Below are 140,533 nucleotides of genomic sequence, written 5' to 3'. Positions count from 1 at the left end.
TCGTTGGCGTAGTTCGTCCAAATTTTCAGGCTGAGTCACAAAAATCTTGGACTTAAGATGTCCCCACAAGAAGAAGTCCAGAGGGTTCAGGTCAGAAGAACGGACAGGCTACTCTATAGGACCTCTTCTTCCAATCCAACGACCGGGGTATTGCAAATTGAGGTATTGTTGGAAATGCAATTGTTGTTCAAGTAGTAGAGGATCGTTTTCTAATTTTTCTGTTATTAACGGATCAAGCACATTTTCCAGCATTTCAAGATAAATTTCGCCATTTAAATTACCAGGAATAAACAGAGGTCCAATTATGTGGTCTCCTACCCAAACGTTTAGCTTTTCCGGATGTTGAGTGTGAACTTCTCGAAATACATGAGGATTTGTATCGCCCCAAATTCTACAGTTATGCCGGTTAACCTCTCCATTAAGTGAAAAAGTGCATTCGTCAGAAATGTAAACGTTGTACAATTTCGCAAAATTCTTGCCTTCGATCCAAATCATCATCATTTAATTCGTGAATTAATTTAATTTTGTACGGATGGAACTTGTGTTTATGTAAAATTCTGAAAACGTTAGATTGGCTAATACCGGAAGCTGCAGAAAGTTGTCGTACAGATTGCGTGTTTGGCGTAAGTTGGACATGTCCCAAGACCGCCATCGCTGCTCCTTCATCATTCACAATTCCAATGGGTGCCCTTTTTTTATCCATTACTGAACCCGTCTCAACAAATTTTGAAATCAATTCCATTACCTTATTACTTATGGCGAACACTGCGTTCAGGATGATTTTGGTTAAATATCCTTGCAGTCGCTCGGGCACAATTTTGATTTTGGTAATAGAGGCTAACCAGCTCAACACGTTCTTGCAATGTGTACACCATAATTATTTTTAAAATTTTAAACAAATCAGCAAAGTAGTAACTCAACAGATTGATTTAAACGTATTATAACCAGATGAACACCTTCTAAGAACAAACAATGAAGGCAACATATGGAAATGTTTTGATTTTTTTTTTATTTTTTAGTTTGAGAGAATTTATTATTGTATGGAAGTCAATGGAGGACAATTTGAACATTTGATTTAAAAACGCAGATTTGATTTTTTGATTGTGATAAATAAAACAACATGATAAAACAATTCAATTTTTTTATTTATAACCAAAATATTCAAGGTTGCTCATTTGAGCGAAAACGGTTCATCAAATTTACGTTTTTCATACACCGTTGTAAAGAGGCTTCCAAGACCTTTCAAATGAAGTATCACTCAACCCCTCTCCCCTATTCAATTTTGAGACGTTGAAGCACCCCCTCTTAGGGGGTTGCTCGTTCAAGCCTCAAATTACGTCAAAAGATGTCCCCCAAACAAAATCATTCGACGGGTTTCGGGAAACTTTTCTAATCACTATGGGATAAGAAATATACGGGGTGGCTCGTCTGAGATGGAACATCCTGTATATGATTGGTAGATAGGCAATTTTAAACGGTAACATTAAGAACACACATTAGATCACACAAACCTTAAATCTTTAATTTACACTTTCTCTACCATTTTAACCAAAAAAAATAGATTTTAGGAAAAATAAAAATTTACAAACGAAAATAACATCAAGTAACATCTTGCATGAAAAACTTTCACTAAATGCCAAATGGTAGCAATATCCGGTATACAGATTCTGCATACACCTTCAATTTCAGCTTTTTGTTTATATGGGTACCGAGAAATTTTCGATTTTCGATTTACACATTAGCACGTTAGTGAAAGCACAACGGTTAACAAAAGGAACGATTTGAGTACTTCATTTAGCGAATGTTTTGAATATTTATTGCATAATTTCAAGTCTTTACTTGGTGATAATTGTTACTACCTACTTATTTGTATTCTATAAGCGACTAAAGCAACAAACGATAAAAAGTAGTATTAGGTGTAGATAGTAAAATTAATAACATAGCTAAGTCTGCATTCATACTAAAAAGATCTGAGCTTGTTGGCCTAAAAGCGAGTGATTCACTACAGCGGCCCGCGATTATTGCGACAAATTCGTGTGCTTTTACCGCCAAAAGTAGGTTAGAGAAAGTTAACTTTTTACAATGAAATCCGCGCTGTGTTCAGTGTAATTTTAGCAACGGCCGTGTTCGCCGCTGTTTCCTCGCTCTCTACCAAACATCATCAAAAAGAGGTAAGCATAAAAAAAATGTTATTATAAGTTTACAACAATACTGCTTGTGTTGGCAAAATAGAAACTTTTTCTATTTAAATTTGAACACAGTTTAAAAACGAAAATTTAAAAGATCAGTTTTTGATTATAAGTTATTTATAAATTTTGCTCTTTCGGTTTTCGTTAATTCGTTCTTCGCATCCAAGATTTTCTCTCGCGTGGTGATAGCTGACAACTTTCTACTGCGGAATAAACTCGAATTAACCTCATTCCAACGGAATAAGTTACGAACGGTGATATACGTTCGGGATATGCTTACGATAAGTGCGAGTTCGTTTCATATCTCTTGTGCCTGTGTTGTATCTAGGCCAAGTCGTTTCCTGTTCTTATACTCTTGGAACGTTATTATAAGATACAATAGAATGTACGCATACATTTCAAAATTGTATCTATAATTCAATTACTATTATCAAAGTTATTACAGCTAATAGAAAATCAATAATTGTAAGCAATTATTTACTACTTAAAATATGTTGAAATGATGTGTCTAAACATCTAGATACATATATAAAAACCCTCACAATTAAATGAAAATTCAATTAAATTTTAATTAATTTTATTTTATAGGTTTAGAGGCAGTTTTTTCTCATTCTCAAATTTGCTCATTTGATTCAAATTTGTTTCAGACGTGAGATTTGAATAACTTCTTAAATAGTTACTTCTTAATACTTTCAATGCGACACGATTTACATACTTACTTCTTCGAATAATCATTTCTTTAAAATAATCGAACGTATTTTATTAGGACGTTATGTTAAGAAGACAATTTAGATTGTATAATCCACGCAAACAAACACATCAATGTCCTGATATGTAAGTTCAATACAATTATCATACATCTATGTGAAACACGTATGCTCACTACTACACACATAATGACTTAAATCACTCTCGTAATAAAAATGTTATTTGGATAGCCTGCAAAATCTTTCGTTAACGTCTGAAACAAATATATTGATTAATATTGTTATCATTAATAATGGTCATAATAACCATTAGTTGCTTGTTATTGCTGAATGTTTGAGATTATCACAACAAAATTCAAAATACAAAAGTTTTCTGGAAAAATAGTTGATTACGAATTATTATTTTTCATGGTTCTTATGATTTAAGCAGCGAAAATATGGGTTTAAACACATATTTGGTTTGCCACCCGAAGATAGCACTTCACGAAATCGGGAATGTTATAACCTAAATTTTCTATACATAGAAATAGCAGTAAAAGTACATTTTATATGTTACCAAAGAAGATACATGTTTCTGCATTATTTACCTATTAGATCTTATTAGCAACATTTTCCATTTAAAAATCATAAAATCGTTGGTTGTTTTATTAAGTCGATGCCAGTTATTTATTTCAAAAATTCTTAAAGTTTATATTTGGTTATACTCTATAACCTAATAGTCGATTATGTCCTAAAGTAAAATAGCTAGCGAAAAATGAAATATAAAAATTTTTGTGTTTTTTAAAATCTATTATAATAAAGATAAATTAAGTATACAGGATTAATCAAAAAGTTATGACGAAACAAAGTTACGTTTTCTTTAACAACACCCGTATATTGTTCCATATTTCGGTACATCTTGAAATTCTAAACAAAATGTCATGGGGAAGATCATAAACCTAAACTTTACCGTTTTCCAGACATCGAGCTTTTAAAAATTTACGAATCTATCTAATTAGTTACGTACAGTGAAATTCCCCTAACTCGAATCACTATGGGAGCGCAAGAAAACTTCGAGTTATGGAGAATTCGAGTTAGAGAAAAATTAGAAATGTACTTTTCTAATACGTATATTTAAAACAGAAACTTTAATACTATTGTAAGTAGAAATTTAATCAAGTTTTTTTAAGTAATCCGTAATTTTCTATTGGCTTAAAATGGACAACCGCTCTTTGTCGAAAAAATCTTCTATTAAATGTAAAGAATTATGAATATTATCTAGAACATTCTCTCTTGATAATAGTACAAAGGTTTCAAGCTTTCTAAGAGAGGAATAAGCTTCATCAAACGTAGGCACAGCGATAAGCGATTATCATAACCCTCATCTGATTCTGAAACAATAAGAACATTATGTTAGTGTTGGTTCACGGCCGGTGTTAATTAAATTAAAACTAGAACTAATAGTAGCACTATCACTAGATCTAACACTAGACCTAGAACTATAAACTTTCTGATTAAGCCGGGCGTCTTTTGAAAAAATGTTTGACGTTTCGGATGCCACGTTGCAACTTTCTTCAGCAACAAGTACGAAATGATTTCGAACGACCGTTTCCATACATATCAGTGACCTCTATAACTGTATATGATATAACCTGAGTAAAAGTAATTCAATTCAATAAACCAAATTAGCTAAAAGTTGAATAATTTATAAATACAATTTCGAAAATATAAGTGCGACGTGATTTCGAACACTTCGAAGTTGTTTCTGAAGAAGGTTGCAACATAGCATCCGAAACGTAAAACATTTTTTCAAAAGACGCACGGCTTAACCCGAAAGTTTCTAGTTCTAGGTCTAGTGTTAGTTCTAGTGATAGTGCTACTATTAGTTCTAGTTTTAGTTTAATTTCGAAAATGTTGTTTATCATTTGAATGGTGTGATGCACTATAATTTGTAATTATTTATGTTAGTCACTACAAGAAAGAAGATACACATATCTTACAGTACAAATCGCAATTTCATCCTGAGCTTTTCATCCCTTTCCTTAGTCCTTTGTCAATATGTTTTGAATATTTTAATGTTCATGCACTCGTTCGATTATTTTTTTTCAGCCATTTGGTTTTACCATACTTTTTGAAAACATATTAATGGTGTATTTTTAAAATTAATAACATCAATTATGTATGCATTTAGTAATGCACTCAACTATCATACATTTAGTTTTGATAAGATCAACGAGTAAAAATTATAGACCGACTGACTTTTTTCGAAGTTCGAAAGGATATTATATTCAGATATGTCATCATCGCAAACCCACCACAAACTCACTGCCCTTCACCAAACATATACAGTACACGTCATAAGTAACTTAAGGAAACTACATAAAAACCGTTCGAGATATCGTCAGGAGACACATCGATTCTTATATTTTGTTAACCCAAATAATTTAGCATAAAAGATTATTTATCACTTTTAGTTTATGCAGAAATGGGTCAACTTTGTTTTTTTGAATGGAACACCCTATACATTATAACATTTTCTGATAGATGTTGAAAATGGTTGATTCCAACATGAATAATAAAAGGTAAATGAAAAAACGATAAAATGAATTTCTTATTACATTTTTTTATTTCTTACTTTTTTTATTACTTTTTATTTTTTTCATTTACTTTTTATTATTTACTGATAGAGGTAAAAAATACGAATCCAATGATGTCTCGCATCATTGGTTAATTAGGTTTTAGGATAATAATAATTAATAGTAATTCTGATAAAATGGGGCGCGCGCAACCTTTAAACCATGTTCCGTCTTTTCTTGGTATTAGTGTACTGCATTTCTATTCAGTTGGTATCCTTTTACTTATGATAATTCTGTTAAATAGGGTGTGTATTTCCTCTAGCAGTGCGTCTCCGCTATATTTAATCGTATCGGTTGCTATTTCAGCAATACTTGGTGATATAAACTTCTTCAATTTCTGTGTTATTGTTTTATTTTTCCTTTGGATAAGTTGAATTCCGATTGAACGTTAGTTTCCACATATGCTTGTGGAGATTTTATGTTTCTCTCGTTTTCTGCCATGTTTTCATATAGCTTTTTGAAGTATTTTTCCAGTCTTCCGCCTTTATCTTTCTCGTTGATTTCATGTTTCAGATATTCCTCTGACAACCGTATAGGTCACTCTCCATGTCTTACGTAAACTTTTCTCCGTAGTTTTCTTGGTTGATTGGATATTTGCGTTTATTCTGTTTCTCAGTACTTCGTATTCTTCGTATGCTATTACGCCTGATCTATTCTGAAAATACGATCTTCGTTTCTCCGTTCTATGTGACTCTTCTCCTTAATGCTTCCTCTGCTGATTTAATTGCAGTTGAGCGTAGTTTTTTCAATGCAGTTTCAGTGTAGTCGTATATTCATTTATATTTTTTCCTCAGTCTTCATTGGTATAAGTACTTTGCTTACTTCATTGAATCTGTTTTTGATGCCACATATAACCTCGTTGTGTTAATTCTCGCATTTAAGTCTCCCAACATTATGATTTTATCGCTTTCCGGTACGTCATCCAATTCACTTTGCAGGTTGTAGTAAGTATATTTATCTATTCTTTTATTTTATTGATATCTACACGGATAGTGCGCGATTAATATTCGTTTAGGTTGCGCTATTTGTGCTATAAGTAGATATTCGTTTTACCATAAGCAGTTTGCGTAGAGTTGTCGTAGAGTTACTCACAAATTTTGTCAGGTCATCTGACTGTCCTTACAGGCAGAGATAAAATAAAACAAAATCAAATAAAAAAATCAGACCGAAAATATTGTGAAGTTTTGCACACGATCACATGATATTTTATCACTATTGCAAGTTAAGTTTCTTAAGTTTGTCAAGTTTCTATTATTGCCTGCCAACTTCACTAAATACCGCTGCTAAATATAATTTATTTTGTATTAAAGTACTTTTAGAATATAAAATGATTTATAATCATTAAATAAATACCTTAAATCTAATCAAAACCATTAGAAAGTAATTAAAATATCTCCTATCCATATAATTAACATTTAAATTACAATAAGTATTTTAAATGGTAATATAGACATGCTTAAAACAGAACATATCAATTAATATTTTAGAATTGATATTTTATTCCGATAAAACGCATGTTTTTTTTATAAAAAAAAGTATTTCATCATATTAAATATGTTTTTACATATTATTCTTGATGACACAGTTATATGTTTCAACCGGAAACAACTATACCACGTGCTCTGATTTTACGATAAACAAGTTTAAACAACCGGAAAAACAACGTTAAACCCAGATATAACCTTACTCGGTAACAATTCCATTAAAATTACCCTTGACCAACTTTTCACAATATGTTACATCTTCAATCATCATCACAATCAAAAACAGATTAATTTCAAATGTCAACTAGTAAACAAAGTTTACATTTTTAATGTACTAATCTTACCATTGACGATTTTTTCAGCCCGATCACTTTACAATTTAATTAACTTTACCACAGATGAATACCTCCGCCTTACTCTTAGTAATTTAGGTCACTTTACCGTACAATGCCGCTTCTTACAGTTGTGAAAGTGACGCGAGTAGAAAGTGAAAATAAACGAGGCCTTCTGCTGTCAATATCAAGAAACTTGTATCTTAAACTTTATTATTTTTAGCCAAGATGTATTCTTCATATTCTTTAAAATCATGATAAATAATTTATAATAATAAATGACAGATTATCACAAAATAACTTCATATGAACTGATTATATTATTATTATTATTATATTATTAATTATATTATTGTTATTATAGTATACAGGGTGAATAAAAAGTCTGGAACACCTGAAATATCTTCAAATTTAGACATATGAATATGGGGTATTGTAAACCACTCCTATGTCAATTTAGACATAGGAAAAGACGACAAATTTATTATAGTCTTTGACACCTGAAAGGATTTTTTCAAAAAAACTCGTTTTGAAGATATTTCAGGTGTCCCAGACTTTTTATTCCCCCTTTATGTATACAAAAAAAATTATACTTGATACAACATCTCAAAACATCTAAAAGTTATTAAAATCACAATATATGAAAGGCAGTTTAAAAATGGTTGGATATTCTATTCACCTATCTCACTTATCATATGAAACAAAAACGTGTTAAAAAACATAACTCCACAAATTAGTAGTTTCAGAAGTAGAGTTGATTTTGAATTTTAGTCGAAAGAATAAATCTATTAAATAAATTTTATATAACAATAAACACTTAAAGTAATTGTTCTGCATGTCCTCCGTCTATTTATATACAAGCAGAATCGTCGCAGAAACAAAGGTCTAGTCTTTCGAAAATCCTTGGAATAACTTGTGGCGCTTGAAAACATTAGCGATTTTAAAAATCCCCAAATGCAAAAGGCATATGCATTTATGAAAATCGAGGAATCCGGGTACCGTGCCTTCATGCTTGTCTGAGTTCATCCTAGTTAGTTATTATTATAATATTAATGTAGGAAATTTCTTATGACAACTGTAAAATGTGGATGAATACGCGAGAACCAAGGTTACATCTAATATTTGACGTGACATATTCCAGAGAGGAGAACAAACTCTTTAGTTAAAATATTGATGTAATCCAACAGTCTTCAAAATACTGAGAAAAACGTTCATAGAAAACTGAAGCTAATGTTTGAACTTGACAACGGTATGAAGATTTTTGTCAGCCCCTACAATACTTTAGGAATTATTTAATATGTAATTAATATGTCATGAGAAAGGCAGCAGTCTAGCGAACCTATTTTTACATAAGGGCTTAACGGTAGAGGGCCTCATACAACTTCTTTGCTAAGAAATGTCGAAAACCAACGCTAACAGAATATCTCCAAAACTGAAGACGATAAACATGAACGAATACGACATAACTGTCGGTCATTTTTTGTAGTTTCTGTATGATTTATAAAACAGAACGTCGCGCCTTTATTTCTTTATGTAGGTAAGATAACGGGGCGACGTACTGTCTGGAACGCACCATCTGTTCCGATTGGACGAAGCCCCCCACACCCCGCAGAGCTTATTTCTATTTCTTTTTAATTTATAATTCGCTTAAATCGCTCTAAAAAAATAGGGAGACATAACTTTGTAAAACTGAGAAAGGTATCCGATAAACGCAACTATTTGAAATACTTTGGTCAAACCGCGATGAAATTCACCACGCCGTTTTCGGCATAACGACGTCTTACTAAATCGCGATTTTCGGCGAAACTATCAGGCTACCACCTGTTTTTCATTTAACTCGCGATAAAAGAAAAACCGCGCATCCGCAAATTTTCAAATTAACATATGTTATGTAGAAATCTTCAGTGATTACAACAAACTTTGCCCAAATTTTTTTTATCGAGCGGTTGGAAAAATATCGATCTCTAAAATGAGGGGCCTTGACTTTTGGCACGGATAGTAGTTGATACTATTGATTGGTCTAATTTTTCTGTATGATACCGACATTTTTTCCACTTTGCTTGCAATGTATCTTTTACTGATGACTTACTACTAATGTTGTGTTAATAATTAATAATTGCTTTTCTAAATAATCCCACACTCTATGGAATTCATATCTGCTGATTCTAATCGAAAATGGAGGTGCTTGGGCACTTTACATAAAAGCCATTAGCTAATATGTATAAGCGTTGTTATGTTTTAGGTATTGGACTAACTGGAAAATCCAATTGTACAGCATTTGGTGAAAATTGCCCTCTAAAATATTTAAATATTATTGCCATTATATTTCTATAAAAACTAAACTAAAACACAAAAAAAAACGCATCTTCCAAAACAGCAGTAGATAACTTTCTTCCAAATTTTACTTCTACCATCGCATCCAAAAGTGACCTTTTAACTCGAAAATATCACTCTTTTCCAAAAATCCTTATAATTTACTATCTTACCTCAAGTCATACTATGAATAGTTTGAATCCGACTTCATATTATTCCTTACATTGCCGTTCAAATCTATATCGTCATATTGTTAACACGTGAAGTTAAAATTTTTAGGCAAACAGATAATTAATTATAAATTGTATAAAAATGAAACAATTCGATGGTTATTTCTTCGTCCAATTTGTTTAACGTGCCATATTAAACAAATTGCAGTCTATCTATTTGGCTTGTGTGTTATATTCTAAAATTTGAAATTTGTGCTACAAGTTCTGACTTATAACTTAGTTTTGAAAAAAATACTAACTTTGAACATTTTTTCAAAATAGTTTTACTCTATATTCTTTCAATTTATTTCGAGTTTCTTTATCAAACCTAATAGATCTTTGTAATTCAAAGTTAAGCTTATCTCAACTCCAACACAATTTTCACTACGTAAGAAGATAAATCGTATACTTTAGCAAAGTTCTTGCGTTACAAATAACTGTAAAGCTCCTGTTTTACTGTTACGAATCTGATTTTATATTAGTTTACGTTCTAAGCTCCAATTTAGGAGCTAATGAAGATTTCTACTTGCACGTATATTAAGAATACCGGATGTTACCTTTTGTTCTGCTCTCGACCGTTTCTTTTCGTCTTCTTTAAACCGTTTGGTCTAGAGAAGACTGAACCGTTCTTTTAGTATTCTCTTTGTTTCTCTCAGGTTGTTTCTGGCCTCCCCATCTCTTTGGTAATCTGCCTAGTGGTCTGCTTTCGGGCAGTTTACTTATAAGCACAATTTTCGGCAGTTAGTTATCTGGAATCTACGGCCGTAATTGTGCCAAAATTTATTATGCTGCCTTCCCCATCTTACAATGTTTCTAACAATGTCCCCGCATTGGTCTCTATCTTGTCTGGTCTTTTCTGAGTCGGCAGGGTCTTCATATTTACTACTCTTAGCATGCGGTTAGTTTTATTTGTGTTTTTGCGTATTTTAACGTCATTATTGTGAGGATGCAGGTCTTATGTGAGAGGTTACTTAACATAATGCACACTTAAATAGGCAAATTTCATCTCTTGTTCAATGGGAGTGTTTACGTCCTTTCGTCCGGTTGCATAAAAAACATATTTAAATGTTTTAAATTTAAACCTTAATTTTTCGACAAAAGTACCATTACCATTATTATTTTTTCAGTATATTCAAAATGGGTTTAGGAGGACAAGATATTTCAGTTCAAGACTACGTTTGCAGTTTACCACTAGATGTAAAAAAAGTGGCTTTAGAAGAATTACGCGAAGATGAATCGATAAGAGAACAATCATTAGAACAAATGCGCGATTGGATCAACAAAAATACCAACATCAAAAGATGCAGGACCGATGCGCCATTCCTATTAAGATTCTTGCGAACGAAAAAATTTAGTGTTCCTTTAGCTTGTGAAATGCTAGAAAGATACTTGATTGTGCGACAATTGTATCCAAATTGGTTCAAGAACTTGGACTGGGAAGATCCAGATATCAAAAACATTATTGAAGATGGTTATTTAGTTCCAATGTTGGAGCGAGATAGCGGTAAAACGATCCTTTTTAGTTGTGCAGGTCGATTTGATCCTCACAAATATACAGCTGCTCATATGATTAAAGTTCATAGTATCATTTCGGAAACTCTTATGGATGATGAAACCAATCAAGTTCATGGTTATACTTATATTAACGACGAGGGTGGTTTTCAAATGGCTCATCTTTCTTTGTTTACATTAACAGATATTCGAAATGCTTTAAAATGTATACAGGTTAGTAGATTGTTTTATTTATTATTCAATTTTTTGCGATAGGTTGTTTTGGATTGTTGTTGCGTGACTTTCTTTTGAAATAGAAAGTTTACTTTCACGTTTTCTCGCGAACGTCTTTTTAGAGTCTCTTTGGTGCTTGGTACAGATGTGGTTTAGGTTTTTACAAGTTTAGATCCACTTCTATACGCTTTCTAAATATCAAGTAAATCTATACAAAAAATAACAATATTTTTTTTATAATTAGCATTCATCTCCGATGCGTCACAAAGAAAATCACTTCATCAACATTCCTCCAAGTGCTGTTAAACTTTTGGATTTTGCTATGGGTTTCTTATCCGAAAAACTGAAAGGACGGATTTCCGTAAGTTTTAAATTAGTAAAATTTAAGTAAAATTGTTTATTTTTTAAATATTTTTTTTAGCTTCATAAATCTGTTGAAGAATTGCACAAAAAAATCAATCCGAAGCTTTTACCAAAAGAATATGGTGGTGACGTGCCGTTAAAAGAAATGATTGAAAAATTCAAATTGAAACTACAAGAGAAAAAGGAAACGCTTCTCGCTTTAGATGATATGTACATAGAAATCGAAAAATCTAATCAGTTCGTTTCCGAAATTAATGAAGAACTCGGTTTAGGCGTAGAAGGAAGTTTTAAGAAACTACAGGTTGACTAATTCTTTTTCATAAAAGCTTCTTAAAAGTACTAGTCTTTTGATGGTGTGTATAAGTCTAGAACTGTTTTACTTGTATTCCTAATGAACAAAAAAAACATGAAACTTATTAATCTCGTTCAATTAACTTCGTAATTATTTCGTATAATCTCGTAATTCATAAGTTATTTCTTAATTTTTATAAGATTCGTTTTTTTTTGACGGATTTGTTTTTGTGTTAACGTATTCGTTTAGAGATATATTTAAAGCCTTAGGTGGTTTTCAGTTACCTTCGTTTTTAACGATTGACTCGTTGCTTATTATATTTTTGTATATCATAAATTTAGTTTTTGTCCAATTTTATTTCGTTTAGTTATTTTTTATTTGAAGCACTTGTGTTATTATCTACGGTTGTTTGTTGTTAATTGTGTTATAAAAAATAAATTTTATATAATTTTGTTATGGGTCTATGAATTTATTTACTAATCTTTAACGAAAAAAATTGTGTCGTTTATACAAATTTAATCCACTTTCTTATCTAAAATCTTTAAGAAGAATAAATATGATGATAAACAGGACTAGACCATTATTTAGATAAATGAGATAAATATAAACTCTTTCAATACATCTTTACATATCTTTGAAAATCTTAAAAAAATGAGGTAACATATAAATAAAATTTATTTAGTTTTTGTTGACACCTTAGAAATTTAAAAGAAAAATTCTTTCTTCGTTTAAAGTGTATTTTAGACTGTCTTGAATGAGAATCTATTGACAGAAAAAATTTGCTGAACGTTTTTCTATCTGAAAATTTAATTTTTATAACGCACCTACTAATCGAAAATTCCAAGCTACTTGTAACCTCTTCGCGTTACCTTTTTACTCGATTATACAAACAATAATAAGAAAACTATATTATATTTTAACGTTTTTGAGTAGTAAGATCAAAATTTGTATTAATTAGCAGTTCTTCCTTAGACAAAAGTTGTAGGAAACTTAGCACACTATAAACGGAAAATATTTTTTTTCGAAAACTGCTGTTAAAAGTTGACTTTTGCATGGTACTTAGCGACCGTCAAAACGATAGTTTTTTGTCAACAGGACGTAATAGTATATTAAAAAACAAGTTTCGTAAGACACGTTTGAAATGCACGAATTCAAGTTGAAAAAAGAGTGGCGAAGCCACGAGTTTTTTAATGAATGAGTGCTTTAAGTCTTATGAAACGTGTTTTTTATGCTATTTTTTGTAATTCGCGTTTTTATCCTTTTTTTTTCTCAAAAATAAAATAAATTTTGACAATGTAGGGAAATAGGTATGTAGCAGTTGGTAACAACGTAACACTTGAAAATAGAAATTTGAATGACAAATAGAAACTGTCAAAACACAAAACGTATTCACCTGATAAAAATGTTTCATGTACACCTCCCAAAATAAGAGAAATTGCTCAGAGTTCAATGTCCTCGTCATTGTGGACCTTGTATTCGATGTTAAGAATGTGTTTAAACATCCATAGGCAAACATTGTCACATTGACAACTAGAAAAATTAATGACCCAATGTCACCAACTTGAACTGATTCCATAAAATGTTACTAAAATCTCATTACAGCATCAGATGCTGTAAAGAGTGTCATTACAGCACCCGTTTGAGTACTGTAATAGCTTTCATTACCGTCGCGAATTACAAAAAAGTCTTTTACATCCGGGACGCAAAAGACTTTTACGTCCAGCTACGACAATCAACGAATTTGATACTATTAATTGTTAATTTATTGTTATGAACAAATTATAAACACAAAATAATTAACATTTAATTGTTTTATCATTTCATTTCATGTTTAAATGCAAATTTATAATAGTACATTTGTTCAATATGTGAGGTTAAGTCGATGTGACGTTAAGTTTTTGACATAATATTAAATGAATTCTAAATGTCATTATACAGAATTTGGTCGTTTTATTGCTTTATAAACTTTAGAACACGCAGTTTTCGAAAAAATGTTGTTTGATACACTATAGCGAAATTCTTTTGCATTCTCGAACGATTTTTTTGCTCGCTAAAGCTCATAAAACAACTTTCGTTCTCGAATGCAAAAGTGTCGTTTCGCTATCTTGTATCAAAAATATGTAACTATATACATACAGTTGTTCCATAACGACGTACTGAAATAAACATATCTTATTTTAAATGGAATGATATAGTTTTTATTGCATATTCTGATTCTACACACAAAACTAAGTTGACTTTGATAAGACATGTTGAGTTATTTTAATTAATAATAAAGACTAAAAAGGCCTCTTCTTCTCTAAATAATATATTTATTATATTTTATTTACATGGTACCGGTTTCGACATGTTCACATGTCATCATCAGCCAAATCTACAAAGCATCAGATCACAGAAGAAGAACACGAAAATGTAATATATGTATTTCTTAAAAATATCAGAAAATCTTTATCTTACAGTCGTAAAAAAGGTCACAGCGTAGGGACATACAAAATCACAAGTAAAATGAAAGTAAAACTGTAAAAACTTTACAATAAAATAAACAAATTAAAACTTTTTATAAATTAACAAGAACATTCATGAAAACACACTCGATACAACTGACAACTAGTTATCGATTTCGAGCGGAAAAATTTTATTTTGTCGCAAACAGGTTATAAATATTATATGAATTACAATTAAAACGAAAAAGAGTCGGAACTAAATATAACGAAAATCTAATGTTTCAAGAAGGCGTACAAAGGCTTATAAAAATTTTCTATTTGATCATTCAGCAGGCGAGAATCTTTTTTATGCTTAACTTTATCGATTTCAAAACCCTCCAAAAAATCCATTCTTACACCCTTATCGCATTTGTGAAGGAGTTTCACATTTTCAAAGTTAATGTTATGTTCGGTCTCACTCATATGCTTAAATATATTGTTCATATATTCTTTTATGTAGCTTCCTACCGGTCTGACCTATGTAAACAGCGGCACAATCACAACATCCGATAGAATAAACACCACTACAGTATAAAATGTCTTCTTTCTGTTTATGATTGGCCAATATATCGCTGATCTGTCCATTAGACTTGAAACCAACATAAACACCGTATGATTGTAGAATAGACTTAATCTTGCAGTTGATCTTATTGTATGTCAGTGATCTAAAATTGTCAAATCTGTCTTTATCATAATTATAAAGAGGATCTTGCTTAATGATGTTTTTGAATAGTAGTTTATTGATAGTATTGGGAGGATAACCATTATTTTTTGCTAAAGTACTAATAAACTTTATTTCTCTGAATTTAGCGGATCTATCTAAAGGGTACCTCAACAATCTAGTAATATATGATTGGAAAGCGGCTAATTTATGGCTGTGTGGATGGAAGGAATCGTAAGGAATTATAGTATTTAGGGAAGAAGGTTTTCTGAAAATGTCATAGGCAAAACAGTGGCCACCTTTAAGTATTGTCAAATCTAAATAGTTTAATTTATTTTCATCTTCAACTTCTAAGGTAAAATTAAGATTCGTATGAATGTTGTTCATATAATCAAGAAAGTTATCAAGATCAGATCTATTGCCGTTCCAGACACAAAAAACGTCATCCACATATCAGATCCATTTTACAATATATTTGGAATAAGGGTTCAACCGATTAATAATGAAGTTCTTCTCAATACATCTAAATACAAATCAGCCAAAATGCCAGATATTGAGAAACCCATAGGTAAACCGTGTTCAAGTTTATAAATTTTGTCACTAAATCTACAATAGTTCTGTTGGTGTAAACGCTAAAAACGCGCTTTCGTTTACACCAAAACATCAACTAGCAAAAATGAGAACCAAGAATTAGAATTCTTGCACATAGATGTTTAGATCAGCCGAACGAATGCTCATTCGGCTAGAACACAAGAACGCTTCGAAGAGACCGCTCCGATGAGCGAGCACGTCCGAACACGCAAGAAGGCTTTAAGCAATTGTTCGCACGCTCTAGTGCCGTTTACATCAAGCGATCGAACATTCCTAGAATATTCCATAGAAGCTTTGAGAACGCAGACAGAACAACGAAGGAATGCTCTACATCTCTTTACACTAAAAGAATATGATAAAGTGGGGATAGAATGAGCATTCGCTCGTCTGATGTAAATCGGCCCTTAATAGTTAGTTCGTTGTTCTGTTCTCGAAGTACATACGACTTTTTTCGACGTTTAGATATATCGACACTTCCAATATCTCCAATCTCCAATATCAGTTCATTATCGAAACATCGCCTGCTCGGAAGTCGGACATTTGGGTATCTTTATACTCAAATGAAAAATCAAAATTTATACTTTATACTCTTTGAGCATAACGAGTATTTCTTTGACATTGTCCCAAAATAAAATCCATGGTCACAAATTCGGCTTTTGTGTAATTTATAATCAAGCATTAACCAATAAACTACTAGTCTATTAATAAAAATATGACATTTAAAAATTCGTTTAATTTGTCATTGTTAACTTGTTGTTTTTTTTTAATTTGGATCAAGTCAACGCTTACCACCTGTGAAATTACAAACAATTATGGCGGCATCACCTGAAAGCTGTCAAATACCGATGTTACCGATGTAGCTAATGGCGCTCTATTTAAGGATATTCAAACAGCAACTGTTACAAATTTTAACTTTCTAGCTCGATCAGTCGCCAAGAAATTCAGATTTGAAGGGCACAGTATTAATTGTTAAAAAAATAGATACGTAATATAATAACGAAAATAATACCAAAAAATAATAATAATAATACAACTAAAACCAATTTAACCCCCTTAACCAATTTACCTCCCGCAACTTATGACTTATATGTGGGCGACGCCGAACACCAAAAATCAGCCTCAAACAAGAACTTTGCACTAGCCAAAGTATGGCAAGCCTAGATGTGATTAAATTTAAAAAGCATGGGCATCTATGAGATTTCTCGAACTCTGGCCGACCAAATGTTTCAGAGGAGGTTTAACAAAACGTGGTTTTGGCTGGACAAGAAAACCATCATCTTACTGTAAGGGATGTTGAGTCGAATTTGCATCAACGGCGCACAAAATTTTAAAAACCGCAAAATATCATTCCTATAAAGTAAACCTCATTCGAGCAATGAGTCGTAGTTTTTGCAACAACAATTTTGCAACGACAAAAACTTCGTCACATACATCTATTTTATCAGATAACTTTGTAGATCAGGGGTGGGCAAACGGTCGATCGCAAACAGTTCGACAGTCGACCGCAGACATTTTAAATAATTTACTAAGTTAATTTTAAATCTTTTAATTTAAAACGTGTACTAAAAATCTTGCAGAAAATTATGAAAATGATCGATAACATAAAAATCAATTAAACGCACAGCAACTTTTGTTTCAAAAGCCTATGCATCAATCCAAAATGGAAACTGAAGCATCTTATGTCAAACCATACATTTTGGCAAAACATACAAAGCCTTTTCGGTATTCGGAAATTTTTAAGGAAGCTTTTCTTGAGGGCAGTGAGAAATTATTTTTCAACTTTAAAAATAAAAGTGAAATTTTCAATGCAATTAAAGATTTGCAACTTTCTAGCAGAACTGTAACTCGTTGTATTGAAGATATGAATAAAAATGTAATTCGACAGTTTGAAGATGACATACAAAGTTGTCGTTTCTTTTCGTTGCAGTTTGACGACTCAACAGATATCGTTGATACTATTAATTGTTTTTATAAGAATGGTTTTTTGCAATTTTTCCGATAAAAGGGAACAACGCGAGGTCCAGATATGATGGCAACTTTTATGCCATTTCCCGGAAAACCAAATTTGCCTGTGCATAAATTGGTTGCTATGCCTACTGACGGGCACCTTCAATGATCGGCAGAAATCATGGATTTTTAGCCCTTCACAAACAAAATGAGCAGTTTCCTGATTTTATATCATTTCGTTGCATAATTCACAATAATGCCTTATGTGCAAAAATATTGGATGTTAAAGATATTATGGACATAGCAATGAAAATTTCTAATTCAATAAGCTTTTTTGGAAAACATTTCAAAATTTTTTGCCTTTCAGCATTATTGCATTTTTGGACATATTGTGAGAGAAACATGAACAATCGAAAGATCCAATGTGGATAAAAACAATTGCAATTCTTACGGATTTAATTCGCTTAATTTACAATTACAAGGAAAAAGAAAATATATTATTGAGTTGTTCAGTTCGGTAAATGCTTTTAAAGCAAAATTAAAACTTTTTGCTTCACAATTAAAAAGGCAAAATTTTAAATATTTTCCATATTGAGAAAAACATATTAAACTTACTGGTGAATGTAATATTGAAATGTTTTGTTCTAAACTGGAAAATTTTAATCAAGAATTTGAGAAACGAATTGCAAATCTCAATAATCTTCAACCGATTTTTGAATTTCTTTCATTTCCTTTAGAGAATTCGATAATGAGAATATTTAATAAAATCTAGCTCATACTTTTCAATTGAATTCATCGGGTCTACAGTTAGAAATTTGAACAATTTTTTACAATCAGATATAATTCTGAAAGCACGTGTAAATGAAAATTATTTTTGGAATTTATTACCAGAAGGAAAATATACATTATTGAGATCGGTGGCAATGAGGGTATCTGCATTTTTTGGTTCCACTTATCTATGTTTGATGAAAAACATCAAATCGCTATTTAGGAGTTCTCTGACTGATGACCACTTAATGGCATCTATTCGATCGTGCATCAGTGATTAGTGTGATTACAAACCTAACTTTACAAGACTTGTTGATGAAATAGAATGTCACGCATCTACATCAAAAAATTAATCTAAAATATTTATCAATAACGTACATTGCACAAAATAGTAAATATATAGTGTATTTACCTAATATATTATTATCAATAAAGACCTTAATTAAATTTTTATGTTTTTAATTAAAAAAAAAGTTAATGTCGCTCATACCAGTGTTAAGTTTGCCCACCCCTGCTGTAGATCTTTTGAGTAAATAAGCGGAGTTCGCTTGTTGTCGAGGCTTGTTGTCGTTAATATCATATCTACTTGAAACTGGTCATCATCGCAGCGCCTCGGTCGCAAGCGATCTCGACTTAATTATTACAAAGAAAGTGTGATTTCTGATAATTGAGTCGCGGGGTGTAAGCCGAGGTTTCTTGCGGATAAGACATTGATAGACACTGTGTTAATTAATTATCGTATCCGACGTCATAATTGCAAGTATGCAACCAATATCACAGTATAATATAATACGCGATTTGCTTATTACAATACTGTGATATTGGTTGCATACTTGGAATTATGACGTCGGGTACGATAATTAACTCTAACACACTGTATGTGTTGTTCATTTTAGAATATATGAAGCATCAATTGTAGCGGAGGATTCTTGTGGAGTCGTAGTAACCGGTGACTTATTTGCTGCAGATCTTTAAAACTGTTGTGAATTTTTTTCTCATATCACTACCTGTTCTGTCTTAATCAAGATCCTACATGCCGTAGCAGAGTCGATATGGTGCATCACTTTGAGAAAGCTTAGCGTTATCTTCTTCTCTCCGCAGTTTTCTAGGACGACCAAGCTACTTAATAGCTTACGTTGTCTAATCCGTGAGATGGCACAATCCTTTATTTGGTTGTTAATAACCTGCCCATAATGGTTGATAATATAAGTACGAAGGCTTTCACGGTCTTCGTACTTATATTAACATCGGCCGTCAAAGCCTTCGTACTTATAACGTCATTACATATTTCGAGATTTCCTAATATTTCTTCCCGGGATGATTGGCATTTCAAAAGAAAACTGACCATGCCTTTTCCTTCTGTTCATCCCATTCCACCTTGCTTTTGGCTCTTTTTATTGCTATAGAAATATGTAGATATATGGGGTAGAATGATGAAGCGAATTATTCAAGAAATGCAATAAGGAATTTTCACAATAACCATGTGTGAAGAAAATCCACATGAACTAAGTGAAGAACTATTTTAACATCACTTTTTGTTGAACGTTTGGGTTGAAATTGTGGGTAACTGGCTAGTTTGACCAGTATTTCTACCAAGACGACTTACCGGCGAAGTGTATTGCAACTTTTGGGAACAAACGTTACATCAGTTTCTAAAGGATATACCATTGGCAATAAGAAATTCAATGTGGTTTATGCACGATGGTGCGCTCGTGAGTTTTTGACAGAAACATATGAAGATCGCTGGACTGGTCGAGGTGGACCTCATCTGTAGCTTGTCCGATCCTCTCACTTAAACTCTCCGGATTTTTTTCTATAAGACCATCTTAAATCTTTAGTTTACACTACTCCATTGGAAAATGTGGAAGACTTGCGAAATCATATAACTGCTGGCTGCATTTTAACAAGAAACGATCGTGGAGTTTTTGAAAGGGTTCGACAGTCAATGAGGAGAAGATTTGATTGTTTCATTTTAGCTGGAGGTGATCATTTTCGACAGGTATTATTATTAAGATTAGGAAGCTTATATTTGTAATTTTTAGTAATAAAATGTTGTTGTTAAAATCTTTGGTATCTCGAAGCAAACCGGTTTTTCAAAAATTATCAAAGGATAAAATATTCTTAGAATAGTCCACCCCTATACAATATTCTTTTTTTGGTATTGTACCTGTAGTGTGCCATGCACCAGAAAACCACCTAAAATGTGGTAGAATAAAAATAATTTTTGGTTTAACTCTATTGGTTCTTGTATCAAAAGCGACGTTCCATCCCCCAAAATTTTCTTCTTTGAATCAAAATTTTCAAACATTTTAAAAACATTTCCAAAATTAACTACATCGCGTGATTTCTCATCTCCCGTTACACACAACACTAAACACAAAATTATTACTAATTCACATCTTCCGTTTTGCCGTCCTCGACGTTTGGATGTGCGTAAGCTATCAATCGCTAAAAAAGAATTCGAACAAATGGTCGCTATGGGCATCTGTCGACCATCTTCTTCATCTACGGCATCGCCTCTTCACATGGTACCTAAAAAAGATTCTGATGACTGGAGACCATGTGGAGATTACCGCCAATTGAACAACGTTACTGTGCCAGATCGCTATCCGCTACCTCATATACATGATTTCAACATTCATTTGCACGGATGCAAAAACTTTTCTAAAATCGACTTGGTCATAGCGTATCATCAGATGCCCGTAGATGAAGAGGGCATACCAAAGACAGCTATAACAACCCCTTTCGGTCTTTTCGAATTCGTTCGCATGCCTTTTGGCCTTCGAAATGCAGCGCAAACATTCCAAAGGTTCATCAATGAAGTACTTTCAGGACTAACCTTCATTTTTGTATATATAGACGATATTCTTGTAGCAAGTCGAAATGAAGAAGAACACATACTTCATTTAAAACAATTATTTCACAGATTAACTTCCTATAATGTCAATATCCAACCGAAAAAATGCATTTTCGGTGTTAAATCATTGGATTTTCTTAGTCATCATGTTTCATCCGATGGCATTCGACCATCGCAATCAAGAATCACAGCCATAACACATTTTCCAAAGCCAACGACTCTAAAAGAGTTACAAAGATTTTTGGGAATGTTAAACTTCTACCATAGATTCTTACCTAACATTTCAAATATTCTTGATCCCTTATACACACTTTCAAAATTACTTCACTATCAAAAACAAAAAACAATTTCATCAACTTCTTGGATTCTGCAACACGACAACGCTTTTTCTTCAGCCAAAAATCTTCTATCAAAATCTATCTTTCTAGGACATCCCTCTTCACATGCTATCCTATCATTGTCAACTGATGCATCTAACACAGGTATGGGAGCTGTTTTAACGCAAACCGTCAATGGAAGGTCTCAACCATTAGCGTTCTTTTCCAAAAAATTTAATTCATGCCAAACCAAATATTCCACTTTTGATAGAGAACTTTTAGCGATCTACTCTGCTATCAAATTTTTCAAACATTCGTTACATGGAAATAAATTTACGGTATATATAGATCACAAACCCATTGTCGCATCAATTTATTCGCCCACAGACAAAACTCCTCGACAAACCCGATATCTAAGTTATATTGCACAATTTACTTCAGATATCAAATACATCAGAGGAAATTCAAATATTGTTGCAGATACTCTTTCCAGAACAAACATCGGATCTCTAAATTCATCTTATCCTGATTTTCTAGCCCTTAGCAACGCTCAACTTGCTGACACAGAATTGGAAAACTTACTAAATAAGCAATTTTCCAACAATCCTTCAAAATCTTATCGTTTAACACATCAAACAACATCATAATCCGATATCAAACTGTGGTGTGAAACCTCTTCATCATCTCCAAGAATTTATATTTCGCAACAGTTCAGACAAGCAATTTTTGACAAAATTCATAGCTTATCTCATCCCGGAATACGGGATATAATTCATGCAATCAAAACAAGATTCTTTTGGCCACACATGTCAAAGCAAATTCATGTTTGGACCAAAACCTGCTTAAAATGTCAACAAGCAAAAATTCAAGAACATGCAAAATCGCCAATCATCAACATCAAAATTCCTAAAATTAGATTTGATCATATACATTTCGACTTGATTCTACCACTCACTCCGTCCCTAGGTTGTACTTATGTACTTACAGTTATCGAGCGCTTCACTCGATGGCCAGAAGCTTTTCCGCTGAAAGATATCACATCTTCTACTATAGCAAACACACTCTTCCGGCTTTATTTTAGTCGATTTGGTATACCTACCACAATAACACATGATTACACATTACTTGGCACACGACAAATACATACATCATCTTTCCATCCCCAAGCAAATGGAATGTTAGAACGATTTCATCGATCATTAAAGACGGCTATCATCGCTAAAGGAGACTCTACTAGATGGAACAACAATCTACCCCTCATCCTACTAGGATTAAGAACATCACTTAAGGAAGATCTAGGTTCCTCCTCAGCAGAACTGCTTTACGGGCAACCATTAAGACTTCCTGGAGAGTTCTTCATACCTACTAATCCATCTATTGACTATGAGCCTTTCCTCTCCAGTTTAAGAGACACTTGTTCAAAATTAAAACCAGTGAATACGTCTTTTCACTCTATTCAAAAACGTTTTATTCATAAAGACTTGCACAAATCAAATTTCGTTTTCATTAGAATTGAAGGTTTGAAACCGTCGTTATCTCCGTGATACGAAAGACCTTTCAAAGTTCTCAACCAAATATTTCGTAATTCAGAAAGGCAATGATAAAATTATTGTTAATATCGATCGCCTTAAGCCCGCGGTTATCTTTAATGAAAGTATTAAATTTAATAATTCGGAAATAGATAAACATGTGTCATCCCCGAATAGAAAAGTACATTTTAACATATAATCGTTATTTTTTATTACTACAACATATTACTTTCTTAAGTTGTACCATTGTTTTCTCTTCCTCTTCTTATTAATTTCTTTTTCACGGAAGGGGGAGTATTGTAGTGTGCCATGCACCACAAAAAGTGTGCCATGAAAAGTTGTTTTTAATAAAATTATTTGTTATATAATTTACAAAAAACAAAAAACAGATTAAAAAAATAAATTATCCATTAACAACCTAAAATGTGGTAGAATAAAAATAATTTTTAAAATTCAATAAAAATATTGTACATGATATTGTACATCCTCGTACAGTACCTATACAATGCTATAATGGATTATCTATGACGGAGATTTTAATTAGTGTTATTTGGAATGATTAATTATTTTTGATATTTATTATAAAGGAATAAGATGTAATCGTAATTAAAAAAGTTTCTATTAAAACAATCACTAAAAGAGATTATTTAAACTAATATTTTTGTAATGAAACAAATTTGTATGATTACTATTCTCAGACCTCAATAAATTGTTTTTTTGTTTCGCAATTATAAGTTATTGTATTTATCAGTCATTACCAAAACATTGATTCGTGGTTTACTCATTTAATCCCTTTTATATCTAAAACCTTTAAGAACACTAATAAGATATTTTCTATTCTTAGTTATTATTTAAAAAAATTTATATTTGACTTTATAAATACTTTAATAATAAATACGATATTACAATATATTATTCAAGATCTAATTCTTTAATACTTTCACTAAGATGATTTATTAATCTTTCTTTATATTTCCATAAACTTTCATCCAAAACCAAATTTTCCATTTCTTCACATTCATTTAATATTTCCAGACAACTTTCTTTGTAAGAAAATAATCTTGCTAAATTTGTATCAATTTGCACTCCGTCACATCTACCATTTTTACTAAAACACTTCAAGGGAAATTTATTATAAGCAACCAATACATCTCGAGTACTCTGGAAGGATTTTCCAGATAATCCAAGTACATCCTTTAATCGATAAATGCTTTTTAATTTCTTCATATAATTTGGAACACCATCGATACTTTTATTATTTCCGAAGAAATAAACTTCTTTGGTGTAATAATAAGAGGAATTATCCAATGTAGATGCTAATAAACTGATCCAATCACTGTTGTTTGGTATTATAAGTTCGTTTATATCGAGGAATAAAATATAATCGTGGTTATAAATGTTTTTATAAAAACAATCATTGTAATAAATCATTTCAACTAATTCTTTTACTCCTGGATATTTTTCTAAGTAAATATTTTGTAAGTATTTGTGATTAGGATATTTTCCAGGTAAAGAAGATTCAATGACCTCGACAAATCCTTTTTTCTCGTAATAATTTAATAATCTTGAAATGTTTTGGTGCGTTTCTAAATTATAAATATAAATATTTGATCCTCCTAATAATTTAATTAGTTCTATCCATTCCAATAGTTTTATCGAATATTCATCAACCAAATTGAAGCCATTAAAACAAACACCAATTTTTGTTTTCTTTTCTAAACCATAATCATAATTAACGTATAAGTTATTACTGGGTGTTTCACAAATATCACTTCCAATTAGAGAAACTGAGTAAATAACTTCATTTTTAAACATTTCCGGGATAGCACAATTAATTAAAAATGGTTGGTATAAATCATTCGTTTGATGTCCCCATTCTTCACTCCAAAGATAAGTTTTCCATGTTAAATTTGTTTCTATTGCTTCATTTTCGGTCCACAACAAACACTTTGTTGGTATTTCAAAATTCAAAGCATTAGTCATTGTTAAAATTCGAACAACGGGACCATTTTTTGGACGAATATCTAAATAAGCTCCGAATAAATAAAATTCAACACCATTAAATATTGATTTTTGCCAATAAAAATTATTAAAGCTGATATCTTTTAATTTGGGAAAATTTTTACATTCTTTATTAACTTCGTTGGATTTTTCTGTTGAATTGACTTTGTAAAAGATCCATGGAAAATTCGAGAGATCTTTAAGTGTATTATTTTTGTTCGTTTTCGTCTTAAGAAAGTCATTAAATTCTTCATTCAATTCTAGATTAATATTTCGATTGATATCTTGTTCGTGGGGATGTTGAGAGTCTTGAATCACATTCTTTTGTGTTTGAGTAAATTTAATTACTATTATTATTAAACTTATTATTGAAACCACTATAAATAAACTTAACTTTATAAATCGTGTTGATATCATCTTCCCCTTTAAAAGTTACTAATTTTTTTTTATTGTACGCAACGTTTTAAATGAGATTTTAAGGGATATATTTGATAAGATAACATAAATATTTAAGGATTTTAGAAAATTTATTACGAAACTTTCTGAATAAATCGTATCTTGATTCGAAATTCTACATGTGACTCATTATTAATTCTTATTAGTACTTAAAACGTTTCTGTATTTAAACGATTTAACGTCTTTATTTTATTTTTTGTTTGTTATCAAATCTTCTCCAAAATATCTCGCCGATTAAGATAATATAACTATTTAAATAGCCAAAGAACAGCAATGTAGCTAAGGGGAGAAATTCGTTTAAACCAACAGAAGCTGCTAAATATTGTTCTTTAAAACAGGTTGGTTTTCTAGACATCCACTGTGATCTTAAACGATTTGTAATTGAAGTTTCATCTAGTCTTCTTATACTGAAATATGTTAATATACTACAATACGATGGAAAATTTATCAAATGAAAATGCAAGTATTTCTTTAATATTTTACTGGAATGATAGAAGGTTAAATCAAAAAATGGATATTTAGATAAATTTTATAAAATTGGTCTAAATCGAAGATTATCTTAAAGAATGACATTTATGGCACATGGTTCTAGTAATACATGTAGATGAAATTGTGCTAATGCTATCAGGCATGAAGAAATGATGTTATGAGGGAATTGGAAAAAAAGTGGCGTATTACTTCGCGGATTTTCATAATGTGTCGAAATTTAAGGGCAACCTGGTCCGTGGCATTGTAGACAAGGATCGGAGGACTATTATGGAGAAAGATTAACTTATCGATAAACTTGGAGAAAGATTTTTGTTTGAATTGGACTTGGTCAATAATATAGACATAGATTAAAAGTGAAGATCTGGTAGGCTGCCGATATTGAAACGGCCGAAGAATATATATTAGAAATAGAAAGCTGTAATATACAGAAGAATATTTTATAAACATCAAATACATCTTCAGGGCCAAATATCTCAGTACCGGATTCATTGTATGCCATCTGTTCATGCTGTACCAAGAGCACCATCAAGATTTCCGTTTACTCTACATTGAGAAAAATAATAGGACCGATTACCAATGTGTTCATTGGTAATTTGAACCCTATGATATGGTCGTACTATTCAGTTGAGATAGGAAAATTAATCCTTATAAGGAAAATTTACAATCAAGGAAGTAAATTTACAAGTAATTTATCAATTAATTTTACTCTATATACTATGTATTAGTTATTTATACTACAAGTGTGCTAGAAACATAATTATTGTACGAGTGTGGAGAATTGCACAACGAGGTCGTAGACAGGGTCGTGTAATCACACGAGTACTGTAATTATGCTCTAGCCCACGTGTGATATACAACATTTTATCTACGACTGCTAAAAATTACTTAAAAATCAATTTCTTTGAAAAGGTCTTAAAAAGCTTTTGACATTTATAAAAATATTTTGAAATGATTGTTGACAATTTTGAATTAATGTCAGTTTCAACAACATGTTTACTCATCTGGAATAAGTGTTTCGAAATGTAAAAACATAACAGTTAATTAAGACAAATAATTTTTGTCTTTTTGTACTTTTGATGTGTACAAAAAGAAAAATAGTTATTTGTATTATAAGTAAAGAAAGTATACTTTTTTCTTTACGAATCACGAATTTTCAATTTCAATTCAATTTAAATGAATTACCTACATTCTATAAGAAATTATTAAAAAGGTTACCCCACGAGCTCGAGAATCAAATTGTCGTTTCTGCCGTTTCGCTCACTACAGCAACCAAACAAAAACAATAAAGTAGTGATTCATCAGGAGTTCATCAGGAGATGTTATCAAAATCGTCACTAACATGTGGTGATTTACAGTTACAACATGGTTGCTATAAAGAAATGAGCTACTTTTCTTTACGATTTGTAATAAGGAAATATAGGCCATTTTCAGTGAGTGTCCGAAAAAGTTATTTGTCTTAATTATAAATGCTGATGAATATGGACAAAAAAAAAACCTAAATAACAATTAATGTTTATAATAAATAGTATTGCTTCTCTTTAAATAGGTAGCACTTTTTCTTTTCTATTGTTGCTCATTTCAATAAATTAAATTTTTTCTGATTGGGCTAAAAATGCGTTACGTAATGAAATCAGTGCGGTAATGAACTTCATTACGTAACTCAAATTAAAAAATAAATTAAAAAAATATAGACGGTCATATAATCAAACTGATAAAATAAAAATTAGTCGAATTATTTTGTCACATTTAAGACACTAACGTGGGTTCGATGAATCTGTTAATTTGTTGTTTGTTAATCAATTATAATTTGATCTACGTTCGTTTTACTTTATTTGGAGCCTCATATGATTCAAGTCCCTGTAACTTACAACTTTTATTTTATCATTTTGATTATATGACACGTAAATTTCACGTTTTTATTTTTATTTTTATTCATATTTTATGCTTATACTTACTTGTTGTTTCTTTAATTTTATATGGCGACATATTGTTGATTTTATTGTTAATTTATAGATACAGAAATTACGTTTTCAAGATCCTATATCAACTCCTGTTTCTATGTACTTTTTATAAAAGAAACTTTTGACGATAACTACTATTTAAATTAATTTCACGAATGAGATTATTTTCTCACGTTCCTCTTATTTTAGTTGTGCCTGAAGACGAGATCCAATTCTCGAAACATATGTAGCACCGATCACTTAAAATAAATTAATTTTCATCGTTTTCATTGAATTTTATTTTATACTTATACGGCTGGTTGAAATTGTATTCTGTCGGTATAAGGTCCGTTTTAATTTCACTCAGGTGATTTAGACAGGGGTCCTTGAGGGTCTCGAGGTGTCCTCTGAGGTTACCCTGCATCAACTTTAGTGAAGAAACTGTTTTCAGTGATAATGCACTTGAGGCAGCCTCCTTTTGTATATATAAATGGAGCGGTGTGAGGCCGAGTAGGGCTTCCAAAGCAGCCGTCGGACAGAATCTCATTACACCCGTTATGTTAAGACATGCTAACCGCTGGATTTGTGAGAGCTGTTGTTGTGAAAGGCCCAGTGAGCCATTCGTGATTTGAAACCCCAGTTCCTTCCTAGGAGCCTGCGGCAGATCTGGTTTGCCGTGATTGCCTTTTCCCTCACCTTATCTAAGTGTGAGTTCCAGTTTAGTTTACTGTCAAATATTACCCCTAACTTCTGTTTTGAGGTTAATAGTTCTGCTTTCAAATGAGGGTGCTTTTATTTGTAGCTTCCTTCTAAGAATGAAAGGGACTATTTCGATTTTATTGGAATTGATGCTGAGCCCATTGCTTCTACACCATGTACTGATGGGTAGTAGGGCTTTCTGTATTAGCTGAGTTATGATTGAACCATATTTACCTCGGATTGTGATTACCAGGTCATCAGCATACCCTAGAATCTTAAATCCGTTTTTAGTTAGGGTGTTCATCAAGTCATCAACTACCAGGCACTATAATAGAGGTGATAGCGCCTTATAGTCAGCGACTCGCCTCCCAGACTGGCTGTGATCTGCCTACTTTTTAACATAGCTATACACCACTTGATTGTCGACGGATGTATGTCTTTTACGTTTAGAGTCTTCTCTATGGATTCATATAAGATGTTATCCAACGCACCCTCTATATCTATGAAAGCACATAGGGCTATCTCTTTGGTTGCAATAATTGCCTCCTCTAAAGTGCTAGTTAAAGCATGGAGAGCGGTAATTGTTAATTTTGCTTTCTGGTAAGCATGTTGGCTAGGGTGGAGTGGGTTAGTGACAAGCACTCTATTCCTAAGGTATTGATCGGTTACCTTTTCCATTCCTTTGAGCAGAAATGAAGTTATGCTAATTGGTCTGTATGCCTTGGGGTCCGCGTTTGAACGCCTACCACCTTTAGGTATGAAGAACACCTTTACTTTCCTCCATAGAGTGGGTATATAGCTAAAGCTGTAGCTAGCTATATGTAGGGATATTATTACTGGGAGAAGGTCTTTTAAGCCTTTTTGCAGAAAAATAGGCAGAATTCCATCTCCTCCAGGCGATTTTAGGGGCTTAAAATTAGATAGAAGTACTAATGACTACTAATGGTATTGAAGGAGCGTTATTGAGAATTATTTAGGACACAGAATATTCATATGTAGAAAAAGAGTAGTCTATGTTAAAAATGACCCCAGAAGAACTCGATTGCGAGGCTGTAAATTTGATGATGTCAGCGCAATCAGCGATTTGATAAAACCAGTACTGTAACTTACAACCGCATCAAATTGTTGAAATAATTTGGAGAATATAGAATTCTAATCGATTCAGGACATTAAGAACCCGATATTGTTGTTGATGTGTTCAATATTGACAATATAGTTTTTGCGTCTCGCTTCACGAACATTTGTAAAGTAGATTTAGATACTGACGATGTTGATATTCTCAATTTGGGTAATAAATTTGCTGTTTCGTCCTTTATTAAACCCGTAGACTTTGCAATTAAACTAGAATCCCAAATGACTCACAACAAACATATTGATCAATTTTTTTCAGACAGCAGAGCCTTGATTGGGAACATTAACAATCCGCCTAAATGCGATGAACTAAAAATTGGAAATAGAGACCATTCCATACCATCCTTTCACAATTAATAATAATAATCTAACAATCACTCCTGCAGAGAAAGGGTGAGGTAATATATTAATATATTAACGTTATGCAAATATATTAGGGAAAATTCAAAACTTTTAAACAAATACAACAATAACTCCTGTAACTCAATTGAAATGCACCCCCTCGTACCCTGCCTAAAATGCCTTATTAAGACAAAAGCATCCGTCCAATCATAAATAAACATAGCTCAATTACATATTTCTCTACAACCACTTTCACAAACAATTTTAACGCACTGTAAAAAAATCCTCAGATCTAATCAACAAACTGAATAATTTTACTTTGAGTGACAAAAGTAGATTGATCTCCTTTGCCATAAAAAACCTCTATTCTATCTACTGTACCTATATCGAAAACCTTAAATATTATCAAAAAACTACTTATAAACTCACAGAAATCATTAACGAAAGTTTAGATCACGACATCATTTTTTACCAAACTTATTTAACTCGACGTTTTTAAAATATCTCAACTTCGTTTTCCTCTCCCCTTCTCTTCCTTCGAGCATGCATGATTTTAGCAGCACAGATTTATTCGGAAATATTTGCGGAGTATTTCCTACCTGATCGGAGAACATTTCAAAGGCTTGTGGATGGTCTTAGAGAAACTGGCTCCCTTAAACCTAAGAAGAGGACTGTGGTAGAAAAGCGTGCTACACACGAAATTAATCAAGTCCTGGTACTAAACCTTGTGGAAAACAATCCACAAGTAAATGTCGAGAGATAAGCCGTCAACGTGGAGTTACGAAGATGTCAGTTCAAAGAGTGTTGACCTCTATTCATAGAAATCAATCGATGGCACCAAGGAGGTAATGTGCAAAATTCGTTTAAACACCGGTTAGAAATGTGTATTTATCAAGGACATAATTTCGAACATGTTATTCAAATTAAAAAAACTTTTTGTTATTAATATTGTTGTTTAATTTTCTACAAATTAGGTAAAAATTTCAACAAAAAGATTTTATTAAAATGTTATATACATATTCTATCTTCTTCAAACTACTGGACCACTATTTGTGACCAACTGAAATATAATTTTGCCATTACATATCGAGAGCAGATCATCCTTACTATTTAATTTCGAAAGGATGATTTCAAAACTATAACACAAATCAAAACTACCAAAAATAATATCACGCAGAAGAATGGCGAATTATGAAAATATAGTAAAAGCAATTTCTTGCAACCCAGATCAACAAGATGTCGATCGGAATGATAACAACTTAATGTTGAATGGCAGCCATAGTCATCGGCGCAATGTCTTCAAAAGTGTTTTCGAGGACTTAAAAAAGACCTGGACCAATTAGAAACCATTCACTAATACACAACGGTTAGGACTACTGTTACTATTTTCATTGTCCAATCTAGTTAGACTTAGACTTAAATGTTATTATGCGTTTTTCCAACTTTTTTTTATAATTCAGCACAGATCGCTGTTGAAAATTCAATAAAATCAATAAACAAATTAGAATGAACAAATCAATTCAAAAATTACCGTATTTGCTCGAATTTAATCCGCACCTTTTTTATAAATTTTATGTGATCTAGAATCAAATGCAGAATATAATGTGTGGATTATATTCACAAGCTATTTTTTTTTTCACCACCATGCATTTCTAAAATCGAGATGCGGATTAGATTCGAGTGCAGATACGATTCGAGAAAATACGGTATATAAGGTTGCGGCTTGTGTCATGGATTTATTAAAACACTATTTGGAACTGTATATACCTAACTGGTCGTATTTTGTTTGGCGATGTATGTATTTAATGTGAAAAGATGGGTTTTACGGGAAATATGAGGAAGCAGCGTAATCATCAGTTACATCGACCTCTATGCAGGGGAAACAACTTTAGAAAACAAGTCCTGGAAAATAGTTATTGCTATGATACCCATCTTATAGGTTGTTATCTAGAAACACGGCAAACAACGGTTTCAGGTTTTCTTAATTTATTTGAACAGTCAGCACAGATGCTAAAATTTGCTATAGAATAAGAAAAGGATTACAAATAAGGAATAGCAACTCCTTTAGTTATTATTATCAATTTCTTTTCCAGAAAGGCTGAAATTTGTGATGGCGAAAATTAGAAGAAGGAAGAACAACATCAAAAAGAGATGTTTCAAGTACATTATTCACGGTCGTTAAAAGACATGAAGGGAGCAACAATAAAGCAGCAAAGCGCATCAAACTGAATCTCGAGCGTCACATAAAAAGATACAAAAGTATACCGGATTGGGAAAAACCGAGCGTTCATACAGAACGAATAATCATCATAAAATAGATTTTGACGACACTAAAATATTTGCCATGAACAGAGAGTGTTAAGAAGGTATAACCAATGATGCTATAAAAATATGCCATAGTAATAACATCAAAAAAGAGGATGAGATGGAACTCAGCCGAACCTTAACGAAGGATTTTCCCACTCTATGCAGATGAGAAAATTAGCGAATATATATAGTAATTAATTCATGATTTAGTTAATAATTAGTTACTACAATATATACAGGTTGATTCTCAACTTATACGCATAAACTTGGGGATTTATTCCTCATCACAAATAATGAGTAATAAGTGAAGAAAATATAATTACGAAGGCTTTCACGGCCGGAGTTAATTGAACTTTTAGTTCAATTAACTCCGGATATACACCAAGTTCCATATCTCCATTTGTCCTCCTGGTGACCAACACATCTAGGAAAGGTAGTTAATTTTAAAATGACATCAAAGCAAGTGTTCCAAGTTGTTTCCAATATTTTCTATACACAATTGAGCTTGCTGAATCCACGATGTCCCACTAGCGTGTTGGCGGATTGTCTCGGCAGCAGTTTGTATTTGATTTCGCAATCCTTGCTCAGTCATTAACTTCCTCGGTATTCACTTCCTGAGCTGCAATGTTAAATGCCCATGCTAACCACTGTATGCCAACCATAATTTACATTACATACCTACTTTATAATGTTTGCCCTGTTCTAATTCTTTTATCCTTACTTTGTCGAACGTTTTGGTTAGATCAACGAAGAGGAAGGCTGCCTAACGTTTTTTCGTCGGAGTTGTATCTGATTCTTTTTGATGCTCTCAACATTTTCCTCAAGATCGTGTGATCTGTACATGTCATTCTTCATCTCATTACTAAATTTCGCCATGCATCATTTATGTAGGCAACTCTTGCAATCAGAAGGACGTGAACAAACCTAAATGAACATTTTTTTGCAAAAGATGAAATAAGCAGATAATAAGAAGATAATAAGTGTTATCAGTTCTAAACAGATGAGAGAGTTTGGTGTTGCTTGTAAGCTGATTGGAAGCAAAAACTGTACGCTTTGGAGATGATATGATAGCGCAGCCCAAACCAGGGTATTGGCGGATTGTCTAGGCAGCAGTTTGTATCTGATTTCGCAATCCTTGCTCAATGTTAACTTCGGTGACGTACACTATGCTTTTTAAGTGACCCCAAAAATAAAAATTAAGAGGATTGAGGTCGGGCGATCGAGATGGCCAGGCCAATGGACTACCTCGACCTATCCATCCTCTGGGAAGCACCTTATCTAGTTGTCGCCACATATATCGGATATCTATGAAACTAAAAACGTTTTTAGTTTCTTTTTTTCTAAATCCTCAAGTTTATGCGTCGAAGAATTATCCTGTATAGTATTTACACTTCCAACATTACATAAATATGATGTAAGTGTTTCAATGGACTCATGACGTAACCTGGTAGATGTGATTATAGATTTATTTTTAATAACACCGACCGTGAAAGACTTCATAAAGATATTTTCTTATAATTGACATGGAATAAACGTGGATTATAATATGTATATTCTAAAGTTCTGAATATTTGTTCTATTTAAGAAATTCTTGGCATTCCTCAATAAATATCTTTCAAAATCCTGCCTAATATGAGTAAATTTATTTTAATATCCATTTATTTGCCATTCCATTAACTTGACAAAATAGGTTAGTCCTTTACTGCCTTGATAAATAAATATTATTTTAACGATTTCAATTATATAAAGCTATAACGTTAAACTTAAATGTCGAATACCTACCAGACGTTCATCATTTTACGGAACGGTGAATTTTTTTGAAAATTCGTATAAACTCTAGCATCTCTAATAAGTTTCAAGGTTTGCAGATCACAGACGTGACTATTCGAGAAAGTTTTTTCAATAATAGGGTAACCAGTGTTCAATTCGGTAAAATAAGAAAATCCTCCTTTGTTAACCAATGCCAATCCATCACTAGGTGACATATAATTACTTTCTTTTAATTTTTGCTGTTTCAGTTCTTGTAAAACAGGTAAACTTGTGGTCTAAAAAGATGAAGACGTAAAGAAAGTAAAACTAAACCAAGCTATAAGCACATTAAACAAATCTCTAACGTATTTTAAATCTTCACATCCAAAACCTAATTTGCTATGTACCAAATCTTGTAGATTTCTTATATTTGGTGGTGGTTTAATTAAGAGGGACGAAACAACGCTAGCGGAATATAATTGAAATAATAAAAGTGCAAACTGAGATAAAGTAAAAATTAGAATTCGTCCTGAAAATAAATACGGGGTATCCGAAGCTCCTTGTTGACATAAATGCCCCAATATACACATCAACGATTCACTCCAGCTATTTTCGACATTTCTTCTCATTGTTCTAATCTCAACACTTTGTATCAATCTAATCATTATTTGTATTAGAATCACTAAAGCCAGTAAAACGTACCATACGTTTGCATTCAACGGACGAATATATATTAAGTAAGGCGTCACTGAGCCTTGTCTTAAAAACATTATATCGTGGCTATAAAAAAAGTTTACTGAAGTTGCTATTGTTTTTGCTGAATTAATAAAAAACATACGCTAAAATATACATTGAAGTTCCATAGTCGACATATGTTATCCTATCTGGTCTTGCGTATACCCCTGTACCCATATCGGCTCTTTTTCTTTGTACTTCTCCTATAATTCCATCGAATGTATTATTTTTATCAGGGTAACCCCAAGAATGTGTTAAAATAGTACTCCAGCTAAAAAAAAAATTAATAATAAACTAATAAGAAACTCAAATAAATTAATTACTATCAATTAATTACTATCAAAAGGTATTTAAGTTATTACATAAGAAGATTACACGAAAAATCGAGTAGCTTTTAATGTGGTACAACCGATGTAAATGTAACTATAAATAAAACTATAAAAATAAGATAACAATATTACTATTTCCGAAGTTTTTGGCGCTATTAAAAATGAGCTATTTTCAATTCCATTTTGGTCGATTAGTATAATAGGTTACTAATATGGAAAACAGTTTTGTATACCATTCTTACTCATTTTGTTGAAGTATCATATCAATTCTAGTCACCTTTTCCATGTTGCTATTATATTCAATCAAACAGTCTTTATGAATCTGTGACGTCTGATTTCTTTATGAATTCATTTCAGATTGCGCTGTTTGGGAATCTTCGACAGTATTTTTTCAATACCCCCTGAGACTCAAACGGTTAACATATACTTTCTGTTTGGTCGCACCATGCTACAGGAGTTTGTATTAGTTGAGATCTTTGCCAAATATTCTATTCTGAAAAAATGAATGATCATAATTGGAATAATGTTAAATTCCTCTTTTTTTCACTGTGAGAGTTGAGATTTTTATCTCAACTCTTAAAACTGTATACTTATTAACTACAGTCTCTCCAATGTTCCCACACACTGTGCTGAATTTGATATATTAGCCTCAATCTGGATTAGGTTATTAATTACTATTATTGGCCTCAGGATTTTGAGCAGTAGTTTTTCGAAGAATTTTGATACTATTAGTAATAGTTAACATCGCAATGTTGTTTTTCTGGCATTGGCTACATGATAACCTCCGCAACATTCATACATGCCAGTATATGTTTTAATGTAAGACCTGCGCTGAAGATGTAGGTCAGCATAACTACACCTGTTCTAGACAAGTACTTTAGAATCTTTCCTGTGATGAGGTCGAATCTTTTGGATTTACATTAGTTCTTCTTTTATCCGCTACTTCTTTAGGTTCTTCGGATTTCAGTGTGGATAATGATAAAGATGTCGGCCAGATGCTCAACAAACAACGTTACGTTTTGCTTATTACATCTGACCCATGGTCCATTGTTGTTTCCAATAGCAGAAACAGAGGAGACAGTTCTCTTGATCTTCTTGGTTGCGTTCCAGAGTGAACAATCGATCCCCGAATGGATACTATTCCAATATGTTAAATAACTTACAGTTTTAATCTAGACGACAATAATATCAAGATACAATTTTTATCTGATATGAATATGGTTGAAAATCAAAACTGAAGTAAACAGGGTCAGAGTTAGAAATAATGAGACATCCCAGAAGTGGAATTAGTAGACACCAAAATATGACCATTTACCATTGGTTAGTATAAAGCACACCTATTTCAAAAATGTGTTTAAATTGTCTACGAACTCCGTCTGGAATGCTCAGTGGATGAATTGAGTAGATCAATGGAAAGAGGAAAGTCTCTAAGCAATAATATCAGAAATGAACACGTACAGAACAAACATACCAGCGATGTGTCAAAACAAAAAAAAACGAATGGGCAACACCTGATATGAAAATTACGTTCTAATCTAGAGCGGAGTAAATAAAAGGTGCGAAACAAGAATCATGAACATATATCACATCAGTGCTAGACTGCTGCAGACATCGGAGAGCTTCCGAAAAGGTAAACCAAAAAACTTTATCTATACACTGATAAAGTCAGACACCAATAAAACAAAGGAAGAGATAAACACATTCTACTAAAATCTGCAAACAGTACTGGATAGAGTACCAGAAAGATATAAAACTCACACTGTTGGGAAACTTATATGCGAGAATTGACAACGAGGTTATACCTGGCAGAAATCAAAAACAGATTCAATGAAGAGACTATAACCGAAAGGAGCAAGAGACTAATACAGTTTTGGGCCCACAACCAGGGCTGGATTAACCAGTAGACGCTTAAGGCGCGCGCCTCAGGGCCCTGCACCTACAGGGTCCTGGTTCTGGTTTGATATTGCATAGACATATAATATACATATTTGCGGATCCTCCTGTGATGGTTGGTAACATAACTAGGCAGAATACTATTAATGAAATTCTTGCATCTACCAACGCTTTGCTTTCCTTTTCATTCAGCTTGGTTACAGACGCTGAGGTCCGGGATGCTTGAACTTACTCCAAGTCCACTAGTGTCGGAGCAGATGGTAATGGACTCAGATTCCTCTTACCCATTCTGAATATAGTTATTACTCCCCTAACACATATTTTCAACTGTTCTTTTGAACAGTCTATATTTCCGTCAATCTGGCGAATCGCCTACGTTATTCCTATCCCAAAAATTAAATCTCCGTCCCATGTTGGTAACTTTCGACCCATTTCTATTCTATCTACGTTGTTAAAAGCTATTGAACGTTTAGCTTATTTGCAAATTCAGAAATATCTTGAGGAGTTTAATCTGATTAACATGTTCCATTTTGGTTATCGTGAAGGGCATGGTACTACTACAGCACTGATTAAGATCACCGATGATATTAGATCTGCGTGTGATAACCGTTGTGTTACCTTGCTAGTGTTACTTGATTTTAGTAAGGCCTTTGATTTTGTGGACCATGCCCTCCTGTTAACTAGGCTTTCTGCTATTGGTTTTACATCTTCTTGTGTATCTTGATTCCAGTCCTACCTTTCCTATCGGTCTTTACGTGTCCGCGTGGAATCTGTACTCTCTTCTCCTGTTGACATCAAATGTGGAGATCCCCAGGGCAGTGTGCTGGGTCCTTTGCTCTTCTCAATTTTCATAAATAGTATTAGTGATGGTATCTCGTGTAACTATCATTTGTATGCAGATGACCTTCAACTTTATATTTCGTCAACTGTTAACAACCTCCCAGATGCGTTGTTGTATCTTAACAACGATCTCTCTAGCGTGCTTGACTGGTCTAGATGTCATGGACTTAACCTGAATCCAGGTAAAACGCAACCCATTGTATTTGGCACTCGCCCCTTGCTGGCACCATTTAATTCCTTAACTACACTTCAACTGAGGCTTGGCGACACCGTTATTCCGTTTTCTGATATGGTCAAAAATCTTGGTGTGGTCAAAAATCTCGATTCGGCGATGTCTTGGCGGCCACAAGTTCAGGGAGTCTGTAAGAGGGTTTACTTCTGTTTCCATACTTTGAAAAAACTTCGCTGCTACCTTCCTCCTGTTGTACGTCGTAATCTTTATTATTCTCTCATTTTCTCACACATTGATTATGCCGATACTGAGTATCCCGAGTTGTCCGCAGCCCTTCGGGGTAAATTGGAAAGACTTCAGAACAATTGTATACGGTACATTTTTGATTTAGGAAAGTTTCAGCACATTACTCCATATCGTAACAACTTTCACTTTTTAGCATCACATGACTTGCCCATTCGATCAATGTCGGACTCTACACCAGGGTTGCCAGGTTACACACATAGAATGTCGTGAGCTTTGATTATATATAATATGGATTGAGCTAACTGAATATATCTACTAACAAAAATGTTGCTCAAGGTGAATAGACGCAGATGGAAAGCGATAATGTGAAAGTGTAACAAAGATAGATATATTATATGTCAGTACGCTTCTATATCTATCTCACTTCTATCAGTACACCCATTATATGGCAGTACGCTTCTATGTCTATCTCGGTTCGATCACCTTGCGCAAGCTATCTCTCTCGTCGGCTAGATAGATATATTATATATAATCAAAGGTAGTGAGCCATGTCATAAAAAATCGTGAGATGTTGAAATTTGTTTAAAAATCACTCAATTTTAATAATATGTGTTACATATAGGCATAGGATTCCAGTAAAATAGTTTAGATAACGTTTGCATATAAAAGTGATATAATTAAAAGAAAATAAAATATTACAGTTTAAGTAATTTCTTAGCGCCATCTAGCGGGCGAGTGGGTGTAACTAATAGAGAAATTTACAGTAACCTACAACTCGAGTTGAAAATGCTATGATTTTATTAACACTAATTATTATATTATATTTGTAATAAAATCGTGAGAAGTACATGTTAAATCGTGAGATTAAAGGTAATATCAAGAGATCTCACGATAAATCGTGAGACCTGGCAACCTTGCTCTACACTCATGTTTCCAGTCCATAGTACTGAAATCTACCACAAATCTTTTACAGTGCAGTCGATTGCGATGTGAAACGATTTGCCTGTTGTTGTTCGCAATGCAGCTAGTTTAATAAGTTTTAAAAATGCCTTGAGACGTCATCTGCTATCTCTTGAACTATCTTCTTCTTAACTTATACGTGTTTGTTTTCTTCTCTAGTCTGCTTTTCATCTATCTTTTACTGCACTTTTTTTGTGTCTATTTCCTTCCTTGTAGTAACTGACTGTCGATCCGTTACATAAAAATATGCTCATTCGCTCAGTCCTATTAGCACATCATTTAGTATTACTTTTTTGGTAGCCATAATTATTTATTTAAAATTACATATACACTGTTACCAGTTGGGTCTCTTGGAAGATGTCGCTTATTGTGATAAATTGATCCGTTTGCCTTGATGTCTATATTTGTTATGAATGTATATATTTATGTAAATACTTGTTTTTAAGGCAATAAACATTATTATTATTATTATTATACATAATACTTAAATGGTAATATTAGACTTTTTTGGGGCCCAAAAATATAGGGCGCCTCGAGCCCACAAAAGGTGTGATCCGGCCCTGCCCACAACAAATTAAGAATCAACAAAATGGTACCCCCACAAGCTAATATACCTTTCCAGAAGCTAAAAATTAATGATACATTTTATCTTCACAAATAGAAACATACGCCCTAGCAAAATACTAAACTCGAAAACCTTATAATAAGCAAATGCGGGAACTGACCACAACCGCCTATTGACGAAAATAAGAAGAATAATCCAGACAGCAAAAAGAACAATCACAAAGAAAATCAGTAAATTAAACAAAAAATCACTGAAAGATGACTCAGCTAGGTATACAGGCTGATTCTCAACCTATACGCATAAACTTGGGGATTTATTCCTCATGACAAATAATGAGTAATAAGTGAAGAAAATTGTTGCAAAATTGTTGTTTGTATCTGATTTCGCAATCCTTGCTTAATATTAACTTCCTCAGCTGCAATGTTAAATGCCTGTGTTTAACACTGTATGCCATCCTCAGTATTAGCCAAGAGGACGGCATCATCCGAATAGTACTCAATCCTGATTTTGTAATGATTCATAGTGTAACCATAGTTTACATTAGATACTCTGTAGTGTTTGCCCAGGTTGAAAATTACCCTGTATATACCAACGAAGACTTGAAGAAAAAATATCGACGAACAGATTACAGGACCACGATGACACTAAAACAGCATGGGAAAAACTACGCTTAACTACAAGCAAGGGAGCCAACATAATGTTATCTAGTAGTCGACATCATGAAATTTTCCTATGTCCGCAATTTCAGGCTGCCTACGCGGTACTGTTTGGGCGTATGGATAGCAAAGTATACAAGGATATACAAGAGCTCACAAGATAATCTCAGCACAGACTAAATGACATAGAATTAGGAACTTCGACGTTTGAGACCAATGCGTAGTTCACGTCTATAAAATGCCAGATAAAAGGACTGCCGAAAATTGTGCTTACAAATAATCCGCCCGAAACCAGACCACCAGGCAATCAGCAAAGACATGAAGTGCAACAGCAAATTTTCTACCATTTCGGAATAACTTTAACAGTATCTACGTAAATACAGATTGAGTTAACGCCTGCCGCCGCGCCGTAACAGCGGAAGAAGATGCTGACACATCTTAACATTAGAAATTAGTATATAAGTCATGTTTATATTCTTTAGTTTTCTATTTGTAAAATACTCATCTTTTAAAAATTTTCAAACGGTTTTGAAAGTGATAAATATAAATACTAAGGGTTTTCCATACACAGGGTTGTCAGCATGGGAACTTACAAGAATTTGATGAAGTTGTCGCTTACTATTGCAGAGTAGCGATCCATATTTCTTTTTCTCAATTTAATTACCATAAACAAGATTATTTTATTTGATTATTTTATTATGTTTTGCCAAAATTTTTTAGTATGGGTTAAAGGTAATTAGATTTATACAAGTGCGAATCTTTAGTATTAAGCAAATATAGCAATCGGAAATTGAACAATCAAACATAGGTTAAAAAATTACTAGAGTATCCAAATTTAGTTTTCAACATACAACAATTAATCAACATGTTAAAGTTTCGGGCATTAATGTACTAAATTAATCCACCTTTGTATTAACCTATTTCAATCTTCAAAACTTATTAGGCAAATACATATTTTTTAAAATTACCTAGCGTTGTAAAAATCCAAACATTCGGTAACTATTGTATACCCAACTCGATTCATTGTATCAACACCTTTATCAATGCTATCAGATCTCATGTAAATCTCCAATTGTCCTTTATAAGGATAAGACAGCTATATCAAAGAAAATAAATAACGAAGTCGAGGAACTATTTAATAGAACAAACCATAGTAGCTAATGTTAAATGAATATTCCCCAAATTTTTCCTTCTCCAATACTTGTTCCTCCTTTCTCGAATAATATACCCATGATAATTACTGTAATGCCCGATTAAATTCATTTTTAATTTTCCGCCGTGATAGTAACCTGTATTATAAAGCTCGAAAATTTCCCAAAATTGATTATCTTTCGTTACGGCTATAGTTAAATCAACGTTAATGTTAATATTGATTTTCTGAAAATTGTTTATGATTTCCTGGTTTTTAGAAATTACGAACCAGTTCTTTCTTTCATTAAAATCAGAGTAAAATTTAAACTAAAAAAGAATTAACAACTATTAAATAATGTAAGTACGAAGGCTTTCACGGCCGATGTTAATTAAACTAAAACTAGAACTAACACTAGCACTATCACTACAACTAACGCTAGTCCTAGAACTACAAACTTTCTCGTTAAGCCGTGCGTTTTTTGAAAAAATGTTTGACGTTTCGGATGCCATGTTGCGACCTTCTTCAGAAACAAGTTCGAAGTGACGAATTCGGTTAAAATTTGACAATAAATACATGAAAAGGTACTCTCGTGTTCCTTGATGCGGCACTCGATGTTACGTCCAGTTTGGCCAACGTAATATTTATCGCAACTGCACGATAGCCGGTAGACTCCCACTCTTTTTAATGGGGTTAGTTTGTCTTTGGCTATCGGTAGAGCGTTTTGTATTTTGCTGACCGTACCGTATCGTACCACGATATCATTCTTCTTCAGACGACTCGCAATTCGCTCCGTCACACCTGAAACATAAGGAAGGCAGGTAAAACCGGCTGGTGTCGTACTTACCGAGTCATCCTTCTGTTTGCGTGGTTTGAAATGCGTGATAAGAAAATAAAAAAAGGACCCAACCGAGAAGATAGTAAAGAAAATGAAAGAACTGGTAAAATCCACAGAAATCCCAGCAGATCAACAGAAAAGCTTATTCGTGCAGGCTCCAGTATCACCAAGGATATATGGATTACCCAAAATCCATAAACCAGACTACGCCCTATTGTCAGTGCCATAAATTCTCCCACCTGTCAGCTAGCAATAACACCTTTCCAAGATTCATTAGGAGTATGAAGCTAGCCCTTAGGATATGCTGGTAAGTTTCGACGTGGAATCCCTATTCACCAGAGTAGCAGTCAAAGATGCCGTGGATGGTCTTCGCCAGAAACTCATCCCGGAGGGTTTGCCCAAGTATGTCTCAGGACTAGTGGAGTACTACCTATCGTCGACATTCGAAGGGGCAGCCATGGGATCACCTATGTCTCCTGTGATAGCCAATTTTTACATGGAGATGTTTGAAAGAGAAGCGTTAAAGAAGAGTCCTTGGAAACCAAAGCTATGGCTCCGTTACGTCGATGACACTTTCGTGATATAGCAACATGGGAAAGAGCAACTCCAGGAATCTCTAGACCACATCAATTCACAGCACCCCATGATCAAATTTACCATGGAAACAGAAACTGCAAAACAGTTGCCATTCCTGGATGTGTTAATCAGTAGGAAGACAGATGGGGGCATGGAACTGGGAGTATATCGGAAGAAGACGCATACGAATAGGTACCTGCAGGCTTCATCCCACCACCACCCACAACACAAGAGGTCCGTAATTCAAACCTTATTCCAGCGAGCAGAGAGGATATGCGATAAAGAGAACCGAAGAAAAGAAGAAAGAAGATATGCTACAGAAGAACGGCTATACGATGAAAGATATCCGACGAGCCACCAAACCACGCAAACAGAAGGATGACTCGGTAAGTACGACACCAGCCGGTTTTATCTACCTTCCTTATGTTTCAGGTGTGATGGAACGAATTGCGAGGCGTCTGAAGAAGAATGATATCGTGGTACGATACGGTACGATCAGCAAAATACAAAACGCTCTACCGATAGCCAAAGACAAACTAACCACACGAGAGGCACGTCCGACTAAGGAAGATCCAACAATCTGCAGTCGCAGAGCATTGCTACAAAGGAGGACACAGCACAGAGTTCAAGAAAACCAAAGTGCTAGCAACAAACGGATATTACTTCAAAGATTGACGAGAGAGGCGATAGAGATTCATCGAGATGGGAATAACATGAATAGAGAAGACGGTTGGGAACTCAGTCGCACATGGAAGATGCTAGTGAACTCAACGAAGCCTTCTCCATCCGGATTTGACAAAAACAGCTTAGTTGACAATTAGACACTAATTAGTTATTAATTACCTTTTCATGTATTTATTGTCAAATTTTAACCGAATTCGTCACTTCGAACACAAGTCACAAATCAGAAAACAATTCTAAAGAATGTTGTAACATGGCATCCGAAAAGTTAAACATTTTTTCAAAAAACGCACGGCTTAACCCGAAAGTTTCTAGTTCTAGTGTTAGTTTTAGTTTAATTATTAAATAATGGTCAAAGATCTGGATATATCTAAACTGGCTATACACGTTTTATGGTCAAGTTTAATATTACAGTAAAACCTCGATATTAACGGACTTCGATAAAAGGACAAAATATTTTTAAATCATACTATTGATATTATCTTTTAATACATCAGTATATTTAAATATATATGTTAGCGCTCACAGAATCCAACTCCGGTTATTCCCCAAGTTGCTCTCTATTCCATGTTCATAGATAAACTCGATGTATTCCCCGAGTTGTTAATACCCGAATAAGTACCAATACTCTGTACCCGTTCCTCAATTATGACATATACCCGGTACCCGGTACTCCAGTACATTTTCTTAGTACTTAGTATAAATGTAAAGCCAGGTAGACTGAACGCAACGGTGTGGATATTTCTGTCCGAATTTGTGTGCATTAAAATTATTCAATGAAACAGTTTAATGTGCAAATTAAAAATTTTTTATATAACGCACTTTTATACTATAACGGACACTCCCTTCCCCGTATTAGTCCGAGGTTTTACTATATTATTATTGCTATTTTCTAAACTTGCGACATTAGTAATACAATACAGCATGTTCCACTAAATCAACATATTTTGATTTCTATAGTATCACCAGTTCAAATATTTCGAATTCGATTTGACACTAAGAAGTTGTTGAATAAAAAAGTTGTTTACCTGATTTAAGAAAGTCTCTGTATTCGAACAAGATCCATTAACAATTACGGCTATTTTATTTGTTTCTATAAGTAAATTTGGATTAATAGATTCATCCATGTTTACGATTACGAAACGTAAATACAGTTTAGAAAGGTGATTGACTAAATTTATTTTGTCTGAAAAAAAGAATTTAAATTTTCTTAAAATCAATAAAACTATAAAATTGTTCGCTAAAATGTTTTTGTATTTAACCTTGCGTTGTGATACATGTAAATACATATCCTAATGTGAGAAATTTACTATTAAGGAACTCTTTTATAATATCAACTTGCGAATAAACGTTGTAAATACACAACAATAATATAACTAAACGATTCATAGCGACTTGAACAATATTACAAACAGAAGTAGAAACCTTTAGTTTTTTACAATCTCTTTTATGCGCAGTTGTGTTTACTTTTGCAAAGTTCGTTGAAAAGTGATTGATGCGTTCGTTAAAATTTAAAATGACTGACAGTTATTGCAATTCAAAAATATTTTCTAAGAATCTACTGGAACGAAAGCTTCTTTTTGCATTCCAATCACTTCGTAATCTTTAATTCAAGTTTTCTTGAATTCTTTACTGTAAATTGACGTGAATAAATTTCAACGATTAATATCAAACAGCTTATAAGATATCCCACAAAAAGTAATGTTGCTAATGGTAAGAATTCGTTGATTCCCACAGAAGCCGCTAAATAAGGTTCTCTAAAGCACACTGGTTTTCTAAACCCCCATTCTTTCTGAAGATGATCCGTTAATCCCGTTTCATCTAATCTTCGTATACTAAAAATATAAAAATTATAAATAATAATTTATCAAAAAAGGTTTAATTAGTATGAAATAATAACCAAACATTCATCATATCTCTAAAAGGCGAACTTTTCTGATAATTCGTATATAAATTCGCATCTCGAACCAATTTTAAAAACTGTAAATCGCAAACGTGTGTATTCGAAAAGGTCCTTTCAATCATTGGGTAAGCCGTTTTCAATTCTGTGTGATAAGCAAATGTTCCTTTGTTAACCAATGCCAATCCTTCTTTTGGTGGCATATAATTAGCTTCCTTCAATTTCTTTCCTTTTAACTCTTTTAACACCTGAATATTTGTCGTCTATAAGAAAAGTTAATTAGAATAAACAAAAATTAAATAAAATGGCATGTATTACATTAAATAAATCTCTAACGTATTTTAGATCTTCACAACCAAATTCCAAGTCACTGCGAACTAAATCCTTTAAATTACGTATGTCAGACGGCGGTTTTATTAAAAGTGATGAAACAACGCTTGCTGAATAAAGTTGAAAAAGAAGTAAAGCAAATTGTGAGAGCGTAAAAATTAAAATACGACCGGAATATAGTCGGGGAATATCTGATGCACCTTTACAAAAATTAAATTATTTACATTAAATTTGTTTTAAATTTTTTTTATGTATGTAAAGTCATGCAATTGGTAATGGTGGGTAATACTTCAAAAAAAATGAACTATAATGAAAATGAAGACACAAAAAAAGGGAGACAACAGATTAAAAAAATTAACGAGAGAACAGAGAGTAGAGGAATAAGCACCTGACCTCCAGAAGCATATTGATAGTTAGTTTATGAGAAAAAAAGTCGCAAAACACAAAAGCAGAGACAGCAACGAAAAACACACAAAATGACAATATCTAGCAATTAAATTATAATACCAATCTACATTCAAATATGTATAACGACCATGGCAAAAATAAGAAAATCGAAAATGGAAACATACTACCCTACAACCTGGCTAAACACACAGAATATACAGAATATAGGAGAAAAGATGCAAAAGATAAATCGACATCATAATAAAAAAATACTTGAAATACTGACCTATAACTGTAGAACTTTGAGAGAAGATGAGAAATTAGAGGAATTGCTAGAAGAACTAAAAAACACAAATTGGCATATAATAGGATTGAGTGAGGTCAGAAGAATAAATGGTGTATAAATGTAAAGGGAACAATATTTTACTATAACGGATTAGGAAAGACAGGTGGAACCGGATTTTTAATAAATAAAAGATGTATAGATAATATTACCTCCTTTAAAACATATTCACACAGAATTGCGAAGATTATATTAAACCTCGAAAATAAAAAAGCCGGGAGAATACAAATCATACAAGTATATGCACATATGAGTTTTATGAAAACATACAGATGGCAATTGATGATGATAAATGTAAATATACCATGGTCATGGGAGACTTTAATGCAAAGGTTGGTAAAAAAAGGGCGAATCATGTATTGGTAATTTCGGCACTGGGAATAGAAATGAAAGTGGAGCAAAGTTGGTAAAATTTGTAGGGGGAAATAAATTTTACATAATGAATACATTTTATAATAAAACTAATGATAAGAAATGGACGTGGATTAGCCCGGATGGACAAACAAGGAACGAAATTGATTTTTTTCATAGTAGACAAGAGAGAAATCATACAAAACGTAGATAATAAAGATGACAGTACAGATAAGCACGAAACGACAGATACCGTGCGTAAAGAAAATGATAAATTACAAATCTACTGATGAATCAAAAAGAGAAAACTTTGAAGACCGAATAAAATGCGAATTAATTTTGGAGGAAATTCAAGCTAACCCTAACATAGAAAACCAAAAACATATAATAACTAAGGCAATAACAAAGGTTGCAAAGGGTATTCAAAAAGATACAAAAAAAGAAAAACAGAGGTTAAATTTACCATGCGATATACGTAAACTATTATATAAAAGAAAAACAATAAAGCGATCAGGAAGAGAAAAGATTGAGTACACAGAAATATCAAAATTAATAAGGAAAAATGGAAAGAATGGTCATATAATAAAAAAATAATAGAATTAGAAGATGCAATTACTACGGGAGGAAGTATAAGAAAAAGTGTGAGACAACAATCACTAGGACAAAGCAAAATAATAGTAATGAAAGATAAAAACGGTACGAGCAAAAGGGAAGATGCAGAAATATTAAACATTATATGCGACTTTTGATAAGGAACTACAACAAGGCGGAAAAAGAAGGAATTGAATGGAATGCGGTAGCAGACACGATGGAGGCTGAAGAGAGAGAGAATGAACAGATACAATACGAAATAATGACAGAAGAAGTAAGTGATGTAATATCAAAGCTGAAGGAAGGAAAATTGGAGGTATAGATCAGATAAGAAATGAAGAAATAAAGGCAGGAGGAAACCATATAATGAAAATATTGAAGGAAATTTTTAGTAATTGTTTGAAACAAGAAAAGATACCTGATAGCTGGCTCGTAGCTAAACTTGCCTTAATATACAAAAAAGGCGATAGGGAACATATCAACAATTACAGACCAATAAGTTTACTCCCGGTAATATATAAAATATTTATGTCCATAATCACAAGGAGAATAGAGCAACACCTACCATCCTCCGAAGACCAAACAGGATTCAAGAAGAACTTCTCCACGTTAGACAATATTTTAGTCGTGCAGCAACTGATAAAAAAATCGAATGAATATGACTTCCCAATGCTCTTATTATTTGTAGACTTTGAGAAAGCGTTTGACAATATAAGAACAGAAACAATCTTACAGGTCATACAAACGTCTGGTAATAGAATAATATATAAATAGGTATACAAAAACTCAAAACTAAACATCGAAATGAACAATAATAAAAGGACGATAACTCTAGGAAATGGACTGAAGCAAGGTGATGTGACTTCTGGAAAGCTATTCAATGCAGTATTGGAAACAATGTTTGTAGAAGAAGAATGGAAAGACCTAGGAATAAGAATAAATGGGCAATGGTTGAACAGGCTAAAGTTTGCAGATGACATAGTACTTATAGGAAAAAACGAAACAGTAGTAAGGAAACAATGCTGGAAACAATATCGAAAAGAGGGAAGCAAACAGATCTGGAGATAAATATGAGCAAGATAAAAGCAATGTACGTAAATTGTGAACAAAAAAATAAAATAATTGTTAATGGAAAGGAAATCGACAAAGTAGAGTATTTCGTATATCTACGACAAAAGATTACAACTAAAAACACAAGAGAAGAAATAACACGGAGAATGGCAATGGGATGGCAAATGTTTAACAAATACAAAAATATATGGAAATTAAACATAGAAATGGAGAAAAAGAAAAAATTGTGGGAAATGTGTGTCCTCCCTGTCATGATTCATGGATGCGAGACATGGATATTAACAAACAAAACAATTAAAAAGATTAGGGTAACAGCAAGGGCAATGCATAGAAGGATGATTGGCTTTACGAAGAAAGATAAAAAAAACAAAAGAATGGATAAAGGAAAAGTCAAACATCGAGGATATTGGAAGAATAGTATTGGATCGAAAATGGAATTGGGCGGGTCATATTATAAGAGTACAAGATGAGGGATGGACCAAGAAAATCTTAGAATGGTACCCAATAGACAAAAATAGAAGAAAAGGAAGACCAACTGCCGGCTGGGAAGATGAGTTTAAGAGGAGTTGTGACAAGAATGGAAGAGAATGAAGGAGATATACAAGGAAGTATGGCTTTACACGGACTAATACCAAGAGCATACGAACTCAGTCCCATTATGAGAATGCCACGGTTAACACCGAAAAAATCACCAAAACAAAAAAGGAGCAAAGATGAAATTTTAATTTGTTAAATTTTTGATATTAATTTGCTAAAGTATGATTTTGATTTCTTAAATTTTGATTTTGTTCTGTTAAATTTTGATTTGTTAAATTGTAAAAAGTTTATAAAAGTTGTTTCGGCGCATCAAAATGAAATTATCATATTTTACAGAACACACAACAAGCTTAGTTATAAAATAATAAAACTTTGTGTATTTAGATGGATAATTTCCTATTGGCTCAACCGGTTTCAAACGCTAACCGCATTCATCATCAGGAGCGTGCCACGTCAGAAAAGAATATTTTTAAAAACATATTTTGTCTTCTATAGTTTTGTACTGTTACTCTATCGTTTAACTTTCGGGTTTCTCTGTATGTCTTGTTGTTGTATTTAGATGTTAACTATATTGCGAAAGATCTTAAGGGTTGATTTTTCAGCGAAAATTAAGGGGGTCTTTCATATAACTTTTTGGTCAAAACCACTTTTCCTCCAAGTTATATAGCCCACTAAAGCTAAGGGAAAAAATCTGCAACTTTCTTATCTCTTGACATTATACAACTAACAAATTGTTAGTTTCATCACAAAAAATAAAATAATGCTGAGATCAATTTGACATAACTTAATTTCTTTGACTAACAATAACCAATCTCTGAATGAATTCACTTGAGCCTGTGTACTAGCTTATTTTTTTGTGATCAAACTAACAATTTTAGAAGAAAATATCAAGGGACAAAAAAGTTGCGTATTGAATCCCTTTATTTAAATCAAGTTTTTAAATAGAAAAATGTAGACACATTAGAAAGTTCTGATGCAAATTATATATATTATTATAGAGGTTGATTATTTCAGCCCCTTGTAATAACATTTTCGGGTAATAAAAATCGTTAAAAAGTTTTATTTTATTAAACAGTTAGCAACAGTTATCTGCCAAATTTCATCCTTCCAAATTCCTCCATAGTGGATTTATTAAAGAAAAACATTTTTTCCCAGAGGGCTGTAACTTGGAAGAGAAGTGATTTTGACTAAAAAGTTAATAATTGACTAAAAGTTTATATGAGCTGTTAACAAAATTATATACTAATAAAATACACATAAGCAAGAAATAAACTAAAAATAGAAAGAAAAACAGAAGATCGGTTGTGGTATCATCAACACATTCAGCCCTCTCTATTTCTCTCTCCATCTCTTGTCATTCTTGCTACATTTGCCATGGCCGCCCTTCCCCTCCCTGCATTAAATTATAACATGACATTGATACACATATTATATTTAACACTGTTTAAAAGCTCTATGCAAGCACAAAATTGTCATCTACTGACTGCAGAACTCGTTTGATATGTACAACTGTATTACAAAAGACCCGACAACCAATTATAACCCATATTATTACATGACTTTACGGAATCTTTCTTAGTATGTATTTTATTTACCTTGTTGACATAAATGTCCTAGAATACAAATAATACTTTGACTCCAACTATTTTCAGTTTTTTCGTCGCTTGTAACATTGGCAACGCGTTGTACAATTCTCAAAATAACTTGTATTAACGTAACTAGCAAAATGAGAACGTACCAAACCTTCGTATCCAATGGTCTTATATAAATTAAGTATGGTAAAACGTGACCTTGACCAAGAAACATAATACCATTTCTAAATTTAAAAATAGTGTATTAAATTAACTAATGTCAAAAATATCAGTAGATTATAGACGGTCACATTTCTCCAACTATTTCTTATTAATCTGAACAATATTTCGATTCCAGTACAGTAACATCTAAGGAGATATATTAATATAGATAATTATTACAAATTAAGCCACGTTAGAATTAGGCAATTGGTTAAAGACTGTCAATCCAGTTAGATTCCTTGATATAGTATGTATGTATTGTACTATATTGGAATTTCAAGCTCTTCATATTGTTCCACGTCTACAGTGTGTTAATTAATTATCCTACCCGACGTCATCTTTGCAACTATGTAAGAAATATCACAGTATTGGTATTGCAATACGCGATTTGCGTATTTGGTTATATACTTGCAATGATGACATTGGTTATGATAATTAATTAACACAGTGTAGTTTATATCTACATAAGTAGTTCCTGATTGGGTCACTAAACTGAAATAGTATTGGAATAATGCAAACCGAGTAATTGAGTCAATAATGTGTAGATATTTTGGACAGAAATATTCGTACTCTAGAGTATAAACTGATGCACCATAATCAACATAAGGTATTCGATCCGGTCTGGCATATAACCCAGTACCTATATCAGCCCTTTTCTTTTGAATTTCTCCTATAATTCCATCGTAGGACATATTTTGGTCTGGATAACCCCAAGAATGAGTCAAAATTGTACTCCAACTTAAAAAAATTGTACGTGATAATAAGTAATATTTTCAAATAGTTATATTATCCGATAAACTTGAATACAGACTATGCTTAAGTTTACTTGAAAAACTACAAATTTGTAACTCAAATTTGTATTATCTCAGTATTTCGTTTTTAACTTAGTATTTTATCGTAAAAATTTACGGTAAGGGTATTGGGTATTATATTGAAAACTTCTAACAGATATATCGTTATACAGGTGACTCAAAAAACCGCTGACAGACTTCTAGAGTAGATAATACATGAAAAATTAATATGAATAGTCTTAATATACATGGGGTCGCAAATACCTCGTTGGCGAGATATAGCGGATCAAAGTTTCTTTAAAATTAAACATTATCTGCTATAAAAAGCACTTTTTTAAAAATATTGTCTATGCCATTGCTCTCTACGCGTGTAAAGTGATCAATTATCTATCAATTGGTCTCTTAAAAAACTTTGATCAAAGCAATAGTTTTTAAGAAAAACACGTTTGTAGAAAATTTGTTAATTCAATCAAAAACTGTTGAAACTGTAGAGTTGAAACTATGTTTAAAAAAGGGTTTTTTATTGCAGATAATGTTTAATTTTAAAGAAACTTTCAGCCGCTATATTTCCCACGATGGTCGTAGGAGAGTCAGGCGGATGCGTGGAGAACGTAAAATTCCAACATTTTTTTGTGGAACGCAACACAGTCCTCACACAAGGAGTCATGATATGGGGTGTAATATGTTACGTAGCAGGTCACCCTTGGTCTTCATTGATGGTAACTTAAACGCCGCTCGTCATATTGCCAATGTGCTGACCCGTTGCGCTTCCATATTTTGAGGGGTTGGAAAATCCCATTTTCCAACAGGATAATGCGCGCCCTCATACGGCAAGGGCTAAAACACGTTTTTTTGGAAGAAGCTAATATTGCCGTCCTCCCATGGCCTGCTCGGTCGCCTGATTTGTCGCCCTTTGAACATGTATGGGATGAGATCGGTAGGCGACTGGGTAATTTACCACACCCTCCAGATAACTTACGCGATCTCTGGCTACGGATTCAAAAAGCTTGGGTTAATATACCACAGGCAGCTATAGATCACTTGATTGATAGAATGACACTCCGTCTAAATGAGTGCATTACAAATCGTTTTTAAGGGATTTTGGACCTAACATAAAAAAGAAATTATAAATTCGTCTTGATGATGAACTGTTTGATTCATGTTAGAAAAGATTATAAAACTAGGTAAATCTTTTAAATGTTCCTCCTGTCCGTATCTTTGTTAAATACATTATTTTATTATTTGTGGACCTCCCCTCTATACAACCAAAATTTCTAATGCAGATACTACCTAAATAAACTCCTGTGAGAAGCTTATCTTTCTGAATTGTGTTATATTCTCCTTGTTGGGTTGACCTTCATTTTTCTCCCATTATATACAATATACTGAAAATCAACATCGTCTACCAAATCAGAAGATATGCGGTTTAAAGTGCTTTGAGGACAATTCCATTCGATTTTGTGTACATTATTAGACATTACTAGATCTCGTGAACATTATTGTAGATTACTTTAATCAACAATTCATAACATAGTTTTCATAAGATACGGTTACTGCATTAACACGTATGCTATTATCATTTCAGTATTGAGGTAAATGTTCTTCTTCTCGTATACATTTTTTTATATGAAGGCTAATTCCGTGGGAATAATGAACTTCTTAAACCATATTAATTAGTGCCAGGTTGAACGTGGAAAGCATGGTTGGGTATATACTAACAGTCGTGCTAATTTTTCATATACTAACAGTCGTGTTAATTTTGTTATTAATAGATTTGTTAGTTGGTATTACAGCAGGTTCCAAGGCGGGAAAAGTAAGGAGGGTTTACAGATAGGTTAGCACCCTGCCTATATAAAAACCAGGCTCACGGTACTGAAAGAAACGCCTGGAACGATGGACGGATTACAAAAAAAAACTGCTGTGGTAAACGGACAACGGGAGAAAAAACGGAATACAACGCTTTCACATGCATTCCAAGAGATTAAGATGTTATGATTGAAATGAGAAACTATAACATCGACATACGTGCAATCTCCGAAACGAAGTAAAAAAGGAATGGGAGCACCAACATATAAGAGTTATTCACGGGTATACTGCGGAAATTTCAAGCAAAAAAAAGATTCCGGAGACGTTATTCAGCCACACAACAAGTGTTTACAATACAATTCAAGACATCCAAGGAACAAAATCACAACGCATCTGATAAACACTTATGAGCCTGATATGTCAAAACTATTTAAAGTAACAGTATTGCTATCAACAACCGAACATGGATGATGGTGGCAGAGCATTCAAAAATGTACCCACGACACCACCAAAAACACCAAATCCAAGTTTTGTGAAGAGGATAGGAATTTGGCAGAACCAAAAAAGAAAGAACGTTTTGTACTTTTAAAATGTAAACATGTTGTGTACCTATTTTATTTTATAACTTTAAAAATTTTAAACTATGTAACAATTGTTTATACAATCATATTTGATATCTTAATCTTCTTCACGACGTTTTTCAAAATAATCTCTGAAGATGGCACTTAGCCGAAACTAGTAAGACTTGTAAATTTGTTAATTAAAGACCAGTTTAAAAGTACAAAAACTATATGTTTTTCGTTCTTACAAAAAAAGCTACTTATTTTACGAAAGCATGTAAGAAACGAAGTAAACTCCAGAATAAAAACTATAAAGAGAGAATATTGGAGTAAATTCACGGGCATATCACGAAATCAAAGGAAGCCACTCAACAGTATGTACAGAGTATGTAGGCAAGATAAATGTGGTGTTGAAGAAATTTGGAAAAGATATTTTAAACAACTGTTATTTACCGAAGACGCTACCACATGAAAAACAGGAAATCTCCCGGAACCGGAAATTACCAGAATAATTTGCTCAAATCTGGAGGAATAAAACTAACAGAAAAGCTGACCCAGCCATTTAACAATTCCATAACAATTCCAATATTCAAAAAATACTAAAAAACTAGCGGCTAGACAAGATCTAGCTGTAGACATTCCTACTCCATGTGGCATCAGACAAGTTTTTGTTCACTTTAGTAATGAACAAAATAATCGAGGAAGTGATAACTTTAAACTTAGGACTTAAAATGGGTCAAAAGAAAATCTGTCTAATATGCTACACTGCGACGCTGCGATAATCGCCAATTCAGAGGATAACCAGCAAAGACAATTACACAACTTATCAAGCGAACGAAGCTTTGCGCATGGCTGTTTCTACTAGCAGTCAACAACACCCCCAACGAAGAAGTCATGGAATTTTCCTAATTGCGTGTACGATCCCCCAAGGAACATAAGAAGTCAAATCTACGAAACGTCCGTAATTTCAGGCTGCGTATGGATAGTAAGGTGCTATCCTCCATCCACCCATTAATGACTTACGACATTCAAATACGCGAAGGCAACCTCAGGAAAAATTAGATGAGACAGAATTAAGAACTCCAATATCAAAAACTAATGCGTGGTTCAGAATAATGTGAAATAGCACAAGAGATATTGGCATACCTAGATATAACATAAGAGTAGAATACCAGATAGAAAACTGCAAAAAATTTTGCTTAGAAATAACCCGCCCATAAAACGACCTTAAATTATCAACAGATGTCTTAGTCACTCGATTCCTCAACATATTATCAAAGGACAACGTGGTTTGTTCTATGAACGATCGGTGAGGTCAACAATCTACTCCGACTATCTTTGGGGTAGTGAGACAAAGGTAACTTTGGGGTATTCCTGTTCAGAAAGTTTCCTCCTTTCATATTGCAAATGATATTGTTCATTGAATCATGTCGTATCTACCAAATAGAAGTCAAGCATTCAAAATAGGAAGTTTTTTATCTGGTTACAAATACATGAAATCCAGTATGCCTTAAGGTAGTCATCGTGGACTGTTACTATTTTTAATGTATATAAACATTATTTGTTTCCTTGACTTAAGTTTCTTTTCACCACAGACTTTCATCAAGGTCAAATAACAACAAATATATTTACTTGGAAACATTGTCTTAGCATTATATTGTTTGCAAATTGCAATATCATTATCATGTTTAAAGTTCCCGAAGGAACTTGGGGTTTGTTATCAAAATTAGTTACTAAGAAATTCACAAACTTTAAAGGTATAAAATCTGCATTCAAGTTTACGGATCGCTTTTGTGTAACAATAAGTTTAATAACCTCATATTATAAAACACTAAACATTGGGCAATGCTACTATATCCAACCCGATTTAAAGTGTCTACGTCTTTATCAACCTTTTCGGAGATCATGTATTCTTCTAAGTCGCCTTTATAAGGATAAGACAACTAAAAAAGCCAAAATTAATCAGTTTATTTTTAAAAGACTAATAAGATGGAAATATATGATTGTTACCATTGTTGCAACTTTAACATGAATATTCCCCATATTTTTTCTTCTCCAAAACTTGTTTTGCTTTGCCTTTATAACATATCCTTCGTTTTTGTTATAAAATCCCATTAAATTAAATTCCAATTGACCACCATGACCTAAACCGGAATTGTATATTTCAAACAAGTCCCAAAATAGCTTATCTCTTGACACAGCCAAAGTTATATCCGAATTAGCATTCGCTGGGATATATTTGAAAACATTTGTGATTGTGGTGTCATATGAAAGGATTAGCCAGTGTTTCTTTTCATTAAAATTTTTGTATTCATGAAACTACACTTAAAAAAGGAATAAGTGCTTTTTTTGAGTTATCATTTTTTTATTACCTTGTAAAAAAAAGCTTTTGTGTTAGCACAAGATCCATTAACTACAATTCCAATATTTGTCGTTTCTATAAACTTTTCAATTTTTTTCTCTGTATTTATATTTAATAAAATGAACTGTACAGAGAGTTTAGATAAATGTACACCTAAATGTAATTTATCTGAAATTTAAGAAAAGAAATTACTTAAAACTTTTTGGTATAAATTAAAAATTATGTACCTCTTTTTTCTAAACAAGTAAAAACATAAACTTTGCTAAGAAATTTGTAATTTAAATAATTTTTGACAACACCTAATTCTTTAAAATCTTCTCCTTTAACTAAAATACCCAAACTTCCCAACACAATAAGTAATGAAGTTAATTTCATTGTGATTCCATTTCAAATACATATACAAATTTTAAGTTACGCAAAGATAATCTAAAAACGTTCTAACGAAGCATTTGGTAGTTGCGAACACTTTATAACGTTTCAATCAGAATAATAAACTACTCTTTTAAATCAATATCATGAGCGGTTTTGATGGACATTGCGGTTTTAGTGGTATTCCATTTGTTAACAAAAGGAATTGTGGTTTTGCTTAAATTAATAATGAAAATCAGGAATGTCTCTACTGTTTTATTACGGTTTTTTTAATTTCATTTCGATATTTTAATATTTGCAACTTTAATTCAATTTCTTTTATATTTATTCCAAGATATTTCCCCCAACAAAATTAAAATACTCGCCACACAACCAAATAACAAAATATAAAGCGCAGCTGAGAATTCTTCTAAACCAACACTGACCAATTCAACAAATGTATCGCTCAGACAATTCGGTTTTTTTGCGTCCCATAACGATCTCATTCGATGCATTATTCCATTTTCATACATTCTTAAAACGCTAGAATAGAAAGATAGTAGAAAAATAGTAAGACATAATTGTTCAATAATTCAAAATAAAGCGATTGTTTACCAATAGTTAATTAATTCTCTAAAATGAGATTGTTTTTGTACGCTAGAATACATGAATTGGGTGTGATACATTTGAATTTCTTGCAGTTCACAAAGAACATTTGTCGGAAACGTTTCTTTAATTAGTGGATAAGCACTACTCGTTTCAACGTGAAAAGCAAATCCACCTTGTAAAACTTTTTCCATTCCATCGGCCGGTTTATAAAATCCATCGTGATTAGGTTTTTCCACTTTTGTGTGGTATAAATCGAGAATAATTTTATCTTTAGCGTACTACAAATTAAATTAACTTAAATGTTTTGATCAAAATAACATACCTAGAACAAATTATCGGATCGATTCATGTCTTAACCTTTTTTAATTACAGGGCTTACGCACTCAATTTATTAACGAAATCAATAAAATTGAAAGCAGACAACGTTATTTGATAGAAATGAAACCAGAATGGCAACACCAGGACCATAACAACCAAAACCGCAAGAAGATACAATCAAGAAAGAGAAATCTCCGCCACCTATCATGATACATGGAATAAAATCATTTCAAGAATCGTACGAGATACTAAAGGACAAGTTCAAAGAAGATTTTCAAATTAAGCCCACTAATAATACGACAGCAAAAATTAATTGTGTTAATTCTGAAGTCTGCAGAGATATTATAAGATTAATTACTGAGTGACAAAGGAATAACTTTCCGCACATATGAAAAGAGGCAAACAAAGCCAATATAGGTTATGGTAAAAAATGTATAACTTTTACAGCTCAGAAAACATCAAGAATTTTCTGGTATACAGGAGGTTTACGGCAGATTCTATTATTAACGCTCATAATAAACTTTCATGGAAATAACTCAAATTTTAAGTAATAAAGCAGAAATTGTTTCAATAAAATGTTAAAATTAATTCAAATGTAAGCAATGTAAGCTCTTTGGGTGCACTCTCTTTGGGTGCAAATGAACCAAGATGTGTTAAATGTACTAGATATCACAGCTAACTGTCAAAAAAACTGAAAACCAAAAATTCGTGTGAAAAATGTGTGACTTTAATTATACCTTGCTAATTATCGGGGATGTGTAGTGGCAAAAACGCAAAAATAGAACCACTTAATGATAATATCAAAACAAAAAATGACAAACAGGAAAAAATATAGATAATACACAAAATAATAAAGGGAAAGTAGATTTCCCAGAAAAGTAGATTTACTTTTGACTCTATAGTTGTGAGAAGAGCAAATAATTAAACAGATATACCTAGGTATACATAAGATAAGAACGTCAGTCAAACATTACAACGAACACTCAATAAAATCACCCAAATGGAAAATTCCTTCCAGAACAAGAAACAGAAAATTGTTAACCTTCTAGAGGCCGAGTTGTGAAAAACTTTGTTTTTCTTGTTTAACTTTTCACAAATTTTTCTATAGACCTATATGATTGATTATCCACTAAAAAAAATAAAACTTTTCTCTCAAGATTTTCAAAATAGCATGTTTCCCTTTTGGGAACGTTGGCTGCTTTAGTAGGTAAGTACGCTAATAAAAGGATGCTAATTGATTATAAGAAAACAATGAAACAAGTGCATGAAACTATGAAATATATGTATTGATGAAACAAAATAAAAAAAAACATGTAACTATAACAAAAAAGTTAATTATTTTTTATGAAATAGTTCAAAACAAACATTCTTTTATCACATTTTGAACTTACAAGGGAAGTGTCACAACTGTGTCTCACCGATTTCGATGCAATTTGGTACAGTCATAGAATGGGCCAAAATAAGGTTCGCACATTTTTTTATACGTGCGGTAAAAGCCCCTGGGGCGAGTTATAGGGGTTGAAAGTTTGGAGAAAAAGTACGTTTTCACTTATATTTTGAAAACGAAAAGTGCTATCAAAATTTGGTAAATTGTAACTGATATTCATTTTAAAAGAGCTTTCTTTTGATGTGTCACACATATAGCAGAGGGTTAAAAAGGGCGAACTACCCCTATTTTTTTGGAATTATTTAAAAACCACCCTATCGATTTTGGCGGCATTAAGTATACTTCTAGTGCGTTCAAAAATATTAGTTAAGGGTTTTTTCCCATTCGCCCTAGATCAACCCCAGCGAAGTTACGGGGGTTAACATGTAAGCACTTTTCGTAAGAATGATGTGATAAAATTGTCAGGTATTTTGAAAATACTTTAAACAAAACCGTAAATTAGTCGCACAATAAAATGTTTAGTGTAAAATAAGGCATAATACACCATATAGGGGTTGTTGGGGTTATCCACCCCCTTAAAAATTAATTCTATCCCGGGCGTTATTTGTCGATTACGGCGAAATTTGGTACTGTGTTTGTTTTATATTTGAAGTAAAAATTTTTGAAAATGGTTATAAGGGTTACAAATTAGGGGTAGTTTTTTGTTTATACCTCGAAGATGAAAACTGCCATCGTAACTGTGGTATTGTTTTTTAAAAATCTATCTATCGATGTTCCACGAGGTAAACTACCTAGGGGCTGTATTTGACCTGTTGTCCCTGCAGGTATAGATAAATGTTTAAAATTAGTACCTGATGGAGTTATTTCACTAATAACTTCAGGACAATGGCCACTCCAAGAATCTAATAATAATAATGATTTAGAACCAGTATTTGGAAAATATACATTTTGGAGCCAATTTTTCATGTGTTCTGAAGTTAACTTTCCAGATTTTGATGCCAAAACGTATATATTGTCTGCTTTAAACATTGTATTTGCTACCCTCGGTCCAAAGCTGCCAGAGGGTTCTTTTAAAACAATAAAAAGTGGAGAAAGAAGTTTCCCATCAGCAGATATTACGGGTTGAATTGTGTAACTGTGCGTTGTAGATGACACCGACTGGACCACACTTTCTACGGTTTTAACTCCTAAATCGCTTAATGTTCTTCCCGAATGGAATTCCAAGTTAAAACCGCTCTGATCCGAATTGTAGGTGTTTTCAGGTCCATATATTTGGATTTGTAGCTTTGCCTCTTTAACGAAATCTTTTGCTAAAGTTTTTACTCGATCAACATTTCCAATTTGTTTTTGGGATAGAAATTTTGTTATTTTTCGGCTTACTAACCGATTTGCTTTCTTAAAACGTTGCACCCAGCTATGAGATGCTTTGAACAGTTGAGGAGATAAATTCTTTTCATTTCTAGCTTGTATAGCCCATCTGCGTATATCAATATCATGTAGTGGCAATTTATTATCTACGGCGGCTCTCGCTTGATTAATTACAAATTCGGTAATTTCTGCTAATTTTTCTTTGTATGTCCCTCTTTCTTCAATATATTTAGACCATCTGTGCAATTGGGTCTTTGACGTTACTTTTCGGTATTTGTTTTTTACGGTTTCTAGTTTCAAATAACCTTTCTTCCCACTTGTCCAGTAATTTACCGCCTCTAATTTGTACTCGTAGTCGATGTCATCCTTCAATGGACAATGAGCATCAGTATCTTCTACAAACCTGTCAGTTGTATCCTGGTCTTCAATAATTTGCTGACCGTCATTGATGCCATTGGATGAATCGAAAATTAATACAGTTTCGTCTTCAATTTGCATATTGTAGTCTTCCATACTTTCCATTAAAATACGCTGTATATTTTCTTTTAAACTAACTTCTGCTTCATTTACAGGAGTCTGGGGAATATTCATAACAGTAAAAACTGTCATTAGCAAATTTAAAACGTTTATTGGGTTTATTGTAACCATTGCTTCTGTCAGTTGCTCTGAAACTAAAATCTACCCACTGGGCACACGTTCTTTTATACTAGAAAAAACTATTTTGAGAAATGACCTTTAGCAAGCGGCACTAAAAAAACAAATATTGTGCCAAAATTTTTTTGGTAGGTGTATTTTTGGCAACATTATGTAGAATAAAAATAAACTAATAAACTATATAAAACAAACACAGTACCAAATTTCGCCGTAATCAACAAGTAATGCCCGGGATAGAATTAATTTTTAAGGGGGTGGTTAACCCCAACCACCCCTAAATGGTGTATTATGCCTTATTTTACATTAAACATTTTATTGTGCGACTAATTTACGGTTTTGTTAAAGTATTTTCAAAATACCTGACAATTTTATCACATCATTCTTACGAAAAGTGGTTACATGTTAACCCCCGTAACTTCGCTGGGGATGATCTAGAGCGAATGGGAAAAAACCCTTAACTAATATTTTTGAACGTGCTGGAAGTATACTTAATGCCGCCAAAATCGATAGGGTGGTTTTTAAATAATTCCAAAAAAATAGGGGTAGTTCGCCCTTCTTAACCCTCTGGTATATGTGTGATACATCAAAAGAAAGCTCTTTTAAAATGAATATCAGTTACAATTTACCAAATTTTGATAGCACTTTTCGTTTTCAAAATATAAGTGAAAACGTACTTTTTCTCCAAACTTTCAACCCCTATAACTCGCCCCAGGGGCTTTTACCGCACGTATAAAAAAATGTGCGAACCTTATTTTGGCCCATTCTATGACTGTACCAAATTGCATCGAAATCGGTGAGACACAGTTGTGACACTTCCCTTGTTAGTTATTTTTTTTTAACATACTCTACATCTTCCTTGAGAACATGTGGTTACTATGTGGTTGATTCCGTCAAGTCTTATATCACGCACTACTGGTGCTGTAAGTCCTCGATTTCTTTTTCGTTGAGTCGCGTTTACTTTTATCAAAAACAGTGCGATTGTGCGTCTAAATTCTTAATATGTTATTTTGTCGTTGTTGTTGATATATTGGTAAAAACGAAATGCAGCTACAACTGCAAAAATTCAATGCATGTGAAAATAGGTTCCACCACCATTTCTTTAGTCGCAATTTTGATCGATAGCTGGAGTAAAGACGATCTAAGAGATCAACACCACCCATTCCTTCATTATATCTCTTTATCAGATTTGGTTGTATCACGTCTGTCTTGTTTTGTCCTTGTTTGTTCCGTCGGACTTATAATCGTATGATCCTCTTTCATGTTTTTTCAAGGCTTTAGAATGTATCAAAGGACACTTATTTGTTCTGTTTTCACGAACAGTTCCACAAGCTCGAATGATTGTCTCTGACAGATAATGAAATAGTGCATGGTTGGAGAAGAAGTTGTCAAAAAATATTACATGTTGTGAAGGTTTTTGAACAACAAATAACATATATTTTACGAAATGAGTTCCTAACGGTTCTTTGTTATGTACAAGTGATTTCCCGCAATATATTTTCATGTTATATGGATAACCGTCGGTCCCGCACAACATCCATATTTTGAAACCAAACCAAATTGGTTTGTTTTTTATGAACATCTTAGCAGAATGATGTCCATGATAAGGAAGCATTGCTTCATCTATACTTAAATGTTTGTGGAAAATTCCAAACAGTAGTATATTCGTCTTCAACATATTATATATAGATAACACTATGGCAACTTTCGAATTTTCTAAATTATTATTATTATCCACTACGTGTATATACCGCTTTATTCGTCTGAAAGATTCTCTACTCATTGTTTTGGAAAAAATTGGAGCTTCCATATCTTCTGCTGTTGACCAGCAATCATTTTCTTTAGGAAGACTGTGGTAGCCACTGATCAACAACAATCCAAGAAACTGAGAAATGTCTTCTTCATTTACTTTGAAATTGTGTTGATTTTGATCTCTTGTTGCGTAAGGTTCGTTTGATATGTTATATGAGAAAGAATCCCTTCTGTCCAAAACAACAGAAAAATTTCATACTCTGATTTTCCAGCGTGCTCAATTTCAACCTTTTCCGGTTCAACTACATCTGTAGGAATAGCTACATCTTCATCTTTTCTTCACTGCATGTCGTCAGTGGTATCACTTTCATGTAACTCTACTTCACCAGTTACTTCTTGTGGTAGACCCGCTATGTCGAAATTTTCATCGTCAATTTCATCCTCATCACTTTGTATTCCTTTATCGCCCGAATCTGGTGGGAGAATCACAACATCACGCAAATTGTTTGATGTAAAGTTTATTTACATCGTTCGGCAACACGTCTAAAGTGAGAATGAGTAAACTTTGCTCCTATGAATCGAAGTAACCTTTCCTAACAATAAAATATTGAGAGTAGGTAAAAAAAGGCAATTTTATTGTTTTTTTACAACTGGGAGACCAACGTTCCCAAAATAGGACGCCTCAATGTTCTGACAAAATACTTGAAAGGGTTGTTCAGTACTGAGCAGGTAATATTCCTCAATGATTATGTACATGCTAGCATAAGTCGACAGAAACAAAGAAGGTAATAAAAAAAAGTGTAATAAAAGGAAACAAAAATATCAAAAACGACTAAATTTACAGTGTTACAGATAGAGTATTGACTTAATAAAATTGTTGCAAAAATAAATCTCTATAAGTTAGCATCTTAGAAAAATGGTCTCCATTGAAGAAAATAGGCTAAGTGTTAAATTGTAATAAAAAAAATGGTTGAAGTAATGTTCCCATTTTGGGAACGTTGGCTATTAAAAGGTTAATTAATAAAAGAATTGCTCTGATCAAAGATATCCAATCAGACTTGCAAAACACCCAGCAATGAGGAGAAATCTAAAAGACAATAACTACCCTAATAAAGTTTTACAACTAATATCAGAAAAAAGTACGAGAATGAAATGGTTATGGGCCACAAGACAAAACAAAAGAGAATAATCTTACAACTCATGTGAGAAATCAAATTAAATAGTTAAAAAATGACACCATCAGCGAAGTCCTACACAAATTTACTAATAACTCTAAATATCCTCTATGAAGATTAAGCAAAAATAAAAAAAGGCGTATGATGTAAATACCTCCGACCAGAAATGAAGGCGATAGGGGACCTGAAAAGATATCTCAACTCCATCCAAGAAACAATGCTGGCAGTACGAAACAGTATACAACAACCTTATGTTTCATCAACATGTCCTGTGGATTCGAGTTCAGTGTGGACTTACGGAAGTCTGGGGTTGTATCAGTCCAAACAATCAAAATAATCTGCAAGGTTTTCAGAATAAAGTATTCAGAGGAATTCTTAACGTCCCATGGTATGTTCGAAATTACAAATGCACTAGGACCTAAAAGTGGAAACTGTCAACAACGTTATCAAAGGCATATTATCAACGTCGAGAGTCTGAAGTTGCTGGATAACGATGGCTTAGTTACTTTGAGAAAATTTGGAGGAGAAGAAAGACTAAATACACAGGAAAAAATCGTATCGTGCAAAAATTTTAGAGTAGTTGGTAAAAAGAATTAGAGTAAAAATTGTAATATCACATGGTAAAAATAACTCTAATGTACACTATATTTAATATTAATATAGAGTTCATATATTATTCACTTAATAGAGTAGTTTTTACAGTTCTCTAAAGGAGAGTTCTTTTTTACTTATGTTAGTAAAGTTATGTAATATATAAAACATTAAATTTTAGACTAGACGTGTACTTTTCCTTCGGGTACTTCGTAGGCACCGCACTATTTTGCTCGGGATTACTCGTCGATACCACGTAATCAACATGTGGTGTGATACAAGCTAAAATTTAACGGTCATCTACTAAACGAGTCGGAACTCTATAGCGTCTCGAGACCTGATTTACGCGATATAGAAAGAAAGAACGATTATTTTTATTTTAATTATGTTTGCCAAAATAAAACATTCATGATGTGAAATTAGTGGAACTTCCGGAAGATTTTACATACAAGTTCCTCGTGAAGATTGGTAAGTATGTGCAACTATACATATAGGAAACTTATAGAAGACTCATTAGATGCAGTTTTGATGGTGACTCGGTGGAAACTTTAAAATGAGTTAAGTATTATATATGTTATATATGTATATAAACAGAATTTAATTTTTTTAAATTTAAGTTATAACAATATATTACAAGTAAAAATAAAAACAAATATTTTATAATTTTGATTTTTATTACAAACGTAAAAATATTCCACTTCCTATTAAAAATTAACACTAATAAGTGGAAGATACACACTATTTAGTGATATTTTGTTAATTAATAGAGTAAAATTAGAGCGAATTTTTAATAATTTACACTGATTAGATTAGAAATGTATCTAATTAGAGTGACGACAACATCTAGTTAGATTACATATAATACACTGTTATAGAATAACGATTTTACACTATTTAATAAACACCATCTTCTCACTATTTAGTGTAAATTTTTAATCTATTCACCTACACTATATGTATAGTGCAAAAAAATAACTCTAAATAAATTGGACCGATCTGAACCATGTTTTAGAGTTGATTTTTACTCTATATTTTTTCTTGTGTAATAATGGCCAAATTTTGTATTGTATAGCCAGCTCTTAGACAACTTCTTCCACAATCTTAAAACAATACACAAAATAATGTATGAAGCATAAGGAATTGCACAAAAATCAATAGACTACATAACATACTCCAAATCAATAAGATATGTAGTACTAGACATTACAGTCATTAGGGGAGCAGAGTTAAATACAGCCCATAGATTACTAATAACTGATATAGTATACATAACACCAAAACTACAAATCTCCATAAAACGCAGACGACTTAAGATGGAAGAGTTAGATTATTAGAGAACACCAAAAACAAGAAGAGTACCAAAAGATGTTAAGGAATGATCTAAATAAATTTTTTTTTTGAAATAAAATTACAGGCGTTTTATATTTTATTTGTACCATGAAAGGGTACCAGGTACAAGTACAAAGCAGCGTCTCCCCCTTGACCTTTCGAGTTATTGAGCATTGGCCGTTTGGAAATAAATTTTGAATGCGTTTAGCAATATTAAGAAATCACTCTGAACTAAGAAGAGACTAAATGACAATGGTTTCTCGTCTTCATTCAGGTGGAGATGTTTTTTCAAATCATGATAATACTGGCGGTTCATTGTAAACGTTTTCGTACCAAGTAGATTCTTGCGAGAGGAGAAATCTCTTCACTGACAAACCTAATACATTGGACATTATAGAATATACAGTGCTAGCGTAAAGTAACCCCCCCCCTGTTTAACTTCTGAACAGATTGAGATATCAATATGAGCAAAAAAACGTCAGTTTCTATATTTTATCAGCACAAATATTGTCTTATGGAAAATTTTGCTATCACTTTTAGTTTTTCCGGAAAATGGATCAACTTTGTTTTTTTAAATGGAACACCCAGTATATTATGGTATCTTCCGAAAGAATAAAACAATACGAATCCAACGATACCTCACAATCAAATATCGGTTTATTAGTTTTTTACATAAATATTAAACAAAATGCGAAATTTCGCCGGAAAAACCAACGCATCTTCGTTGACTACCTGTCGAGATACAATGGGCCAGATAAATGGTGGACGGTCAGTTAAAGGTCGGTCTACGCTCGGGTTAAGCAGGGTTAAAATCGGCAATTCTTTTAGAATGTTTTTATGAAACAATCAATGCAAGAAAAGCATAAAAAGAAAGTTCTTCTTAAAACTTCTAAGAAAAAATTGTCATAACAACAATTTTAAAGTTTGTAGGTACCTTGAAATTTTCTATTTAAGGCAGCATGCAAATATTGTCCTTCATTTCTATCTTGGAATTCTGCCCGACCAAGTATAACCAAAGAAAAGCGAGATCAAAATGGCTAGAAGAAGTTTAGAGCACAAAATCGGAGGAATTTTAATATTCGCTCGTGCTGACAGAAATGTACATGAAACAGAGCGACAATTTAATGAACGATTTCCTGAACATCCAATTAGTCGAAAATATTTAAGAGAACTTGTAAATAAGTTTTTGGAAACTGGAAGCGTCGAGGACCGCAAAAGAACTGGTTGTCGTTCAATTTCTGAAGACACACAAGTGCACATGTTAACAGAAGTAGTTAATGCGTGCATGATGTCTGCTGCTATCGCATCAACGTGTGATGTGGGTCCAACAACGGCGGAGAAATATTTTTAGAATTGTTTCAGTGATGAATGTACTTTCTTTTTGGATGGAAAATTGCATCGGCAAAATGTACGTTACTAGAGTGATTTTAGTCCACATGAATATCGTGAAGTTAACACTCAATTTCCCAAGAAAATAAGAGACCAATATTCCTAACCGAAAATTAGACCGGAATTGTATTTAAGATTATTAGAAGAAGATATTAATTCAAGTCTTTTGCAAATTGTACACCAGAATCCTGACGATTTTGAAATGGCTCCTCCACATTATGCGGCAATGGTACGAAATTATCTTGATACAAATTTTAATGGACGGTGGATCGGTCGACGTGGGCCGATTGAATGGCCAGCAAGATCACCAGATCTGACACTTTTAGATTTCTTTTTATGGTGTTATTGACGAAATTATTGACGTCTGCCAAAATATTGATCATCACATGTTAAGCCGTGTGAGAGAGGAAACACTACAAAAATGTTTGTTCCTAATAAATAAAAAATTCTTTTATTATTCAATAACAACACTAAGCCAATTTTTCAACCAATACGGCAAAATCTTTAATAAAAAAAATTTCATTTCTTATATTGACTTTGATTTTTTTCTTTATAAATATTTTTTGATAAAATATGATTAATTCATAAATTTAATATACTTCAAAAATAATTAAGGGAACTATCAATTTTAAATCCGTCTTAGCTCGAGCGTATACCTACCGTTAACCTACCGACCACCATTTAACTGGCCGATTGCATTTCGACAGGTAGTCGACGAAGATACATTGGTTTTTCCGGCGAAATTCCGCATTTTGTTTAATTTTTATGCGAAAAACTAATAAACCGATATTTGATTGTGAGGTACCGTTGGATTCGTATTGGTTTCATCTTTCGGAAAATACCATAATATACTAGGTGTTCATTTAAAAAAACAAAGTGGATCCATTTTCCGGAAAAACTAAAAGTGATAGCAACACTTTCCATAAGAAAATATTTGTGCTGATAAAATATAGAACCTGACGTTTTTTTGCTCATATTGATATCTCAATCTGTTCGGAAGTTAAAAAGGGGGGGGGTTACTTTACGCTAGCACTGTATAGGTAAAAATTCTTTAACTGGTAATGAGTTTGATGGTTAATTTCAATGTCACGGTACTACTACAAGATGTCTCACAACGAACTATACTTTGCAGAAGCACTAAACTATCTGTAGTAATAACCAAGGATATCTAAACTTATTAAGGATGAACTAAGTAGTCTATTTAGTAAGGTTTATTCTTACCGATTGAGTACTTACGTGCAAAGTCACAACACATATAAGTTTAGATGTGGACGAGGTTACGCGTTTTTGTCTGAAGAGGTTAAGACAAGAATCAGAAATAAATGTTTTTCTTACTCTAATAAAATCGCGATCAATTAATATATCTTCAATTCCAGCATCTAAAGAACTGCTAATTAAATCTAAAAGTGAATTAATAGCTTTATGAGGCATCATTAATAGTGACGAGACGATAAATCCAGAATAAAATTGATAAATCAAAACACAAAGAATCGACATTGATAAAATAGTAATTCGTCCACTGTTTAATGATGAATCCGTCATTGTTCCTAAAAAAAAGATATTAAAATTATATCTAAGTAGCAATATATAAAAAAAATAAAGTAATACAACAAAATTTAACCTTGTAAACAAAGTGCACCAAAAACATTTAAAATAATGTAACTCCAAGACACATCCAAAACGTTCCGCACATTTTCAACTATGTTACGTTCGCTTGACGAGATTATTTTTAAACAAATTATGAACAAACACATTGATGCGAGAAGACTCCACCAAACTTTAACACTTAATGGTTTTGTAAAAACGGAAATTGTGTCTGGTGTAACAGAAACGGGTCGAAAAATAAATACGGATCTGCAAAATAAATATGTAAGTATTTATGTATCAAAGTGCCAAACATTACCTTGCTTTTAATATTAAAGTGTTATACTTGATTCGCAAAACGTGATTTTATTGTACTCATAGTCATAGTTAAGATATTTTAATTCATATTACTTAAAACAACTTTGTACTGATCAAATAGAATTGCGCCAACTACTTTTGTGGAGAATTTGTTACATATTGGGTTTATCAAGAATTGTCTGTTATAGAATGGAATAAATGCTATACAGTTGAAGTGTGATTCAAAATATTTTTTTTTAATTGGGTAGAAATAATATGCACTGCACGTTATAAAATAAATAGAAAATTAAAGAAAACGCATCATGCGCAACTTTTAAAGAAAGTTCCAACTCCTACACTCTTCAATAGATCTTTAATAGATCAGTTGTTTGACCAGCTTTGTAGCATATGGCAAATTTATAAAAAGTGTGGTATTTTAGGTTGCGCATTTATCACATCGAGTGATATCAACTGAATGTTGAGCACAAACTGGCTTTTGGAATTCTTTACAAGCTTTTCGTTTACTTCTTCTAAGACATAGGAAACAATTTCCCTTTTGCTTGATTATGTCAGAATTGTTACGTTTTTCTTGAGGGCGTATTGAAAGATTTTCAACAATAGGTGGTACTGAGCGGCCGAATATGCTTTCAATTCAACTAGGTGACAGAAAATTCCTACATGATTTATACATATTATGAACGATTCTGGACTTCATGCATAACTAATTATTCGCTCAACGGTTATAGGAACAATCTTCTACGGTTTATTGATGTCGTCTAGTATAGATTATTTTCTACGTAAATCACGAATGCTGCAAATATAGCCACATCTATAATGTTATAGAAGTCCACCAGTTTATTCTTCTATTCGTTGTATATTCACCAAGGTATTTGTCCATATCCTCAACGCTTCCTTTTCTTCTGTTGTAATCGAGTATCATTCTTAGTTTTCATTTAGAACTTTCAATTCCAATGTTTTAATGGGAAGTGGAAAAAATTACAACTGATTTATTCTTTTTTGAAACATAGGAATATATATTTATGTTGTTGCTAAATGCGAAAGTTAATGATTCAACTGCTCTTGGATCCGAAAATTCGACCGGTACAAATGTACGTCAAAATTACGTACGAATTTTTAGATTTTATTAGGCACATAGATACAATAAAAGTTAAGGAGATGAATACATTTATTGTTTTTCAAATACCTCTACAGCACTGCGGAGAACAATTGTCATCTTTCGACCAACATTTTTCAGTTCGGGATCTGGAAGCGTTCCAAGGATTTCTTCAATGGCACATTTGTCATTGTCTAACACTTTGAAATGTGTCTTACGATTAGTCTGATCTAAGCTTTCAAACTCATCGTCATCCAACACGCACAAAATTATTGCAACACATTCCTGCAGGGCTGTAACTCCATCCATATCAATTGTTCTTGATTTTCTGTCTTAATATCGTCAACATCATCTAAGCTGCTCCCGCTTTCATTCTACTCTTTTTCCTCTAATCAGTTTTCCTTTGTCTTCTTCGTCTTCTTTGCCTTCTGCGCTTCCTCTACTTTATTTTTCTGCATTTCCCTTTTCTTCTTTCTCTCCATTTTCAGCTCTTCTTGAATTTTCTTCTCTTTCTCTTTGAGTTCAAAATATTCCACCCATTTGTCAGACGTAACAATGCTTGGAGTATATTCTTTTTTCCTTTTTCGTACTGTCGGTTTATCGTGTAGTCAAGGAATGACATCACTGAGGGAAGAGACCGTTTAGGCGTGGCAAGTCCGTTGATGATGTTGATGGATCAACACTTTCAGCTCTGCTGTTGAAGTACAAATGCTATGAGTTCTCCTTTTGGAGGCAAACAGAAGCAAGTGTCATCCATATTAAAGACGCGCTCTGGATCTCTTATTGCTACAATTTCTTCTTCTGTGAGTACAATTTCAACTTCCTTAAACCAGTTCCGTATTTTTTTCTTAGTAATAGCGCCCCTTGCCTTGTTGACATATTCAGCATGCTTCTGAGTGTCTATTTAGGAAAGAAGTAAACCACTTTTTGGCGGGCTTATTCTTGGAAAATGGAGTTTTCAAAATCCATTAAAGCATCAAATTTAGCAGAATAGCCATAACTGGGTTTACGCTAATTCACTTATAGACACGTCATGGCCATAACTGGCAAATTTCACAAAACTCGCTCTACTTATGGCGACGTCAACAAAAATACGTGTAACCTCAATTTACAGTTATAATATTATTAAATACTTTGAAACTAACGTATTTGTGATCATATAGTTCACAAGCTCGCTTAAATATGTTAAAGCTAAAGACAATAAAAGATTAAATGTGCATTGCTCTTACCGTTTTTGCTAAGATTTTCGAGTACAGCACATCAGCTAAAACATGGAATTCAAATTGTTTCAATATCGGAAACGTCATCTAACACCGTCTGTGATGAATTAGGGTCTGACAAAGCTCTGTAATGCACTTACTTTTAAGTACTGTCTATTAGGATCTTAATGCGCAACGACTTCCTCTGAAATGGCCATAAATGGTACAGTGGCCATAAACGGTGGTCCTACCCTACATGGAGTATCACCACGATACGAATAAAATTACTCATAAACGTTGGTTTCAGCTATATAGTTGTCCTGAAGGTTTCTATTCGATGCAAGGAAAGGTGGGTTCTAGCTGTTTCTTTATTTGCTGATGTTGCTGGTGTGTATTTCAATAATCAAATCTTACGTAACGTAAACGACTGATAGCCTGATATTTTTGAAACTCCATTGAAGCATGATACAACGGATGCGAGTTAGCATTCCATAGATCAGTTGCGTGTACAAGGTGGCGAAATAAGATAATTGTAGAGACTTTAGAAAAAAGTTAAATTTTTTTTGGCGTATCTCTAAAAATAAAGTGGTGGAGGGTGTTCGAAACAAATGCCAATAATTTAAATGGCTGAACAAAATTTAATAAGCTTGGTAACGTTGAAAAAAGCTCAGTAGACCAAGAGCTTGACAATAAAACCTTAGAGGACCTTTTAAAGACCATCACGATGATACTTCAAGAGAGAAGAAAAACCAAAAACGAAGATGAGGGGTTCAGCTCAGCGATAAGCAAGAAAAAACGAACAATACAACAAGAAGGTCTAGAAATCGAAACAAGCAACAGATATGCCCAACTGGGCGACCACGAAGAAGAAAACATGGAAGAAGAAGGACACGATGAGAAAGAGGCAGAAGACGAACAAAGAGAGAAGAGGCCAAAAAATAAACTAGAACCAACACATCAAACACACAAAAAAATTGGCAACAGCCGTGGCAATAGAGAAACCGAGAGTAGCACCGTTAGTTCTAACGCAAAAAAAACAAATAAAATCACGTGAGCCACCTCATGAATAACAAGAAAATAAACTGCAAAACTGGTCGCACAGGAAATAAACATAAAACCCACAACCGAAGATGATTACAGACAACTCAAAAAACTATTAGAAGATGAGCAAGTTCAGTTTTACACATACGACTTAAGGTCAGAAAAAAAGCTGAAGATAGTAATTAATGGAGTAATGCACGAGATGACCCTAGAGGAAGCAGAAAAAGACCTAATGGCACAAGAATACCCAATAACAAAAGTTACCCGCATGAATGGCAACCAGAGCAAACCAGCGCCAATGATTCTTGTCGAAATAAACAAAGAGTACCGCTCTATCTACAACATCACTAAGGTATGCGGAATGGCAGTGAATGTAGAATTGAATCGTTACGAACAAAAACAGAGATCGAGAGATGACATACAGGTCATCGGTGTCAACTCTTTGGACACGCACAGAAAAACTGCAACGACGAATTCAAGTGCATGAAGTATGGTCAAAGCCATATGACGAAGGACTGCACCAAACCCAAAAGGAGTCCACTTCAATACGATGTGCAAAAAACTGGAACAACCCAAACTTAAAAAAACCTGTCAACACGCACAAGCCGGAGAACAACTTTTGGAACAAGAGAGAGGAGGCCGTAGAAAGGAAGTGCTCCATAACGAAAAAAATGATGAAAATACTGAATTTACAAACATTACAAAAAAATTAATGAGAGACAACAAATATACAAAATCTTTAAAAATAGCATTCTGGAACGCAAACAGCATAAGGCTGAAAAAAAACGAAACGATTCTGTTCCTGGAAGAACACAAAATTGGCGTCTCCCATACTTTACTGAAGCCTTGCAACCGATTCAACATACAAAACTACAAAGTCTATCGAAGGAATCGACCCGACGGAAGAAAAGGATGAGGCAGTAGGCAGTCATCGTGTCAGATCAAATCAAACACGAAGAACTCCCCAATCCCGAACATCACACACCTCAACGCAAACGGCATCAAAGTTAATACCAAGAAAGGAGATATTAACATATTTACAGCGTACCTAGCACCATCAGAATAACTAGTAGAAGAAGAATTTAAAAGAATACTTTGCCCAAACAAAGCGACAATCATAACTGGTGATCTGAACTTCAAACACCCGGATTGGAATAGAAGCGTCACAAACACACACGACATAAGATTAAAAAACCTTGCCGAAGAAGTAGACCTACTGGTCATCAGCCCAGAAGAGCCAACTCATATTCGCACAGCAAACAGTTCGGTTGATGTCTCGACATACCATTGTTAAAAACTTAAATAATAGAATAACACTTAAGGCAGTAAATGAGCTAGCATTACTACTTCCAGTAGTAATGGAAGTAGAAATCCAACCAGAAATTCAAAAACAACTAATCAAAACCACCGACTGGAAGAAGTTTAAAAAAACAATAAAAATCAAGAAGACGCAGATCAATTCATCACTAAGCTTAGAAGCAGCAATAACAAGCCTTGAAAAAGAAATGGTAGATGCCCTAACAGTATCAACAACAACCAGGGCAATAAATCCATGCAAAACTCAACTCTAAGAATAACGTAAGAACAAGACACCCAAACACCAAGACTAAACTTAGAATCACTACGGAAATTCACAAAAGCATTAACGAAATAAACCAAGAAAAGTGGTGCAAAAAAATAAAAGAGCTAACAACGGAGGACCAATCACTTTGGAAGATGACAGCAGCACTAACTGGGAAAAGGAACAAACAGACGATCCCACAACTAAAATCCGAAAACAAAATTGCAACGACAGATGAAGAGAAAGCAAATATCTTTGCTGTCGCTTTCAAAAAACAATTCAGCCCGAACCTCATCGTGACGCAGGTAAAGAATCAAGACTTCTACGACAACATAGAAGCAATGACCACTGAACACGACAACGACATGGATCAAACAATCGAACTTGTCGGAACAGAAGAAATACAACAAATAATCAAAAATCTAAAAACCAGAAAAGCACATGGCATTGAAGGCATAACAAACGAGGCACTACAGCAACTCCCGCCTGACAGCTTAGACAAAATAAAAACGATAATCAACGCAATAATAGAACTTGGATATTTTCCACAAACATGGAAAAAAGCAATCACAATAGTAATACATAAAAAAAACAAGCCAAAAGACCAACCAACCACCTACAGACCTATTAGCCTTCTATCGGCAATCAGTAAAGTCGTCGAGAAGATATTACTCAGCAGACTCAAAATTGCCACCGAAGACAACAATGTAATTCCAAACACCAATTTGGATTCAGAAATGAACATTCCACCGAACAACAAGTCATCCGGCTGACCGAACATGTAATAGACAGAATGAATGTCAGCAAACACACTGGACCGATCTTTCTGGACATTGAGAAAGCTTTTGATAAAGTCTGGCACGCAGGCCTAATCTATAAAATGAAGAAAGCAAACATACCACCAAGACTAACTAAAATCATAAGGTCATACCTTCAAAACAGAAAATTCCACGTCAAAATAGGGAATACAATTTCGGAAGGAACAGAAGTAGAGGCCGGAGTCCCACAAGGCTCCGTTCTGGACCCAATTCTATTCAACATCTATATTTCGGATATTCCAACGCCGACCAACACTGCGGTCGCCTAGTTTGCAGACGATACCGTAATATACACCACGGGCAGGATGAAATCATTCATTAAAAACCGACTACAAGAAGCCACTAACCACATACCATCATGAAATACATGAATACATGGAGGATAAATGTAAACGAAGAAAAAGCAGAAGCAGTCATGTTCATACACAAGGTCACCAAAAAACCCAACCCCGAAAAAATCAAAATAAACGGAAAAGAAATAGAGTGAAAAGGGCATGCTAAATATCTAGGCATCATACTAGACGAAAAACTCAACCTACTTAAACACATCGAAGAAACAAAAAAAAATTAAGAGGATTAGCAGCACAACTCTACCCAATCATCAGCAGATGCAGTAAACTTAACATAGAGAACAGAATAAATATTTTCAAGGCAATCATCCTACCAGGGGCCACCTACGGGGAGCGATATGGGATAAAAATGGGACAAAAGCGGATTAAACTGCAACGAACGCTTAACAAGATTCTAAGAATAACAATGAATGCAGAGAGATACGTCAGCAATACTCAACTAAAAAAAGAAGCTAACATTAAAGACATGGTAACTTTCATAGAGGAGACTACCGATAAACAAATCAAAAAAATGAAACACTACTACAACCCAGAGATACAAAAAGCAATAGTAATGACGAAAGGCAAAAGGGAATCCGAAAACATCGGCTCAAAACCCAAACGACATAAGACAAAAAAATGAAGCAACACAAAGAAAAGAAAGAAACCCCACATCAGATGACCACTGATTCATCTGATGTGATGCAGAAAATTAAAACAAAAAACAAAAAAAAATGGAAAACAGAGACGAATGAGCAAAAGAGTCAAAACTGGACGACCCCGAATCGAAAATGAGTTCCAGTAGAAAAGAGCTTTTTTTGGACTACAAATCCTACCTTATTTGTGATGATTGTAATTTGGTATATTTGGCATTTTTTCGATATTACAATAGAAATTGTGATTTTTTTTTAAAAAGTTAAATCTATAGCGGGTCATCAATAGCAAAATGATCCCCAAACAAGCTAGTGAAAGCCGCACCTCGAGACCTCGAGAAAGAAAATTTTATGAGAAAATTTAATGAATTTCGATCAGTTTTTAATGTGCCTTAGTTTAGAAGATACTTCACCTCACTTTCGAAAGCATTCCTCATTCTATTGCTATTTAGTCCAATTAGAACCAAAAACTTGGCATATCGACAAAAACAAACAAACTCACTTCTATCACTTTTCTATTGCGTTCGCGAATCATTATATCACACATTTCTGGTGACATCATTTTGAATGTATGTTGAATACTGAGATCTTCTGCTCCAATGTTAGAGCATATGAGAACATTATTCTACAGAAATCTGCGAGGCTGTCGTTCGAAAAATCTAAGTGGTAGGGTATCCTTTAAAAGTTGCGCACGCCGTATGTTTCCCGAATTTTTATTAATTAATTTTCTATCTACATTCCCGTCTTCAAGTATACCAACATGCCCGTAAACATCTCAAAACTGGGTTCATATTTCGAATATTAAATAATTGTTACAGTCTATATAAGTTACTATCTACCGTTGTATCAACGCCACAAAATATATATGTTTTTGTAGGTACACGTCGCCATAGCGGTATTTTTGAGTACTGTTAAAGACAATAAAATAATAATGTGGACCCTATTACCAAAAAAAATTTTATATCTAAACTTTAGTTTTTCTAATAATGATATTCGAACAAACCTTAAAATCCAGCCAGCATGACAATAATCAACCACCATTAGTCTATCCGATCGAAAAATTAATGGGGTACAACCGATATCGACGGATTTATGTTGTAATAATCCTACTAAACCATCAAAATCGATCACTCCTTCTGATGTATATCCCCAAGAATCGGTTCTTTGCGTTTTTAACCTTGAATGAAATTTAAAAATAAATAGTTTTAGATTAAAAATATATTTATAAATCTAATTTACGTAAAATTATAGAAATCTCTGCAATAACCCATCAAAATACATTGAAATCTATGTTGAGAATTACTACCTCGATTACTTTCGTCAGCTAAATATTCACTAATAGTTGTGTAATTGGTTCCATCGGGAATCTAAAAAAATATATTTTTTATGTATAAAGCATCAAAGCCATAAGTAGTTTCTTAATGTATGCGTGCTGTTAACTGCTAAAGCAAGTAACCCCATGCGAGTATTAAAAATCACTTTGTCCCTGAAATGTGTATTTTTTCTGAAATCGCTAATTTAAATGCTATTCAAATTTGGACAAATAACCCAAGTTATAATGTCGAAATTTTACTAGAACATTGTACTTCAAAATATGAAATGTTTCTTATATTAATCTTAACTGTTTTGTTTTCAGGAATATTTATAGGCTATTTAAAATTAAATTAAATAAACGAAAGAATTTCAATTTTTGTAGATAAAATCTTAATATTTTAGGAGAAAATTCACTGCTGCATGTGTTATTCTCTCTCATTCTTCCTCTGTCTCGATCTAGCTCTCAAATATCTCCTGAAAAGTTGACTGCCAGCTGTCTCTTCATCTCTTTGATGGCCCCCCTGGTGGTCTGGTTCCGGGTGGATTATTTGTAAGCATAATTTTCGGCAATCTATTACCTGACATTCTACGGACATGGTTGAGCCAAAATCTCTTGCTCTGTGTTTCCCATCTCACAATGTCCTGAACATTGCAATTATCTGTCATGTCGGGTTTCTTGATTTTGTCCCATCTGGTCTTTCCTGAGATTGTCCTCAAGGTCTTCATTTTTACTACTTTTCATATGCTCTTAGTTTAGTTTATATGCTTATGTATTCGCGTATTTCAACGCAGTAACTCATTATTGGGCGAATGCAGATCTTGTATATCCTGTGCGGGTCGTGAGTGCTTAAGATGTGCACACCCAACTAGCAAAATTCCTAATAAAACGTGTAAGTATAATTGTTTTTGCAGGTCGTCCTCTGATTTGGCGATAATCGTGTCGTCGTCAGCGTAGCATATTATACATATTTCCTTTTGGCTCATTTTATACCCTAAGTTTAGCGTCCTTGATTATTTTATCCATTGTCGGATGCCATCTGATATAGAGATGTCTTCGGTTAGTTCTATTCTAGCCCTTACTTTAGTCGTGTTGTTAGTATTTAATTTGTATATTATGTTTATGATGTCAGTTGGTACACCTCTTTGTGTCAGCCGGTTCAGTACGTCTCCCAATCTCACTCTGTCAAATGCTGTAGACAAATGGACAAAGCATATATATGCAGTTGTGTTGAATCCAATGGATTCTTTTAGTTGTTTCATAACGATTGCAGCATTATTTATGTTAGGATTGAACTAAATTAATTTGATCCTGAACAACTCTACTCAACCATTAAAGCATCGTTTTATTTCATTAAATGATGATAAAGAAGGTAGCATAAATGGTGTGATTGTGGTACGAGTTCCCTTCGGTTCTTTTCGAATCGTTGGATGTCTGTATAAGCTTCATAGTTACAAGTTTCTCGAAACGTTGATAATAACATCTTACTCAACAGTCTTCTTCTTTGACAGCATTCTATGCCGGTTTAATTCTTTCATCAGGTAATTGAATATTACTATTTGTTTTATTGCTCTTGCTTTATCAAGAAAGTTTCATGAAATAGCTTGTTTAACCCGAATACCCCGAAATGTAACCCGCTGGTTCCATACTTTTATGAGAACGAGAGAGACAATGGATTTATTTTAGACAATTAAAAGCAATATATAACATAAACAACAATATAATGTACATTCTACAGGGTGTATCTGAATGACTGCAACAAACTTCAAGGGGTTATTCTTTAGTGAATTTTAAGGGTACTTTGATATATGAACCATGGGCGACTTCGGCCCTCCTAAGGAGCTACACCCCTCCAAAAATGGCGGAAAATTTTGGTTTAATTTCTTTTTCTCAAAAACTATAAACGCTAGGAAAATGAAATTTGGCGAATATGTCTAACTCATAATAGGGCACGTTTTGACCCTATTTGTACTTTCAACCTACCCTTCTAAACTACTAAACGTAACCACCCCCTTTACATTTTTGCTGAAATTTTTTTTATGCAGATGATAAACACATTGGAAAAATTTCAGTTAGATAGATAAAACTATTCTAAAACTTTTTTGTCTCTCTAAAATTTTTCCAAAAACGACTAATTTTTGAGAAAAAAAATAATAAAGCAAACACTGCCCGTTAAACAACGGGGTTGTCGATCAAAAGTTGGAATGAATTTTTAATGAAAAAATCTTGGTAGGCTTTGCAATCTTTGTCAGAAATATTTTTGACGTTTAAATGTCAGTGTTTTCGTATTATTATTATTGTTTTTCAAATTAATTTTTAAATAAAGTTCTATCGCATTTACGCTCGTTCACTCGACGTTTCAAAATTTTAAATAAAACAATAATAATAGTAAGAAAACCACTGACATTTAAACGTCAAAAATATTTATGACAAAGATTGCAAAGCCTACTAAGATTTTTTCATTAAAAAATTATTCCAACTTTCGATTAACAACCCTACAGCTTAACAGTTAGTGTTTGCTTAATTATTTTTTTTCTCAGAAATTATTAAGTTTTAGAAGAACATCAGACAGACAAAAAAGTTTTAGAATAGTTTTATCTATCTAAGTGAAATTTTTCCAATGTATTTATCATTTTCATTAAAAAAATCTACGCATTAATTGACCGGGGGTGGTTACGTTTAGTAGTTTAGAAGGGTAGGTAGAAAGTACAAATAGGGTCAAAACGTGCCCTATTATGGGTTAAACATATTCCTCAAATTTCATTTTCCTAGCGTTTACGGCTTTTGAGAAAAAAAAAAATAAACCAACATTTTCCGCCATTTTTCCTTCGGCTCCCCTAAGGAGCCGAAGGAAAACCCATGGTTCATATATCAATTATCTGTTATCATATGGAATGCTGGAAATTGTGTTTTTGAAGCGGTTATGTTAAATCTCCAGGAAGAGCACCATTTAGTTATTTTGTTAGTTGCTTCTTGTAATGTTACTATGGCTGTTTCAAGTTTCTTGCCATGTGCTATTAGTGCAGTGTCGCCGGCATATTGCAGCATATATAAATCGGTAGACAGCGTGGAAATTTCCATCATGTCATACGCCAAACATTGTATAGTATTGGTGAGAGCGGCGAACCCTGTGGTACGCCTTGTTGAATTTGGAATTCATCCGAGAAAGTTTCATTTGTTCTTACTCGAAAAGACCGATCTTTTAAAAAATGTGACAGTAATTTAAGTAACTCAGGTGGAACGTTTAATTTGTCAAACGCTTTTTGTATGTCTAGAAAAAAAGCTGCTGATTTTATTTGCTTCAAGCGACAAGTGTGGAGATTTGAAGTAAGAATAGCTAGTGGATGTATAGTCGATTTCCCTGATCTAAATCCAAACTGATGATGTGGAATCTTATCTTCAACATACATTAGCAGTACGATAACTAGAAGGCGTTTGTAGGTTCGAGTCTTTTTTGTGATGCATACTACTGTCCCAGTTTTTCACTCATTAGGAAAGAATTGATTTTGGAAACAAAAGATGAATATGTCTTTTACATGTGCATGAACGTTAGGATGTAATTGTCTAAAAATTGTTCGTGTCAGCTTATCATAGCCGGCCGAAGTATTTTTTCCCTTGCTTAATAATTCCCAGTATTCATCTTCGTCGACATGTAATCTGTTACTAGAAATTGAGTGTTGTCAAACTCTGTAAACCAATCTTCAATCTGATCGTGATGGTTGTTATTGAATAAGTGATTTTCAGATTTTTTAAAACATTCTTCGAGATATTTAGCATGTACTTGTGCCTTTTCAAAATCAGTGTTACAGCTGGAGCCATCAGCTGGATCTATAAGATAAACAGGCTGGATGTTTTTTCGTATTTTGATAGTTTTTTGACTTCATTCCAGAAAGATTTTTCCTTACTTTGGTTGATATTATTACAAGCTTCAATAAATCTGGAAGATCTGAATTGCCATATTAACTTGTGAATACTTTTACTAAGCTCATTAATTCTCTTCTTGGTAATCTTCATTTCTTCTGAACTGTCGGTACATGCATCTTTTACGGTTAATTAACGTTAGGATATAAGGAGGGAGTGTGAAGGAGTAATACGACTTTTTCCTTTTTGGGGAGTGATATATTAGTGATTTCGTTAGGTGTTTGATAAACGATGATATGTTGTCTGGATTATTAGCAGGATTGTTATGGATGTAATTTGTCATGTCATTGTTTAGGTTTTCGATGCCGCATAAATTAATATTAATGTGTAGTGGAATGTCTAATATTGAGGAGTATGGTGAGGTGTTTACTTCAAAATCTATGCTGAGGTGGTCTGAACCAAGATTTGTTCCAACTTGTTCCAAGATATGCTTGGTGAGCCTATTACTAAATCAGGAGTGGTGTTGGTATTAGCCTGCATGATAAATGTAGGTGGTGTAGCTATTTTCTTGTATCCAGTCTGATTGAGGAAGTTTGTTTTTCGAGTTATTTATATTAAAATCTCCGATTATTATGACGTTATCGTATAGTGAAGCTTTTATAAATATAGTATCATCTATTCCATTATGTGGGTGAATATATACCAGGAAAATGTGTAGTTTTTCTTTCCCAAATGGTAATAAAAAGTGTGTGCATTCATTTAATCCGTTATTTATTCTTGTGCTATTTTCATGTTTGACTGCTAGAGGTGGGTGAATTAGCGCTACAGAGCCTCCTCTGATATTAACATTGCCGATTTCAGATATTTTTTCAACTACAGACCAGTTTTGAAATTTGATATGTTCTTGGGATTTTGCTTCTACAAATAAAGCACACTGTATAGGATGAGTATTCAAATAGTTACCTATTAAATAAGTTTTCCGATGGTAGCTATTGATGTTGGAGTATAGGAATCTTATATTATCCATTGGAAGGTTGTGGTATTGTTGCTTGTTTTCCATTGATTGGTTCCGTGGGTGAAATTGCGTTAGGGTTCTCCAAATCAAGCATAATAATATACAAGTAGCTTCCAGAGAATGAAAGAATTGTATCGACTTCTATAAATCTTCGTCTTAATTGGTTGATCAGCTCTTGTCTATTGTGATTTTTCTGCGAGTTGATTTTATTATTACAGGTTTCCACTATATGATCATGAATAGTAAGTGGTTGGTGTATTCTGGATTTATTTCTTACCGCGGGATCGATGTCTGAGCCTTTTTTATTTGAGGTTTTAATTTTTACGTTTGGAATTCCAGCGATTGGGGTTTTGGCCTATTTTTACATTTAAGAGACCACGCACTGTGGCCCTCCTTACCACAGGAGTTACATTTCTCTGGCAATGTTGATGTGCACAATGTGGTGTTATGCGTTTATGCCTTCACATTTGCTGCATTTTATTGGTTGCTTACAATTGCCTGCAGTATGAAGAAAAGAGTTACATTTAGAGCATGCAACTGGGATTGGAGCAGGAGCCAAACTTTCAACGACTGGAAAGTGCTTGTTTTTATAGAAGAATCCTTCTTTTAGTATTCTTTGATATGGCGATTCACATCCGGTAATTATTTTCATTTTATAGGTTGGACTTTGAGTTATTTTTAATATAATTCTCTTGCAGAATCTATGTTTAATTTGTAATGAAATGATCAGTTCGCTTTTTCACTGTCTGTAATTTCGAGGTCAACAGTAGTAATTACTGCTAAATAGGATGCCGCTGGTAGTTTTTTTCGATGTTATTTGAAATTGATTCTTTAAAGCTTGAAATAATTTTTTGTACTTGTAGTTTTGATAAATTCAATTTTAGTTGATTTTTAACGCATTCTGACTTTATGAGAAATCCAGTTTTTGTTTTTATTATTTCATCGCTGGGTTGAAAGTTGTTTATCGCCCAATACTCGCATAACTGGATTCTGGACAGTTCGTTATCTGTGATGACGTAAAAGAAGGCATTGTGGTTCTTCTAGTTCGCGATCCGTTTATTGAACGCAGTTATTGGAGTTATTTTGGTTGACTTCGTTTGTTGATTTTCATGTAAATCATTTGTTGATTTAGCATTTGTTGTTGTTGTTATTTTAAATTGTTGTGAGAGATTCACCTTCACTTTCGATTGGTGGTTGTTTCCTTGGTGACTTTTTAAGTCTTCCTCTTGGTCTTTTACTCCCTGATGGAGTATATTCATCATCGTCATCTTCTTCTTCCTGATCGGAAGTACAGTGTGTTAATTAATTATCGTACCCGACGTCATCATTGCACAAAGTTTGGCATTGTGGTATTGGTTGCATACTTGCAATGATGACGTCGGATACGGTAATTAATTAACACACTGTAGTATAAGTGATTGACTTTGCGGTTATGCCGCTAGCTTTATCGTACATACGATAATTTAAGAATTTTCCTTTAATCACCGAACACTATGATGCACACGTGTCGCCTCTCGAAAGGTTGCGACGATACTGTATGAGAACGATTATTATAGATTTATAAAACAATTCGTGGATCATTTCCATTAGATATCTTTCTTAACGTTTCTCTCTTATTACTTTATTATTACAAACTATAAAAAATTAAGCCATTATAGCCCGTTAAAATTACATCAACATGTGCTATATCCGTTAAAAAATGCGACATTACAAGAAACGTATTTAACAATCTGTACAAATATTTATATGATATAAATATTTAACTACGTCATTTTAAGCAAAATTGTCATGACATGATCGACTAGAATTGTTTGGTTTTCAAACCAGTTATTGTATTTTCAAGGAAATTATATTTGTTTTTGGAAGACTATAAACTTATGATAGCCTAGACAGTAAATTTCTGGTAAATAACTTTGCAGACTTTTAAAAATATAAATAACGACTATTTACCACAATAGCTGATGTTAAAGTAACCCCAGTCATGTTACCTCTAGACACAAATTTATGTTCCTCAATAAACGGCCAACTGTCGTTTAATGATGTAAAATATTCGCCCATATCATCAATTTTTAATTCACCACCTTTCCCTTGTCCCGGATTATATAAATCGTAAAGACTCCACGAATCATTATTTAACGAAATCGTTGATTTTACTGCAATCGTTACTTGCGAGTTAATATGTAAAAGAGCGTTTTCAAATAAATCGCTGAACGATGTGTTTTCGTTGAAGGTAATCATTAAATTGGTCAAACCATGAAAGATGTTATCAGTGTTAAACTAAAATAATAATATACATAGTTAAAAAATAACGAAGATTAAATTTTAACGTACATTTTGAATTGTATCTCGTAGAAGAGAACAATTCCCATCCAACACAACCCCATAATTACTGTATCTGATATAAGGGATAGAAATAATGTTTTCATTCAAATTTATAACTCTAACAAATCGTTTCTGATTCATTATATCATTAAATAAATTAATAACTCTAGTTCTTTTATCGCAAATTCCAAAAACAACGAAAGATATACTTTTTGCCTTCAAATATTGTAGAATTAATTCATTGTCAATATAACCAAAAGTAAAATGTACAAGAAATAATAGTACGGGAAAACAAAAAATCAAAAACAGCCGACTGTTCATGATTTTACAACGTTAACTTTTTTACCAATACAACCTGGAAAATAAGGTTGAGAAAGTTATAGGTACAAAAAAGACAGGAAAATTGAGTTTGATTATACCTACTTATCACGTTTAAACGTTTACTGTCAATCAAAACAATAAAATAAAAATTTGTTGTATTTTCTTACACATACGAAAAATAAAAATTAAAATCGTTCAAAAATACATATTTTGCTACTTAAAAAAAACATATAAAGTGTTCTTGAATCACCAAAACCATGTTTTTTGGAAAAATGCTTAAATAGCGTAAAAAATTGATTTTCAAGCACATATTGCATTGATCGACATTTAACAGTAATTTAATATTTTCATGGAAATCTGGAGATTTTTAATTGCCGAGGAAATTTTTTGTAACATCAACAAAAGCAAAACCTGCCTGTTTTTTTTATGAAAGTAAGGTTTAGTAATAAAGCTGGATTATTCATCAATTTTTTATGACAGGCCCTACAAAATTCCCCCTTTAATTAAAGCCTGCTTCATCTTTACGAGCTGCTTTAACAAAATTTTTAATTAATAATAATAATAATTCTTTATTTTGATACACGACAGCGAAATTCTTTTGCATTCTCGAACGATTTTTCTTTCGTTCTCGAAGGCAAAAGTGTCATTTCGCTATTTTGTATCAAAAATAACTATTTTAATACTACTTTAAATTTCAATGCTTCTAAATCTCTCAGTCGTTCTGGTAAAGCGTTATATAATTTTAAACCGTAAAAATTTGCGTCATATCTAGCCCTTGTCGTTCGAGTAAAATGTGAGACAAGGTCACCCTTATTCCGAGTATTATAAGAACGATAATCCCGACTTCTGCTGTAACCATTTAAGTTACTCTTTATAAGCAGCAAACAATTGAAAATGTACGCACAAAGAAAAGTCAGAATTCCAAATTCAATAAATTTTGCCCTGCAACACTCCGCGAAACCCATGCCTGCCAGAACTCTCACACATCTTCGCTGAATACGGAAGAGAAGCGAAGCGTGAGCGAAATGCCCCCAACACAAAATACCGTACGTTATATAAGAATAAAAATGTGTAAAATAGGCAGCAAGTGCCATCTTCGATGATACTACTCTCACTAAGCTGCGAATCAAATAGATACTGGTATTTAACCTTCCAATCAAATGAAGAACATGCTCCTCCCATGTAAGTTTGGCATCAAGGTGAATTCCGAGATATTTAACTGAGCTATTGACATTTAAAGTTTGCGGCCTCAATGAGAAAATTAGGGACTGTGTTTTGTGTTCATTCACGCTAAGACGATTCTCAGAAAACCAGTTAAAAAATTTTTTTTTGGTATTCATCAACCAGTTGGTCCAGGTCACACAGGTTACCAGATTATTTCTGCAATGCACCAGTGTTATCGGCAAAAAGAATAATTTCGTTTTTACTATTACTAAGGGTTAACAGATCGTTTATGAATATTATGAATAATATAGGGCCAAGAACCGATTCCTGTGGGACTCCGTAGGTAGGCAAACTACCAGATGACTGATTATTATATGTAACATATTGAACGCAATTTTCCAGATAGGATTTTATTAAACTCACACTATTACTATCAAAATGAAGCAGACAGAGCTTACGAAGAAGAAGGTCGTGGGAGACGCAGTCAAATGCCTTTGTCAGGTCGTAAAAGGATACTTGGGCATATAACCTATCATCAAAGTAACGTAACACAAATTCTATAACATTACTGACAGCAGCAGACGTCGATCTACCCCAGGTACTTACCTACCAATATTCTGAAGTGCCATGGTTGTTGAATCCCATTAAAGCTAGGTTGGACCTCACTACATTTTCCAAATCAAACACCCCCCATGCAATGTTTCTTGCTGATTTTCACAACATAGTGCATACTTACCCTGATGCCTTTTGTGTTTACACTGACGGACCAAAAAAAGAAAACGGTGTTGGTAGTGCAATATCAGACGATAATACAGAACATTCCTGGACGCTTCAACTATGTTCCTCAATATTTCTTGCAGAGTTATATGTAGTTTTTTTTCTTAATATTCCAAGCACTACTATACATACATATGAACCTCAATAACCGCAATTTTCTAGTAATAAGTGATTCGCTTAGTAGTATCAAATCCTTACAAAACCTGTACACAAAAGAAGCAATGCTACAACAAATCTTAGACACACTGGACAGCATCACAAAACAAAATCGTAAAGTAATTTTTATATGGGTGCCAAGTCACGTTGGAATTGGGGGGAATGAACGTGCTGATTGTGCAGCATCCGAGGCTGTAGATAAAGCAACAATGGATGTGACCTTTTGCAGACATAAAGATATTGCAAAACATGTCAGATCCTTGATTTATAACAGCTGGGAAGAACAATGGCAAAATACTCCAAGTTTCTTGAGAAAAATCAAACCCCGTGTCTATCGAATAAGTTCCGAAAGGGAATTAAACAGGTCAGAACAAGTGAAACTAAGTAGATTGCGCATTGGCCATACATCGTTGACCTCCAAATATATGTTAAAAGGGGAGCAGAGACCCATGTGTTCAAATTGTAATAGGGAACTCACTTTAGAACACATCATTATAGAATGTACATTATATGAACAAGCAAGAAATATTTATAATATAACAAGCATAGAGTCTGCCTATGAAAACTCATTGAATCTGATCAAATATTTTAAAGACATTCAACTATTCGACCAACTTTGAATACTCTTAATGTGCTATATGTGGTCCTGAGTGACATTATTGTGAGTGCTAATGGCCTATGACGTAATGTTTGTGATGGCATAAGGAATGACACACTGGAACAACAAACCCTAGTCGCTCAAAAATGAAAGGGCAATCGATGTTATATTCGATAAGCTTTTATAGAAACTTTTCATAAAACGCGTTTCTTCTGTCCGTCAAGGAAACCATATTGTGTCGCGCAAGCAAATCATTTTGTGGTATACCTCGCTCAGGGTAAATTCCATCAGATTTGTAAGAAAGAAATTTTCAGAATCTACGATGGACTCGATCAAGGCTTAAGAACTCACACGCATATAAGGGACTCCAAATCAGGCAAGCGTATTCTAACTTACTCAGAACGTAAGCACAATACAAGGTCTTTAATAAGTTGACACTTGTGAAATATTTAGACATACGCATCACAAAACCTAGGGACCTAAAGGCCTCCGAACACAGATTATTGATATGTGTTTTAAAATTAAGATTTGCATCAAACAGGACCCCCAAATCCCTGTACTCCTCAACACGACTTAAAGTGCTGGCAGCAATATTGTAAGGATATATGCATGTTGACGAGTATCGGCTATAAATAAGTACATGACATTTATCTATATTAAGGTTAAGTTTGTAGGTCTTACACTATTGTGTTTAAGTTGTGCTGCAGCTTATCTGCATCTGCCACCGATGAGACTTCGGCAAAGATCTCGATATCATCAGCATACCCCAAAATCAGACAATCAATTTTTAGAAGTAAGTCATGTATGAAAAGAACAAATAATAGAGGGCCCAAATTTGATCCCTGTAGAACCCCTGAGGTAAGAGTGAACTCATTAGAAAAATATCCATTGTAAGCAACATAACATTTTCTATGATGCAAATAAGAGGGCAGAAGTTGAAATGCTGAAGGGACAAATCCGAAAGAGCTCAATTTATGCAAGAGAATTCTATGGTCAATCAGATCAAAGGCTTTGGATAGATCAGTGTATACAACATCCACTTGCCCACACCTATCCAAGGTGCTACAGACAAACTCGGAAATCGTAGCCAAGTTGGTAATTGTAGAGCGACCGGAAACAAAACCATGCTGGGAAGCTGACACAAAGGGACGTGTACATAAAAGAATATAATAACTTTTCAAATAGTTTAGCAAAATTGGAAATTATCGAAATTGGTCTATAGTTTGAGAGGGACGTAGTAATAATAAATTTAAGAGGGCAAGCAAATATATAACAGCAGTCTCTAACCATAAAACTAGGCAACAAATCATCTCCGGTAGTATGCTTATTAGAAAATGTTGCCATTAATTAGCTCCTCTTCTGTAGTGGGATGAAAAGACTATTGCAACGGATTGAAATCAGATTCAGTGAATGTTCGGTCGGTATATACAGTGTGAACAGCAGAAAACATGTTAGCAAAAGCATTTACAATATCTTGAGGATCAGCAAGAACATTGCTCTCATTATTAATCAGATTACAGGGTATTCTTATCTTACGTTTCTTAGCTCGGAGAAAATTCCATATACTGGACGGATTTGTTTTGATGGTATCTTATATGTTGTTAAGATACTTAATGTAACTGTCGTTTATTTCATTTTTTAACAACCTCCTTAGTCGCTTAAATTCGTTATAAAATACCATTTTTTTAGTTTTGATTCATTTCTTGTGATAAAATTTTTTAATATTAATATGTCACTTTATTTCCGCCGAAAACCACGGTGGGTAAGAATTATTAAATTTGGTTTTAATAGGGACATGTGTATTAATTAATTCCACGTCACCAACTTGGAATCAGTAATCGCACTGTAAGACGGATTTTGCATACAGACTTACAATTTCACCCTTACAAGATAGCCATTGTGCAGAAGCTAAATGTAACGGATTACCGCCAACGGGTGCATTTCGTGCAAGAAATGCTTGCACATTATGAACAGAATAAAAACATTATGGTGGCAATGAGTTATGAGGCCCATTTCCACCTTAATAGGGTCGTCAATAAACAAAATTATCGGTATTGATTGATCGCACACCACTTACGTGAATATATGAATCACGTGACTCACGCGTGATTCACGTGTGACGGCATTAGCGAAAAAGCTCAGCACTTACTATGGACTAGCGATTCGAAGACATACACATCGATGTGTAGAAAATATGAAAACAGCGATTATGGCGACATACTATCATATGATATCCACAGATGAAAATCCTCGACACGAGTGTTGCCCACAGGGAAAAGACAGCTGGTGCGTGTGGTAGAAACGAACAGCTCTTGGTATGGAGCTTGCACCGCATCCTACTCCATTGCATCCCGACATACAGCAGGAAATTCTGCATATATATGAGGATTTATCAAGGGATGAATTACTGGAAAGATGTTTAGGTGGCAACACGCAAAACGCAAATGCAAGCTTTAATTTCACAATTTGGCGATTAGTTCCTAAACATTTGCATCTCCGGATTAAAAGTCATCGAATTTTGGATGCGGATTTAACGGATGAAAAAAGTTACGTACTAAAATTTTCATGAAAATAATATTTTTATTGTAATTAATAGTAATTAGTAAACTATTAATTGGTAATTAGTAATTATTTATTGGAACGGAGCTCAGTTAAACTATATGCAGATGCAGATGCGGATCCTCAAAACAATGCGGATTATCCGCAGTTGCGGATGCGAATATCCGTTACATCACTAGTACTTAGCCGCGGGGTTATTCAATGAAGGAAATTCATCCCTTCTGATGATCATGAACGAAGCAGGAATTGTAGTAGGTACGCAAAGCTTCAACTACGCTGAACAAATAGATAACCAGAGCGTGAGTCGACAAAATCGACGTAGTTCATTGAAGTCGAAGGAAGGTCGAAAAGCTCGAAAAGCACTGCTGCAGGCGCAAAATGAAGCCTATGAGGAAGAAGAAGGACTAATGTATGGTGCTGGAATCGCGGATTAATCGGTGACTACTTTATATTATTGTTAACTTTCCTACATTTCTAGTTTTCGAGATTTTTTTTCAAACGCGTTTTCTCAAAATGACTATATTCACATTTGCGGGAACTCTAACTCAAAACGTAATGAACCAATCATTATGAAAATTGATAGTATGATTCTTTATGAAATTACAACATGAACCAACTTTTGACATGATATCATGATTTTAAGAGCTTTTTTTTGCATAATGAGTAAAAAAAAAGTGAAATTTTAAGTAAACTTTTCCCATACTTGCAAAATTTTTAATTTTCTTTACATTTACCTGCATTGAGGTTCATATTCTTAGAAAATAAGTTATTAATCTAAAATGAAAAGCTTTTTGATATCAGATGAGAGATTCAGAACAGAGTATTCACCACATACTTTTACTTTTAAACGTTCCGTACTTTTCTCGTTATTTTATTGACTACATATTTAAATTTTAAAATTTTAAAGTTGCTTCCTAAACGGGTCAGCTGTAAGCGTTAAGTTCCTTAGCGTTACGGTTACAACTACTGCTACGGTTATAGTTTGATATCCTAAACCAGCCATTAGTTGCCTACCACGGCACCGCTACAGAGAGAATAACAGCCCTTCCAAAACCGTTTGATTCCCGTGCCTAACCCTGTATATTCTATAAAAATATAAATTTCACATTGCCAACTTTACAACACCATTTTTGGTTCATTAAACCATTATACAATTAAAAGATATATTCTAATAAGATTTATTTTTACTGTTTAATTTATAAATTATATATATATAATATACATCTTCGAAATAATTAAGAAAATATATCACAAAAAGGAAATTCGGACTTTTCTGGATTAAGTAAATCTCCAACATAACAAGCAGTTCCAGCTAAGCCTTCATATAAACTATAAGGATTATCAGGTGTACGAGCTTTTTTTTGAAATTCATCGTTGTACATAAAATGGAAGAAACAATTCGCTCGATGTAAATATTTCAAATCGTGGGTGAGGCGATATAGAAGTAAAAATACATATCCATTTCCAGCGATTCCATGACATAAACCAGGTCCCTTCTTCAGCAAACCCTTCTTCCAAATTAAGTCAGCAGAACGTTTTATGCCGTCCAGATATTTTTGATCGTTCCAAATTTGGTAAGCTTTAGCAAAAAGATAAGCTGTACCCCCAGCACCATGACACCAGTGAACCAATTCGTTATGTGCAGAGTTTATTTCATCCATCGCGGTTGGAAAATTGCCCTCGGAATCTTGTAGGGATAAAAGATAATCAATGCTAGCTCGAATATCACGCGCATCTTTTGGATTTGCTTCTATATATCCTGGTACGGATATGACGTAAAACAAAATTGAAGCTAAACCATGACCAGCTCCTAAATACTCTACATTATAATATGAGTACATCAATGGTGTTGGAAAATTATAACGTTGAGCATAATTGCGCCCTGATTCCACTGTAACACGACATAATTCGTATAGATCATCTTGATTGAAATTATGTCCAAGTTCTCTTTGAAGCCAAAGAGCACCACATAAATATCCAGCTCTACCAACAAATAATTCGTCAGAACCACAACTTAAAAACTCAATATTTTTACAGATCTTGCCAGCTTCAATGTATAAATTTAAATTTTTTGTGCTCTCACTAAAATCAAGTTGTGTGTTAAATATAGCAGCTGCAATGGCATAAATTCCTGCATTTCCAAGCAGAAATGATGGTAAATCTGATTTTTGAACATGCTTTTTTAAGCATAGCTCAAGAGCAGGTTTTATGTAGTCTACAGCTTGTTGCAAATAAATCTCACGGTGCTCTTTTAACGCATCAATCTTACTTAAATGGTAGAACATGTAAGCTATTCCTGCCGTTCCAAGATATAAACCATCCTCAGCATTTCTTAAAGTCGCCTTATACTTTGTTGTGATCTTATTTACCATTTCATTTAAAGTTGGCTTTACCACTGCCTCCGTCAGAGGTTTTACAAGCTCGCCCTGGGCAAGATCCGACATGGAATTGACAAAAAAACGTCCTGGTGACATGGTTGTAGAGGTATCTGAAGAACTTATTTTTGAAAACAGTCTAGTAATCGCCCGTTTCATTGAAAGGCTAATTCGGTCATTTTAAACTAGAAATGTGGATTTTATTTATACTATTTAAAAGCAATGTACGGTACTTACGTTTTTTATAAATTAGTTTTTAAAAGTCAATGTTTGTTTATTTTTATATATAAAACGAAAAATATTTTTGTTTTACGTCTGTAATGAAATGTCAAAAATCAGCGACATCTATAATAATTATAAATAAGTATTTACCTGGAATTGTAAAATGAAAGCAAAATCAAGAAAATATTGTATAATCGGTGCCAAATTTATTTATTTATACTATAAAAAGTGAACAAGTTCTTTGATTTTATTGATTATTTTATTATTTTTTTATAAATACGCATAATAGTTGGAGTATGAATGTAGTTAACTGAAGTTTGCGGCTGTGACTATTAGAGGTCACTATAATCTTGAATAATTTCTTTATAAAATGAAGTTTCTACTTGAAGTTTTCAATCTAAATATGTGAATATAACGAAATAGTTTTTTAATACATCGAGTAATAAAAATTAAATTTTGGTTATGATCTTAATGCACAATAATATACAGAGGAACCTACCAGAAAACGGCGCCATCTATGAACTGATAATTGAAAGCCGTAAAACAATTTGAATAGAACTATTTATTTTTTTCTAGTTAATCGGGTTTAACCAAAAGGTTCGCTTTGTTTTCTTCGCAAATTGGAAAATTTTATCTTATTTACAATGGAAACGTGGAATAATGAAAGCACAGGAGTTAATAATCAACACAGAAAAACTTCAAAAAAAAAATTAACGACTCATCAGAAACATATAGCTGCCAAACGACAAAGGTTCAAAACAAATCACATGAATAAAACAAAAAGGAATGCCTGTGAATATTCAATACAGTCCAAGTTAAAACTAGCTATTGCGACAACAAACTTTCCACAAGAAAAATTAACAAAAACTCTAACAAAACTAATATACAATATTTGGGAGGAAAAATCCAAGCAATCACACAACAAAATATCTCGATACTTAAAAAACTCTACATTTGTCCATGGTTGTCTTGTTTTTCATAATGTTAATAAACGACTGAAAAAATGGCTTGAATCAGTAATTTTGGAATGCAACAATAACCAAAAGTGGCACAAACTAAGGGGTCCTACACTTTGTGTTACATCATACGATAAAGTCAAGTTGATACAAGTAAAAGTAATGATTCCAACTATGGGAAGTGCTGCTGATATAAAGAATAGGCTTAAAGTGCAAAATAAGGAGCTAGATTCCAGGAATTGGACATTTCTTTCTTGTAAAGACCATACTGGCGGTATGACACAATGTGTGTTTGCTATTACCAATAATTATTTGATGAAGTTAAAAGAAAGGAGATTTGTTTTATATTTTGGATTGAGGAAAGTTTATGCATCAATATAAAAGAAAATTGTAAGTAATATTTATTAATAGTATTCATTCCACTGTTACTTTATTTTTTTTACTGTCTTGCACATAGGAATCTAGAATATAATATCTATTTACTTATTAAGTACTAGTTTTTCTTACTGTCTACTTCTAAAGTGAATAAATTGTTATCATGCAACAATTCAACTTTACCATTTTGATGGATCTGTATGTGCTGAAATGAAATTCTTTTCAGGTATACTTGCATTTCAAATAGATCATACCATTTAATATGTTGCATGTATATGGATTCCTAGGTGACTAGAACTTTTAGTAACATAAATATTTAGTATTTCAGTTCTCTTAACAGTTTGACTAATAGTTTTGTAAACAACTGTCACTCAACCTAAACACTTTTAATTCTACCTCAGTCCATTGATTCCTGCTGCATTTTTCTCTATCCCAATGGCTTTAATCAGCAATGAGTTTCTTGTAGGTGTGTGAAGTACAAATTGCTTCCTAAATGAATTAAAAACATTGAATTGTTTACACACGCTGATTTTTGTAACTTATTTATTATAACTGTTGATGTGATTTGATTATTTCACTACTGTAACAAAGTATAGTAGAAAGCTGAAGAATACCTGTAAGTTGCTGTTAATAATTGTTTAATTGTAGCGCTGCACTATGAAAAATTTGAGCCATTAGCTGATCATAAATGGATTTTTTGAAAGTCATGATTTATTTCTTTTTTCAAATGAATCTTATCATAGAAGGTTTTTAGTATAGGCTCTATAGTATATGTCATTTTAAAGTCTATTTTTTAAAACATATAAAAAAACAGCTGCCAACATTTGCCTTTTTAGAAGTTATAACTTTAAAAGTTAGAGTCCACGTCACGCTCGGATATGTTATTTTTGTTTACTGTCTGACGACCACATACATAGTTTAAATATATACAGGCTGAGTTTTTTCCCATGTTTGGTATAGAGACCTTGAAAACTAGCGGAGATAGAGAGACGATTAAATAGGGAAACTAGGGAAAGAATTGCAATTTCATGAACTCAATTTAATGAGCTTTTTGTTTTTTGGATAAAAAGCATGGCTAACTAGATATCTCGAAAATACCGTTTTTTTTGTAATATTTTGTTAGATACCTATGGCTCCAAACGTATCTATCAATTGTTTTCATAGATGGAAGAATAAATGGCTATAATTTATTAATTAATAAAAATATCTATGTCAAGTGGTATATCATTAGAATCATTGAGAAAAGGACTTTTTTATAAAGTCATGGCCAACTATGGTTTCCATTAGAAAAATTACAACTTTGTGTCATAACTCAAAAATTATTACTTAAATAAAAAAATCAGTTAGACTACTTTATTAAGCATGTAATAGCCTACAAATTTTTCCTTTAGACATTTTTCCTAAAATCAATAATAGCGGTGCCATAGGTATCGAACGATATAACAAAAAAACGATTTTTTCGAGATATCAGGTTAGCCATGTATTTCATCCAAAAAACAAAAAGCTCATTAAAGAGTTCATGAAACTGCAATTCTTTCCCTATTTGATCGTCTCTTTAACTCCGCTAGTTTTCGAGATCTCCATGGAAAAAAACTCACCCTGTATATGCAGGCTGTTTCATAATACATGCGCAGGACTTTACGATGTGATAGCTTGTCCAAAAATTTGAAAAAAAGTTTCTATCAACTTACCCTGTAAAATGTACTATTTTCGAGATACAAGGTATTGAAATTTAATTAAAAAAATTGGTTTTTTGGGGATATCTCCGGAACCGTTTATCGTACAGAAAACAGCTTTTGAAAGCATTTTCTACTCATAATAGGCAAAGTTTTGTGCGAAAAAAATTTTTTTAAAGTCATAATTAGTGAAGATTTTGAAGGGGAAGTGGTTGTTTTTCTCCCCAACTTTTACGCCACTGGAAAAAGTACGGTTTTGAGACGCCCATTCGTCGTCCAACTATTGGCAAGCAACCAAACTAAAGTGGACTGGAGCCCCATCATGCATAAAGTACATGTTTTGTCTCACTTGAAGCGGTACCTCTTCCAGCAGTTCCGGCAGTACTTCTTCTAGAAATTGTCGATAATCGGCACCGTTTAATCTGTTCGATAAAAAATGTGGGCCTATCAAATGATCACCGACGATAGCAACCCAAACATTTACGGAAAATTGTTGCTTATAATGGCCTTCTGCAATTTCATGTGGATTTTCTTCTGCCCATATGTGGTTATTGTGAAAATTGAAAATACCATCCTTCGAGAAAGATGCTTCATCGGTAAACAGAACTTCGGTCCCAAACTCAGGATTTTGAGCTATTTTGTCTTGCATCCATGTACAAAAAGCCAATCTTGGCGGAAAATCTCTTAGCAATAAGGCTTGTACTCTTTGGATATGGTAGGGATACAAAAGTTGCCTTTTCAAAATTCTCCAAACCGTCGAGTGAGATAGGTTTAAGTTGTGAGCAATTTTTCTGGTACTTGTGACAGCCTCTTCTACTTGGGGATTTGCAACTTCCATAAGCCGCCCATTATCAGCAGTATTCCTTTTAAAACTCTCATTTTCCCATAGTCGTTGGTGAATGCGTAGAAACAAGTTATGGTGCGGTACTGGGCGATCAGGATGTCTTTCTTGATACAACCGCCTTACTTCTGCCGAATTACCGCACGCCATTCCGTATTACCATGCATTTCGCACATTTCAGCGTTTGTGTAATTCATTTTTAATTTTGTAATACAAGTTTACTTTTTGCAGGTACAAACTAATTGTTATTTTGACAGGAGGTAGCTTTTGTTATAAAATTTAGCCTAGTTATTAAAAATAAATTTATATTTTTTTACATAAACGCTGAAATGTGCGAAATACGTTACGGTTTAGAGAATTTTGAAAAGACAACTTTTGTATCATTTTTTCATTTTTTTTTATTTTGCAATTATGATGTTAATGCTTGCTTTTGTTATTTGTTCTAACGTTTACATAAATTTTTTTTAATTATAAAATAAAATTATATAGATAAATGGTTCCGGAGATATTCGCAAAAAACGATTTTTTTTTATTAAATTTCAACACCCTGTATCTCGAAAATGGTGCATTTTAGAGGGTAAGTTGATAGAAACTTTTTTTTCAAATTTTTGGCCCTGCGCATATATTATGAAACACGCTGTATAATATGACTTTTGTTAGGTTAGATAGTTTATCTACGACTGCTTGGATAAGTCATTATTACCACACTCATTTGAGGTGATTTGAGTTACGTAATGAAGTTCATTGCCGCACTGGTTTCATTACGTAACGCATTTTTAGCCCAATCAGAACAGACTTAATTTATTGAAACGAGCAACAATACAAAAGAAAAAGTGCTACCTATTTAAAGAGAAACAATACTATTTATTATAAACATTAATTGTTATATTTTTACATTTCGAAACACTTATTCCAGATGAGTAAACATGTTGTTGAAACTGACAATTCAAAATTGTCAACAATCATTTCAAAATATTTTTATAAATGTCAAATAGACTTTTTTAATGAAATTGATTTTTTAGTAATTTTTAACAGTCGTAGATAAAATGCTGTATATCACACGTGGGCTAGTGCATAATTACAGTACTCGTGTGATTACATGACTCAGTCTACGACCTCGTCGTGCAATTCTCCACACTCATACAGTAATTATATTTCTAGCCCACTTGTAATATAAATAACTATTAAACTTGGCATACAGAATAATAATAGCGCGAGACATCTTCACAAGATTGAGAATCATACGATTATTAGAATTCTATTAATTGAATCAGTTTATAAACCTGGATCAAAAATTTTGTTTTGTATAGCAAGTGGAGATATGATGGCTCACCCGGACAAAACGAATATAAGTAAGTATTAGCTGGGAAGTCGAATATTATTTGATATATCTGACGCTAATTTTTCGTTACTACATTTCATCACCTGAAAATTATTTTGAACCAAGTCCTTTACGTCTACAAAGCAGTAATTTGGATTTAAACGTTAGCATATAACGTAGCATGTAACTACAGGCTATTTCTAAGGTCATGTTAAGATTAGTGGTATAGTAGACGCCACGAGAGCTGGCAGTAAATCATCGTTTTCCGCTCTTACAAATGCCATACGTAGTAAATTAAAATTCACAAACCGCTATAGAGTAATGTGTGTTAGAAAGAGGTAGCATTAGTTTAATATGTCTGCTGTACAATTCAAATAGCCACCTCGAAAAAGTACGTCTGTTCTTCTAACGGATGTAACTCTAAGGGAATCTGTCAGTGTTTTCACAAGCCGAAAATGAAATAAATTATGAACCACTGTTTAAATAAAACTTACTTAATCCCTTGCGGCCGGTAAATAACCTTTTAAAGTATTTGTTAAATAAATTAATATTAACAATTTTTCGCTGCTTAACCTCTCCTAAATTTGACAATGTGTGACATATAACCTACATTACTAACCTAACATACATTTAAATGTATGTGGTGAAATAATCTAAGTCGCACGTCCATATCTTGATTCATACCATTTTTAAACGTCAAGTCACTGCCAGCTCTCGTGGTTTCTACTATATCAAGTCATATTTCATTTTTGTTGCATGCTCTGTTGTCATGGATACACCAGCCGTATAAGGTCATATTTAGAAGTAGGGGTGATTGAACGAAGACTGGGCCTCAACTAAAAATAGGACCTAGCCTGATACAACGATGCTTCAAAGACAGTTAGATCCGGAGTAGGCACGGGCATCAGTAGACCAAATAGCCAAATTAAATTGCCCCTCAGTTCGGACATAATCATTTTTCAAACAGAAGTTCTTGCTATAAACTTCTGCACCGTTTTGAACCTACAAAAGGGGCAGAAAGGTGCATCTATAAACATTTTCAGACAGTCGGGCCGCCCTAAAAGCAATTCAGGCCTACACGTGTTACTCCGCACTGATCAGAGAGTGTACCAACAACCTGAGAGAACTCGCTAAGGGCAATGATGTTACTCTATGGTGGATTCCAGATCACAGAAACATTGAGGACAATGAGAAGGCGGACAAGCTGGTCAGAGAGGCAGCGAAAACGCCCTTCATTGGACCCAACCCGGTTGCCTACCGACATATAAAGGGACAAGACCTTGGAGCAATACTAAGGTTCATTAAGGACCTACAGTTGCCCTAAACTTTTAGAGGGCTAAAGTTACAATACATCTTATAGGTCGCGGTGACGAGAGAGGCCACTCCCCTTAGCCCGGCAACAATTATATTAATAATAAATAATATCATTGGTAAATACAAGTGCATATAGTAAGATTGTGTTTTAGACATGGTTCAAAATAATTCTCAGGTGACGATTTGTACCAAATTATACCTATCGGATTGATTGATGAAGAAACTGCGTAAAGCATTTTTGTCGGCTAATTTCAATCGACTTCGACGATATTCAAAGCCAAATTAATATTTTGAGTCTATTAGCAATTAGTAAACAGAAAATAATAATACATTGCGCTATGGTTTATCAATGCTAGTTGCTTGAGACGTATGGAGATGATTCTACATATTCCGTATGGGAAAGGTAGATCTTACGAAAGCGGTCAGGTTTTGGTCCCGACACAATTCCGTAAAAAGCTTGGTTTGATAATTGATAAATCAAAGCAAGTAAATGGTAATACAAACAATGAAAATACCTGTGAAATCCGCAGAAATTACCGGTGTCGACGAAATATTTATTAAGGGACTTTATATAATTCAGAATTTAACACCGGGTGTAGATCCAAAAAAATTTGGAGAGTATGCAATGAAACGATAAAAATATATATTAAAACTTACGACTGCTATCAGATGCCACCACAGATGGTGAACGTATCATACGACATTTTGCAATTTTACCTCTTAGACTGTTTATTGGCACGTCGAGCCAATAACGTTTTTCAATCTTTCCCACAAACTTTATTAAAGTACGACGAATACAATTCAAATGGATAGTCCATGAAATGTGTTTAGCTTCTGAACTACTCCCTTCCTGTTGTAAAGCACAATCATCTTTTTGTATAAGATGATAGAGAGCCCCGCACCCATCATACCTCGCGTTAATTCCAGTTAAATAATCCACTAAATCAAGTCAAATTAATCCTTGGCAAGCTGGTCATCAACGTGAAGATAATAGGGAGAAAGTATTACACAACTCCTTACCTGAAGTACGATATACTTCAACATGAAGCGTATGGGGAACAACTTGTCAAGCATATTCCGGATTCAATGGTCCAAGCGACGACTGCCTCCGTAGCCTCTCCTTTATATTCCGCAACTAACTGCTAGACGGATGAGTCTGGCTGGATAGGCCAACTCTTAACAGTAGTCTTGTACGACGACTAATTCTCTGAAAAAGCATAAGATATTGATGATTAAACCATAACTGACCTTAAACCTACTTGCTCATTCCCATGTCTGTGTGACAACATTCTCTTTCTACGGAAACTCGTTGGGCTTTGTCGTTAGATGTCAGTCATTACTCATTACTTATCAATATTCCTACGCAACAATCGGGTCAGCAGTTTGACTCACTGTAGAATTGCAATGGAAAAATAAAATATAATAAATAAATCTGTAGTGAGTAAAAATATTAAATAAGTTATTTGTTGCACATAAATCAAGTTTAGAAAACACTGCGATTTTTAGCATAAAGAAGTGAAGGAATTATGAATTTATATAGAAACTAGTTTTAGAGTCAGCAAGGGTAAATAAATAGAACTCTATATTTCTTTCTATATAATATATACCTAGAGCTTAAATACGTTATGGAATTTAATGTCAAATATCCCATATTTGGTTGTTTCCAATTTGTTAGTACATAATCTCAACATAACATGACACAAATTAACAGTAAAACCTACGAGGTTCTTATACTGAGAGAAAAGTTATGTTAAAAAACTGTCTTTTTAATGTTATATTTAAGCTTCAGAGTTCTACTGATGTTGATTTAAAAGGATGGTAGATATATTGGTTAATAAAACCATCAGGTAACGAAAATAAAACATTTTATTTCCTTAAAAAATACGATATCGCATTCAAAATTATATGTTTACAAAGAGACTAATATATGCAATAATGTAAAACACAGTAGATTATTAATAGATAATCAAAAATATTATGAAAATATTAATATTATGATCCAATTTATACTAATATATGTATTTGATAATATATTAATTAGCAGAACATTTTATTGGTTTGCTTGGTATGCTTTTTGGAACGTATATTAAGTTATAAATATATTCTGTATGACAGAATGCTGCTTAAACTTATTTTAAGCACAAGTAAACACAAGTGTTTGTTCATTAAACTAATGCAACATGTGTAGTGGTCAAATCCATACTTAAATCATGGAAATTTTGAGAACATGGGTTATATTGATAATATTAATGGTAATTTTATTATCAATATTGATAGTTATGTATTGGACATATTTATTAATAATCGCCAAAGCAGGTAAAAAAGATGACCCTACTGTTTGTTTGTCGTAATCGGTTGCTGGTGTCGTTTTGTATTTTATATTAAAAATAGATATTAAAGTTTTGTTTGACATCAGCACTGCATTAAAGTGTAACCAACCGTGTCTCTATATTTATTTTCCATTATGCAACGGCGTTTAAACTAAACTCATTTTAAGAACATTAGCCTGTGAATAGTACACAAATAAGAGATAAATAAGAAATCAAGGAATTATATTAACTACGAAAAACTCTTTGTGCTCATGACAATACGGATATATCGCTACAGTTATATTAAATTTATGCTTAATAGTATTCTGGAGATATTATTTATTAGAATACAATGAAGGTAAAAAAGAGAATCATTTTTGTTGCCTCTATTTACTTACAATTAGTGAAAATATTTACTTTTATCTTTCTTTTGGGACTATCAAGTATTTTTAGCGTTGTTTAAACCGATTGAGATTCAAATATAAATTGATTTTGTTTATAGACAACTAAACAAAAAAGAGAAATAAAAAAAGGTGTGTTAAACTGTTAAAAGGTGTTTCAAAACGCCTCTAGAATGGCGTGGTTCTCGATATTTGTCGTTATATTCATTACTTTACTGCTAGCATTTCTGTTTTGGTGTTGTGAAGATGAAGAAAGTAACATCTAAATTTCCGTTAATTTATGTGATAGTTTAAATTATCTGCGTTTATTTTTCAGGTGAATGTGGTGATGAAGGACAAGAAGGATCTCGAAATCGTGCTCCAAAAAGAACCCAACAACCATCTACTTTAGGAAGAACTATTAATTATACTTCTGGAACGTCTTATCCACTCCAAACATTTCAAACTGAACAAGTACGACAAACTCAATCGTCTATTTTAGGAAGAAATAATAGTTATAGTTCTGGTCCACCTTATCCACTTCGACCTTTACACCCGGAACCACTGCAACAAACTCAAACATCTTCATCAGGAAGAGCACCCTATCCAATTGTACCTTTACACCCAATGGCAAGTAATGATAATAATAATAGTTCTGCCATTGGGTGTGTTATTCCATCTGCCTCAGGTAATTAGTGTTATTTATAGTTATTTTTTTAAACTTTATGCCAAATCAAAGAAGTTTTCTTATTCATTTTTAACCTAATATCACATAAAAACATTAATCTATTAAACAATTTATTAAGAAAATATTAACCTAACGTATAGTACTATATCTTTACAGAGTATATATCTTTACCAAGTTTATAAACTTGTACTATTTACAGTAAACTTGTGACTATTGCCGCTGATAATCGATTTGCTATTACTAATTGAGCTTATAAAAGTTAAAAAATACCTAGACTGTTAAATTAGACAAAAATAATTCAATTAATTAACGTTACAGCTTTAGTTGTTATTCAATGCTAGATTGTTGCATATTTTTATTGCACTAAAAGTAGGTTAGGTCTGAAAATAGTTAGTTTTACACAAGTTTTGTTCACTTAGGATTCGAGTTTTAGAGTTTTACTACAATATCTATTGGGATTTGAAACGGTTATGTTTGTTTGGGATTATTCTTGTTATCGTCATAAAACCCTTTCTTCTAGTATTCGAATGATGTCAGTATTATTTGAAATAAATTAAAATTTCAGTTTCTACTAGGTGACACAAAATGTATCACCTATTTTATTTGACTACTTGAGTATTAAACAATTCGCCGTGTGGCTCGACTTGTACATACTAGATCAACGCTAGATCAGAAACCACCTGGGTTGTCTCAAAAAATCCGGTCACTTGAGAACATCCAAGTTTTTAGAGATAGTGTCGAGGAGGAGTCATCAACATGGACGCGAAAACGCGCAACGCAGTAGTCCATTTCTCGGCGGTGTCTTCAAAGAATTTTCGAACAACATGATTCAAGAACTGGTGCCGATCGCCAAACTGATATGGCATACAGTAAGAGGTAAGAGGTTGTTGCAGCTGAATAACGAAGCGCCAGATTTTTTTTAGAAATTGATGATGAGATATGGGGCGTATTTCCACCGCTCTGGACATGTAAAGAAACAAAATACCCAGTTTTGAGCAACCAGTAATAATCGTGTTCTCTATGAGACACCACTCTATAGTCAAAAAGAGTATGGTGAAGAAGACAATGGAAACTCGGTAACTGTCACAGACGAACGGTGCCGAGTCATGGTGAACGACTTCTTAATACCGAAACCGTTTGAGTTGAATTTCTAGGATTTGTGTTTCTATCAAAACGGTACCATGGTGGTTGGAATCGTCAGGAATAACTATGTTAAGAGAAGTGGGTTTTCGAAAGATTTCAAAATTAAAGTTTTGATGCTCTCTATCAATAGTTAAATCAAGAAAATTAAGTTTCTTATCACACCACTGTAACAGCCACAAACTTGCTGCATTCCGCTCATACATTGATCGCGTCTTTTCATACCCCATTAGCAATACATCCAGATTTAAAGAACTTAATTTTATCTTCAAACCTTCATCTAAATATGGATTTCCCAAAGGAATCATTGATAACATTCTGTACAGAAATATTATTAAACACGATCCTCTATATACGCCAACAATAAATTCCAATAATATTTTCAAGTCACTCACTTACAACAGAATTAACTGTAAAATTAAACATCTTTTACAACAATATAACGTAAACATAAGTTTCAAAGGCAATAATCAGCTTATTGACATTTTTTCGAATTACAAACAGATTGAGAAAGATTGTAACAATAGTGGTGTTTATTCTATAAAGTGTAAGAATTGTCAAGCTATTTACATCGGTCAGACTGGTAGGAAATTACACACAAGAATGCAAGAACACAAAAATAGGCTATCATCTAACGTTTTTAAACACCACATCGAAACAGGTCATATTATTGACTATGACAACGTTAAATTAATTCATAAATGTGATAAGGGTCTTAAACTTCACTTATTGGAAAGACTAGAAATTGATAAAGAGAAAAAAAATATGAATTCCAACCTACTTAATGATCAAAGTAATGATGATTTCTATAAACCGTTGTTTTCTTTTCTTAAATATTAATAATTTTTTGATGATGTTTATATTCTTTTTAATTTTGGTTACATGAATACCGATTTTTATTCGTCAATATTTCTTGTTTGACCGCTTCATTGTGTTTCTTCTCGTGTTGTTTGACAGACATTTTTCCTTTCTTATTTTGGTCGTTCGTTCTATAATTTTATTTTGTTTAAAAGTGGTTTATTTTTAAAATACTTTATAAGTATTTTTGATTGTGATTATGTGTTGAACGTGTTTATTCTTTGATGTATTTTACCTTTTTACACCTTTGACTGTAAGTAGTGCTTTAATTTACTTTAACGTTTTAATATATTTGTTGCTTATGTTTATAGATTTGGCTGATGATGACGAAAGTCGAAACATGTACCATGTACATTTAAACATATTTTAAAAAGAAAAAATTTTAAAATAAATTGAGACTTTGAGGCCCATTTGGTTTTTATAATTGTTTATATTCTAATACTATAATAGTCTCATATGGATTTCTTACAATTTATATTTTATTTATTATCGAGTATGGCTATGTGTAGGGGAGATTTAAACACTTCCGTTTCTTAGAGTAATATATTGGCATCTCTATTAATATATAAATGAAAACAATGGTTTCTGTATAATAGTTGAACTAAGTACCTCCAAAAATTCTTGTGTTAAAGTTCACACTTATTAGTAACTTGGGTTGGATTAAAAAAATTCTATGAATACCGAAACAAATATTTTTGCTGTTACACCAGTATTTAAAAATTATCGAGAATTCCGGAATTATCGGAAATTGATACTACAAACACCAGTATTTTATCCATATTTGCAAAATTACAACAATAACTGAATTAGAATAAACATACAGTGTGTCCGTAAAGTAACGGATATAGACGATAAAATCATTATAAACGGTTTATAGGTATATCCTTGAAACGGGTCTAAAGATTTAAATTTTTTGGTGTAGATTTCAATTTTTTTCGCCATTTTTAAACGAGTTATGACGTCAACGATTTTTTTCAAATGGCAATCCTTTTTTATTACGGAATATGAAACAGGATTTTTTTCTGAATCTAAAATTTTCGAGAAAAATTACTTTAAAGATTAACTTCTTCAAATTTGCTTGACATAATAAAAATAGCAGTGGCCATGAGTAACTATTAGTAATTATGTTAGACAGGTAAGGTTTCCTCAAAAAGTAAGAACTGAGGACAGTATCCCGTACTATTTTGCTCCACACATTGATGCTTTGCGGATATTGGGTGTGCGACTTTCTTGCCCAATGTGGATTTTGTGTAGCCCAATACCGACAATTTTGTCTATTTACATGTCCACTCAATGTGAATGTTCCCTCGTCGGAAAAAATATGTTTTTGACAAAGTCCTCGTCATCGTAACAAAATTGTTGTTGGAAAGACTACGACTCATTGCTCGTGAATGAGGTTTACTTTATAGAAATAATATTTTGCGGTTTTTAAAATTTCATGAACCGTTGATTTATTAATGTCCAAATGCGTCCCAATACCCGTGACAGTAACATAAGGGTTTCCTTGCCCCTTTGCCTTGCAGTCAAAAGAATATCGATGACGTCATAACTCTTTAAAAAATGGCGGAAAAAATTGAAATTTACACCAAAAAATTGTAAAAAATTTAAATCTTTAGGATCTTAAGGATTTTTTCATAAATTGTTTATAATGATTTTATTGCCTATATCCGCTACTTTACGGACACACTGTATAATATCTATATGATTTTCTAAGGCAAAACTTTAACAGCCTGTGTATTATGTTCCAATGGATTCCCCACAAAAAATCTGTACATTTGACTATGAACGTTAATTAAAAAAAATAATTATTTTCACAATCGAACTTTTTTCATCATCAAATACACTTTAAAACGGGGTGTAGATTAAATACAAGTGTAGATAAGTTTCGGGGAAATTGAAAAAAAGTCTGCGATGCAAACAAAATATACATTAAATTTTAGCCATATCTGCAATAAAATATAACAAACAATTACAAGTGTTCCAAGATTAAATGGTCATGAAACTATTACGTCATATATAATGGAGCAAAATAAATCAATTGAACATAATTTATCTATTACTCGTTTAAATTTTTTAAACGTGAACTTTAAACGTAACTGATTATTCGAAAAAGCAATTAATTACAATCATTTATGTAATTAATTAATATTAAAGGAATAATATTGGACTAGTTGGACAATGCGTCACCATCAAATCATTTTAATGGTAACAGAATCGAGACGATTTGAATTACTTATAAGAAATTGTAAAGAATCAAAAATGCTCTGCTTTGTTAAAGAAAAATTCAGTAGTCAGTAATATACCGAAGTTGTGTTTGTGATATTCTAAATTAATTAAAATGTTGTTACTACCAAATCTAAAATAGGCATTATCACGTAATTAAACGAAAATTATCCGGAAAGATTATCTTTAAATCCATTTGCTTTTTTCATTTGGCGTGCTATGAAAGCTAAAATTTATCAAACAAGAATCGATGCAGTAGAGCAGTTGTGAAGACGTGTTTAGAATACAGCAAACTCTTTACAGTGACAATTTTAAAGCGATATTGTTTACGTGACCGTATTGGCTTTATTGTTGTCTTTACTCTTGTTATTGTTATTTCTAATAAAATATATAGACTTCTATTCGATTAATTGAGTCCCATGGCTACTAGTTTACAGCAGCCACTAAAATTTTACTTTTGAAAAGACGGAAAATTACGAGGAATCACGAAATAGCGAAATATTAATTCACTTATCTCCGTTCACAAAACAAAAAGCTTCTCTAGGTCCTGATAAAATCTCAATTTGGATTTCAGTCTGAAGGTTGATTTCATTTGAAGGTCTGTCGGCAGGATCATGATGTTCTTGCGTCGGGAAATAATCGGAATTAGTTTGTAGGTTTGAAACTTTCATGTGAATGGAAGCGGTGCAATACCTTCTGGAGTTATTCAAGGAACTTGATGGTGGTAAAACTGAATATACACCATTGGGAGAGAGATATAAGTTCAGCAATGAAGTCTTTCGTATTCCTGTTTTTGGCGCACGAAGGGTTCTTCCCAATTTGCACTGAACATAATATCTTCGAGATAAATCGGCGCAATTTTCAGTAGGCATCTTGGTGAAACATCTTGAGAGATAAGTCTTTGTTATAACAATATGACGTGGACTTTATACGGATCAAGAGTGGTAAATACGGTCATATCCATCGATTAGCCAACCATAGAAATCTGCCTATACTAATATAGGCAGATCATAGGCCATGATGGTCATAGGCCATCATAGGCTGATTGTGAGATGTTTTCCATATTCTAGAAAGTCTTTGCTTAGCGGAAGTTTCTCTCGATTTTTCTTAAATACTATCATAATCGGTGAAGAATATTCGGATCGACTCTCGTCAATGTCCCACACCAACTTTTATTTGCCTCTAAATATCTATATGATGGATGTTGGAATAACTTCGCCTTCTTGATGACTTCGAGTTAATGCTCGGTTGAAACAGTAATGAAGATATAGCGATATCTGTAAAATAAACTCTATAATTGCCGGGCGTTCTTCATGGTACCATTATTATTATTATTATTGCTGCCGGGCTGTGGAGAGCAGCCCCTCTCGTCATCGCAACCTGAGATCTATTGTAACTTAAACCCTCCAAAGATTTAAGGCAAAACGAAGTCCTTGATGAACCATAGTATTGCTCTAAGGTTTTGTTAGGCTAGGGCTCCTCTTTTTAGTTGAGGCTAAACCTAAAAGACTTGGTTCAAAATAATTCTCAGGTGATGAAATGTAGTAATGAACAAACCTTCTTGTAACCTTCTTCCCAAACAAGTCCGAAGTATTTTTTTAGTTAAAAATACCTATCCAACACTCAGTAATAAAAAAGAAAATCAATGACGCGTTAAAATACCAAACCAGATGCTTATGTTACAAACATTATTTTCAAGAAATGAACACTGCTGCATTTAAAAATTTAACAAACGACACAATTCTATTATACAATCAATTATATAATTGGTATTATATGCCTATGGCAGTGCATAAAATTCCTGTGCATAGCCACTTAATAATAAAATCATTCAAGTATCCAGATTGGCCTGCTTTAAGAGAAGATACGCAAGAATCTCGGAATAAAGACCTTAGAAGGTATAGAGAAAACTTTTCCAGAAAAATGTCAAGAATAGAAACATTTTCAAGAAACAATAATAGAGACATTTTAAACCGACTATTAATATCTTCAGGCCCAATTATAACATCATTTCATAGCAATAAATCAAGGAATAATACAGATTTTTCTGAAGAACTTATAAGCCTTTTCTGTTTTGAAAATGATGAAGAAAGAAATAATTTTTTATCGTCAATTGCAACTAATATAGAAATTGTAAAACACAGTGAGGACCAAGAAAAATAAATATAGGTATAAAAAAAATTTTAAAACAGTATGTTAAAATACTAAACTTGCTTATGGGTTAAAACATAATTTGTGGTTATCATTACATTATTAAACATTTGTCACAAATTAACACAGAAACAGAGAGAATAGCGTAGTTTACTCTATTATTGCAAATAAAATAGTAACAGTATTTTTTAACTGCTATTTTTTCGGAGACAACTACATGAAAAATACTCAGAAGTTACGTAGAATCCATAAATGCAACAAAAAAATGGGGGTTCCTATTTTAAAATATTAACATATGGTTATCTCAATTTTGGGACCCTGTACATTTCAATTGTATCTCAAAAAATGCGCGTTAAAAAATACAGCATAGATATTCAAGAATTTTTTTCTGGAAGTATATCCCTCAAATTTTTATCGAATTGATTTCATACTTTGTGTACACAGTGTATACAGGTATCTCACGTAACTGGTTCATTAGAACTTTTTTAGGGTCCACTATTTGTACAGTTTTGATATTTTGGTAGCATGGGTTGTTCATTCGGAACTTTCGATCTAAAATATTTTCAAGATGGCTGCCACTTCCGGTCTACCGGAAGTAGACCATAACTTCGTTATTTTAAATGGAATGCTACAGTTTTTATTACACCTTTTAATTGTCTTTAATTGTTTTTTAATAGTCAACATATTTTTTTATGTACAATTAAAAAGTGTAATAAAAACTGTAGCATTCCATTTAAAATAACGAAGTTATGGTCTACTTCCGGTAGATCGGAAGTGGCAGCCATCTTGAAAATGTTTGAGATTGAAAGTTCCGAATGAACAACGTATACTACCAAAATTTCAAACCTGTATGAATAGTGGAACCTAGTTTTAACGAACCAGTTACGTGAGACATCCTGTATATATTATAGTATATAAGTACCGTCTTTTTCCGAAAATAAGACACTGTCTTACTTTCTTTTTTGGTCCAAAATACGCGCTAGGGCTTATTTTCGGGGGAGGGCAAAAATAAAAGTATATTTATATATTTTTATTTAATATTTATTTTACACAGAATACAGAAATTTAAATTTATTCAATTACAGTCATGTCATCTTCTTCTGGAACATCGTCATAAATAAAATTCTGAATTATATTCTGATTTTCTTCCAAATCCATTTCCTGTTGAATCATTGGTCCGAATCTCTCATGTCTTACGATATAGCTATCTCGTTAAATGAATACTTCTTGTCTAAGTAGCCTGTTCGTAGTGCATTGGAAACATCATTATCAGTTATTTTGTCCCATGAATTTTTTACCCAATTCACAACTTCTTGTAAGCCTGGTTTTACAAAATTACATCGATGATTTCTCAACATTCTACAACCAGTCATTCCTGCCGGAATCATTATTTGATCAATCTTTCTCTCAGCAAGAAAGTTTTTCATGTCTTTAGCGCGGTGAGTACTGGCTGAATCCCAAACTAGTAAACATCTATTCTGACCCCTCAACAGTGGTGGCAGCATAAAATCAACCCACTTTCTTATAACTGCTTGGGTACACAAGGCTTTTTCACTTTCAATGACATAAATTCCTGAAACACGTTGAATCTGAGCTTTTTTACCTTTAGTGATTAAAAATGGCGATACTTTCTTGCCATCTAGACGAATAGCCAAAATACAGGTAACACGTGCGCTATCGTAACCGGTAGAAGGAACGTAAATTGACGAAGAAGCCTTGTGGTGAACTGTCGTTTGAGCTCCTTGGCCTAGGAATACCACGGTCTCATCCATAGCAATCATGTTGGAGAGTTGGTATTTCGAAAAATCGATGCCATCAACAAAAAGCTTAAACGCAAGTGCACGCTTAACAACTTCATTGTCTTCTAGCTTAAACAATGTTGTTCATCTCCTTAGAGACAGTTCATATCGTTTAAGGAAGTTGTCCAACCAGTGTGACGATGCTTTCAATTCTTCTGTGGATATATCAAATTCAATTGCTGTTTCAAGAGCAAATTTTTGAATATCAGCCCTGCGCACAACCAAAGCCATTGCTCTCCTGCCTGCAATCCATTCCCAGATGCAATCTTCCAACTCAGAAAATAACGACTGCCGACCTGATCCAACTCTGCGTTTTTTCTCATTTCCTTGGTCCACCAGTTGACACAGGTAATCGTAGTCTGCACGCCATTTACGAACCATACGGAGATCCAGCATCTTCTGTTTACAGAATTACACCCCTGGAGTCTTCCACGATTCCCTTTTTGTACTCGACGGAATAGCTCTTTTGTTTTGTACTCATTTTAACTGGGGTTATAAAAATATTCACTATATTTTTAAATAAAATTACGTATGATTAAATAATCAGACTTACAAGACTGAAATTATTTACGTTGAACACCGTATACCCTCTGTTCCGTAGTGTGAACAGTGTGGACCTTCGATGGTGCGTACAAGTGCATTGTGCCTCTCTGTCAGGGTTTTTACTTATATACCACTCGGGGAAATCCCTTATTTTGTACTTTAAAGCACATTCAATAGCTGTGTTTGGTACACTTGCTATAAATACTCCTAGTGTAGCAAGTGTAGTGCAGTTGACAACTCTCAGTTTTCAACACATTTTCAAAGTGCATAAGTGTAACAATTTTAGGTGTTTGGTAAAACGGATTATTATGACAGTTATAGGTTATGTAATCTTTATTATTTTTGTAGGAAGTTGAATAATTTATTATTGATCAAAGAATCAAGATGAATAAATCAAAAAAAGGAAATGTTGCCTGTAGTTTTCCCCCTTCATCATAAATTATTTTTACATTTAACTGTCTTTCAATTTTAGCCATTATATTTAACCGGAGAACTTCCTATTGGGTTTTTAATTTTAATTGAATAGAACGTTTTCTACAAATCAAACTGTTATTTATTGTTTTTACTAGCTTACAATATTTTATTTTTGTTTAAATAAATCTAACTTTGACACTTTCAAAAAACTAAATACGTCTTAAAGGTTATGTCGACTTACACTACACTTCCTACACTTGCCGGCGAGTCGGTGTGAAAAGTGTCTGCACTTTTAAAACTCAATCGCTTACCAAACGCGGCGGCACTATCTACACTTGTTTGCACCAGTCTACCAAACACTATTTTTAAGAAAAAGTGTGCACTGGTGTACGTTAGTGCAAGATACCAAACAAAGCTAATATATCGTGTGTTTTAGAAGATTAATGCACTCCAATAATATACAACCAATCAGAGTAACGATCGTTTAAAATTTCGACCAATAACGTGATTTTCTAAGTGGATAAAAGTTACCTAGGTTTTTCAACTGAATAAATCACACGTGATATTTTATAACTGATAAAAACGCGACTACCATATATATACTTTTGTTTACCTGTCACATTTTTGACAACTATAATTAAGTAAAAATAGTTTATAAATAATTAAAAATTCGATAAATTGTGCAATTGTCGTGTATTAATCTCCCTAAAATACGCTCGAGCTTGATTTTAAATCAGGATAATTTTATTTTTAATTCACTCAAGTTTTGTTACCCTTTGGAAATAACTCTCAATCAAAATCAAAAGATAAAATCGCTCCAGCTAAAGCTGTCGCGATTTTATCATACTTTTGATTTCGAGTTATTTCCATGGTAACAAAACTTATAAAATAAAATTATCCGATTAAAAGCCAAGCTCTTGTGTATTTACCCCCGATTAATGCACTCCAATAATATACAACCAATCAGAGTAATGATCTTTTAATATTTCGACCAATAACGTGATTTTTTAAGTGGATAAAAGTTACCTAGGTTTTTCAACTGAATAAATCACACGTGATATTTTATAACTGATTAAAACGCGACTACCATATATATACTTTTGTTTACCTGTCACATTTTTGACAACTATAATTAAGTCAAAAATAGTTAATAAATAATTAAAAATTGTCGATAAATTGTGCAATTGTCGTGTATTAATCTCCCTAAAATACGCTCGAGCTTGATTTTAAATCAGGATAATTTTATTTTTAATTCACTCAAGTTTTGTTACCCTTTGGAAATAACTCTCAATCAAAATCAAAAGATAAAATCGCTCCAGCTAAAGCTGTCGCGATTTTATCATGCTTTTGATTTCGAGTTATTTCCATGGTAACAAAACTTTCGTGTAAAAATAAAATTATCCGATTAAAAGTCAAGCTCTTGTGTATTTACCCCCGAAAAATTGTACAATTGGTTTCTTAAAGAAAGAGAAAAGAATTTACGAAAGGAAAGCTAAACATATTATTACTTATACTTAATAAATCCACAGCATTTTTTAACGAATTCTTTTTGTCACATTATTTTAACTAGGGCTTATTTTCGGAGGATGTCTTATTTTCGTAAAAAGACGGTATATATTACTTATTGTTAGGGTACGTGAAATAAATGTACCATGTTTTCGGAGTTACATTAGCTTAAACATCCAACCCAACCCACAACAAAAGCTCTGTTTCGCTTTTATTTTCAAATATTCGTTTCAAAATCCTAAATTTTGTTTTAAGCACTTTTTATAGATGAAATAAATCCTAGCTAACCATTAAGGAGATATTATAATGGTATTAAACATTTTCAACTTCATTTAGTTGTAATTAGATTTTTGGCCAGATATTCATAACTTCCTAACACTGTGGGGCGCTCCGACTGCCCATAAGGATCTTTATCGATGCATCTTGCTATTCCATTATAAAATTTAAATCTTTAGATCTGTTTTAGGGATTTTTCCATGAATCTGCTTTACGGAAGCACTGTATAAAGCTTGTTCACACAAACCTGCCAAATCGTTTCTGACCGGTTTCAAACTCGAAATTCTATTCGCACATATCAAATGATGCAAGTAATAAATTACAAACTGTCCTACGAACAAACCTATAGTAATTTCATTAAACATTCATAAAACATAATATTTAGCTAATTTTGTATTGAATAAAGTGTTTTTGATACGTGAATATGAGGTTCACTAGTTCTGAGTAAAACAAATTAACGCAATCCCCTTTAATAAAGATTACATTATTTGTAGATAAGATTTAAAAGCATTTACGTGAATCATACGATTAATTAGAATGTTAAAAGGAAACTATAATGCTCTATAATATAATATCCTAAAACCTATTATATTTATTGATTTGTTGTTTAGGATCTCAAGTACCGCCTGGATCATTACAAACACCTCCGCCATCATACGAAGCAGCTACATCAGATCGTTTTTAATAAACCACCTTATAAATAATCTTTAAGTTATTGTTAGTTTTTATAAGTAATGTTAACTTTATGGTTAATAAGAATTTACAATTTTATTTTTGAATGTTAATTTCTTGGTTATTTATAATATTATATTATTCAGGGATTTATTCAGGAATATATTTTTAATTTACATAAATAAAACATTAATTAAAACTTTTTGATTCAAAAACATGATACGCCACTGATTATTTCCCCCCACTCCATCCTCTAAGTAGTTGAGTTGCTAAGTTCACTCTTATTGAATCTAATTCGTTTGTTGACAACTTCCTAAACGAAATTTCTTATCAATTTTTGCATTCAGCATTAATCACATTTTATTTTCCAACAGTATGCACATTACGTAGTCCAAAAATAGTTAGTTCCCGGTGAGTCATTCGATTGATTTGTCGTAGAAGCCGAACCGGACGAAGTTTTAGTCTGTAGAACAAATTAAAACGTGTAAAGCCTCCAAACGCCTTCACAATGGATATTGGTTCGATTGTAATTGTAGTGGTTATTATTTGTATTATGGTAAGCTGCTGCGGATATTGTTGCCAAAGACATCGAGGAAAAGTGTTGGGACGTAAGTAAATACAAAGTATCATAAATTTAGGTGATTCATATGGTTGTTGCGAAGAGGTTTCTTTAAAATTGGTTGTTTTTACTTTAAAAGTGGTACTTTCGTTTTATTAAAAAAAAAAAAGGTAATATTTGGTAGTTGGTTAAAAATTAATACCTAGCTCGTAATTAAACTTTATTGGAATTTAGTTATTCTTACAATGAATTTATTCCTATTAAAATAATTATTAATAATTTGTTTTAGCTGCTCCAACATTAACTACGTCAGTAGTAACAACAACAGCAACATCAGTTCCACATCCGCCATATCCAGTGGCCCCTCAACATCCAATTCCACAGCCAGCACTTGTTCCGGGAATAGGATTTCAGCCGACAATGCAACCAGGATCATATCCATATCCTGTTAATCAAGGTAAACATAATCTTGATAAAAGAAAATATCAATTTCAGTATTTGTAATAACAGTAACTAATTTTTTATTTAATTTTGGTTGTAAAGCTCCTGGATATTACTATCCGCCCCCTCAAATGGGTATGTTGTCATATTATCATCCTAGCTACTATTATTATTCTTTAGGTATACATGTGGTAGTGATAAGATTTTTTTGTTTGCTTTTAAAGTTTGCCAAATAATAAATTAGTTTAGCACACTGAGAAACATAATTACAATGGAATTTTACATACAACAGTATAATAATTATAATCATAAGTAGAGCTAGGATTTTTATGCAGTCAAATTATGGGAAATGTGCGCATAAATATGCAAGCTTTTTATTCAAAATATGCAAAAATATGTGGAAATATGCAAACATATAATAATAATAATAATAAAGGTCTTTATTTCTCTCTAAACCTTTCTTATAGTTGTTATCAATCTATTTCTATCACATTTTTGTATATGTTTTACACTTTTCACATGTTTTTCTATTTATTTTCTTCCTCTCACACGTTATCTTAAAAAAGAATAATTAAAAAAGTTTGCCATAGATACTCTAACAGATGAAAATTTAATTCTGAGACATATGAGAGAGATTTGTCTAGAAACATGTGTAAAAACATATTCCAAAAAGATGGGACATCAAATTTAATATAGTTTTATTTAGTTTTAATTTAACAGTTTTCCATATTTTTTAACTCCTAGTGTAAAAGTCTATGAAAAATACAATTTCGGAACAAACCATTGGCAACTCCTCTGAAAACTCTAATTTTCAACTTAAATCTTTGGCTAAAACGCTGCGACATAATTTAAAAAAAAAAACTTACAACTTTGGCACAAGTTTTATAAAATAATTCCTCATTATTTAAATTTAATTTGGGATAACTTTTTATCCACTGGGACACAAGACGCGATATCACGTTAGACATTGTTGTTATAGATTGGTAGATTAATGTTCATTCACACTGAACACAGTAATTATGGTTGGGGATTTCCTTAAACTTAAACTCAACAACGCTAGGGATTCCCCGCATGTTTCTGTGAATCGTTGTAAACAAGAAATCAACCCGCAATCAAAAAATATCCTGTATTGTGCTTTAAACTAAAAGGTATGTTCGCATATTTAAAAATCACGCAGTCATTATACAGGGTGATTTATAACATACGGAACAGACTAAAAGGGTAGGTACTAGAAGCCAAATTGAAGATATTTTCCTAATAAAATTTTGACCACAACTTAATAATCACAAAGATATAGAACGTTAAAGTTGAAATAATGGCCGAGCATTTCTTACCATATACGGTATTACACTACGTTTAAATTCAAACTGCGAATATTTCGGGGTTACTTAACCCATTCAGGACCAGTGATAGAAATAATTAAAAAAATTCTAATTTTTATGTCAATAAACCTTTATTTAGGTCTTTAGAAACAATCTTTAAAATATAAAATACAACATACTTAATACATTTTGGTAGATTTTTTGAACAATATTAAATAATTATTCGTGAGACGATTTTTTTTATAAAAAGAAATAATTTTATTTCATACTAATATTTCGATCGTTTTTTTCGATCTTCATCAGAGTATAACTAAAATACAAAAGCAACTAAAAATAACAATCTTACAATAAAAGTGAATTATTTACTAATTATGTTTCTTAAGGAAATAACATAAATGAAACCATAAAACGTTTATAACAATAATTGGAGATGTAAAAAGTTTATGAAAAATAAAAACGTGAAAAGTGACAAATATATTGAAATAAACAAATCAGTACTGGTCAATCATATTACGTCACAAATAAAATTCATTTATTTTTATTATTTTTATTTTTATGTATTTGAAAAAGATATGAATAAATGTTACTCAAATTTTCTGTATCTAACTTGAAATTTACAATATTATTTTCAGCGTTAATATGAAACATTTCAAGGAGTAATCTATTATGATAATTTGATTATCCAAAATTATTGTTTTCAAAATCAAAAATATGGTTATAGTCAACAGCGTGTTTTGAGAGAGCACATGATGTTTTTTTCAATTTAGTGTCACTTTTGTGTTTATTAATTCTACTTTTTAACCATTGTTTAGTTTGTCCAATGTATTTACCATTACAATCTTTACAAGTAATGCAATATATACGTTCCGATTCTAAGAATTTTTCTGTTTTATCTTTTAAAGTTGAGAAATATTTATTTAATTTTTTTGGGTATATATTAATGAATGTTAAATTATCTCGTTTTAAATGTATTCGAAGTAATTCTGTCAATCCAGGAATATATGGAATTTTTTTATATTGTTTTAATTGTGTCGATGTATTAAAATTTGTACTAATGTTATGTTGTAAATTAGTGGAAAATAGTAATTTATTAAAGAGTTTTCTTGGATAACCATTATTTTCAAACATATTACGTAAAATTTTCAGATTCTTATCTTTAAACTGTGGTTCGACTATACTACATATTCTATGTTTTAAAGTAAGCACCGTAGCAATTTTATGTTTGAAAGTGTGGTACGAATAAAAATTTACATATCTACCAGAATATGTTGGTTTTCTATACCAATCAAAAATAATTTGGTTTTTTTCATCTCTAATCATAATAGTATCCAAAAACTTTTGAAATACTTTTGTTATTTTCTCTTTCGATCGTAAAACGAATGTTAGGATGAAATTTGTTAAACACATATAAAATATTATCAATATAATCTTCTTTACGTTTTATGGTTTCATTTATGTTATTTCCTTAAGCAACATAATTTGTAAGTAATTAACTTTTATTGTAAGATTGTTATTTTTAGTTGCTTTTGTATTTTAGTTATACTCTGATGAAGATCGAAAAAAACGATCGAAATATTAGTATGAAATAAAATTGTTTCTTTTTATAAAAAAGATCGTCTCACGAATAATTATTTAATATTATTATCAATTACGATCGATTAATTTCTTTTATTTATTGTTATAATGGGATTTTTTGAACGTTGCGTTAACGCAACATTGGGACCAACTCCATAGTAAATGGAAATTTACATTTGATGCACATAAATACTATCGTGCTTTGATATACCCTGCAGCGTTGTCTCCACTTTTCATTGTTTTTTGAATTATGTATAACACATTATAGTTACAAAAATGTGTCCTCTGGTGTATCTTAACTGTTGTTGACACTAATAAGGCTTCCTACAAATTCCTATCTATAATCCCACTGAGAAATTGGTTTGTCATTATATTGTTTGCCTGTGCATTTTTAAAGTATTTACTATGGCGGAGTCTAACATATTTATAAATGGCAACCACCATTTTTTCCCTGGTAATGGTATTTCAAATATAAAATTTCCTCATTGGTCAAATTGTCAACTTCGTGTGAAATATAACCAATATCAATTACTTCGTTGAGATCAAGATCTTCAAAAATTGCTTCAAGTTCTTTTAGCATTAAAGGCCTTTTGGGATTATAGTGATATTTGACCCTACTCTAAAGTCGGAAATATACCCTGACGCATATATATTTACACCACTATAAAATTGTACATACCATAATAAAATGTTCTTGAGTCCCAATATTGTGATGTACTCACTTTTCTACACTTATTACAAAAGTTATAAAATTATATGTACATAGTGAACTTTTTTTTAAGCATTACTTTGGAAAGATCAAAAAGGTATCAAAAATTATATTTGCGTAAACAATATTTTTCTTCTCTTTACCTAAATTCAATAAAATATGTATTTAAATGCTTTATTTATTAATAGCAATAATATTCTCAATTTTGTCGTAATTTGGGGCGTAAATGAAATCCGGCTCGTCGAATAAACATAATTAAAATATATATTATATACTTTCTATTGTAGATAGTAATTTTTAACTTTTATTTAATTAATAAACGACTCTGAATGCCACCAACCTAACCAACTATTTGCAGTCACAAAAACAACTTCAAACAAGTTTACGAATGCAATTCATATGTATATCTACTGGTAGTGGCTAGGTCCCAATGTTGCGTTATCGCAATGTTCAACTTCAAAGTCACTTGGAAACTAGATTTTGTAAAAATAATTAGCTATTCCTTCACATTCTTGTTCTGTGAAGTATGCTGTATATGAAAAATATTTACGATTAAAAAAAAATTATAATAAGAGTTCCTTTTTACAATGTTTTTAAATTTATATTACCATGCTAAAAAGTTCACCATTTTTGTTAATTTATATTTATGCTTAAAAGTTGAATTATCTATGATAAAAAATGCATAGGTGTGCTCTTAAACAAATAGTGTTTTTCTGATAAAAAATCAATGTTTTTAAATATTAAAAAAAAAATCATTTTGCGAATGTTGCGTTTACGTTAAATTATTTAAAAAATTAACATACGATATCTATGTAACTATTAAGTTTTTAACAAATGTTTTGTTTTAGAAAATCTTTTCAGTTTTACCTCTAGTACCTACCCATTTAGTTTGCTCTGTATGTTATAAATCACCCTGTATTTATTCTATTAAGCAACAAGAAACAAATCTAGTAAAATGAAAAATATGCGCAAATATGCAGTAAAAGGCCAATTTATGCAACAATCCAAAAAATTGTAAAAATATGCAATTTTTTTATTGTACCATCTGCCTTATTTCTATGTAATTCGCCCAGAAACCAATTTTGAAAAAAATATTCCAGAAAAAAGATGCATTTTACATAAAATCCGAGCCCTAATCATAAGTAGGTTTTTCATAATTTATTTTCTTAAAATTAACATTTTTATCATTCTTTTTTATAACAGTTATGCTCATTTATCTTTTATTCATAAGTTACAATATATTACAAGAACGAATTAGTTTTGTTAGTGGATGAATATTGATGCATAATCTTTTAAGATGATAAATAATAGTTTGGTAGTAGCTTTAACCTATTATACATTCACTACATGTTCCAAATTGGACAAGAACCAGGGTTGATTCTAACTTTTTAAGACACAATTTCCTAACCAGGGGGTGAAATACGTTTCCGTTTTTGAAAGAAAAATGAATGTAATGCGTAAATTAAACATCATTATATGATTCAAGTTGGTCACTGTAGTAGTGACGATGTTACAGCAGACACAAAGTCACAAATAATTAACAAAGTAGAATTATCGACGTTTTATGCCATTAGTTGCAACGAATGCACCGAATCCACCGACGTTGTTAATTGTGCACAATTACAGGCATACCCCGCTTTACGGACTTTCGCACTTACGTAAAAGTTTATTATTATTATTTCTTAGTATGAACGATTTCCGATAGGTGGCGCTATAGTTATACAAACTAGTAAACTAATTCGGGGAAGTCCCCTTATCCACAGAATAATAGTTATTCTAATTAATAGTTATTCTGTACCTCGACGTCGGGTACTATAATTAATTATCACACTGTACATACAATGTAGTATTTACGTGTGTTCTTATAACGAGTTTAGCAAAGTTTGGAATAGAAGGTACGAATAAAAGTCGTAAATCGATAAATTTGTGTCTAACCTGAAAATTATTAAGCTTTTAGAGAAATGGATGTCTCTAGCCGAAGTAACCCAAAGATTTTTCAAAAACTACAAATAATCCTTTCCTTCCCATGTTAGCCATATGGCTACCACATTTAAATTCCTATTTCGACTTCCAATTTGGGAAGGAAAGGGTTAATAGCATTTTGAAAAATAAGGAAAAAATTATTAGAAAGAGTTATTACAAAAAGAGATGAAATTAAGTTGACATATTCCACTAAGTTTATTTAACGAGTTAAAAGCTAAGAAAACGAAATCAACCGAAGATATCACATTTGTCATTTGTTGCTAGTGGATGGTTTGAAAAGTTTAAAAAGAGGTCAAATTTATGTAACATCAAAGTGCAAGGGGAAGCAGCTGTTGTACACTTACCACCTTGATACATAAGGTTTGTTCTACTCCTGTTGTCTATTCAATGCAAATAATCTTTAATTGGTTTTGTTACGTTTAGAAAACATAAGCGGTAGTTGGCATAAAATATTTAGGCGTTCAGAGTTAAGAAAAAAGTTTGGTAACTACTCAAAGTCAAAATGGGCCTCGAAAAGCCCAGTCGCGCACATCCTAGGGTTAAGAGATCGATATCTTCGCAACCGCTCGATAAAAAAAATTGCGGTTAAGGTTTTTGTAATTATTGAACATTTCTACGAAACATATGTTAATTTGTAAACTTTCGCGAGTTAAATGAAAAAGGTACCCAATTTCTTTACGGTGCCGGCAACCTTGTCCACTTTGCGTTTTTTTTTTCAATTTTACGTAAGTACATGCGTTAGTTTCCATTAAGTATGTAAATCGAGGTATACCTGTGATAGTTTATGTACGATACATCAGCGGAGATCACATTGAAGAAGACATTTTGTACTCCCAATCTGTGACAGCAGGCACTAAATCTTAATTTTAAAAGAAAGATTAAGATAACAATGGGGCTGTTACCCTCAATCGAATAGAGAGACCGTCTTTCAAAAAATCGATAAACTGTGTAAAAATAGGATTGGTAACATTTTCATTTGCATATTAAAATTCAAAATCCCCACTATAAAAGCTTTGGTGACGTTTACGAAGTTTTCGTGTAAGATCAAGAAGACACAAACGCGATGTCTCGCTCATGCACCTTTTATTGATTTTTATTTCAACCAACTGCGTGCGAAACGACGCGACGGTGACGTCTCCAAAGTTTTTTCAAATTTTCATTATTTTTTTTTTTTGAAAAACTAAAGCCCAGTTTGAAAAATAAAAAATTATAGAAGTCTTCAATCATGCTAAACTATCGAATAAGCTAAAAAAAATGTGTAACGGCCCAATTTTGTCTGGCTTATAATTATTGGTTTTCTCTAAGAACAAAAATGTTACAAAAGTCAAATACAATTAAAAAAAGCTTTTTTATAACCACTTAAATTCTATTAATAAAACGATAAAAATTATTTTACAAAAAAAATACAATTCACGTTAAGTTTATTTAATGATAACATATATTATCGCCAAATATTCAGTTCCTGATAGTTTATCTATGAATTATGCTATTATCTACAATTTTACTTTAACTACTATCAAACAGTTCCTTACAAGCAATGATTTTCTATATAAATATGTATTTTAAATTTAGAAAATAATGGTTCATTTAAAAATTATCATTCAACACAAGTAAGTAAATGATAGGGAAAATTGAAAGCAATAGCAAAACACAGTAAAGTATAGAGCAACATGAGCGGCCCCTCTCGTTACCGCGACCTATAAAATCTATTGTAACTTTAGCCCTCCAAAAGTTTAGGAAAAATGTAGGTCATTGATGAACCTTAGTATTGCCCCAAGGTCTTGTACCTTTATGTCGGTAGGTGTCAAGAGAGCTTTACCGAAAATGTGTGTCTTAGACGGCCTTTGGCGACGCAATTACACAGTATATGTTCAGTTGCTTCTGACTCGTCGTTGCAAAGTCGACAAGTTTGATCCTCAGCTTGTCCAATGTGGAAGAGGTGGTATTTTAGGGGCGCATGGCAGATCAGGAAACCTGAGAGCATCCCTATATCCCCTTTGCTGAGGCATAAAACCTCTTTGGTTTTGTTTTGCGACGGAGATATCATACTCTTAGCTTGTCTGTGACCTGGAAGTTCATTACAGCGTGAGGCTACCTTTGAGGCCTGCCAACTGTTGATTATTTGTTTTAGGTGGCTTTTTTGTACTCCACAACCGGGTTGGGGTTTAATGAAGGGCGTATTCGCTGCCTCTCTGGTCAGCTTGTCCGCCTTCTCATTGCCAATGTTGCTGTGACCTGGAACCCACCATAGAGTAGCATCATTGCCCCCAGCGAGTTCTCTCAGGTTGCTGGTACACTCTCTGATCAGTTCGGAGTCACACGTGAGGGCTTGAATTGCCTTTAGGGCGGCCCGACTGTCTGTGAAAATGTTTATGAATGCTATCCCTTTTGTAGGTTCAAAGCGGTCCAAAAGTTTATAGCAAGAACTTGATCATATTGAAATTGGTAATTTTTTCTGGTGCAAGTGTAAGGTTGATCACTGAAGAATATCTCTGGTCCCTATAGGTTATTATACCGGGTGTGTTTGATAATATTAATTTGATCTATCGTCATCCCCTTTATAACGTTTAAATCTCCATTAATCCAAATTCTTTAAACAGACTAGAGGGTAAGCTTCCCTATGTTCAGTCAAGGAAGTCCTCGAATACTACCCAACTTTTTGATTTAATGAATACATCTGGCTTCTTTCTGTTTTCAACTTCTCCGCTCTCCTCTTGTTTGTGCCTAAAGGTGGTTGTATGAATCCCAGCTCCTGTTGCAGTTGATTTGCATTAAATTTATTCAATTTATTTTTTATGGTCTATCTGGAGATGACTCGGGGAAGCTTTGGATATCTGCTTCACTTTTCTCATTTCTTTTCTTTTAGACTGTTTTACTTCCTTTTACTTTTCTTGCTTTTGATGTTGTACACTTTCTTGCGTGATTTCTGTTTCATTTTTATCTTTTCCAACTTATCCTTCTTGTTACACCAGCTGACAATCTATTTTACCTTGTCCACTTTTTCTGTTACTGTTTCCTTGCTGTTCTCTCTTGCCTCGTTTATTTTTTTCTATATCAGAAATGCTCCTGTGAAGGGCATTTTGATTCGTTCTTGCACTCTATCGATAGGTTCTATTGTAGTCCTTGGCAAAGTGAGTTGGCGACCAAAATCTTGAGCACTTTTTTATTAACTTTAATTTTCCCACGTGACATACTGTTGATCATATTCAAAGGAATTTTTCCATTTGTGAGAAACTTTTCTTCCACTTATTGCTTTCTTTTGTGATGCTGCTTCCAGCTCTTTTCCGTATTGCGTCTTCCATCTAATTAATTTTTGTTGCTGTCGTCATTCCTTTTATGTTTATTGTTTATCTTCTTTGATCTCTCATTATTCCACTCGTTATCGCCTGTCCCTCTTGACCTAATATTTTGCGTATCTCTTTAGTTCCCTCGTTAGCCATGCTTGTTGTTATCAAACCAGGCCATTTCTTAATTTTCTAACCTCTGCCTCTCATCATTCCAAGGCGTCTGTTGACATTTTATTGTTTCCTTTTTATTGTTTCTCATTGTTTTTACCATGTGCAGTGTCATCTTTTTAATTTTATCTACTAAACTAATTAATACTACTAATTAATATAATTTCTTTATTTGCAATAGAAATATTTTATTTTTACAATAATATATTTAAAAAAATTTAAATGTGCAAATTAAGTATATTAACTTATTTCTTTATTCTTTCAAGTTTTCTAATTAAATGGTATTACAGTACCGCTCAGCATTATATGATAATTTGGTTTTTCCTACATAACTTTTCTAATAATACAATTTATTATATTCCAGAGGATACAATATATGCCAAAGTATAGAGGCGTGACAAATTTCTTTTGAAAATCGATATCAGGCCTAGAAATAACCTTTATTTTAATTTTTTGTTTAACGTTATTTTCACGTGATATTTTCTGGAAGTTATGAAACATTATTCTTAAGAATGAGTAAAAAGAAGGACTTCGAGATTTGTTGGAATCGACGCAGAAGGCCATCAGATAGGTGCTCGACAAGGATGCACACAGATGCAGCTCATCACGCAAATATCATCGGTATTCAAGACGTGGAGGACACTTGGTCGCTTCGTGACGAAGAAACTAAAATGATACACCTCAAATCACCACCCGGCTGGAGGACAGGAACGGCTCGATGCTGTGCAAAGCGAACACACGGCTCACGACGATGGACATTGCGGGAGAATTGTGGTGTTCTGCGCAGCGCCAACCGTCTACATCGACAGAGTCAAGAGGAGGCTGAAGGATGCAGGACTCATTGGTCGACGTCCGGTAAAAAAACCACTCGTTTCACCTAAAAACAGGAAGGCGCGCGTGCAGTAGGCGAACACGCCCCTCAACTGCACCCGGCAGCAGTAGGAGAAGGTCTCTGTGGAACGACGAGAGCAAGTTCCTGCTATTCGGAACTGATGGTATATCGTGCATACGCCATCCTTCGGGCACCCGCTTTGATCCCAAGCACCTGCTTCTCATGATGAAGCATGTCGGTGGTTCCGTCATGGTGTAGGGGTGCTTCAACGCTGCTATCACCGGCCCTCTGGTTCGCATTACGGACACCATGGCCCACCAGAAGTTCAGGGACTGCCTGCAAGATGACATGCTTCCCTGGCCACGCAAAACATGGGTCGGTGTTGACTGTTTCAGCAAGACAATGATCCCAGACACACATCCAGGAATGTCCAACTGGATCACGCAACGTTGAGTGGCGGTAATGGACTGGTGCAGCCAGAGCCCGGACCTCAACATCTTCAAACCACTGTGAGACACTCTTTGACACAAGTTGATGGGCATTCGGACCACTTCCGCTGACGAAAAGCTCCAACAGCTGCAGGCGAAGTTGGTGAAGATCGACCAGTCCACTATCGATGCATTGATTGGTTTCATGCCCAGATGTCAGGCTGTGATCAACAGGATGGGTTACCTAACCAAGTACTAGGTTGCTCTACATGGCTGATTGCCGTTCACGATTATTATGTTGATATTTCTTGAGTTATGAAAAATAATTTTTTGATAACTCAAAGTTGAAACAGATTCTTCTACACAAGTCTATGTCATGTGAAATACATTGCAAAAACTATGGTGAAAAAATGGTCTGCTTTCATAAAGTTTCAAAAAAGTTATGTGGGAAAAACCAAATTATCATATACTTTTGAGCGGTACTGTACTTACGTTTAAATACAGATAAAAATATTAACTTATCTATGATAATATTATAATGTAAAACGTGCAGTAATTAATAGTTATTTATGTACCAAAGCATATATGCCTCTTATTTTAATACGACCATGTCTTTACAAGGAAAACTTGTAAGGTCACTTCAAGGAAGTTACCGCTTCTTCGTCACTTCCTTGAAGTGACATACCAAAGTTTGTCACAAGGCGTACAGCTGTTTCTATCAAGAGATAATGAATATACGTTTGTGCAAATTTATACACACGTTGTGTAGGGATTAAGGAAATAATTGATATTTTCTATTGTTGAAAAAAATTTTGTTTTAAATTCTAAACAAGTCTTTAGCGATTAATCATAACCTTCAGGAAGTGAATATGAAGTGATTAATATAGTTTTGTTGAATATGTTCCATAATTCGCGCAGTAGTCTTCTGAATAAAATAAAAACCAAGATATATACCATCCAGTACAAATCTGTGTGTAATGTCACATACTTGTCCACATGGATTTGTTGTTTCCAGTCATATGGAGACTCTGTAGAGTTGAGTACTTTATGTTCGTTCTAGAGACCTTGATACGATAAATTATTTTCTATTAATCTACTGGACAAAAAATACTTCAAAAATTGTTTATTTAGTTATGAGCAATAATTGTTAAAATACATGAATTATTATAATTCATTAGTTAACTCATGGATTAATAATTTTCTATTTAAACTATTACTATTGTTTATCTTTTTTAAAATTTAAAGTAATGAAATCATTTTAATCGTTCAATATTTTAATATAATTTTTGTAATTCGCGACGGTAATGAAAGCTATTACAGTACTCAAACGGGTGCTGTAATGACACTCTTTACAGCATCCGATGCTGTAATGAGATTTTAGTGACATTTTATGGAATCAGTTCAAGTTGGTGACATTGGGTCATTAATTTTTCTAGTTGTCAATGTGACAGTGTTTGTCTATGGATGTTTAAACGCGTTCTTAACATCGAATACAAGGTCCACAATGATGAGGACATTGAACATTGAGCAATTTCTCTTATTTTGGGAGGTGTACATGAAACATTTTTATCAGGTGAATACGTTTTGCGTTTTGACAGTTTCTATTTGTCATTCAAATTTCTATTTTCAAGTGTTACGTTGTTACCAACTGCTACATACCTATTTCCCTACATTGTCAAAATTTATTTTATTTTTGTTAAAAAAAAAAGGATAAAAAGGCGAATTACAAAAAATAGCATAAAAAACACGTTTCATAAGACTTAAAGCACTCATTCATTAAAAAACTCGTGGCTTCGCCACTCGTTTTTCAACTTGAATTCGTGCATTTCAAGCGTGTCTTACGAAACTTGTTTTTTAATATACTATTTTATTTCTCATATTATTACTTCCGTTTCTCATGTTATTAATAACTCACTAATCTCAGTGATGCAAGTTGCATGTATGCATGGAATAAAAAATTATCTGTTTGATATGTAATTATAATAACTAAAACAAAATTAGTTATTTGTGTACGAAAACCGCAAAGTTTTATTGTTGGCGATCGAGAGACTATAACCGAACACTATTTATCGGGATCGTCCACGAAAAAACGCGGTCAACTTATACACATTTTTTAGACAACCGGTTGTAATCTTAATTGAATAAAAATGAACGTTTAATTGATTTTTTTTCTGACAGTTTTCCCATATTTATTATTATTCACTCTTGAGTGTTATGTATTGGGCTCAAAATCCGGTTGTCCAAAAAAAATTTTCCTTGTTACAATAAATAACAATAGATATAGTTTTTATTTTTAATCCTTATTTTTAAAGCGGTTGTTACTTAATTATTTTTCAATGAAATAATTGCAGGACCTGTAATGCCTCAACCATATCCACCACAACAAAATCACCCGGTTGTAGCACCGCCACCTTCATATCACGAAGCTATGGGGCAGCCGACTCAACAACCTGCAATGCAAGAAAGCTACGCTAAACAAGCACCGTACAACCCGAATTATTAACACCAATTTGTCTTACCACATTTCAAACAAAATCAACAATAATGGAATGTCATAAAAAGAGGACAAAGTGTTGCTCGCGGATTGTGCCAAAAAAATTAGTTTCTAGTGTTATATTTTTATTTATAACACCGCAAGCAGTACAAGGCCTTTTCTTATTAAGGCCAGTGCCTTATAACACAAAAACAACGTACATCTCCATTTTTTGGTTAATTCATTGGTTAAACATACTATTTTTATATTTATATTCGTGATATATATGATTTTTTTGTCTGAATGATTTATCTTATAATTTACTCATTCGTGTTTTCCTTTCATTTTTTTCTGATATTTTTATTAGTTGTTTTATGGGAAGTTCGATTTATTTTTTTAAGTTACAAGATGAAATTTTGTAGTCCATTATAATCAATTCTTATGGAAGGATTAGATTTTCAGTGATAAGACACTTAAAATGATTGTGGTACTTTAAATTTTTGAAAGGTAGAATTGATAAATAAACAAATTGTTCTTTTTTCACAATGGTGACTATTTTTTTTTTATTGTGGTAAGGAACAAATAGGAATATGTAAATGTATAAGGCTTTGAAAATTGTACCACATCTTTCCACATATGATAATGTGTAAATGTAAAACTTATATGTTGAAAAGACTGTGTGACTTATGTTTCAATAGTTATTTAAATAAAGAATATCTTCCAAAAATAGTCAATTTATCTTAATCAATGAGATTTACTAACAACGAAATATACAATTCCCTTATATGCAGTGAATCTTGCTCAGAATGAACAAGTTAAAACCATTTTTTAATTTAAGAAAATATGTAAGACTATAATACCATTGAACAAAGAAAGATTCCAACCAACTAAATGCAAATCAACATGTTTATAAAGTTGGCCATCCACGATACGATATTGCGGGTACTTAGCTGGATATTCTTCCATCAATTTGCGAAGTTTACAATACCACTTATCACTATTAGTATCAAGAACAACTGAAGCACCAACACAATCAACAGTTTGCACAATCCTAGATAGTGTGTCTGGTACAACATTTTCTGTAGGGGAGAGGGGGGTACATTGGGACGTTTGAAACATTTTCCAATATGAAGTCTTTATTTTTGAATGAAATAACATTATTTTTAAACAACACATGAATTAGGGCTTTGGCTTTGCGATGCAACGTCTATAAAAGGTAATTCGCTCATACAAATTTAATTGTTTATTTTTCAAAAACTTCATACAAATGTCTCAATGTGCCCCCACTGTGGGGCAAAATGGGAAATCCCTGGACACACAAGTAAACTTCCTTGGTAAAACTCCCTTACAAGTGAAAGTGCAATTTTTATTGTTTCCAAATATAACAAAATATCGACAGAATATTAAACATATCGTTTCAAAATATATTAAAGGAACTTAAATCTATTGGAAATTTTTTTATAGAACCTGATTGACTTGTAGTGGTATTAATTTGCTTCGGTTTTGGGAGTTTCATCTCGATTTGATGGAACTCTACCAAATCCTTGTCCACTACAGTTGGATATACAAATCCACTCCGAGCTGAAGTGCTGGCTGTTATCGTAATGTTTCTTTCCATTTCTTGATGGGATGTATTTGCACGAACTTCTTAAACTGTTAAGGATGCGTTGTCAGTAACATATGCAGCCGCAAAATCATCTCTCGAAAAAATATTTCTGTTATATGGCACTATGCCACATTTTCTAAATCCAGAGCAAATATTATCCAAAGTAAATGCTTTATAATAGGCTTGACCGGTTAATTCTGCGATTTCGTAAATGGACACCCAAATCTCAGAGCATAGCCACCGCGATTGTGTGGCTGCGGTTCTGAGAATCCGAGGTGAGAAGGGCTGGACAGAAATTGTCATCCGCTCGGCATACTTCCCCGGAACGGAAAATGACCTTCCCTCGGCCGCTGTGCGAGACATAATTGCCTACAGCCGGAGGAATAACCTGCAAGTTGTTGTTGGATGTGACGAAAATGGCGCCAATGCCCACCACACAATGTGGGCAAGCACCAACACAAATGAAAGAGGTGAGTTACTTTTTGACTACCTATTAGGGGAGGGGCTCACTGTTAATAATGTAGGCGCCAAACCAACCTTTGTTACCAGAAATAGAGCAGAGGTACTTGACATTACGTTCAGCTCAATTATATTAAGCTCTAAGATGACCTCCTGGAGGGTATCCTCTGAACCGTCGTGTTCAGATCATAGACATATTCAATTTAAAATTGATCTAGGGATGAAATCGGACTGTACGTACCGTAATCCCCGTAGCACTAATTGGGATCTGTTTAAGAGTTGCCTTGCAGATAACCTAACTAGTGTTATCGCAACCGTTAGGAACTGTGATCAGGTTGAAATAGCCACGGAGCAGATCTCTGTGGCAATTCGCTCTGCATATCACAGTAGCAGTCCACTGAAGGTGAAAAGTAATAATCGGGGCACACCCTGGTGGAACGAATCTCTTAGCTCCGAAAGACAAGAGGTCCGAAAACTTTTTAACCGGGCCAAGACATTAGGTGAATGGGAGAAATATAAACAGGCTCTAACGAATTACACCAAAAACATAAGTAAGGCAAAAAGAGAGTCTTGGAGGAGGTTCTGTGAGGGAGTGAAAGATACACCCAGCAGTGCAAGAATTCACAAGATTCTCGCTAGAGATCCGGTACTACCCCTGGGCTCACTTAGGCGGCCTGACGGTAGTTTTACGGACTCTAGCAGAGCCTCGTTGGAGCTTCTCAGGCAGACTCACTTCCCAGGAAGCCTGATAATGAGGGCCGATAATGCCACAGCGGGCTATTCCTGCAAGGCAAAGCGCCCCTCAAATACGGATTGGAGTGTGGCTAGAAAAGTCGTCACTTACACATCCGTGGACCAGGCAATTCAACCGTTTAAGCCGTTCAAATCGCCTGGAGAAGACAATATCTTTCCTGCTTTGTTACAGCAGGGAGGTCTTTGTTGTTGCCAATTTTGGTAAAGATTTTCAGAGCGAGTATCGCCTGGAAATATGTACCGGCAGAATGGACTAAGGTCCATTCTTACAGGGTACCTTACATACCCAAAGAGGGCCGTTCGGTCCCTACTAATGCCTTTCGACCCAGCAGCCTAACGTCATTTCTGCTGAAAACCCTTGAAAAAGTTCTGGAACGGTATATCCGTACGGTGCCATTGGTATCTGGTCCACTGAGTCGCCACCAGTATGCTTAGCGAAAGTTGGATGGACTAATCCGCCCAACTATCCAAGGTGAAGAAATTCCTTTCTCAAAGGAAGTCAAATATCTAGGAGTAATCCTAGACAAAACCCTGTCATGGAATGGACATTTGCAGGGAGTTTTGCACAAAGCTAGACTATGCTTGTGGACTTGTCGCAGTCTTTGTGGAAAGAATCGGGGTCTTACCCCTGAAAGACTGTACTGGCTCTATGTGACTGTGGTTAGACCTATGATCACATACGGAGCAGCAGCCTGGTATAGGAAAGTCCGACAGACTTCAGTTATCAGTAAACTTTCACGAATTCAACGAGTAGCTGGATTGGCAATCTCTGGTGCGATAGGCACAAGGCCAACTCTAGCAATGGAGGTTCTGCTTGGCCTATCTCCTCTGCATTTGCATATAGAGAAAGTGGCTAGAACAACCATTTACAGATTTAAACAATATGCTCAAAACTGTTCCGACATGTCCTACCAATGGGCTGCGGAAGACATTATAAGCACTGATATTGTGCTATCAATGCCGTCAGATTTGGCGGTATCACTATCAGTGATTAATGCTCGATACCAGATTGTACTGCCTGAGCGGCAGTCCTGGATCGAAAATGAAAATTCTCTGGTTCGGGCAGACATTTGCTTGTACACAGATGGATCAAAAACGCCTGAAGGGGTAGGAGCAGGAGTATACTGCCAGACACCTCGAATTAAGCAAGCCTACAGCCTGGGTACGTACTGTATTCCAGGCGGAAGTATTTGCTATTGACATGGGTGCAAAAATCTTTCTTGAAAGAGGGGCGATGAACATGACTGTACGAATTTTCTCAGACAGTCAAACCGCTCTCCAGGCGCTGCAAGCCGTGAAAACGGTGTCGGCTCTGGTTAATGATTGTAAGAGAACATTAAACACGCTGAGTTGTGATAACAGAGTCTCTCTGATCTGGGTCCCGGGTGACTCTGGGGTTGCTGGCAATGAAGCGGCAGATAAGCTAGCACGAGATGGCAGCGCTGAAGCGTTTGTGGGGCCGGAACCAGCAGTTGGTGTATCATTTGCGATGGCCAAATATAGGATTGGACTGTGGGCTGAAGAGAGACTTCGCCTACTGTGGACCAGTTCTCCTGGAATGAGACATGTTAAGGTGTTTATTAACATCGCCACTGTCAAACCCGGGAATATTTTGGGACTTGCCCGTAGTAGCATAAAAGTTCTAATGGGTGTTTTTACTGGGCACTGCCGATTAAAAGCACACCTCAACTTGTTGGGTATAGCCGACGATGTTGAATGCCGACTATGTGCGGAGGAAGCAGAGACGGTTGAGCATGTTTTATGCCACTGCCCTGCCGTTAACCGTATCAGATTCTCGATTTTTGGGTCGCAGTTTATCTCCTCAAAAGATCTGAATGACCTTTCGCCGAGCAAGGTATTAATGTTCGTTAAGAGCATTGGACTGCACGGTGAAATTTGATAACGATATCTATCGGGGTACAATAGATCCTTAGGGTCGCGGTGCAAGGTTGGTTGGTCCGCCTACCCGATATGTATTCTATGTAATGTAATGTAATGTAATGGACACCCGTTTGCCGGGATGGGAAATAAACCAATCGTTAAAAACAGATTTCAAGTAACTTTTAAAGGGTCCATATACACACACATCGAGAGGTTGGAGACGATGTGTACAATGGGGTGGAAATGTTATAAATATTATACCATTGTCCCTACAAAAAACTATTGTCTCCAAACTGGTGTGCGATTCGTGGTTATCTAGTAATGTGAGGATGCGATTTTCTTTGGAACATTTTGTAAATTTTTGAATGTGTTTCACCACTTCTAAAAATAAAGATGCCGTCATCCAACCGGATCCTGATTTGTTGGATAATCCTAGGCTACCATTAGGCGCACTTTTCAAAAATACCGGTTTGTTTTTAGCCCTTGGAAAGACATACACCGGTGGTACTGTATTTCCGACGGCATTAAGAGGCTACTTTACCATACAGCTCGGCAAATTACAAAAAACATACATTATTTATGAAAATATTTGGATGAAATTTTGTACATAGCTTCTTCTAACAATTCTACATAACGCATGGTGAAAATTTTTAAAGTTTTCCAAAAAAAGGGGTTTTTTTCCTCAATATTATACAATTTGGTCGTTCTTTTTTAGCTTGCATGATAGTATACTTGAAAATAGTAATATTTTTCAAATAAATTTTTTCAAAATTTTTAGTTATAAAGGAATAGTTTGTAATTTGCTAAAATTGCAAAAAGGTAGCGTAAAAATGAATATTTTCCGTCAAGATTCCCACGAAGTATTACCACCGCGTTAGTCCCGCCTCTTGCCGACTGAGCGGCGCTTACATCGACTCTCTTCATCGAAGCTCCTTGTTTTATCTATTACTTTTTAATGTGGTAGAGAAAATAATCATTTCCAAAAGTACGTTTTAAACTTTATTTTCCGTGATTTTCTACTAATGATTGTGTAATTTAACAAAATTTTTGAATTTATAGTCAATAGTTGTTATTTTATTGTGTACTATAGTGTTAGTTTAATTTAGTTTGTGTAAAGTTTTTATAAACAATGGGTAAGTATGTTCATCTAAAAAACTACCCCTTAGCATTTAAAGATGTTCTCGAAAAAGGAGTAATAGACGGTAATAATTTACGATATAAATTTTTATAAAATCTAAAATTTCATATTTTATAGTCCGAGATTCAATTGAAAAATGTATTCATTCCGAAAGGTAAGTTAAATTTTATTAATTTTATTGTATAAACTGTGGCACACATAAAAAGGACTTATTTAAAAAGAATAAACCATCACAGTAAAAATTAAAACGATACATTATTTGAAGCGATACCATAAGATAAATAATACAAATGATGCAGAACCAAATACTGATGGTGGAGAATAATTCATTCAACTGCAACAAAACTCGCATTAAATTTATTAATGAGTCAAAAGCAGGGCTTAGCAGCTCATTTCTTTTATGTTTTATGTGCGGGATAAAAAAGAAGCTTACACTGAAGAAAGCAAAGAGTCTATTGAGATAAACTCTGCTGTTGTTTCTGTTATCTGTCGGTACCGGATATACACAGGCTGAAGAATTATTGTTATGTGTTTGTTATTTATGTTAACAAAAACATTCCAAAAATATCAAGAAACCGCAAGTGACATGGCATAGCAGTCTATGAAGAACGCAGGTAAAGAAGAATTAATTTAGTTACAGCTTCAGGAAAAGTAAATAAAGACTGAATAAAGACTGTAAACGCTAAACGCTCGAACAACATCAATTACGATGCATCATCCGGAGTGGTACTGCTATAAAATAATTGTATACAATAAAATAAAATACTCGTGTATACAGAGTAATTCAGGTAGGTAGCGAAAGCCGATCAGGGTAATGATAGCAATTCGGTTATAATTTATGAGGGACATTTCACACGAAGAATATAAAAGAAAGAAGAATTTATTGGAAACTTGCAAGATGGATGCATTAACAGAAATAAAATACAAATTCTTACCAGAAGCTAAAGTACCAATCAGATATGGATCCAAGAAAGGTATCTGTGCCTAACTGCATCGAGATTTGGTGATGTATGTAGGATGAGAAATGACACGTCTTGCTTAAATAAAGTTAAATCAATCTTGTACTCGAAATTTGCTAGAAATAATAACACTAAACATGGCCAAGACTATGAATGGCTTGCATTAAAAAAATTTGAAAGTAAATATAACTTGCCAGCAAACTCTTGCGCTCTATTCATCCGTAGGATGTATGGATTCTTAGTTGCAAGTCCAAATGAAACAATAAAAAATGAAAATGCCATCGTCGAGGTGAAGTGTCCAGCGAATTTCAAGAGCTTACATCTATTCAACGATGGCAAATTAAAATTTTCTAAAGATTTTTCTAGTCAGGGCTGTTTTATTTATTACACTATTAGCCATATTTTGTATACTTCAATCATTATTTAATATTATTATTAATTAGGTATTACATATTATTTCATTTACTTATACAAGGTGATGCAGACCATGCAGTCCATTTTTTAAACAGAAATATTAAAAAAGTTCGAATGAAAAGTAATAATATTCATAAAGGAACCACATTTATTCAGCTATTTTTTCTTTAATTTTTGTAACTACCTGTGTTTTCAAATAAAATTACTTACACGGTTACTCTGAGACACCTGTATATCAAACGAACGCATAATAATACAACAAAGATATAATTTATAAATGTTGTACCGAACTTTTCACATTCCCTGTATTGCAAATATATCTATTTTAATATAAAATGAAGTTATAAATGTTATTTTCGTTTCAAAATGATATAAATGTTTTATGCCTCGCAAAATTATTTATTGCATTTGAAATTGATTTTTGCCTTATATTCAATTGAATTATAAACCCATAATCTTAGATGTTCTCAACTTCTTTCTCTAATTTCTCTATTAAAAAATTAATATTCTATTCATATCGAAAAAAAGCGTTAAAAAACTGATATTTGCGTAATGTAAATTGTTGTGAACCAAAATACTTAAAAAAACAAACGTAGTAAAAAGGTGGGCTACGACTACGATTATTAATAAAAAATCAAAATAATAAATAAATTGGAAAGTCAATAAAAAGATTGATTGTAATCGTAATTAAGAAAAATTGTTAATAAACAATAATATTTAGAAGAAGTCGTTTAATTTCTTCATTAACAACATCGACGAGAAAAAGAATCGTAATAAAATAAACACGATGTTTTTTTTATCTATAAAGGGTCGGGCCTAGTAGAAAATAAACTCCGCCTCGTTGCTTCCGAACGTCCGTCGTCTGCGCCCCTCAGAAACTGACCGACCTGGTAAAGTGGGCTCTTAATGATAGCACAAAAGGTTACCAGTTTTCCTCTCTCGGCTGAAACTACTTGCCCCACCTGCTTAGTTCCCTTCATAGCAATAACTTTTGGTGTCTGAAGGACTGTGGTGACCCCTGTTTCGTCCAGATTATAGACATTTTCTGGTGTTATTTTATGTTTTTCTAATGCAACTTGCAGATTATCGAAAAATTGTTTCACGTTGGTTTCGTTAAATCCTGATGCCCTGGCTAGACTGGTGTTTTCAGGTTTTCTTAAACTGAGATTGCTGAACCTTTTCATGAAAGATTTCATCCAGTCCAAACCCGCTCTCTTGTTCTTATCCCAGCTCGTTGGGTATTTTCTGTTAAGTTTTTGAGCAAACTCAAACGCTAGTATTTGAGCTTGCGAATACGTCAGCCCGTAATTTATTTTTGAACTTTGCATTAGATACTCGCACAATTGTTGTTCTTGGTTTACGGTAAAAACTTGTTGGGTGCTATATTTCGACTGAAATGGCCAATGAAATAGGTCGTTTGAATCACTTTCTACTGTGGCAAGATTCGTGGTCTCAGGCGGCAAGTTGTTATTTTTATTATTTTTCTCTCCTTCATCATCTTCAGTCGGTTGCGCAGCAAGAGACTCCCCTGTTTCCCCATCTCTGTTTTCTTCTGCTTTCCGCTTTTTGACTTTGTTCAACCTCTTGACTAAGGTAGATTTCTTGATATTATGTGTTGCTGCAGCATTTCTTATTGATAACCTTCCATCAATAACATTTCTAACTGCAGCAACACCGTCTTCCTTAGATACGGAAGCACGATCTGTTTTTCTCTTGTACGTACGGACCATTTTTTATGTCCTGAGTCCTGAAACATTTTTTTCCTTAATTATATCAACAAATTTTATTAGGCGGGGGCACATTGGAATAGTCTCAATGTGCCCCTTACCTTTTGTCCTAAAGTGCCTCCACTGACTGTATTGAACATAAGATCATTTGCAAAATAATAGGTTAGGTCTATACAATAAATAAAGCAATGAACATAAGTCTCAATATTGTGTGTTCTTAGTGATTAATTAATTTTAAACCATTTGCTTGAAATATAGAAAATATCCAGTTACCAATTTTCATGCAACTGTTTACACCAACTACCATAAAACACTTAAAATTGAATAAAAATTTCCGTACGTCACAAAACAGCGCAAAATGTTTGGAGAATTTGAAGCAAGGTATTGCCCTCTGGTACACTTTATTAAAAGTAAAAACAGCAAGTAATGGCGCCATAATTTAAAATGTCCCATTGTGTCCCATGTCCCAATGTACCCCCCTTTCCCCTACCCTTACGATGCTTAACGTGGAAATGAAATTGTTGATACAAATCGAACAGCCCAACGCGCTATTCGACCAGTAGGTTCCCTCAACTTCAGCAATCATAACAGTGAGTAATTATCTGTTATTACAGTACAAGGTACACCTCCAAGGTACGGCCTTAGCTTTTCCACAGCCCATATCACGGCAAGACATTCTCTTTCAGTGGTAGAGTTGTTATATTCAGTTCTTGACAAAATACGGCTCAAATAAGCAGTGACGCGAGCTCCGTTTTCCGATGGTTGTAACAGAACAGCCCCCAACCCAACTGCAGAAGCATCAGTTGCAGTTCAAATGGCAACGAATAATCTGGAAAACAAAGTATAGTTCCACGTATCCCAAGTATCACAATTTTGATCTACAAAAGTTGCATTTATCCCAACTGATCTTAAGACGTGCATCAATTAATCTTTTAAGCACCTTTTCTAATATCAATATATGCCTCTCAAATGTTTCGGTGACAATAATCACATCGTCTAGGTAGACAAAGATGTTCGGTTCAAGATCTGCTCCAATAACTTAATGTAAAGAACTTCTAAAAGGTTTCTGTTATGATAATTCTTTTCAATATCCAAAACTTTGACATTATCAAAATCAAATTTATGTCCTGTGTCCGTGGTATGTTGTGATAGAGCACAGGAGGATTTTAATAACCTACAATCGCTCTTGTGTTTTGAAATCGTACTTTTTAGCCACTGGTTGGTTTGTCCAATGTATTTGCCATTGCATTCGCCACACGAAATGCAATAGATGACCCCTGATTTTAATAGTGGATCAGTACTGTCCTTGACTCTAGTGAAATATTTCTGCAATTTGTTATCGTAGCAATCCACCACTTTGATGTTGTCAATATTCTTAAAGATTTTTTTAATTTTTCCCGTAAGTTCATTCACATAAGGAATTTTACGATATTTAACAATCTGTTCAGTTGTGTTTGTTGTTGTATTTAAGATGTTGGTAGAGAATAACAATTTATTAATAAGTTTTGGGGGGTACCTATTATTAACAAAAGCATTACTTAAAAACCTCAAATTTTCATCAAGGAACCTCCGATCACTAATGTGCATTATTCTGTGTTTCATTGTCAATACTGTTGCTATCTTGTGGCCAAAAGTGTGGTTTGAATGAAAGTTTAAATATCTACCCGAATAAGTAGGCTTAATATACCAATCAAAAACGATCGAGTTATCCACGTTTCTGATGACTTTAGTGTCAAGAAAGGGTAACCCCCCGACGACTTCGTGATCAAGTGTGAATTGTATGCTAGGGTGAAAACTGTTAAATTGATTTAAAATTATCCCTACATCGTCTTTGTGGACACCCAAAATTAGATCGTCTACATATTTTTTGATGAAATTAATTCTGAAGTTAGTGTTATTTTTCTTTAAAATGTTATCAGTGATGTAGTCCATCACCATCAGAGCCAGTATCGGAGAGATTTTGGAGCCCATAAAGGTTCCTTCAATTTGACGATAGATTGTTCCATTAAAAGTAAAAATTGAGGTTTATTATTTTTTAGGTTATTAACTACATACTACATACACTGATGACTCAATAAACTTCAAAACGGATACACAATCCTTAAGCAACATTTATGCTTACATCATTTCTAACGATAAGAACAAGAACAGGCTAGCTCCCTAGACATTTTGTTTTTCTGTTTTTATATAAGACATTTCCTATATTGACAAATAAAATTTCAACAATGTTTAAAGTTTTATAAATTTGTTATTTTAAACACTAAAATTAGTTCTAGGTTGTGAATTTGTATCGCTGGGGTTACGCTAAATTTTTGTTTTGTTACTTTTATCATTATGATTAAATTTTAATTTGAATTTCAATAACGGTGTCCTCTTTATTTTTAACGCATGTGCTGTGCGCATTGTTCCAATTTGTTTCAAATAAAACTAGAATTTCAGAATCAACACAAGAAAAAATTTTAACGTTGTAACGTGTTCGTTTTAACATTTGGTTCCATATTTTGACTTAATTAACTCAATAATTTCAATAGCAATGTATTTAATAACGTTTTTAGTTTACCAACTTCATAAACAAGTAAGTTTTTAAACCTATTTTGTAAAATTTCTATCATTTTAAGAAATTTTTTCTTTTTAACAGCAAATGTAAATTCGCTCTGATGAAGGTTCTAGAATCTTTCTTTCTAGAATCTTAATTATAAGGTATGGTCGCTCATCAGGTTCAGAACTCTCCAAGATATAATGCAAAACGGCTCTGTATTTCTCGGTCGATACACCGGCGTCTATGTCATCTATCCGACCATCTAGTGACGACGCCTTTTGTTTTCCGACGACGTTTGAGGACTATTTTTCGAGCAGATTGGACAATTTCGTGTGGTAACTCCAGGCTTCTTGCACTTGTAACAATGTAGTTTGAGAGGTGCAGTACAACCTTTTGCTAGATGACCCGCTTTTTCGCAATTATAACAAGTTATTGTCGTTTCTCGTTCTTGTCTTGGAGTCGAAGTCACTCCCATCATTTCAACATATGTACTCTCTCTATGTTCCACGTTCACGTATGCCAAGTCTGGCTCCAACATTTTTCGTCGACGTTTAGGAGGCACAAATTCATACATTTCTCAGTGCTTCAATTGTCAGAGATACGGCCATATAAATAATTATTGTTATTTAGTTTATACAACCAGCTTGGTACCACCCATTTTAGTGGTCAACCTGGATCGAATCAACCTCGAAATCATACTACCGA

The 140,533-nt window shown here is 33.3% G+C and overlaps 9 protein-coding genes and 1 long non-coding RNA gene across 14 annotated transcripts; 4 read left to right on the top strand and 6 right to left on the bottom strand.

Moving 5' to 3' along the window:
* The first annotated feature begins 2,085 nt into the window (after positions 1 to 2,085).
* On the top strand, positions 2,086 to 12,683 carry LOC111416778 (clavesin-1-like). The gene is made up of 4 exons (XM_023048882.2): positions 2,086 to 2,171; positions 10,977 to 11,574; positions 11,819 to 11,935; positions 11,996 to 12,683. The coding sequence occupies exons 2-4, from the start codon at positions 10,987 to 10,989 to the stop codon at positions 12,245 to 12,247; spliced, it is 957 nt and encodes a 318-aa protein (XP_022904650.2). The 5' UTR covers positions 2,086 to 2,171; positions 10,977 to 10,986; the 3' UTR covers positions 12,248 to 12,683.
* Positions 12,684 to 24,294: 11,611 nt separating this feature from the next.
* On the bottom strand, positions 24,295 to 25,800 carry LOC139430461 (uncharacterized). The gene has a single exon (XM_071197508.1). The coding sequence runs from the start codon at positions 25,798 to 25,800 to the stop codon at positions 24,295 to 24,297; it is 1,506 nt and encodes a 501-aa protein (XP_071053609.1).
* An 8,725-nt stretch (positions 25,801 to 34,525) lies between these two features.
* LOC139430460 (ionotropic receptor 75a-like) lies at positions 34,526 to 45,243 on the bottom strand. The gene is made up of 6 exons (XM_071197507.1): positions 45,145 to 45,243; positions 42,042 to 42,269; positions 41,861 to 41,988; positions 35,335 to 35,502; positions 34,844 to 35,153; positions 34,526 to 34,792 (listed from the first exon to the last, which is right to left on the bottom strand). Exons 1-6 carry the CDS (start codon positions 45,241 to 45,243, stop codon positions 34,526 to 34,528), a joined length of 1,200 nt encoding a protein of 399 aa, XP_071053608.1.
* Positions 45,244 to 45,373: 130 nt separating this feature from the next.
* LOC111416687 (ionotropic receptor 75a-like) lies at positions 45,374 to 46,553 on the bottom strand (the record flags this gene model as incomplete). Its single annotated transcript, XM_023048783.2, has 3 exons — positions 45,374 to 45,951; positions 46,017 to 46,279; positions 46,335 to 46,553. Coding segments are annotated over 3 exons (726 nt in total), but the record flags the coding sequence as incomplete, so codon positions are not given.
* A 1,332-nt stretch (positions 46,554 to 47,885) lies between these two features.
* On the bottom strand, positions 47,886 to 57,313 carry LOC139430459 (uncharacterized). Its single transcript, XM_071197506.1, has 5 exons — positions 57,166 to 57,313; positions 56,949 to 57,106; positions 56,587 to 56,895; positions 56,392 to 56,519; positions 47,886 to 52,157 (listed from the first exon to the last, which is right to left on the bottom strand). Exons 1-5 carry the CDS (start codon positions 57,311 to 57,313, stop codon positions 51,731 to 51,733), a joined length of 1,170 nt encoding a protein of 389 aa, XP_071053607.1. The 3' UTR covers positions 47,886 to 51,730.
* A 236-nt stretch (positions 57,314 to 57,549) lies between these two features.
* On the bottom strand, positions 57,550 to 84,910 carry LOC111416695 (ionotropic receptor 75a-like). Its single transcript, XM_071197505.1, has 7 exons — positions 84,578 to 84,910; positions 77,691 to 77,818; positions 77,455 to 77,628; positions 69,477 to 69,709; positions 69,191 to 69,402; positions 57,902 to 58,173; positions 57,550 to 57,829 (listed from the first exon to the last, which is right to left on the bottom strand). Exons 1-7 carry the CDS (start codon positions 84,875 to 84,877, stop codon positions 57,616 to 57,618), a joined length of 1,533 nt encoding a protein of 510 aa, XP_071053606.1. The 5' UTR covers positions 84,878 to 84,910; the 3' UTR covers positions 57,550 to 57,615.
* Positions 84,911 to 91,698: 6,788 nt separating this feature from the next.
* On the bottom strand, positions 91,699 to 93,238 carry LOC111416662 (lanC-like protein 3 homolog). The gene is made up of 2 exons (XM_023048753.2): positions 93,149 to 93,238; positions 91,699 to 93,096 (listed from the first exon to the last, which is right to left on the bottom strand). The coding sequence occupies exon 2, from the start codon at positions 93,068 to 93,070 to the stop codon at positions 91,772 to 91,774; it is 1,299 nt and encodes a 432-aa protein (XP_022904521.1). The 5' UTR covers positions 93,071 to 93,096; positions 93,149 to 93,238; the 3' UTR covers positions 91,699 to 91,771.
* A 456-nt stretch (positions 93,239 to 93,694) lies between these two features.
* On the top strand, positions 93,695 to 114,790 carry LOC111416556 (uncharacterized). 4 transcript variants are annotated; one of them, XR_002706561.2, is made up of 3 exons: positions 93,695 to 94,479; positions 102,643 to 102,993; positions 114,515 to 114,790. XR_002706561.2 is itself a non-coding variant. In XM_023048615.2 (3 exons), exons 1-3 carry the CDS (start codon positions 101,844 to 101,846, stop codon positions 114,586 to 114,588), a joined length of 450 nt encoding a protein of 149 aa, XP_022904383.2. In that variant the 5' UTR covers positions 101,747 to 101,843; the 3' UTR covers positions 114,589 to 114,790. The 4 variants fall into 4 exon arrangements, 2 of the variants coding, with proteins under 2 accessions (XP_022904383.2, XP_071053284.1); XM_023048615.2 differs by lacking the exon at positions 93,695 to 94,479 and adding an exon at positions 101,747 to 101,868; XM_071197183.1 differs by lacking the exon at positions 93,695 to 94,479 and adding an exon at positions 101,747 to 101,932.
* Positions 103,004 to 108,756, top strand: LOC139430344 (uncharacterized). Its single transcript, XR_011640830.1, has 2 exons — positions 103,004 to 103,862; positions 103,906 to 108,756. It is a non-coding gene; the product is annotated as an uncharacterized lncRNA (long non-coding RNA).
* Positions 114,791 to 114,837: 47 nt separating the features above from the next.
* LOC111416541 (protein shisa-5) lies at positions 114,838 to 129,081 on the top strand. 2 transcript variants are annotated; one of them, XM_023048599.2, is made up of 4 exons: positions 114,838 to 115,183; positions 115,424 to 115,591; positions 115,678 to 115,710; positions 128,231 to 129,081. In XM_023048599.2, exons 1-4 carry the CDS (start codon positions 115,084 to 115,086, stop codon positions 128,380 to 128,382), a joined length of 453 nt encoding a protein of 150 aa, XP_022904367.2. In that variant the 5' UTR covers positions 114,838 to 115,083; the 3' UTR covers positions 128,383 to 129,081. The 2 variants fall into 2 exon arrangements, with proteins under 2 accessions (XP_022904367.2, XP_022904372.2); XM_023048604.2 differs by lacking the exon at positions 115,678 to 115,710.
* The last annotated feature ends 11,452 nt before the right edge of the window (positions 129,082 to 140,533 follow it).

This window comes from Onthophagus taurus, chromosome 7, assembly GCF_036711975.1.
Source record: "Onthophagus taurus isolate NC chromosome 7, IU_Otau_3.0, whole genome shotgun sequence".
Lineage (NCBI taxonomy): Eukaryota > Metazoa > Arthropoda > Insecta > Coleoptera > Scarabaeidae > Onthophagus > Onthophagus taurus.
Note: the sequence above shows the minus strand (reverse complement) of the source record. Positions and strands in the feature narration are given on the sequence as shown.

Coding starts and splice junctions, on each gene's coding strand:
- LOC111416778 (XM_023048882.2), top strand. CDS start 10,987: ATGGGTTTAGGAGGACAAGATATTTCAGTTCAAGACTACGTTTGCAGT. Junction 11,575..11,818: donor ATGCTTTAAAATGTATACAG/GTTAGTAGATTG, acceptor TTTTATAATTAG/CATTCATCTCCGATGCGTCA. Junction 11,936..11,995: donor AACTGAAAGGACGGATTTCC/GTAAGTTTTAAA, acceptor TATTTTTTTTAG/CTTCATAAATCTGTTGAAGA.
- LOC139430461 (XM_071197508.1), bottom strand. CDS start 25,800: ATGATATCAACACGATTTATAAAGTTAAGTTTATTTATAGTGGTTTCA.
- LOC111416695 (XM_071197505.1), bottom strand. CDS start 84,877: ATGATTACCTTCAACGAAAACACATCGTTCAGCGATTTATTTGAAAAC. Junction 77,819..84,577: donor CTATTGTGGTAAATAGTCGT/TATTTATATTTT, acceptor ATATTTTTTTAG/ATTCCCGATGGAACCAATTA. Junction 69,403..69,476: donor TGGTGCACTTTGTTTACAAG/GTTAAATTTTGT, acceptor TCTTTTTTTTAG/GAACAATGACGGATTCATCA.
- LOC139430459 (XM_071197506.1), bottom strand. CDS start 57,313: ATGAAATTAACTTCATTACTTATTGTGTTGGGAAGTTTGGGTATTTTA. Junction 56,896..56,948: donor CAAAAGCTTTTTTTTACAAG/GTAATAAAAAAA, acceptor TTTTAAGTGTAG/TTTCATGAATACAAAAATTT. Junction 56,520..56,586: donor ATGTTAAAGTTGCAACAATG/GTAACAATCATA, acceptor TGGCTTTTTTAG/TTGTCTTATCCTTATAAAGG.
- LOC139430460 (XM_071197507.1), bottom strand. CDS start 45,243: ATGGATGAATCTATTAATCCAAATTTACTTATAGAAACAAATAAAATA. Junction 35,503..41,860: donor TTGGATTTTTACAACGCTAG/GTAATTTTAAAA, acceptor TTTTTTTTTTAG/CTGGAGTACTATTTTAACAC. Junction 34,793..34,843: donor ACGTTAGAGATTTGTTTAAT/GTGCTTATAGCT, acceptor TCATCTTTTTAG/ACCACAAGTTTACCTGTTTT.
- LOC111416541 (XM_023048599.2), top strand. CDS start 115,084: ATGGATATTGGTTCGATTGTAATTGTAGTGGTTATTATTTGTATTATG. Junction 115,184..115,423: donor TCGAGGAAAAGTGTTGGGAC/GTAAGTAAATAC, acceptor AATTTGTTTTAG/CTGCTCCAACATTAACTACG. Junction 115,592..115,677: donor TCCATATCCTGTTAATCAAG/GTAAACATAATC, acceptor TTGGTTGTAAAG/CTCCTGGATATTACTATCCG.
- LOC111416662 (XM_023048753.2), bottom strand. CDS start 93,070: ATGAAACGGGCGATTACTAGACTGTTTTCAAAAATAAGTTCTTCAGAT.
- LOC111416556 (XM_071197183.1), top strand. CDS start 101,827: ATGGAAATTTTGAGAACATGGGTTATATTGATAATATTAATGGTAATT. Junction 101,933..102,642: donor ATTAATAATCGCCAAAGCAG/GTAAAAAAGATG, acceptor TTTATTTTTCAG/GTGAATGTGGTGATGAAGGA. Junction 102,994..114,514: donor TGTTATTCCATCTGCCTCAG/GTAATTAGTGTT, acceptor TTTGTTGTTTAG/GATCTCAAGTACCGCCTGGA.